The sequence below is a fragment of the Crotalus tigris genome, unplaced genomic scaffold (genome assembly GCF_016545835.1).
Source record: "Crotalus tigris isolate CLP2741 ecotype Arizona unplaced genomic scaffold, ASM1654583v1 scf7180000020347.5012614909:4044961, whole genome shotgun sequence".
Classification (NCBI taxonomy): domain Eukaryota; kingdom Metazoa; phylum Chordata; class Lepidosauria; order Squamata; family Viperidae; genus Crotalus; species Crotalus tigris.
The window spans coordinates 2,321,480-2,447,250 of NW_024097978.1; the positions used below are offsets into that span (position 1 = coordinate 2,321,480).

At 43.1% G+C, this 125,771-nt stretch overlaps 2 protein-coding genes across 5 annotated transcripts; both read left to right on the forward strand.

Moving 5' to 3' along the window:
* Positions 1-20,234: 20,234 nt before the first annotated feature.
* On the forward strand, positions 20,235-63,154 carry LOC120318696 (protein regulator of cytokinesis 1-like). 4 transcript variants are annotated; one of them, XM_039366674.1, is made up of 12 exons: positions 20,235-20,295; positions 29,916-30,048; positions 38,008-38,241; positions 39,154-39,327; positions 40,321-40,473; positions 40,579-40,726; positions 47,943-48,079; positions 49,639-49,734; positions 55,710-55,850; positions 56,286-56,375; positions 61,861-61,941; positions 62,190-63,154. In XM_039366674.1, exons 2-12 carry the CDS (start codon positions 29,989-29,991, stop codon positions 62,217-62,219), a joined length of 1,344 nt encoding a protein of 447 aa, XP_039222608.1. In that variant the 5' UTR covers positions 20,235-20,295; positions 29,916-29,988; the 3' UTR covers positions 62,220-63,154. The 4 variants fall into 4 exon arrangements, with proteins under 4 accessions (XP_039222608.1, XP_039222609.1, XP_039222610.1 ...); XM_039366675.1 differs by having other exon boundaries at positions 40,579-40,702; positions 61,861-63,154; XM_039366676.1 differs by lacking the exon at positions 55,710-55,850 and having other exon boundaries at positions 61,861-63,154.
* Positions 63,155-75,890: 12,736 nt separating this feature from the next.
* Positions 75,891-85,298, forward strand: LOC120318677. Its single transcript, XM_039366638.1, has 3 exons — positions 75,891-75,902; positions 76,024-76,751; positions 84,399-85,298. The coding sequence occupies exons 1-3, from the start codon at positions 75,891-75,893 to the stop codon at positions 84,406-84,408; spliced, it is 750 nt and encodes a 249-aa protein (XP_039222572.1). The 3' UTR covers positions 84,409-85,298.
* Positions 85,299-125,771: the final 40,473 nt, after the last annotated feature.

Sequence of the window (125,771 nt, forward strand, 5' to 3'; positions counted from 1 at the left end):
AAGGAAACCTTTTCTATTGTTTCTTCAGAGATTCATCACACACACACACACACACACACACACACATACACATTCAAATTACAGTTCTGATATATATTCTTGCAATTTTAACTCACTGTCTGAAAAATCTCTGAACTGGAAGACAGCTGCTTCTTTAAATGAGCTCCAAATGTTATTTTTTTAAAAGATAACTGTTGATTCAACACCCATCAGAAGACAGGGTAGTACATAGTTCTTCGCTACTCCTTGATATAAATTCTACTGAAAACTAATTGCTGTTCATAAATCTGGCTTGTACCTAAATAAATAACTAAATACATCTTATACCAGTGAGCACATTTAAGTTCCTCCAACTGAACTTTCCACTGAAGCAGGCACAATTCAAAGTACCATACAGAATCATATACACTCAAAGAAGCTGCACGGACCACTGAGTCCAAACCTCTTGGGCTACTCAGTACAAAAATCCAAATAAAACTATCCTCATTAGTGCACTCTTTGGACTCTGCTTGAATACATCTAGCGAAAGGAATCTAGCACCTTCCTGGTAATCATCTCACATCCCTCACATTTCTCCAAATACAACCTTGCTCACCCACTTTCTGAGGATGGAAATTAAAAGGCTAGTCAAGAATGATGGACCCCTATCTTAATTGACATGTTTTATCTGTCTGGCTTGCACTGTTTATTGCTTTGTGATCAAAGACAAACCACACTGTGACCACAGAGCAGCCATATCAGTCTGTTTTTCCTCAGAAACAACAGAAGTATCATCTCTTTCTACTCTATTGTGAGAGGCTACATAGACATCTTCTGAATTTACAACCACAAGAAAATACATGACCATAATCAAGGGATTTCACATGCAAAGGACACCTCTTAATTATTCAACCATAAAATCACCTTTAAAGCAAAAATGCTGTCCTAAGCATTTTCTAGGTAGCCCCTGTAGTAATCAACCAGGTCCAATGCAAACTGAGATGTTATGTTTTAGAATATGCTAAATGATCCCTTATGAGTATGCATGCTGGGAACTCTTACAAAAACATATTTCAAAAAACATTATCTAGTATAAGACATTTTTTGAAAAGCTAGTTTTTCGTCCAAACTAAGCATAGCTTACAAATGGTTCCCAAGTTGTCTCTTAGTCACACAGTTCTTTCTTTAATTCAGAAAAAACTTTTTGACCACTTATACAAACCTAAAAAAAACCCCTACTGTTGAGTCCGTGGCGGGAAAACAGACACGAGAAGCAGCTGGAGTTCTCAGTTTCATTTATTCAGCGTTCAGCTTATAGGAAGATGGCTTCAGCCTCGCCCAAACGCCTCGCAGCATCTTATATAGGCAACTCCCGGGTAAATGGGTTACTTTTCCCGCGCCAGCACCCGCGCATGCGCACGGCGCTGGCGACAGCCTGTCTGGTCCCGGGCAGCTTTGCACCTGCCCGGGACTGCCTGCAAACGCCCGAGCCGTTTGCAAGGCTCGGGACATAACACCCCTTTCCCCCGGGCTAAAACTACTACCAACATACACCATTTATTTTATATGACATTTTGCTCCCCAGGCTCCCACTGTTTACTGGCTTTTGCCTTGCCAGCAATGTTATGTAATCTTCTAGATACTTAGGAGATTTCTTTGCTCTCTGTGACCTTCTTAGCTCTGGGTTACTGGCATAAGTCCCCTGACTGGAGGGAGGCGTGAGCCTGTTCTCTCTATTGTGCCCTGGTGTCTTCCAAGGACTGTGCCCCGATGCCTGGCCTGCTTGCTTGACCACCGGGCTCGTCAGGCCAGGGCTTCTGTTACTTTGTGACCTGGTTGACCTACCTAGCTGTAGACCCTCAGGCCCCTTGAAGTGATAGCCGCTGCTGGGCGTCTCTGTAGAACCTCCTAGGTCAGTCCAAGACCTGTCAGGCGGCTGTCCATTCCCGAACCCCATTCTGTGTTCGGGCTCGTGTGGGTTTCTGTACTTTCCCAAAACTCAGGTGTTCCCTGATTTGTGCTAGGGTTGTTGTAGTCGGGACTTGGTTCCTCGACTATCTCTGTGTATGTTTGACCCCCTGTAGGATTTGGGGTAAGGTCAGGCCAACCTTGGGAATTGTGTGCCAGCTCTCTTGCGGGGAATGAATTGTTGGGATGCCCCCGGGTATCCTCCGTTGCTGGAGTGCTGTGTGATGTGTGTGGAAAGTGAGTATGCCCCCGGGGTGACTCCCTGGCTGAGAGCGTTGAGTGCCTGTCAGTGTGTGGGTAAGCTCCATGACTTTCTTTTCGGAGCAATTGCAGAAACCTCTGGGACGAAGCGTTTGTGGCTCCTCAGTGGAGATGTGCAGTAGCTCTTGCCCTTCCCTTTGCTCCAAAGGGTCCCCCCTCCCCCCCTGGAAAAGACCCAGGAGTCTCAGCAGAAAAGTCTCGCCTAGAGCGAAGTTGGTCGATGTGACGACGCAGGACACGACCGTTGTCCAGGGCAACCTCGTAGGAGAGAGGACCTGTGATCCTGGACACAGAAGCGGGGACCCATGTATGACCAGGCCCGTAATTGCGAGCCCAAACCGGGGCACCAACAAGTAGTTGTCTAGGTGCCCTAGGATGTGAGGTAGATGAAGGCAGTCTGTCCGGATGCAACCGGTCAAGTCTAGTAGTAAGTTGGAGCCCCCAACGAAGTTCAGCTGGACTTCTCACTGTAGAAGTGGACGGTGTGGTGCGATAAGAAAGGAGAAAGTCAGCCAACCTGCTGGGAGGCCAGTCCCCGTAGGGGAGTTCTCTTCAAGGCGTCCTTTGCGATGCGAACCCTGCGTTCAGCCATACCGTTGGTGGACGGGTGGAAGGGTGCAGACGTTGCATGACGAATCATGTTAGCCTGTAAGAAAGCTTGGAATTCGGAGGAAGTGAATTCAGGGCCGTTGTCAGACACAATGACATCTGGAAGCCCGTGTGCAGCAAAAAATCCCCCTCAGTACCTGAATAGTCTTTGCAGTGGTGGTGGATGAGACAGGTACAACCTCAAGCCATTTTGAATGACTGTCAACGAGGACCAAGAAGAACTGGCCCTGAAAGGGCCCAGCGTAGTCAATGTGCACCTAGACCATGGGGACTGTGTATCCTCCCATCTATGCACAGGAGCTTGGGGCATCTCTGGGTGAGAGCGCTGGCACAGGTGGCATGCATGCACCTTAGCCTCAATGTCTTTATCTAAACCAGGCCACCACAAGTGGCTGCGTGCAAGAGCCTTCATGCGAACAATGCCAGGATGACCCCCGTGGAGGGATTCTAAGACCCTAGTCCTCATTGAGGTGGGAATGACAACTCTGTTTCCCCAAAGCAGACAACCCTGAGAAAGTGGACAACTCGTTCTTTTGGACCAGAAACTCTGAAACTCAGGACTGGCAGTGCTCAGGCCACCCGGACAGACCAGGAGCGGACACGTGAAAGTATTGTGATCTGTACCTGTTTCAGCGGTAACATCCCTGGCACTAAGAGGGAGCTCGGGCAAGGCTTGGATGATAGAATGTTGACAGCTGGCGCCGGAGGTCAGCTTCTACTACTGGCAGAGGCAACCTACTGAGGCCATCAGCATGGCCCATTTCTTTCCCAGGCTTGTGGAGTAATGAAAAATCATATGCAGACAAGAAAATAGACCACCTAAGCATTCTAGGGGAAATGATGTGGGGAGTCTGCTTACGTGTGGTAAACAGTCCCAGCAGAGGCTTATGGTCAGTGAAGACCGTGAAATGCCTGCCATATAGAAAATCGTGGAATTTTTTAATTCCAGCAACAACAGCCAGAGCCTCCCTGTCTATCTGAGGTTAGGCGCTCGGCAGAAGACAAGTGTTCTGGAGTAGTATGCAATAGGAAACATGAGTTCCATCAGACCTGAGGTGACTCAGGACAGCTCCAACCCCGTAGGGGGACGCATCACAAGCGATGCACACAGTGAGAGACTCGTTGAAATGTGCAAGAACACTGTTAGAAGTGAGCAAGGCCTTGACTTCTTTAAAGCAAGCCTCATGCGCTTGTGACCACAGCCACACAGCCTGTTTGTCTAGTAGCCTGTGAAGAGGCTCAGCTACACTAGCTTTATGTGGAAGAAAAGAATTGTAGAAAGTCAGGAGGCCTAGAAAGGCCTGAAGTTCGGCCTTAGACTTTGGCCTGGGTGCATCTAAAATAGCAGTTAGTTTGGATTCAGCAGGATGAATCCCAGCAGCATCAATTTTGAATCCCAGAAAGTCAGTAGAAGGCACCCCAATCTGGCATTTGTCTTTTCTGAGCTTGAGGCCTGATTTCCTGAATCTTAACAGGACAGCCCTAAGCCTTGTCAGCTAGAATGTGTGTGGAGTCTCCTGCAATCAAGACATCGTCAAAGTAGGGGCAGACCCCTGGTATACCTCGTAGTGTGTTTTCCATAACGCTTTGGAAAATCCCAGGAGCGACATTCACTCCAAACTGTAGCCTTTTTTTACTTTAAAGGCTCCCTGTGGGTCACATGGTCTGAGCTATGGCAGCATCATCATCAACAGGCAGCTGTTGATATGCTTGAGCTAGGTCAAGCTTTGCAAAACACACGCCCCCCCCTGAGAGAGGCCAGGATGTGACTGACCACAGGAACAGGATAGGCATGTTGCTGCAATGCCTTATTGAGTGTGCATTTGTAATCAGCACAAATGCGAATGTCCCCATTTGCCTTTAGAGGCGTGACAATGGGGGTCTCCCACGGGCTGGAATCAACAGGTTCTAGGATTCCCTGTTGGATTAGTTTGTCTAGTTCAGTGTCAATCTTACTTTTTAAAGCAAAAGGGACCCTTCTTGCTTTAATCCTAATGGGAGTGACAGTGGGGTCTAGCTTAAGGACACAGGTGGTCCTTTGAATGTGCCCAGCTGGGGGCTGAAAACATCTGCAAATTCTTTGCAGACTTACTGTAGTTCGAGTGTTTGTAAGCTGTTGAGTCCTGTGACGTGTATCCCCAGGGCCTCAAACCAATCGAGTCCTATGAGACTCGTTCTGTTCACCCCCTATACTAATAAGTCTAGTGGACCTTCAAAACTCTTGTATTGCCACGTTAGGGTGGCCTCCCCCTTAAACCACACAATCTTGAGTTCTGGAAAATATGTTAAACAATATCAGAGGCCTTAACTTGGCCTTAGACCCATTCTGGAACAATTTTCCTAAATGTTATGCAACGAAATGATGGACAGGGCAGATCCCTGTGTCTAGTGCCATAGTAATGGAACACATTGTAGCTTCACGTTGAGGACAGCTTTTTTCATGGGCTTGTGTGTGCCTGTTCTACAGATGATCTTCGCGAAGCGCAAAAATAACCCTATTCTGGCTGGGGAATTGGTACCCGTCATGCGTTCTTCTGGGGTTGTTGCCTTTCGCGGCCCAGGCACACAGCTGCAATGTGCCCTTGTTGCCGCATGCCCGGCAGGTAGCGGAGCGGAACTTGCAGTCGGTTCTCCTGTGGCGACCTCCACAGCCGATGCACTTGAGCGGAGCCGAAGAGCTTCCCTTCTGGTTCTCTTCCTTCGCGGGGTGTAGACGGTCGACTTCCTCGTCCGGATCCTCCTCGGAGTTTCGTCGGACGTCTTCCTGGTGCACGGACGCACCCTCTGCACTGTTTCTGATCGGCCGCATGTTTTTGATGGCGCCGCCTGCTGCTTCTTCTGCGGTGACTTCCCTTAAGGCGTCTTGGAAGGATAATTCTTCCTTTGCGAAAAGTCTCTGTTGTAGCTCGCGATGCCTTAACCCGCACACGAATCGGTCCCTCAGTCGTTCCTCGAGGTCCTTGAACTCGCAGGGCTTGGCGGCCTTCCGTAACGCGGCGATGTATTCCTTGGCTGACTCACCGGACCGTTGATCCCTCTGTTCGAAGGTGTGGCGCCATGAGATAACGGACACCTTGGGGTGGAAGTGCTCCTTCAGCAGCTTCTTCAGGTCTGCGTAGCTTACAGACTCTACTGGGACAGGTGCTGCAAGGTTTTCTGCGATTTCGAAGGCGTCTTGGCCGCAAACGCAAAGCAGGGTGGCCGCCTTCAAGCTATCTTCCCTCACTTGGTTTGCCTTGAAGTAGTTCTCCATTCTGGATACGTAGGACTCCCACCGCTCTGGATGTGAGACGTCGAATTCCGAAAGCCTTCCGATTTTCGCCATCTTCGGATCTTCAGGAGACGGGTCTATCAGCCAGCCTACCCCGAATGCGCACCGGATTGGCGGGCAGCTGCCGAGTCGACGCCGTTCCTCTTTCGCCGCTCAGGACTCCTTGGGTAAGCTTACACTTCTTCCTTTCCAGGTAGTGCAAGGCATCCCACCTTCGTCGCCAGTGTTGCGTCCTTGGCGGGAAAACAGACACGAGAAGCAGCTGGAGTTCTCAGGTTCTTTTATTCAGCGTTCAGCTTACAGGAAGATGGCTTCAGCTCAGCCCAAACGCCTCGCAGCCCCTTATATAGGCAACTCCCGGGTAAATGGGTTACTTTTCCCGCGCCAGCACCCGCGCATGCGCACGGCGCTGGCGACAGCCTGTCTGGTCCCGGGCAGCTTTGCACCTGCCCGGGACTGCCTGCAAACGCCCGAGCCGTTTGCAAGGCTCGGGACATAACACCTACAAATGAGAGTGAATAAAGAATTTAACTTACGCAGCTTGAATCAGTTCCAGCAGCCAATGGATTCGAATTTGTTCAATACCATTTTGCGGCACACATGAAATATAAGCCAAATTAATTATTTGGTCTTTACTTAGATTAAACAAATCTGCTTGTCTATGTGGTAGAGGAGGACTGAAAAAAATAAGGAAAAGATATTTAATATAGTTAATACTTCTGAGAGCTCAAAATTCCTCACATTAGATATCTTAGCAGTCTATATAACAGCTTTCTAAATGGAGATTTCTTAACAACTGGCAGAACTCAGATATTGATAGCCCTCACTTTACCAACCGCAGCTGGGACTGGCAAATTCTACTGGGACAGGGCAGTCATAAGGTTTAAAAAAAAAAATAAGGGAACCACCCATGGTTGATTTAGCACAACATCATGTGACTTTCTGCTGACTTCCTCATTGACTTTGCTTGTCGGAAGCTGGCTATGAAATTCACAAATGACAATCATTGTGACAACTGCGGCTTTGAAAACTGGTTATAGATCTTTTTCAACAGTGTCCTAATTTCAAATGGTTGCTGAATAAGTGTTTGTTAAGTGAGGATTACTTCTCAGTCAATATCTTACATGGGTGACAATTTGACACCCTGAGTCATGTACAAATACAGACATTGTAGAAGATGAAGTTTGGAGAAGAACTCAGGCCGAAAAGGAGCAAGAAACTGTGTGCTGAATTGGAACGGGGAATCTCTCGACTCTTGATTAAAAGGGGAAAAAATAAAAGAAGTTAGAATAAAGAACAAAAAAAATGCATACAAAGGACTTATCTTCAGCTGGCAAGAATAGGCAACAAGTGTAGTTATAAACAATGCATAAAATTATTTTTATTTTAAATGTTTTTATGTTTATTTTCTCTGGTGATTACTCAATACAAGCTCAGTCTTTTCTTACACAAACGGATAGTATTTTTTGCATCTGAATTGCTTTTAGATTAGTTAGCAGTTCAGTCTTGTGATTTTCTCAGAAATTTATACTGTCCTAAATATGTTTTTCGATTGGAATTCTTTTCAGAGGCTTTTGTGTTTTGAATTGCTTTTCATTTTTATTAACTTTTCCAATTAATATTTCACAGGTGGCTATTTGAAAAGATACTTGTTTTCATTAATTGAGTTTCACACATTTTTTTTTCTTCAGTGAGATGGGTCTATGTCTCCACACAAAAGAGAATGATTTTACTAGACCAGCCTTTTTCAACCTGCATTACATCACAATGCAGTTCACTTCTAACCTACACAATCCACATTGTCGCAACACTGACAGCAATGACAAAGTAGCAGGTGGGCAGTTGAGTTGCAGTGCATAAAAATAACCACATCGTGATCTAGCATTGCACATTAGGTGAAGGTAAAAAAAAAAAATTCTTTTCCCTGTCATGATCTCTTCTGGAACCCTGGAGTGTTGCCTAAAACCAGTTTTAAAAGGCTGCCCTAGATATTTGCTCTAAACCAGTGGTAGTCAACCTGGTCCCTACCTCCCACTAGTGGGCGTTCCAGCTTTCATGGTGGGCAATAGGGGTTTTGTCTAATACTGAAGCACTTTCCTTTTTTTTAATTTAATTGACTTTTTAAAAAAATTTCATAGCATTATTTAAAAACATTTTCATTAGGTTTTCATAAAATTCCCCGTTATAATTTAAATTTCTGAAAATATACTATTTGTATCACCCACGCATAAGTTTAGTTCACGTTACGTAAGTGAAACTAAATGGCACTATAGTGCGACCACAAACAACAGAGCCTCGTCTCAGAACAGCTCGCACATTTCCCCTCACGCCACCCAGCTGTAACAGACAAGCAGAGCTGGTAGCCGGTGCCCCCCTCAAACCCAATCCACAATGCGCAAGAGGCATGCGCAGACGACGACATACGGCGCAGGCTCTTTTGTTTGCAGTCGCACTGGTCAGTACACAGTTAGATTTGTGAGAGTGAGCACGTGCCTACAGCTTCAAACAAAATATTGTGAGTCCATGTCTCAAAAAAAGAAATATGCTCATGGCTATTTGCCAGAGTATCTGAAGATGGGTTTCATAGAATCTGCTGTAAATAAACAACATCCAATGTGTTTATTGTGTCATAAAACATTATCCAATGAGGCAATGAAGCCAAGTCCATTGCGAGAACATCTTTCTACAAAGCATCCAAATGATAAAGACAAGCCCATTGAATATTTTCAGGAAATATATAAAAAATTTCAAAATCGTTCAACAATCGTTGTATCATTTAAGAAACAACATGCAGCGAATGAAGATGGATTAATTGCTGCTTATCACATTTCATAATTAATTGCAAAAAGTGGTAAAAGCTATAATATTGGAGAAACTGTAATAATACCTCTATAAAAGAATTTATCTCAATAGTAATGCATCAGGATATACCTGAAATTTTAAAAACGTTGCCCCTAAGCGATAGCACAGTAAAGCAACAAACTGAAGAAATGGCAATTAATGTTGAAAAAAACCTGATAAGTATTCTCCAAAACTCTTCATTTTCCATGCAATTGGACGAGTCTACCATTGCAGATAATAATGCTTTATTGATGGCATATGTACGTTATTTTGATGAAAACAATACATTACGAGAAGAAATGCTATTCACAATAAATCTCATTACAGATACAAAAGGATTATCTAGATTTAATACTGTGAAATCATACTTTCCAAAAATAATATTCCTTTGAATAATATTCTTGCATGTGCAACTGATGGAACACCATCGCTTTCGGTGATTTGTTGCTTATTTGAAGGAAGAAGTGCCAAATGTTTTATGTATTCATTGTATGGTGCACAGACAACATCTTGTAGGAAAACATCTAAGTACAAGTCTCCATTCATCATTAACTATAATAATTCGAGCCATAAACAAGATCAAATCCAATGCAAAAAATAATAGAATGTTTCGACAGCTTTGCCAGGACAATAATGAAGATTTTATTACATTGCTTTTGCACACAGAAGTTTGGTGGCTGTCAAAGGGTACATCTTTGGCTCGTTTTGTAGCATTATATGATAGTGTCATACAATTTTTTGAAAGTAGTAGTAGTAATAATAATAATAATAATACAATTGTATTGTAATATTGTAATATTATTACAAATAATTGTAATAATACAATTTTTTGAAAGTAATAATCTGTGTCAACAGTTAAAAACAGTAAAGAATGATGCCTTTTATTTGGCAGATATTTTCAAAAGATTTCATGATGTCAATTTGCAGCTTCAAGGAGCTAACAAAATTCTTATAGGTTGCCAAAGTATTTGTCATTATTTATTGACAAACTTGAACTACTTCGTTATAATCTATTGAAGAGAGAATTTCATCAGTTTCCTGAATTATCATCTATAAAAGATGATGTAACTCCAGAGGATATTGACAGATTCAGTAGCCACCTCAACAAACTTAAATTGGACATGGAAAAACGATTTGAAGATATTTTGAAATTGAAGGTCTATGACTGGATGAAAAATCCTTTTACCGCAAATATTGAAGAGCCTGATACAACTTGCCAAGAAGAACTGTTAGAAATTAGATATACTGAAGAAAGTAAACATAAATTCGATAGTGGTGGATATGAAAACCTACGGCAAAGTAAAAAAATGCCTGTCTTATATCCAAATATGTGGAAAATGATATTCAGTTTATTGATACCTTTCCCTACCTCATATCTTGTGGAATCAGGCTTTAGTGCTGTTAATCATATTATGACCAAAGAAAGAAACCGCCTGAATTTCCGAAAGAGGAAATCTTTGTTTGTTCCTTGCAAAAATTGAGCCAGATATCCAGTATTTAGTTTCACAGCATCAGCCTCAGGGATCTCATTAATAATTTAATTAATTAAATGTAATTTCATCAGACTTCATGCTTCTATGTATGCAAACTATAAATAAAAAGATAGATTTAACTAAAGTAAGTTGTTTTATAAAGATTTATTCTATCAAACTTAGCGAAAGTCTGACATAAAGTATTTGGTAAGTAATTATTATTATATGCTTTAACTTGCTGTAACTCTGCTTTATAAATTTTATAAAGTAAAGTTACTTCCCTGCTTTATAAATCACCATTACTGTGGAACCGGTGGGCGGTTAGAAAATTTTACTATTAACAGAGAGTGGGCGGTAGGTATAAAAAGGTTGACTACCCCTGCCCTAAACTCTATAGCAGTGTTTCTCAACCTTGACAATTTTAAGGCATGTGGACTTCAACTCCCAGAATTCCACAGCCAGCATTGCTGGCTGTGGAATTCTGGGAGTTGAAGTCCACATGCCTTAAAATTGTCAAGGTTGAGAAACACTGCTCTATAGGAACAGGAGACGGTGCTATAGGATTTCCCTTCTCATTTTGTTCCCCCTTTTATTTGCTGGTAGCATGCAAAGACTATGGGACTCTCTTCTCACACCGTAAGTCCTATGCCTATCAGGTAGTTCTGACAAGCACAAACAGCAATACTAGCTCTATTTTTATTGTAAGTTTACATTAGCAGAATCTTGCAAAACAGAAATTATTTCTCCCCTCCTTTCCTTTTTTTTCTCTCCAGAAAACTATGGAAGATCCCTTCTGAAATATTTCCCATACCCTTCCTTCTTCTATGGCAGGGGTGGGGAACTTTGGCCCTTTTATGACTTGTGGACTTCAACTCCCAGAGTTCCTGAGCCAGTATGGGTTCCTTTTAAGAGATCATGACAGGAAAAAAAATAGGAGAGCTGCAGACTGGATCATCAGCATGTAAAAAATATCTTAGCCCATAGCACAGGGGTGGAGGAACCTTGGCTCAGGAATTCTGAAAGTTGAAGTCCACATGTCATAAAAGGGTCAAGATTCTCCCCCCCCCATGGGCTAAGATATCTTTTACATGCTGATGATCCAGTCTGCAGCTCTCCCTCCTATCTCCCAAGGTCATTTCCACATATTATTATAGATACACACTGGGATTGGGGAAGGAGAAAACACAGATAAGGGCCTCTCCTTAGAAAGCAGATAGTATCACCGTTAACTACCAAGCTGCACCCCAAGGCTGAAGGGAGCTACAGTGGGTAGTCCCAAAGGATTCAGAGATTGAAAACCTCCAACCTTTCACCCTCTGCTCATCTTTTCTGCTACCATTGGGTGGGCCAGTATATTTATTTTTCACATCTCTGAACCATCCATCTTTCTTTTTTTTTTAATTTTTTTTTATTCATAATACAATTAAAACAACAATGGACAAACATGACATTCCAGAATGAGTTTTCCTATCATTTCCTATCATGGTACAAAAGCTTAACACATCGTTCTTAACCTCTATATCTTTTATACAATACATTATATATACAGTTATATGTACAGTTATATATATATATCTTTTAATTCTACCATTAACTTGAAGTCCGAGCAGTTCTCCTTGATTCATACCAACGGTAAAATTTGCCCCAGATTTCGAAGTATTCGTGTTCTGTCTTGTCTTTCATAATCATTGTAACCCTGTCCACCTCAGCACATGATAAAATTTTATACAGGATCTCTTCTTCCGTTGGGGTTCCCTTATTCCTCCAATTTTAAGCAAAAACCAGTCTGGAAGCCGTTAAAATGTGTAGCATTAAATAAAGTACGCCTTTGTCATGCTTTTGCGTAGTTAAACCTAATAGAAAGAGTTCTGGTTTTGGTTCTACCACTTGCTCTAATATTTCTTCCAACCATACTTTAATCTTGTTCCAAAAATCATGAGCTCGCGCGCATTCCCACCACATATGATAGTAAGTTCCACTTGTCAAATTACATTTCCAACATTTAGGGGAGACATTGGTACACATTTTAGCCAATCTTGTGGGTGGGAGATGCCATCTATAAAATATTTTGTAAAGGTTCTCTTTGTAAGAGGTGGCCAAAGTAAGCTTCTTGTTTCATGCCCATATTTCTTGCCAGATGTGCAGATCAAAATTAAGACCAAAGTCCTTACTCCAATTCAACATAGTCACTTTTACTTGTTCCTCGTACATTGCCTGATCTAACAAATGGTGGTATAATTTTTTAATCATTTTATCCTCCAACCCCAATATTATTTTATCCAATTCTATTGGTTCTAATTTAATGCCTAACTCTTTTTTGTCTTTCCACTATTCTAATTCTATCCCTTCATCCTGGAGGGTTTTCCTGGATTTTAATTCCCCTCTTTCATCTAAGATATTTTTATATGTTATGGTCTTGTCTAATTGGGTAAATTTTGGGTGTACATATATTTCTAACGGTGAGATCCAACTAGGTACTTGGGTATAATTTGGTTGCCAAATTTTTGTCCATGCATCAGTAAGAGCTTGCCTAATATAGTGTCTTCGAAAATATTTATGTACTTTATATTTATGATCCCATAATATGGCATGCCATCCTATTTGTAGGTCATGGCCCTCCAGACATAATAGTCTCCTGTTCTTTAGTAATATCCAATCTCTTACCCATACTAATGCTGCAGCCTGGTAATATTTCTCCAGGTCTGGAAGACCAAATCCCCCCCTTTCCTTTGAGTCCTGCAATAATTTTAATTTAATCCTTGCTCTTTTTCCTTGCCAGATGAATTTACACATCATTTTATTCAAATTTTGAAAAAAAATATTGTCTAATTTTATAGGTATACATTGGAACAAAACTAAGATTTTTGGCAACACATTCATTTTAATCACCGCAATTCTGCCCATAAGAGAGAGCTGTAGGTTAGTCCAAATATCAAAGTCTTTTTGAATCTGTTCTATTAACTTATCATAAGTGTAGCGTATTTGGCAGTCAATTGTATCCCTAAATATCTAATTTTATTTGTGATTTGAACACCTATTCTGTCAACCAATTCATTTTTCTGTATTTTAGTCATATTTTTGACGAGCATTTTAGTTTTTTCTTTATTTATCTTTAAACCTGCTATTTCCCCGTATCTATTCAGTGTTTCCATCAGTCTTGTCCCTGATTGTAGTGGTTCTTCAATTATAAAGACTAAATCATCTGCAAAGGCTTGTATTTTAAATGTCTCTTTCTTGATTTCTAAATCTTGGATCTGTTCATCTTGCCAGATTACTCTAATTAATACCTCAAGAGATAATATAAACAACAGTGGTGATAGTGGGCAACCTTGTCTCGTGCCTTTTTGAATTTGGAAACTCTCAGTCGGTTCTCCATTGATTATTACTTTGGCCACCTGCTTAGAATAAACTGATTTAAACATATTTAAGAAATTTTCCCCAAAGTCCATATACAATAGTTGGTTGAACATAAAATCACATTTTACATTGTCGAATGCTTTTTGTGCATCAAGAAAAATTAAACACGTTTGCTTTTCATTATGTACTTCATAATACTCCAATATGTCCAAAACAGTCCTAATATTGTTTCTTATATATCTTTTAGATCAGTGGTTCTCAACCTGTGGGTCGGGACCCCATTTGGGGTCGAATGACCATTTCACGGGGGTCACCAAACAACGCAGTCCGCCATTTTTTTCCCCCTTTTCCTTAGCTGTGCTACTCCCTTTTATTCTATTGGCTTTCGAAAGCCAATAAGAACTGTCCAGGCTGTCTCTGCCCTGCTGAGCCCGCCAAAAGTCCCATTCTGCAAACGGTGCTGCACCAGTTGAGTAGTCCTCGACTTACGATCAGTTGAGTAGTCCTCAACTTACGACCGGTTGGGGGTCGCGGCATTAAAAAGGTTGAGAACCACTGTTTTAGATAGAAAGCTGTTTTGATCAGTATGTATAAAATCCACTAAGAACCTTTCAAATCTTTGCGCCATTATTGCCATAAAAATCTTGTAAGCCGAATTCAAAAGAGAAATTGGTCTATAGTTCTTAATTTGCGCCAGGTCTGTGTTTTCTTTGGGAATCAAAGTGAGGAAGGCTTCTTCCCATGAGGCTGGTATTTTAGCTTGGGTTAAAACCTCATTAAATAAGTCCAACAGCATTGGGCTTAAAGATTCTTGTGCAATTTTATACATTTCTGCAGGTATACCATCTGGCCCAGGTGCTTTTTTATTCTTCTGTTTCTTAATTGCGACTGAGAGCTCTAAATGTGTTATCTCTTTATTCAGAAGAGTTTTAAATTCTTCTGGCACCTTGGGTAAATTGGCTAATTGTAAATACTGTACTATGTCATAATTATTTCTCTTTTCGTCGTCCTTGTATAAATTCTTATAAAACTCATATGCCACTAGCTTCTTTCCTTCGTTCTGGCATACCAGAAAGTTTAGTAACCCTCTGCTTATTGTTATGTTTTTTGATTTTATAAGCCAACCATCTCCCTGGTTTATTGGCATTTTCGAAGAAATTTTGTTTAGTACATTTTATCTGCTGTTCTAGTTCTTCCTTCACAATAATATCCATCTTATGTTTAATTAAATCTATCTGTTGTTTCAAATCACATCTTTGTGGTTCATTTTGCAGGTTATCCTCAACTTTACGTAGTTCTTCTTCTAGTTGTCTTTGGCGTTGTGTTTTAATTTTGTGTTGCTTAGGCATATAAGAAATTACAACGCCTCTCATGTAGGCTTTGGTTGTATCCCATAGATTTTGGCAATTTGTATCCTCCTTCTTGTTTGACTTAAAAAACAGATCCAATTGTTCTTCTAATTTTGATTTGAATTCTTTATGGTTTAAGATTGCCCTTTTTAGAGTCCATCTCCTCGTGTTTTTTTGCCCCTTCCATCTAATTCTAATCGGATTGTGATCAGCCCAGGTGTTCGTATCAATTACAATCTCCTTTACTTCTAAATTTAAGTCAGCTGACATCCACACCATATCAATTCTGGACCATGATTGATGACGTCTAGAATAAAAGGTAAACTGTTTTTTCCCAGGATTCCTTTCTCTCCAAGTATCCTGCATATTAAACTCATCTGCCATTTTTAAAAAAATATCAGATATTGTTCCTCTAGTTCTTTTTCTACTCTTTCCACATTTATAATCTAGGTTATTTTCCACAATTGCGTTATAGTCACCCATTATGCAAATGCTATCATGTTCCAACTGGCTAATAATGTTATGGAGTTTCTTACAGAGCGTTTTTGCCCCTCATTTGGGGCATAAATTCCAATAGGAGAATTTTGGTTTTATTCAAAGTTACTTCCACAATTAGGATTCTGCCATCTTCGTCCTTATAAATTTGCTTAGCCACAATTTCTTGTTTAATATATACTACCACTCCTCCTTTCTTATATTGTGAAAGTGCTGTGAACATATTCCCCAGTTTAGGACAATTTAATAAATATTGATGTTGTTTTTTAATGTGGACTTCTTGTAACATTATTATATCTAAATTCATCTTATTGAGCCTATTGAAAAACTTCTTCCTTTTTGTTGGAGAGTTGAGGCCATTGACGTTGATAGATATAGATTCAACACATTTTTTCCCCTCTTTATCTATGTTTAGATCTAGTTACTATTGCTGGTCTAGACTCTTGAGTTTGTAAATCCTTCCCTCTTTCCACTGTTGATCTTATCGGTCTAGCCTCTTTAATTTCCTTAAACCTACTCTCCTCCTGCTTTCCTTCATTTTTCCCTTCATCAATATCCTCTCGAGGCTCAACTCTTTTACCTCTGGCTTCAATGGCTTGCACCAGTGTCTCTCCTTCCTCTCTCGCTCCTCTTTCAACTAAATCTTCCTTGCTACCAAAGTTTTCCCTGTAGAATTCCTCTGCTTTTTCTATTGAGTCTAGGCGAAATTTTTTCTCCTGCCATGTTACCAGAATCCCTTCCGGAGTTAACCATCTAAAATTGATATTTTTCCTTATCAGTTTGGAAGTTATGTATTGGTAAGACCTTCTCAGGTCTCTCACTCTTTTGGGTACTTGTTTAACTACGATCAGCTGTTTACCTCGATATTCCAATGTATCATCTCTGAACCTGAAAAGAACTTCATCCCTAATTGATTTCTTAATAAATCTAATGTGCACTTCTCTGGAAGATTGTGTCGTCTTGCATAATTTGTATGTATTCTATAGGTCTCATCTATCTCGTTGGCCATCTCCTCTCTGGTAGACCCCAACGCTCCTGCTAGAATATCTGACATTATTACTGGGAGGTCTTCACCTTTCATCTCTCCTACATTTTGAAATTGTAGATAATGAGCAGCCTTCTCAAGTTCCAAAGAAATAACTGTGGTTTCTAATTCTTTGTTAGCTTGAATTAGCCTTTCATTCATTTCATCTACTCTCTGCTCTTCTTTATCCATCCTTTCCTCCATTTCTACTAGTTTTTGTTCATTTTTCATAAGTTGGTACCATCCATCTTTCTTAAGGATATATTATTTGTATATTGCAAAAAGAGGGAGGGTTGCATTAGATCACAGCTTGCCTATGGGTTCATGGTGTGAGATTTTGAAGGTATTTCTGAATTCATAGCTCATTTTTCCACAATGCAATTATGCTTTCTTAAAGAAATAATTCCTGCTATATTGTGCTATAGCATGTTTGGAACTGCAACCTAACTTCAGGGCTAAAGGAAATTGTATTAAGTCTCACTTTGAGCAGATTGTATGCAATACTTATCACAAACCAATCTTGAGGTATGTATCGGATAGAGGAATACATATGTTGATTACCTTTGCTTTATCTTATTTTAGTACTATAAAAAAGGGAAAACTTGGACTTTGCGAAGTTAACTGCAAATATATAAATAACCTGTCTTCAATTTGCTGATTTCAAACTACAAACCTCATGACTTCACTGCATAAACAATCCGTCATTTCTTACCAATATGCCGTGCTTTTCCCAAAATGCCTCAACTCGCCTATAGGGCGTGAGAGATCCACGTTTATATGAACAGATCCCACAGTTGCTTTCATTATGATTAGGCTTAATAACCCCGCAAAGTTCCATGTTTTATCCAACTTCATTGCACAAAGGATCTGAAATTGCCCCGCCTTTCTAGCTGCGCTTGACACCACTATCCGGCACATTCTATTCCTCAAATGGGGGAGCAAGTTGATATCCAAACTATTATTAGCTATTTTTCATGCTTTACAACCCAATGTTATCTTCGCTAATACAGGGGATAGATTTTTATGAGAAAATGGACGTTGGAGATATCACTGCCTCCTGTTTTATTCCATAATTGCTTTCACCATATTTTTGTCAATACCCCCTTCTTACAAAATATGGTTGTTCCCTCCATTTTACTTCCTCCTTTTCCTTTCAGCCAGATCACATTTTGTCCCAAACAAACGAATAGTTTCCATCTGATGCCATGTTAAAACCTGGTTGGATGGGGCTGTCTAGCAAGAAAATTATCCTTATTGCAGTAAGAAACTCCAGACAGGACTAGGGACATATTTCCCAGGAAACTGAAGGATTGCGATGGAAGAGGAAAATAAAGGCTGTACTCAATGAATTTGTAGCTCAGGCTTGAAAGGAGGGGTCCTTGGTGTTCTCTGAGCTTGCTTGTTTTCTTGCAGATGTTTAATTACCCTAACTAGGCAACATCATCAGTGGTAATAAGGAGTACTGTTTGCTGTCAGTTTATATCCTGGTGTCTTGTCCATCTGGAAAATGTGACAATCTAGACCAGGCCAAATCCAAAAATGTCAGGGCATTTCTAGAAGCCTGGGACTTTGACAAATCAGCCATCAATAGACAAATAGACATTTAACATCAATAGACCATGCAAAAGAGACAATCAACCAGCACAAAAGAGAAAAAGACTCCAGCACCTCTCCACCAGTAATTGACATTCAGATCAACATAGATTAACTCCAAGGTCACCTTCAGAGCAAGAATCAAATTAACAATACCCCAACCTAGAAACTGTCAAAGAGCCTTTAGTAAACAGCTCAACCAAAGAATCCCTAAGACCACACTGACCCAGCCAGGCAAGATACCAGAATATAAACTGACAGCAAACAGCACTCCTTATTACCACTGATGATGTTATCTAGTTAGGGTAATGAAACATCTGCAAGAAAACAAGCAAGCTCAGAGAGCACCAAGGACCCCTCAAACGCTGTAATACTGCAGCCCATTTACTGTGGATAATGATCCATTCTGCTTAAGACTTGTCAAATATTGGGCCTTATTACCCAGGAGTGAGCAAATTCCCTGCATAGCTCAGTCAACTTCTGACATAATGTGAGAGTGAGCAACAAGCGACTACCATTAATGTTTATTTAAATAGATAGTATGTTTAATTGATATCATGCACACATGTTTATTCATCTCTCATATAGTTCTTTAGGAAACTAGGAAAGCTGGAGGTTAAGCTAAGGATAAGAAAAGACTAACTCTTGTTGACTGTTGTTTTTCTCTGCTAGGCAGCATAATTTTTATATTTAATTGACCCCAGGGTAGTTGTTTTATTGTTTTTCGCCTCCCAGAGTCACTTGTTGAGATGGGTGATTTTACAAATTAAGAAACCCCATGTAATTTTACAAGTTTCATTCAATCTCGACTCGAGTCTTTTAACACCACGCAGGTATACATCCTTTCCAAACCGCAATCGGTTAATCCTATATGAAATGGGATTTAATATTTGCATTTGCTATACGATTTTGGACAAAACAGGATTTGTATTCGAAGAAACCATCGAGGGCTGTAAAGTTTCAATGATGCCAAATTCATTTACTAGCAAGCAGGTTCCATTAGAGTCAATGGGACTGATTTCCTAAGCAGCCTTCCAGAGTATCTCTTCAGCGAGGCACTGGGCTAGCCAAGAGCGCAGCTATTCCATACAGCCAAATGAAGTGAACATGAAATCGGATTGCTCTTCTATAAACTTTCCTTAATCTCCCCAGCCGCCTCCACTTTAGCTTGGCACCTTCCTTTCTCCTCTGGCTTAAAAAAGAAAAGAAAAAAAATGGCCAAAGACGTCACTCCGTTCCTAGCCTGGCGACCAATCATCTCATGCGGAACGCCAACGGTGGTGCTTTGCAATTAAAGGCGAGCGAGCTTCACCCTCTCGTTTTCTTCTTTCCCGTTGATTTGCTGATTCGGCAGTGCCGGAAATGACGCACTAATGGGTGTCTCTTTGACCAATCAAAAGGCGCGCCGGTCCAGCTTAGTGTTCGATCAAATGGGTTGAATTTTGGCGGCGGCGGCGGCATCTGAGAGTTTGAGTCTTCACTTAGCATCCCGTTCGGATTTTACTTGCAGAGGGAATAGCGGCGGCAGTGGCAACGGCCGTCTCTAAGCTCCTCATGGCTAAATCTGTGCAGGAAAGGTAAGAGGGTGAAGGACTTTTCTGAAACCAAGCTGGGAAGGGAACTGTCTGCATCTGGAGAGCTGAGCGGCGACCGGATTTCATGGCTCCCTTGAGTGAGAACCCCTTTATTGCCATGGCACTCTCCCCCCTCGAAAAGCAGCCTCAGAAGCAAAGGAAGGTCTGAAGAAGGCTCGATATCGGATGCCCCAGCCGCAATACAGTTTCATCTTTTGACAGCTAAGCAGTGAAGCTTTGTATGGCTGGTTATAATTCAAACCGAAAGACCAAGGCTGTGGTCTGGGAATTTTTTAAAAAAATACAAGGTGGACAGGCAAATCTTAAAAAAAAGATTAAAAGACATGTCAGAAGTAAGTCTTCATCCTGATTCATCCAAGCTGGGATAAATAAGCAACATGTCGACTACTTTAGGAAGAAGGTTGCAGTTTATTGAAGAAGCAGAAAGATGGTCCTTGCAAGAAAGCAGAGAGAAAAGAGGAAAGAGGAGTTGAGCACATGGGTAACAGGTTTTTATACTCTCTCTAGCCTTGTTTGGAATAGTTTCCTGTTCCTGTGGCATGAACCTTGAGGCTATTTCTAAGTGCTTTTCTAGGCCTTGATATTTGTGGTTTAATCCTATTATCATATCCTGCTTCCCAGGTGATGGGGCTAATGACTCCTAGAGTTTGGGTGGGGCATGCAGATTTTCTCTTTGTCTTCTTGATTGCTCTGGCTTCAACTTTCTGATAGTTTTACATCTGCACTTGTATGGGGCTAGCTCTTGCTTGGGGCAAAGAGATAGATTTGGGGCCAGGTTTGGTTTTAAAAAATCCTTTTGAGGAAAAATATATTTTTCTGCCCTTTTAACATTTCCTTCTCTGGGCTAACTTCCCTCAATCCCCGCTTTGTGCCTTAAATGTGAGAATGTCACACTTATTGGCACAACATTAAAATTGATCTGGTCAGGGAGACTTGGTAGGCAAGCTTTTAAACTGTTAAGCAAAAAAAAAATAAGACATTAATGCAGCAGAAAAAGATCCCTTTAGTGGCTCCCAAAAGGGGAGCTTGCACCCATAAAGTTCTAAAAATCAGGGCAAAAATTTTGTTAGGTGGAAAAGAAATTTATAGTGTCCAATATTCTGTGCCAATCATTTTCAAATGTTGGATGTCACTTTTAGCTTCCAGTCAGGTTTGCATACCTCCCAAAATTCTTCACAGCCATGGTTTTCCTTAGTACATGACCACTGGCTGCCCATTTTCAAGGGTTGTTTCCTGCCTTAGCTCTTAGTTCAGTGCATCCAGGTTTGTAATGTCCAATTGAGGTTAGCCAGTATGCCAGGCTATTAATTTTTTCTTTAAATTGCACATAATGAGCTCTAGGAATCTCAATCTGAGCCCAACAGTGCAAGATATTCAGGGCTGAGGTTTGGGATCTCTTTCCTGTTGCTTCCTTAGTCAGGGCATAAGAATTGCAAATCACCTGAGGGGGCCTAGTTCCCTCCCCCTTGGAATTTTCAGGAAGTTGTGCTTGCAAAGCTTTGGTGCAATAGACCAAAAAATCAGCCTGGGGGAAACTTTACTAAAGGTAGGTGGAGGGGATAGACTCAATGTGATTCTGAACTGTGTGTGTGTGTGTGTGTGTGTGTGTGTGTGCGCAACTATTCCCAAATGCCATCTCTCCATTAATACATTCAACTGGCTTGTTACAATACAAATTGGGCAAGAAAGAAAAGTTTACAATGAGTTTCCACCCTCCCCCTCTACAGCCTAATTTTCACTTCTGAGGTTTCACATGGCACCAGTGGCTCCAGGACTCCTTCCTTCTGCAGCTCTCACAGGCATCTGGGGAATGGTAGAACTTGGGAAGATGTTCCACTCAGATCGCATGGTGGCTTTTTAGTGGATGGCTGGATTCAAAACCCAATTTCCATGGCTCAAATGGATGGAGGCAGCATCTGGTTTTGTGTGTTCTGCTTCCAAAGGTTTGGGAGAGGATTGCAGGGTTGAAAGATACAAGAACAAGATCTCCCCCACTTTCTGGGTGGACTCTCCCAGGAGAGGCAGACAAACGATATGGAGAACAAAGGGCAAGAAAGGAATTGGAAGGGGGATAGCTTGCAGGCAGTTTGAAAAGGCATTTATACTGCAGTTATTAGAGAAACAGATAGACAAATGGGGACAAGCACAGATTAAGGACAAGAAAAACCTGAATTCTGGTAAGAGAACAACAAAATGAAATGTTTGACTTTTGAACTTGAACATTTGCAACATATTAAGGACAAGAATTTGCAACTTGAGAGGAAAAAAAATGCTAGGCAGCTTGAGAATGCTGAAAACTCCAAATAATTTTAAAAGCCTAATATTTTAATATGTGCAACTTGCCAAGGGCAGGAGAATCTGCCTTTAACATTTATTCCAAAATAGACCACATTATTTTAGAGATTGGAAAATGCTTATGTTTCTGAAAGCTTCATAGTAGTTTCACCAATTAGTGATAGGATAAGAAAAGTAACTTAAGAAAATTATTTCCCCAAACAAGCAGACTTGAACTTCAAAAGGCTCTTGTAGATAGACACACATTTTTCAGGAAAAGGATAGATAGATAAAACCCATTTAGAACACAAATTCATTTGCAACATATTGCAGAATGATTTTCCAGAGCTTGGGGCAGGACCCAGCAGGCAGGACACCCCCTCCTCACTCCAAAGAGGAAATATCTTGGCAAATACAAGGAGGACTGGAGGAATATTTAAACAAGGGACAGTGAGTTAATTGATACAGAACATCCCTGTCCCTGGCAATCAAAAATTACAGGGTTAGCAGTGCAAGTAACATAGATGTGTGTGGACAAGAATATCAACCTTGCTATCAAGCAAAATCAAGCTTTTGATAGTGTCACACAAAGAGGACTAATGCATAGGTGTCAGTCATAAAGAATGAGGGCAAATATGATATAGTTGTCATTATAGAAACATGGTGGGATAAAACCCACAAACGGAACACTCAGCTAGAGGGATTTCAATTGTTTAAAAGAAACAGACCAAATAAAAGAGGAGGCAGAGTTTCTCTCTATATATAAGAAATAACTACATATCTACAGAATTAGGGCACAACAATGATGGAAACTGTCCTGAATGCATTTGGATCAATATAAAAGGGGGGAAATGACATTGCCATAGGTGTATACTATAGGCCATTCAACCATACAGGGGAAATAGAACTTTTTGCTAGTCAGCTAACTAAGGTACATAGGAAACACATGACAATAGAAAGTCAAACTAGAGTCTTGGACTTTAAGAGAGCTAATTTCAATAAACTTGAGAGGGCTTGGGAGAGATTCCATGGATGAGAATCTTCAAGGGGAAACAACTCAAGAAACTTGGGAATTTTTTTTTAAATGTCCCAGTCTAGCACACTACCAACAAAGAAGATAAATAATAGCTCTCAAGAGAAACCAGCATGGCTGCATAAAGAACTCTCTAATAAATTGACATATAAGAGGGACCAGTATAAAAAGTGGAAAGAGGGGCACATAATTACAGCAGAATATTAGCAAATAGTCTGAGCCTGCAAAGATGAGGTGAAGAAAGCTAAGGCTCAAAATGAACTAAGGCTTGTGGCCACAGTCAAAAATAATAAAAAGCAAACAGTCCAACTTATCAAAAACAGTACCATAAAAAAATAGATTAGAAGCACAAGTTAAGTTAGGCAAGAAAATGGCCAAATTGGTTTCCCAGCAAAGCCCTAAGCAAAGTCTATTTTTTATATATAGTTTCTTTACTATCTCTTTTTCATAGTGGCCTGGATGGGTAGCTGATTCCTGTCCCAGGCTTCAAGCAAGCTCTCAACTGGGGAACCTATCTCAGCCCTGGAATTGGAACCTCCCATGCTTCTATGATGGGATTTTCCTCTAACGCTAAAGGGATTATACACCAGAAGCCTCCTTGTGAGACTGCTTCCTACCACCACGGTTTTGTGGGTCCAAAAAGGGGACTCATGGAGCACTCTGGATCCCTCTCAGAGTATGTGGGCTCCTTGAGGGATCTGCCATGTTTTCAGACCAAAAAAGGGGTCTGCAGAGACACTTCTGGTTCCCCCCTCAGAAGGTACAGGTTACTCTTTGGCTGGCTTCACGCCACTGTTTTGCGGACCTCCGATGTCCGTGAGGACCTCTGCTTGCTTTCAGAGGTAAGTGGCCGCTCCTAGCCCAAGGCTTAATTTCCTAACTTTGTTTTGCTTACAGGGCTTTACCAGCTAGTTGCCCAAATCCAATTATTTTATTCACTCATTCCATTTCATTTTCACACAGCCTCTCCCTTTTCCCTAACAAAAGGTTCTGTGCTCTGACCAAACCCCCATGCTTTCCAGGTTCTTCCAATTAAACAGATCCTTTCTGCTGCTAGGAAAGACCAGAAGGAGCAACATCCAACTGTGATTGGGGAAAAAAAGTCCTCTCACTTACACAAACAGAAATACACACATTTCTTTGTTCCCCTGGGCTTTAAACTTAAAATTTAGAGGTACTCACCTTCACCTTCTTTCCAAAGCAGCCCTTGAGCTCAAACTCTCAGAACTCCCTTTACTATCTTGGCTCCACATGGACCAGGCCTGGGAGACCCATCCACAGACACAAGGGGATATGCTGCCGGCAAGATGGGGCTTACCAGTCTGTCCATTGGAGAGGTTAGCATTGGAGTCCCATTTGGGGTGCCAAATTGTCAGAAGTAAGTCTTCATCCTGGTTCATCCAAGCCGGGATAAATAAGCAACATGGTGACTGCTTTGGGAAGAAGGTTACAGTTTATTGAAGAAGCAGAAAGATGGTCCTTGCAAGAAAGAGCAGAGAGGAAAGAGGAGTTGAGCACATGGGCAGCAGGTTTTTATATCCCCTCTAGCCTTGTTTGGAATAGTTTCCTGTTCCTGTGGCATGAACCTTGAGGCTATTTCTGAGTGTTTTTCTAGGCCTTGATATTTGTGGTTTAATCCTATTATCATATCCTGCTTCCCAGGTGATGGGGCTAATGACTCCTAGAGTTTGGGTGGGGCATGCAGATTTTCTCTTTGTCTTCTTGATTGTTCTGGCTTCAACTTTCTGATGGTTTTACATCTGCACTTGTATGGGGCTAGCTCTTGCTTGGGGCAGAGAGATAGATTTGGGGCCAGGTTTGGTTTTAAAAAATCCTTTTGAGGAAAAATACCGTAAATGCCGGCGTACAAGGCGACCCGGCGTATAAGACGACTCCCGTCTTTATAGCCGGGCCGCATTCCTAGAACGTCGTCTTATACGCCGGAAACTACCAGTATTTCCGGCGTATAAGACGACTCAGCGTATAAGACGACCCTCGTCTTTGGCGCCGATTTCAGCGCTCGCGGAAGTCGCCTTATACGCCGGCATTTACGGTATATTCTTCTGCCCTTTTAATATTTCCTTCTCTGGGCTAACCTCCCTCAGAAGGCAGTGGTTAACCACTTATATTTGGCCACCAAAAAATAAAAAAAAATAGCATGGGTGTGTCCATGAAGTCCCAGGAGTTAAACCGGATTCTAGGATGCCTTTATTCTATCATATCAATTGTGGGTTTTTAAGCTACATAAAGTCATCAGCTTGTTTGGGAAAGATGTTCTGGGGCTTCCTGTCCATCTCCTGTTGCATCTTATGAGGACAACAACATTGGCTTATTTTACAACTTTGTTTCAAAGCAAGGTGTGTGTTTGTTCTGAACACTTAAATGATTATATTTAATGTATTTAATCAAATTTCTAGTCTTCTCAATCACTGAAGGACCTCTATCCTTGTAAACGTCTTTTTGATTAGGTATTTACATTTATTGTACTTTTATACCTCCAATAACAGAAGTTTTTGGTACAGTAAGTTCCAGTTCCACCTTAGGCATTGAGCCAGCCGGGTGACTTGGGCTACATTCAGTAATTACTTTCTCTCAGCCCTAAGAAAAAGGCAGAGCCAAACAGTACAAAAAGCCTTGCCAAGAAAACTATAGGGCAGTGATGGTGAACCTTTTAGAGACCGAGTGCCCAAACTGCAGTGCAAAACCCACTTATGCATCGTCGGGTGCTGGGTGGGCATGGCCCATTGGGTGGGTGTGGCCCATGGGTGGGCATGGCTGCGATGGTAACAGCAGGCTGGATGGGACTAAAATGTTCAATCAATCAATTCCCACTTTGCAAGATCTTTTTTTTCTGCGAGAAGTTGAAATTGACTGATTGATTGAAGCTTTTTTTGTACACAGTGGCAGAGGCCTAAAGCAAAAAGGGTTTTATAAAACCCAGCTGAAGGCCTAGGACTGGAGTGACGGTGCATGTGCCCACAGGGAGGGCTCTGAGTGCTGCCTCTGGCACCTGTGCCATAGGTTCGCCACCACTGCTATAGGGACTTGTCCAAGCAGTTATCAGAAATCAACACTACAAGAACTAGAAGTCTAAGAGCATGTTATATATTTTTAGAAAAAGAGGGAGCACATGTATACTGCCAGGGCTATTCTCTCAAGACCCTGAGATGTATGAACAGCATTAAGTTCCTTCTACTGATTAAGTACTCTATTTTAGTAATCTTTTAACAAGTTTGAAGCCAAGTTTGTCCTTGGCTGCTTGTTCTTTCCAGGGTGCCCAAAATCACATGTGATAGTCACCAGATCAGAGATGAAGTTCAATCTTTGACATTTTCTGTTAAAAAAAGTATTAATGTATTACATTGATGTCTAATATTAATACTGTTGTTGTTAATTGCGAAGTCGTGTCCGACCCATCGCGACCCCATGGACAACATTCCTCCAGGTCTTCCTGTCCTCTACCATCTTCTGGAGTCCATTTAAATTCACACCTACTGCTTCAGTGACTCCATCCAGCCATCTCATTCTCTGTCGTCCCCTTCTTCTATTGCCCTCAATCTTTCCCAGCATTAGGCTCTTCTCCAGTGAATCCTTCCTTCTCATTAGGTGGCCAAAGTACTTGAGTTTCAACTTCAGGATCTGGCCTTCTAAAGAGCAGTCGGGGTTGATCTCTTCTAGGACCGACCGGTTTGAACGCCTTGCAGTCCAAGGGACTCGCAGGAGTCTTCTCCAGCACCACAGTTCAAAGGCCTCAATTCTTTTGCGCTCAGCCTTTCTTATGGTCCAACTTTCACAGCCATACATTGCAACTGGGAAAACCATGGCCTGGACTATGCGTACTTTTGTTGGCAGGGTGATGTCTCTGCTTTTTAGTATGCTGTCTAGATTTGCCATAGCTTTCCTCCCCAGGAGCAAGCGTCTTTTAATTTCTTGGCTGCAGTCCCCATCTGAGGTGATCTTGGAGCCCAGAAAAATAAAATCTGTCACTACCTCCATTTCTTCCCCATCTATTTGCCAGGAATTGAGAGGGCCGGATGCCATGATTTTGGTTTTCTTAATGTTGAGTTTCAAGCCAACTTTTGCACTCTCCTTCTTCACCCGCATCAAGAGGCTCTTTAGTTCCTCTTCACTTTCTGCCATTAGAGTGGTATCATCTGCATATCTTAGGTTGTTGATATTTCTCCCGGCAATCTTAATTCCAACTTTTGATTCATCTAGCCCTGCCTTTCTCATGATGTGCTCTGCATATAAGTTAAATAGGCAGGGCGACAGTATACAGCCTTGCCGGACTCCTTTTCCAATTTTGAACCAATCAGTGGTTCCGTGTTCGGTTCTCACTGTTGCTTCTTGACCCGCATATAGGTTTCTCAAGAGACAAATGAGATGGTCTGGTACTCCCATCTCTTTAAGAACTTGCCACAATTTGTTGTGATCCACACAATCAAAGGCTTTTGCATAGTCAATGAAGCAGAAGTAGATGTTTTTCTGGAACTCCCTAGCTTTCTCCATGATCCAGCGTATGTTGGCAATTTGATCTCTAGTTCCTCTGCCTCTTCGAAATCCTGCCTGTACTTCTGATAGTTCTCGATCCACATACTGCTGGAGTCTAGCTTGTAGGATTTTAAGCATAACTTTACTAGCATGTGAAATGAGTGCAATGGTGCGATAGTTTGAACATTCTTTGGCATTGCCTTTCTTTGGAATTGGAATGTAAACTGACCTTTTCCAATCCTGTGGCCACTGTTGAGTTTTCCAAATTTGCTGGCAAATTGAGTGTAGCACTTTTACTGCATCTTCTTTTAAGATTTTGAATAGCTCAGCTGGAATACTGTCACCTCCACTAGCTTTGTTGTTGCTCAGATTTTCTAAGGCCCATTTCACTTCACATTCTAGGATGTCTGGTTCGAGGTCAATGACCATCTCATTGTGGTTATCTGGGATGTTAAGCTCATTCTTGTATAGTTCTTCTGTGTAGTTTTGCCATCTCTTCTTAATCTCTTCTGCCTCTGTTAGGTCTCTGCCATTTTGGTCCTTTATCATGCCCATCTTTGCATGAAACGTTCCCTTCATATCTCCAATTTTCTTGAAGAGATCTCTGGTCCTCCCTGTTCTGTTGTTTTCTTCTATTTCTTTGCACTGTTCATTTAAGAAGGCATTCTTATCTCTTCTAGCTACTCTCTGGAATTCTGCATTCAATTGGGTGTATCTTTCTCTTTCTCCTTTGTCTTTCGCTTCCCTTCTTTCCTCAGCTATTTGCAAAGCTTCCTCAGACAGCCATTTTGCTTTCTTGCATTTCTTTTTCTTTGGGATGGTTTTAGTTGCTACCTCTTGTACAATGTTGCGAACTTCCATCCATAGTTCTTCAGGCACTCTGTCTATCAGATCCAGTTCCTTAAATCTATTTGTCACCTCTACTGTATATTCATCAGGAATATGATTTAGTTCATACCTGAGTGGCCTAGTGCTTTTCCCTACTTTTTTCAATTTAAGCCTAAATTTTGCAACGAGAAGCTCATGATCTGAGCCACAGTCAGCTCCTGGTCTTGTTTTTACTGACTGTATAGAGCTTCTCCATCTTTGGCTGCAGAGTACATAGTCAATCTGATTTCTATGTTGACCGTCTGGTGATGTCCATGTGTAGAGCCGTCTCTTGGGTTGTTGGAAAAGAGTGTTTGTTATGACCATCGTATTCTCTTGACAAAATTCTATTAGCCTGTGCCCTGCTTCATTTTGTACTCCAAGGCCAAACTTGCCTGTTATTCCGGTTATCTTTTGGCTTCCTACCTTAGCATTCCAATCCCCCATGATGATAAGGACATCATTTTTTGGTGTTAATTCTATAAGGTGCTGTAGGGCTTCATAGAACCGGTCAATTTCATCCTCTTCAGCACCAGTGGTTGGGGCATAGATTTGGACTACTGTGATATTGAATGGTTTGCCTTGGATTCGAATTGAGATCATTCTGTCATTTTGGGGATTGTATCCCAGTATTGCTTTTCCTATTCTTTTATTGACTATGAAGGCTACTCCATTTCTTCTGAGGGATTCTTGCCCACAGTAGTATACCTGATGGTCATCTGAGTTAAATTCACCCATTCTTGTCCATTTTAGTTCGCTGATTCCTAAGATGTCGATGTTCAGTCTTGTCATCTCTTTTTTGACTACGTCTAGCTTGCCTTGATTCATGGATCTTACATTCCAGGTTCCTATGGAGAAAAAATCTTTACAGCATCGGACTTTCCTTTCACCACCAGATATATCCACAGCTGAGCGTCCTTTCGGCTTTGGCCCAGTCGCTTCATTCTTTCTGGCGCTACTAGTACTAGCCCTCTGCTCTTCCCCAGTAGCATATTGGACACCTTCCGACCTGAGGGGCTCATCTTCCAGCGTCATATCTTTTTTCCTTTTAGTACTGTCCATGGGGTTTTCATGGCAAAGATACTGGAGTGGTTTGCCATTTCCTTCTCCAGTGGATCACATTTTGTCAGAACTCTCTGCTATAACCTGTCCGTCTTGGGTGGCCCTGCACGGCATAGCTTATAGCTTCATTGAGTTACGCAAGCCCCTTCGCCACGACAAGGCAGTAATCCATAAAGGGGAATATTAATACTAATGTGATGCAAATGAGAATTCTGATGTAGGGAGCAGAACTGAAGAAGCTTCTTGGCTGAGAAGCAAAATGTCTTCAAGGAAAAACAAAGTCCAGTTGCCTTTTGAAAAAGCACCTTTGGGAGTAAAGGCAATGCGTGCATAAAGTGTCCTCATGGCATTGAAATTACTCTTTTCTTTTTCAGTGAAATTTTGGCTTCTTCCCTGATTAATAGTGTGAATCAAGCACTGGGAAAGCTTCTAGATTTGTGGAATGCAATGGGAATTAGCAAAGAGTTGCAGCTTGAACGCATGCAGGTTGCAAAGTCCCAAATTGAGGTATGGATCAGAATAACAGCCTTGAAATGTAAAGTGTCTTATGTGACATTGGATTGCATGAAACATCCAGTACCAATTCCCAGAACCCATTTTAGGGGAAAATTGCTGTTTTGTGGTATGATGTGATATTGGCCATCAAATGTTGCTCCAATAGAAATTTTGGTTTCATTGAAGTAAAATAGAGATAGGTTACAGGCAGTCTGCCTGTGATCATGCTAGTTTACAGTATGATTATCCCAAAATAACCATTCTCAGCACAATAATTTTTAAGTAGTTCTTGTGTAAGTTTAAGATCCATTTTCATTTTAAATTGCACCCCCAAAAAGTCCAATATGATTTCATCCCACATACCTGGAAATGTCACAGCGTCACTGGAACATTGCAATTGTTCTTCAAATATGTAAAGTTGCTGATTGAGACAAAGTCAACAGCTGGGAAAAATATGTGGACAATGCCACATAAAGTTTCTGAAATGTATAATGTGTTGAGAGATCAGACTATTCTGCATAATTCTAGCCTTTCATTGTAATGATAAAAATTCAGGCTTTTCAGAGATTTTGAAACTAGAAAAGGAAAGCTACTTAATGGGAAGATAATAGGAAAAATATTAAACAAAATGTTATCTTGAATTCTTCGAAATACAATACAGTAAACTGGAGTAGGGGCACCTTATCAAATTGTCTTATCAATTTTTTTCCTATTTTTTTTATTTAGTAGTCCTGTGCAAAGAAGCTCTTTGCAAATTTTATGGAAAATATGTTTCCTAAAGGTTGCAAGCTGTATTCAAATAAAGACAGCTAGCATTTCTTTTTGTAAAACCTTGGGGGGGGGAGGGATGTTACTCTAAGATGTATTGTGCTTCAAGTAAAATTAACTTGTTTGAATATATTATCCCCTTTGGAAATGTGTGAAAAACATTGGGGTGTTTAGGACAGCTACTTAAAAACTTGGAAAGCTTCGGAAGATCCATTAAATCCAATATCTCTCTCTCTCTCTCTAACAATACAGGAAAGTTAAAAGCACCTGAAACAGGGTACAGTACTTTTTTTCCCTGCAAAATAAATTGCTCAAGGGAAGAGGTATTTATCTTTAATGCAAGTGTCTGTCTCTCAGCAACTGCCACTTTAATACAGTTTAGATCAGGGGTGTCAAACTAAATTTCATTGAGGGCAGCATCAGCATTGTGTTTACCCTGGGGAGTGGGGGTGGGGCAGATGGGTGTGGCCGGGATGGGCATGGCCTACTGGGTGGGCATGGCCATCTCAACACTCACTCACTTCAGGGGTGCCTGGGCAGGACTGGGGCAGATCTGAGGGTCTCCGGTGGAGGAGGGTGGGACCAGGGCAAGCGAAGGGACATGGTCCCTCTTTCCTTCCTTCCTTCCTTCCTCCCACCCTCTGTTCCTCCCTCCTCCCTTCCTCTGTTCTTTCTTTCCTTCCTCCTTCCCTTTTTCCCTCCCTCCCTCCATTCGTTCCTTCCTCTGGAACTGCTGGAGATCCATTGGAACCACTAAGATCCACTGGAACTAGCAAGGAGCTGCCCCGCTGCCTCTGTCCTGCCCCCTAGGTGTGCACCCAGGAGACAACCAGTGCCGGCATCCTGTGTGAAGTCAGCTTGCTGGGCAAGACAGCCAGCAGGGATGGGACTTCATTTGCGCGCACACCAGGAGGCAGGGCAGGGCAGAGCTGCCCCTGGATTTAAGGCTGAGCGCATTCTGGCTTTGATGGACACAACCAGGTTGTAGATCAGTGCACCCCCATCCCTCCCACCAGCACCACCAGCTTCACAGCCACAAGGCTTCCTTTCACCGGGAGAGGCCCTCCCCCACGCAGAATAGCAAGACCAGCAGCAACATGGCAGCGCTGGCAATCTCGCCCCCTCCCATCACCCCTTCCTGAGCGTGAAGGAAAGAAAGAGATGAGAAGGAGATAAGGAAGAAAGTGTAGTGGAGAGGAGAGTTGGGGGAGGATCGGCACTGGCTGGGAGGCTTTGCCGGAGCTCTGCGGATTCGGCAGAGAGGTCAGGAGCTCCGGCTGCCTCTGCGGTGGCTGGCGGCAGGGCGGGGCTCTTGGGGAGGGATTTTTAAAAGGGAAAAGGAGATTAACTGGGGGAAGAAGATTTTATTTTCTCTTTTCCAGAGAGACAAGCCAAGAGGAGGGAGTGCGAGGTAGGAAGTTGGCGAAAAAGTTTTTTATTCTTTCTCCGGAGAATAAACTTCCTACCTCGCTCTCCCTCTTGGCTTGTCTCTCCGGAGAGAATAAAAAGCCTGCCACTTTAATATAGTTTAGATCAAAGTATTATAAACTAAAAGCCTTCTTCCCAATTACAGGTACTCGGTTTTTAATTTTTGTAGTAAGTAATCATTTTATTTGCCTGATGTATCGCGACATTTGGCTTGTAGCAGGGAAATATGGAGGACTAGTTTTAACTGTTCTCGATTTTGTTGTCATGCCCCAAATTTGTTTTCAATGAAACCATGTTTCAGAATCCAATTATATTTCATCTCTAGTTATCAATTATAGAAAACCCCATTTCTGCCTTCTCTGGATTCTGTCATACGATGAAGGGAAGGGAGTGAACAAAGGGGCTTTATGGCCCTCACTTCCTTCGGTACACTTCAAAGGAACTGGGTGTGTGTATCACCAAAAGAACTAACCATAACAATGGGGCTATTACCTTTCATGTAGTTTTCTCTGAAGAAAGGAACTGGATGTGTGTATCACCAAAAGGACTAACCATAACAAAGGGGGCTATTACCTTTCATGTACTTTTCTCTGAAATCTCCATCCAGCCGGCAGTAAGGAAAACGGGGTGGGAGTGTAATGCCTGAGACTGTCACTGGAAGTAGGGGGTGATTGGGTGGGGCTACTGAGGAACCCCTTAAAACCTTGAATGGGAGAGCTTGGACCCCAAGTCCTGTCTAGAATGCCTGCAACCATTTTCTCTTAATAAAGGATGCCTGTTAGAAGAATTATTCCAAGAGTTCTGTCTTCTTAAGATGCAAAGTGGGGTGGGTCCTTACATTAGACAGGACTTGCAAAATTAATCCGCCTGGAAGGGAGACCCTTGCCGGGGGATTTTGCAAAAATTTACATGTCAGACAATGGAGCAAGAAAGGGGGGAAACTCCCTGGAAAGAGAGCCGCTGCCCCAACTGGAACCTTGCCAGATGTTGGGAGAGAGGTCAGATTCCTCAGGAGAAGAAGTAGTGGAGACACGGGACCACAAGCCTCGCTGGTCAATGGGCGTTGGAAAGAAAAGTGAGTGGGGAAAGGAATCAAGAAAGGTGACCCTGAGACGGGGGGCCAAGCAACCAGAATGGAAGCAGAAGATGGAGATGGAGAAATCCATGCACGCAAGTGAAGAGGGAGAAAGCTGGGCACCGTACTCAGACTGGATCCTACAGAAAGCTATTGACCTGATGAAGAGAACTCTCAACTCCCTAGGAGAGGAGAATCCTGAGCCCTAAGGCCGCCTCAGCTCCTGGAGCCGCAAAGGGAGAGACACAGAGGGGGAAGTGGAACCTGCAACCCCGGGGACATCTGCTGATCCAGTAGTCCCCACCCCCTATTGAACCACAGATGGCGATCTGGACGGAAGACACTAGCACCAGCAACGGAGGCACCGATCCATTCCAAGACGTCCGCCGTTGGAGGTGAAATTCAAAGGGGAGCCAACACGCTTGGGGTTTTTCCTAACCCAAGTCCTCAGCTACATGGAGGAATACGGGCAGGACATCCCCAGCGACAAAGCCCGCATCTGGATCGTGCAATCTGCCCTGGATGGACCGGCTGCAGATTGGGTGGTGAACTTGCACGATTCCAATGCCCCAGAAAGCGACTTCAACCATTTCATGTCCTCTCTGAGAAGACGATTTGAAGACCCCCTGGCTGATCGCAAAGCCCGCAAAAGGATAAAAACGATGAGGCAAGGCAGACACCCGGTGGCTGAATATACGCAAGAATTCCGGGCCATTGCCAGCAAACTGAACTGGCCAGAAGACATCCTCCTTAGCCATTTCAAAGACGGACTAAATTATGACCTATATGATGCTTGCCTGCCCCAAGGGGACCCACACCAACTTGAGGAACGGTACATCTTGGCAGAGGAAGCAGAGATCGACATATTGAAGAGACACCGCCAAGGAAAACAATGGAGCCGCTCCCTGCCTGAGTTGACACACAAACCAGTGAAACCATTGGCTACAGCCAAGAAGCAAATGGGGTGTTTCAAGTGAGGAAGAGAAGGGCATCGAGCTGTAGAATGGTGCTCCAAAGCCCCCCAGCACAACCCACACAGATCCCCAATCAGCAAATCCGGAAAGTCTTCAGCTAAGCTAAAAGAAACTGCCATGAGAATGATGGAAATTGCGGAACCCCCCACTTCTGCTCATCAGGGGGAAAGAACTCCAGCCCACACCGCAGGGCTGGTGGATGCCTCAGATGACAGCTCGGAGGGCGAACCCCTGGTAAGTGGACGCATCGCATCCATCCTCAAGACAGTGACTATATTAATTTCCCCCATGCCCGAAGCCGTGAAGGTGAAAGCCTTAATAGACTCTGGCTGCACCCGCTGCCTCATTAGCCCAACACTAGTGGGGAATCTGGGCATTCCGTCAAAGAGACTAGAACAACCAATCTCATTTGGCCAGTTAGATGGATCCATAGCAGGGGGGGTGCCAGCTACCCTAGCCACTCTACCAATACACCTCTCCCTGGGCAAACATGAGGAGGACAAAACGTTTGTGGTGACCCCAGGCATGGAATGCCCAATGATCCTAGGGATGGAATGGTTAAAAAAATGGAACCCCTGGGTAAATTGGAGGATGACAGAAATCAAATTCCCAAAGGGGGACCCTATGGACTTAAAATCCCAAGGGGGGCTACCAGAATCAAGAATAGAAAAAGCATCCATGGGAGAGGAAAAGGGACTAACAGAAATACCAGAGGAATACAGAGACCTTGCTGAAGTTTTTAGTGAGGAGAGGGCGGATGAGCTCCCCCCCCCCACCGACCCACAGACTGTACCATTGAATTCAAGCCTGGGGCAAAACTCCCGAAGCCCAGATTACACTCCATGAGCCCAAAGGAGAAGGAGGAAATGGAAAGATTCATAAAAAAAAAAACCTAGAGAGGGGTTTCATTGAGCCAGCAAGCCTAAAGTGGCTGCCCCGGTCCTCTTTAGAGAGAAGAAGGATGGCTCTTTACGCTTATGCGTGGATTATAGGGCCCTGAATACAATCAGTGAAAGTAACCTATACCCTCTGCCCCTCATCAAAGACATGCTGTCACACCTCTCGAAAGGGAAAAATTTTTCTAAACTAGACCTAAGGGAAGCTTACTATCATGTGAGAATTAAGGAAGGGGACGAATGGAAGACCGCATTTAACTGCCCCATGGGATGCTATCAATTCAAAGTCTTGCCATTTGGATTACAAGGGGGGCCCTGCAGTCTTTATGCAATTAGTCAATGACATTCTAAGGGAGCACCTGTTTAAGGGGGTCCTTGTTTACTTGGACGACATTCTTATCTTCACCGAAACAAAAGAGGAACATGTCAACCTTGTCAGAGCGGTTTTAAAGAAATTGCGAGCCGCTCACCTATATGCCAAACTCTCAAAATGCGAATTCCACCAGGAAAGGATAGACTACCTAGGTTATCGCATATCCCCCCAGGGCATTGAAATGGACCCAGAGAAGCTCAGAGCAGTATTAGATTGGGCATCACCCCACACAAGAAAGCAACTACAAAGTTTCCTGGGCTTTGCAAACTTTTACCGCCAATTCATCCCCTCATTTGCCCAGATAGCCTTGCCCCTCACTAACTTACTAAAAACGAAGGGAACATCCTCAGTTTGGAAACAGACGAATGGTTCCAGAAAAACAAAAATGTGTGCACAATGAGAGACGGGTTGCCTTGGGTAGGGGAAAAGTTATATATACCAACAACCCAAAGAGTCACTTTCATGCAGCTTTGCCATGACACAAAATCAGCAGGGCATTTTGGATTTGTAAAAACTTTACACTTAATTAAACGGCAATTTTGGTGGCCATCAATAAAAAAGGACATAGAAAATTATGTAGCCAGCTGCCCAAAATGTGCAACTGCAAAGAGGTTGCAAGGGAAATCGCCAGGACTATTACAAACAGTGGCAAATCCCTCAGTCCCCTGGAGGGAAATAGCCATGGATTTTATAGTGGAATTGTCAGAAAGCAATGGGAATACTGTTGTCTGGACGGTCACAGACTTGTTTTCCAAACAGGTGCACTTTATCCCTTGCCAAAAGATTCCCACTGCAAAGGCCTTAGCAAAACTTTTCGTCCAGCACATTTACAGATTGCACGGGGCACCCCAACGCATCATCTCTGATAGGGGAGTGCAATTTACGTCTGCATTTTGGAAGGAATTTTTATCCCTCTTAGGGACCACTCAGGGACTGACATCTAGCCATCATCCACAAGGAGATGGACAAACGGAACGTTGTCATTCAGTACTTGAGCAATATTTGAGATGTTTTTTGAATTTCCAACAAAGTGATTGGACGGACTTACTCCCTTTTGCAGAAGTTGCCTACAATAATGCAGTCCACTCCAGCACAGGCTACACTCCTTTTCAAATAGCCAACGGCCAAAGTTTCAACCCCATGCCAGAATTAACCCCAAAGAAACCAACGATCCCATCACTGAAAGAATGGATGGAACAATTACAAGACACCTGGCCAATAGTTAGGAAAGCACTAGATGAAGCTAGGCAGGCATACAAAGCACAAGCCGATAAAAAAAGGGTTGAGCCGTCACCATTCATTATAGCAGAAATGGTGTACTTATCTACAAAATACCTAAAGTCCCTAAAGCCCTGTAAAAAAACTTGGACCAAAATATATAGGACCTTTTCCAATTAAAAGAATCATAAACCCAGTAACAGTAGAATTAGAATTACCCAAAAATCTCAGGCAAATACACCCAATTTTTCATTGCAGCTTGCTGAAAAGAGAGCGTCAGTCACCTCTATGGCCAAAAATCCCCCCACCACCACCTCCAAGCATGGTAGAGGGCGAACAACACTTCGAAATAAAGGAAATCCTTGACTCTAGGAGATATCATGGAGCGACTTAGTACCTAGTTGCCTGGAAACACCCCCCTCCCTCACAAAATGAGTGGGTCCATAAACGTCATGTCAGAGCCCCGGAGCTATTGAAGAAGTTTCACACAGAATACCCTAACAAGCCTGACTAACTTTTATACCTGTTTTGTTTTCTTTCAGGTGCATCTGTCGTATTTTTGAGGGGCAGGATGTCAGAATCCAATTATATTTCATCTCTAGTTATCAATTATTAAAAAACCCCATTTCTGCCTTCTATGGATTCTGCCATACGATGAAGGGAAGAGGGTGAACAAAGGGGCTTTATGGCTCTCACTTCCTTCGGTACACTTCAAAGGAACTGATTGTGTGTATTGCCAAAAGAGCTAACCATAAGAATGGAGCTGTTACCTTTCATGTAGTTTTCTTTGAAGTCTCCATCCAGCCAGCAAAAAGGAAAAGAGGGGGTAGAATTGTAATGCCTGAAACCGTCGTTGGAAGAGGGGGGGGTGATTGGGTGGGACTACTGGGGAACCCCTTAAAACCTTGAATGGGAGAGCTTGGACCCCATGTCCTGTCTAGAACGCCTGCAACCATTTTCTCTTAATAAAGGATGCCTGTTGGAAGAATTATTCCAAGAGTTCTGTCTTCTTAAGATGCAAAGTGGGGTGGGTCCTTACAGGAGTTTTTTAAGTCTCGACAGTCACTTGTCTGAAATGGTATAGGTTCTCCTGCTTGAGCAGGGGGCTGGACTAGAAAACCTCCAAGGTCCCTTCCAGCTCTGTTATGTTCTTTTCTGTTCTAGTAGAATCAGCAAACAATCGGAGAGAGGCCACTCACAGAAGTGCTAAATATATATATTTGCTGTATAACTTTACAGGCTGATGACAGACTAACTATCCTTCAGTCAGAGAAGGAATATCGTCTGGCTTTAGTAAGGGCTGTTAAAGAAAAACAGGAGCGGCTGGAGAAGTTGATACAGCTACACAGAGAGGATCAGGCGTTGTGTACAGAGCTTTGTGTAGCCCCTTATAATATCCCTACTGGCAGTATTCCGAATACCACAGAGTTGAAAGAACTAAAAGAACATATTACAAATCTTCTGGAAGTAAAGGTACGGTACTGATTTATATCTCTTCATGAGCAAATCAGACATTGCAGTGAAAAAAATAAGCTAAATGAGCACTCTGTTTTCTTGAGCGAAAAAGAATGAGTGAGCATGGTGAGATCTCTCTGTTCTTCATCTCATCTCATCAAATTCTATAAAGTTTGCTGCCAGAAGATATGCAAGATATTCATCTAGAATATGCAAAGAATTTGTAATCAAATTAAGCATGACATGGAGGAATATGCAGAGATTCTATTTTACGATTAATGGAAAGTCAACTAATAACCTCTTCTTACAAGGTTCTTTGTGGAGGACAGTTTTCCTGAGTACCTTCAGAGTGGCAACTCCCTCGCTGGACCATCAGTAATTTATTTATCAAATTTATACGGCCACCCATCCCACACAAGTTGTCTCTTAGCAGCTTACAGTAAAACCAACAGTTGAAACAGTATACAAAAACCAAATAAAACAAATATAATTTTTTAAAAAAGTAATGAAAAAACACATCAGAATATTATGCATGATGCAGCCAATACATGGAGTCACTGTTGGCACAGAATCCCCAAGTTTGTTGAAACAGCCATGGTTTAAGCGGACTGTCTATCTTTCATGGTATCTGCCTGGCTGATATGAGCCAACAAGATTGGCATGCTCCAGACCCTTTCAATCGGTGTTATCTTTTAGGAACTACTGTAGGAAGTGTATCTTCCATGCTGCAGTGCCTGCTCATCTTATTTGTTCTTGTATTTGTTTTTTATCTTGGGTTTTTTTCTTATTAATACAGTATTTAATTTCCTTTGTGATATTATGAGTTGGGCAGATTCTAAATTGCATAACAGTAAAAATAAAAATGGAATAAATTAAAATGAGCTCTTTAATTTTAAGACATTTAATCTATTGAGTTATTTATTTGAACAGGAACAAAGATTAAAAGAGTTTCATAAACTGAGGAGAGAAGTCAGACTACATAGTAAAGAAATTGGACACATATCTGATGGAACACTGGAAAATAATATGTTATGTGATGACGAAGAAAAGTACATTTGCCTTACAGTAAAATACCTTGAAGATCTCCAACTGCTTATCCATCAGGTTGGGCTTTTTGTGAATCAATTACCTGAGCTATTAACTCACAATATTGTTTAACATCATATTTCATAAAAAGCAAGGAAGGCTCCAAAATGAAAGTCTCTCAGCTTTTCTTGGTGTGGATTCATAGCATTTATACAATGTGGTTTATCAGTCTACTAGACCAGGCATGTCAAACACAGCAGCCCACGGGCCGGATGTGGCCTGAGCAGGCCACTCCTACCCTGGCCCCGCAAAGGCAACACAAGTCCCGATACATCATGGTACGGCCTATTATGTGATCGGGTTTGACGTCCCTATACTAGACTTTGTAACATTACAAAGGGGTGATGGTAAGAATGATAATAAATCAAGTTTTAATTAATTTAATTAGTGTTTTCTTTAGCTCAGGCTCATCTTTTGGATCTGTCCAGTATCAGCAGCCTGTGCAAATGATTGAGGTTAAGGTTATACTTATTAAAAGCTATTTAATAGCATTTTAATTATTGTTGTTTTCAGTCTCTTACAACGTTTGAACATACATACAGAGAGAGAAAGAGATTATGTTCCATTATCAACCATTATCCTTTACTGAGCAAAGGAACATGGAAACTGGGCCTTTTTTCCCTATTGACTTACTAGTCAACATAGGTTCTGTTAGATCTGACTTGCTTTTCCCTTTAGGCTACTATTTAAAGAGAAACACAGTTCACTTACCTTAGTTTTTATTCATTTGTATCCCATCTTTATTATCTTTACAAATAACTCAAGGCTGTGAACATATCCAACACAGCTTCCTCCTTATACTTTCCCCACAACAACAACCCTGCAGAATGAGTTGGGCTGAGAGAGATGATTGGCCCAAAGTCACCCAGCTAATTTTTATGGCTAAGGTGGGATTAGAATTCACACTCTCCCACTTTCTAGCCTAGTGTCTTAACTGCTGTACCAAATTCTTAGTTCTCCATTCTTTAGATAACCTTTTTTGCATATACTGATTTGAGTGTGCCTTTGAAGTTGCAGAAGAAGAAAGAGTCTCTGACAGCCACCAAGGAGGTCATAATGAAAGCAGTTCAACTTCTGTGGGACAGACTTCAGTGGCCACAAGAAAAACAAGAACAGTTCACAAAAATGACCAGCCTGTGTTCCATCTGCGAAGCCACAAATATGGTAAGAGAAGGAGAATTTTGACCTCTCTCTCCACTGCTAACCTGAATGTAATAAGTGAAGTATATTGTGTAACCATTGACAATGGTTTCATCTTGTTTTCATTAGTGGGAGAAAGAACTGCGAACTTTAGAAGAGCTGAAGAAAGAGAAACTTAAAGAAATTACTTTGAAAGTCAGGCAAGAGCTTGAGAGCTATTGGCAAAAATGCTTTTATACCGATGAACAAAAAGGCGCATTTCAGCCCTTTTATGATGGTAATTCATTGTAGCATATGTTTTTAAATTTTAAATGTAATCATTATTTACTTTACGCATGGGAAGTCCTGTGCTTGAAAGCAAAGAGATTTTAAAAAGCATATGAGAGGGTTGCTGTGGGCATGGGTGAAAAAGTAGCGGGAACAATTTTAAATTTCCTGCTGGCTTCCCCACTGAATTGTGGGAAATTGGCAGGAAACATACAAAATCATGATCATATGAGTGCAGCTAGCCTCGATGACATAGATGTTGTCCCCAATTCGGGTCTGAGCTTGGTGCTGAGGCCGATGAAGAACACCAGACACAAAGTTCAGGCTTTTATTGAGGAGCTCCAAGAAAAGGGATCCTGGCCAAAATGCCAAGGAACCTCGAACCACAGAATTAATAAAGTTTTATACATTTTCTCTAAAGTAGAAGGCAGGATAAGGTGGGATATATAAGAAATATCATCTAATAAACATTTCAATAATAATCTAACAATTATTCTGTTGGTCTCTAGCTGTCCCTGTTCCTAAACCTTGCTTAATGAATGCTTCAGGAGTTATCTAATACACATCCTATTTGCTCCAGGCCATCTCTATTCCTAGCTTTTAGCTGAGCTTGCAAGATGCCTAAATCTTCTGTTACTTTTTTAACCACACAGAATTGTTACAAGCTTTACACGTGCATATTCCCTGTGAATAAACATTCTTTGTTCTTGCCAGACAAACGCTCCAATTACAGGCTTCCTGATCTCTTTTGAAGTGTATGCCTAATCTTGCTTTGTTTTGGCAACCAGCCCATAATTTCCCCCCTCTTTGAATCTGAAAATGATTTCATTTTCCAAGATTCACCCAGCATCACTATCCGTGTACAGGTAGACCGCATAGTTTGCCTACAGGCAGAAAGGCAAAGTTGGAAGGCATTGTAATCCACAACAGGTGATTAAGAGAACAATGACTATACCCATCAGACTCATTATTAGGGTTCTCAACTAGCTGAAATCAGGTAACCATCCTGTCAGCCAATGCCACCAGCCTTCCCTTTTTTTTAATGTGTGGGGTTGCAGCTATCTTTGCTATGTGTGCAGCTTGGTCCTGGATTTCCTCAGCAAATATACACACAGCACTGTTGTCCAATTAACACACACACACACCTCTGTTGGATGCCAATACCATATCTAGAGCCATTCTATTCTCAATTATTATTTGTCATTTGCTGCAGCAATAAAAAGCTCCCCAGTCTTATTAGCTAGAAATTCCACCACTGCTTGTATATGATATATGGCATTATTGAGGGACTGGAACCCACTAAACCAGGAGATAGTCGGTATTCCTTCAGGTCCTTTCTGGATTGTTCAAGCTCCCTATGATTTCAGGTGTCAGTCCAATGTTCTCTCAAATAGCACAGTTCAGAGAGAAAGTCCTCCATAACATACAATGTCCTGAAAAAAAACAGGTAACCAGGAAACGCAGAATACAAATTCCCCTCCAGTCATTTGGTTCTATTAAACAGCAGCCGTAGACTTAAGACAGTGATGGCGAACCTTTTAGACACCGAGTGCTCAAAAACTGCCCCGCCCCCCTGCTGCGGTCTGCGCCCTGCCAACCCCCCCTCTCACCCACAGGGTAACCTACTACCTCCACAGCCCATTGCAGCAGATTGCCCAAGTGGCCCTGCAGTAACATGGTGGCCATGCCCTCTGCTCGTGCCCCGCAGCATCATCTGTATTCAACGGGCACAAGGGCGAAGTCTTGTCCCTGCTGCCCAGCTGCCATGTCCTTGGCTGCACTGCTCCATGTGGGCAGCTCCCGGGATGACTTTCCTCCAGGAGGGCTGCTGGTGAGGACGGGGCCACAGGGGGAAGTGGGGCTGGGGCGATGGCGTGCATGGGTACCCACAGAGAGGGCTCTGCATGCCACCTCTGGCACACATGCCATAGGTTCGCCACCACTGATCTAAGATGTCTGTCACAGCTTAGAGCAGGGGTGGGCAACCTTGGCTCTTTTATGACTCATGGACTTCAACTCCCAGAATTCCTGAGCCAGCCATGCTGCATAGTTGCCTTTAAGTTGGACTCTTAGGGGTGGGTTCCTGGCCACTTTTGGGATTATTTCTGGCACAGATCAGGCAAGCTGCTATAGTTGGGGAGGCTACAGAATAGAGCCCTTGCCGACTGCATAGCATGCCACAAAGTCTACCAGGGCTTTTGCCTCCCCCCCCCCCCAAGGTGTGCTTGCATGTATTTGAGAAAAAAGAATCCTTAGGGGTGTATCTGGCAGAATACGTTTGCCCTCCACCATCCATCATTCCCCTCCCTGCCTCCAACTGACGTGGCCCATGCCCTGTTCTTGGGTGGAGAAGTGGGTATGGAAAGAGAAATTGGAATTAGGGAGGCTGCGAATTCTGAGTGTCATATGGCAGCTTCTCTAGCAGCCCTGCCTGAAGCCTGGTTCCCTTTTGCGTAAAGGGTGTCTCCCTTAGACTGCTCTTTGACATGTATGACTGTTGCTTGTTTTGGCTGTTGAACTGCCTCCAATAATTCTAAAATTCGTGGATCATACTTAGTAGTTGATCCTTTTGCATTTAATAATCCCCTTTCCTTCCATAAGGCTCCATGGGCGTGCAAGACTCCAAAGACATATTTGCTGTTTGTGTAAATGGTTACTGTTTGTTCCACAGCCAGCTGTAAGGCTCTAGTTAAAGTGACCAGCTCAGCCAATTGGGCAGAAGTGTTTTACTGGTAATGGCTTGGCTTCTATAACTTTCTCTGGCCTTCTACCTTCTACTACCATCTATAAACCACTCGCAGTCAGCATTTGGGATAGGCCAAGGGTAGGCAACCTTGGCTCTTTTATGACTTGTGGACTTCAACTCCCAGAATTCCTGAGCCAGCCTACCCCTGGGATAGGCTGATCACTAAGACCAAGTCTACTGACATAGACTGAATCCACCACCTGTACACAATTGTGATATAATTCCGTATTCACCTGGGGCAAGAGTGCAGCTGGATTGAATGTACTGCATACCTCTAATTGTATGGCTAGGGAGGCAAGCAAGGGAGTCTGATATTTTACTTGGCGATTCCCAGTCATCCAAAATGCTCCCTTTACTTCCATAAGCTCTTGAACCCCAGGTGGGACTTGATTATGAGATGCTGTCCCAGTGTTAATTTTTGAGCTTCTTCAACTAGCAGGGCTGTTTGCAGCCATTGCTCGCAAATAGCCATCCATCCAAATGCCACCCCATCTATCTGCTTATTGAAATATGCCACAGGTCTTTGCCATGAGCCCGATTTCTGGGTGAGAACTCCCGCTGCAATGCCTTTCCACTCGTGTACAAAGAGAGTTAAAGGTCTAATGGGGTTTGAAAGCCCCAGTGCCAGTGCTCTTATAAACTCACTCTTTATTTGTGTGACTGCTTGTTGGCATTCTTTGGTACGTTCAAATATTTCCCTGTCCTCTCCCCCCTTTAACAGCTTCATAAAGAAGCTTGACAATGAATCCAAAATTAGGAATCCAAATTCTACAAAAACCAGCCATCCCTAAGAATCCTCTTTGTTGTTTTCTGTTAACAGGGGGCTTTAATTGACAGGTTGCTTCCCTCCTCAGGGCTAATGGTCTCTGCTGTCCTGCCAAGATGCCATATCCTAAGTATTTAACATCCTGCTGAGCAATTTGGGCTTTTTCTTTAGACACCTTATAGCCAATTCAAGAGCAGTATAGTTCCCTCTATACATTTTTCCTTTGTATCGGTACCTAAAAGCAAATCATCCACATACTGTACAACTGAATACTCCTTGATCCATGATGGTTTATACAGGTCCTTGGCCAAGCATTGGCCAAAGATTATGGGACTATTTTAAATCCTTGTGGTAATCTAGTCCATGTACGTTGAACAGGAATGTCTAATGAGGGTTCTTGCCATTCAAGGTCAAAGATTGGTTGGCTCTCTTCTGTCAATGGATAAAAAAAAGAAAGCATCATTTAATATTATATTGCTTTATATTAGCCACTTGTCCCCCTGGGGCTAAAGCCACTGTGACTGGGTGTAATGAATACTGCCTTCTCTGGCTGTTCAGCTGCCCAAATCCATGGTTTCACAGCATTTTCTATTTCTGGGGGGATTGGGGAGACTTCTTTTATTACTAAGGCAGTTGCTCTCCATATTTCCTCTTGGGGTATCTTCATCTTTACGTTTTCCCCTTTGCATGTTATGGTTGCTTGTAATTTACTAAGGATGTCCCATCCCAAGAGTGGGATTGGACATTCCAGGAAATACAGAAAGGGGTGTGTTAACACAGTGCACCCTACTTTATATTCTAAATGTTGTAAAAAAAAAAAAATACGGGGCTGAAATAGTTTTTCCTGAAGCTCCAACAAGAGTTATCTCATCAGCCGTTTGTAAGGACAGATCTGCTTGCTCCTGTATCTTTTAACATCTTATGTTTAGACCCCTTAATTTGGACTTCCACCGGGGTTGGGGAGCAATAGCTCCTTGCCACTGGCCTCTTCATTCTGTTTCTTCTGCTTGCATGGCTATAGCCATTGAGCATTCATTTTTCCATTGTCCTTGCTTTATAGCACATTGGTTGGGTCCCAAGGGGACCTTTCCTCTTCCACGCCCTCTGCTTCTTGGGACCCCTGAACTCGCCCTCCTCGCCATCTTCTTCCGGATGACTAAGGGCATCCACTAGGAAGACAGCGTTTTGGCGAGCCTTCTGGATTTTCTTTCTTATTCTCTTGCTCTCGGTTAGTAAAAACTTTATAAGCTATCTCAAACAATTCTGAAACGCCTTTCCCTGGACCTCCTTCTACTTTCTGTAACTTTCTCCTAATATCTTCTGCTGACTGCCCTATACAAATCATGTTTATCATTTTCTGATTGCCTGGAGCATCAGGATCTAAATCAGCGTATTGCCTGAAAGCCTGGTATATTCCTTCAAGAAAATCCCCAGGACTCTCATCCTTTTATCTCTCTCCCTCTCCCTCTTTCACATGCATTTTCCCATGAATTTCTCTCCCACATCCTCCGTGGGACCTTTCTCATTTCGTTGTCTCATTTCCCTGCAAACACTTGCTATTGCCCTCTTACCTCATAATAAAAAAAATAAAAAAATCTGCAACTTACTATTCCTTTCACAGCCCAGGGGCTGGGGGGGGGGGCGGTCAACACACACATGCATTTACACATCAGCATATTCACACATTTATCCTCCATTCAAACTGCTTGCATAAACAATTTCCCATACAGATATTTCATTTCATGATTTTTCTAGGCAAATCAATCACTATTATAATTTAGACACAACACAAACAGACACACATATACACTATCTCCACATTCCTCTAACAAAAATGGACTATTAATAAGTTTCACAAATAAACTCAAGTAATGTCTCTCTGTCTGTCTCTTTTGTTTCTCCAAAATTGCCTTTAATTGCTCAATAAGTCCAATAATATGAGGTCCCTGAGGCGGTCAAAAGTCACTTGGATTACCTAAGGGAATTTGAGGCCAGACAGACATACAATAATGAGAAAAGGCTGCCTTTAATCCCTATATCTATTCCCCTAATAATTCAAAATTAGCCAAAGTACATCCCACCGGCATGTCTTTCGGCAGCTTCCCTTTTGGCAACTCTGTCGCCCCTCGACTGGATGCCTTTTTGCTGTCAGTTTCCCATTTCAAAGCTGGATCTCAGGCGGATGCCCCTCATCCCCTGGAGGTCTCCTGTCCAATCTTTGCCTTTGTTTGCCTTTTACTTAGGACTGGATCTCAGGCAGATACCCCTTATTCTCTGGGACGTCTCCTGTCCAGTCCTTACCTGTCTTCCTAAGTCCTGTCCCTCTCTTTTCTTCTGCCAATGGTTGTTCCTGCTCCTCGGTTTTTTCGGACTTCAGCCTTTGAGTTCAATTAAGAAGTCACCAAGGATTTCACTAGATGTTCATTTAGACAGTGGCTCATTGCATTCACTCAATCCACTCTATGTATCTGTGAGACATGTGGATCTCTGCACATCCCTTGCTTTTTAAGATACCCGCCCATAATCCAAAGATTCATGGGTCCTGAGTGCGGCTGAAAATGCAGTCTTGGTCACCAACCGGGAAAGTTTATTGCAGAGCAATCACACACCTTTCAGCCACTGATCTTATCCATCTGGGAGCCCTCCTCCAGTAATCGTTGGTGTCTTCCAATTGAATCCAGGTATGGAATTCTGGCACGAGCCCCCAGATTGTTGTCCCCAATTCGGGTCTGAGCCTGGTGCTGAGGCCAATGAAGAACACCAGACACGAGGTGCAGGTTTTGTTGTCTTATTGAAGAGCCCCAAGAAAAGGGATCCTGGCCAAAATGCCAAGGAACTTCAAACCACAGAATTAATAAAGTTTTATATATTTTCTCTAAAGTAGAAGGCAGGATAAGGTGGGATATATAAGAAATATCATCTAATAAACATTTCAATAATAATCTAACAATTATTCTATTGGTCTCTAGCTGTCCCTACTCCTAACCCTTGGCTAATAAATGTTTCAGGAGTTATCTAATACACATCCTATTTGCTCCAGGCCATCTCTATTCCTAGCTTTTAGCTGAGCTTGCAAGAAGCCTAAGTCTTCTGTTACTTTTATCAGCTTTTTAACCACACAGAATTGTTAACAAACTTTACACGTGCATATTCCCTGTGAATAAACATTCTTTGTTCCTGCCAGACAAACGCTCCAATTACAATCTTCCTGGTCTCTTTTGAAGTGTATGCCTAATCTTGCTTTGTTTTGGCATCCAGCCCATCATAGAGCAGGGGTCCCCAACCCCTGGTCCGTGGACCGGTACTGGGCCACGGCATGCCAGCAACCGGGCCATACAAACAAACAAAGCCCCATCTGCAGGATTCAAGCAGGACACAAAACCACGCCCCCTCTGGTCCGTGGAAAAACTCTCCATGGAACCGGTCCCTGGTGCACAAAAGGTTGGGGACCTCTGGCATAGAATACCCAGTTCACAAACATGTCACTGGGAATGCTACGACAGCCAGAACTCTGAGGACTCGTTATAAGTCTTCCTATTTCAGCAGCATCATAACTTTGAATGCAACCCATGAACTATCTCTTAAGTATTGTTTATTGGAATAGTGGGACAAATGGCAAAACATTTTCTGGGTTCAGACACAATGAATGTGTTTTTTCTAATCTTGTTATTTTTTGCAAGGTTTAATGAAAGGTGTGTTTTCTGATTTATATAGAAAATTTCTCAGAAGAATTGTTGAGCCATCATGATGAGGAACTTTTCAAAATAAAAGTGCTTTATGAGGAAGCCAAGTGTGTTTATGATAGTATTCATAAATGGGAGGCCATTCTGGATCGCTTTATTGAATTACAGGTAGATGCTCTTTCAATGTTTATATTTTTTTTAATTGCCTGGGGTAATTTATTATTTTTTAAAAAATTTACGGCAAATATCGGTACTCTTTTCTGACATGAGTCAGAACACAGTATTTGCCCAGTGCTGGAATTTTCCAGAAGAGTTATAATATCTCCCCATTGTCCCCAGAAAAACAGATTTTGAGAATGCCAACCTAGTAAGCTGAATGGGAAGAAAGATATTTGATTTTTAAAAGTAAATGGTAGAAAAAGGATGTTGCAACGATGATAAAATTCAGAGTAATAGGGTTTTTTTGCCATGAGATCAGTGAAGCTGATTTCTGTATCAATCTTATTCTTTATAACTGCAAATTTTAATAGACTGAGAGAAGAAACCCAACTCAATTTCAATCAGAAACCCTGTTTATTTGAGAAATTATCTTATTCTTAAAACTTGGAAACTATAGTTCTTTTTTTTATTTCTAGCATTCTTAAAACTAATTCAGCTACAATACAGGTATTGCTTTAGGAGAAAAGCAGATAGCTGGGGGGGGGGAGTTAATCACATGATCAGCTTAGAATCATTACATTCCTACAGGTCAGGTGCAAAGAGGCAGGGCCATCCATTAGGTTGTAGCACAGAAGCTTTATAGACAAGAATCTAGTCAACTGAAGTTCAACACTAAATTGGTGCCGGATAAGGGTCAGGGGTATTCAGGAGGAGTTGGACTTGGATCAGTTGTGGGAACGTAATGACTCTAACCTGATGACACACTTAACTCTGTCCCCCTCTCAGCTCTGCCTTCTCTTTTCCTACAGTCCTTGGCTTATGAACGAGTTCCATTCCCTAACCCTGACTTTAACCAGAATGTATATTTAAGTCAAAGCTCATATATACAGGTGGACTGCCTATTACTAAAAATAGCAGAAGGCATTCTCTTTCCTGCAGCCAATGTAGCACTAAACCCACTCAATGCTTTCAGGAACTGCTGAAAATAGACTATATATGAAAACATGCCGCTTTACCGGGTCTTCAAGTTTTGTGTGGCTGCAATGCTTTGTCAGCTTGAGAAAAGAGAACGTTGTCTACCATTTTTTTACTAATAGGCAACCCCTTCATATCTAGGGGATGTCCTTAAGTCAGATATTTTTAACTGGGGGACTGCCTGTATCTAAATTGGAAAATATATTATCTAGAAATATTATCATATAATTTGTTATGCTAGTACAGTATTTTACCTCACCCATATGATTTTACTTTGGTGTTGTATATTTTCAATTTTTGCTGGTCATTGAGTGAATAAGCAGTATTTTCATTTTATTACTTTGATATTATTCTTGGACTTTTTAGACTTGTCTAGTTTGTTTTCTTGTTATAAATAGATCACTATAATAAAACCTACTCTAGCATTAAGTTGATGAAATGAGAAAATTACATCCAATACATTTGTAGTAAGCATTATGCTTTGGCTGTAGGTCTGAAGGAAGATCCCTTTATGACAGGATTGATAGTGAAATTGAAGTTGCTATCGGTAAATACATGTTTGGTTATTCAATATATAATCTGTTTGTATTTAGAAAAAATCAACAGATCCAAGCAGGCTCCTAAACAGAGGGGGTAACTTGCTAAAAGAAGAAAGGGAACATTCAAAGATCCAAAAGCAGTTGTTAAAGGTAAAATGCCAGGACAATGTTTTCATAGCTTCTCTCATTTGCGTATGTATGTGTGTTGAGAATAGGGGTAACAGTGGAAGAATAGCTATCGTGAACCTCTCTAAATAAAAGGACAAACATCAAATACTGTAACAGTGCAGGTTAAAAGAACTGCAATGTAACATGAAAGATAATTATATTGGCTCTTTTATTCTAGCTTCATTTTATAAGGCTCTTCTGTAGATTGCAAAATTTTTAGTGTATATAAGTAAACCTGTCTATAAATTCCTCAAATGGAAAATATATGTTTCTATTGACATACCTCTTAGAATTATTGATAATTTCTTTGCATTGTGTGTTTTAACAGAATACAGTTAAGACGTAAAAAGTTTTATTCTGAAGTAGTATTACGAGTAAGCCATTTTTATATTTGAAACTAATTACTTGGGCACTTGGTTGAGTTGGGCGGCTATAGAAATGGAATAAATACATAGTTAATGTTGTGTCCTGAGCCTGCAAAGGCAGGCTCGGGACATTGCAACAGTCCCAGGCAGTTGCCAGCTGCCCGGGACCAGACTGGCTGGCACCAGCACTCACGCGCATGCGTGAAGTGCAAAGCGCGCCAAATGTTGCCGTTTGGCCCGAGGATTGTCTTTAAGAGGAGGAGAGAGGCTTGTGTGCCTCGGCGTTGTAACAGAGCTGCTGAACATCAATAAAGAGGCTCCTGAGAACTACCAAATGACTCCTGAAGTTATTGCCTTCGCTGAGGACTCAATACTGGCGACGAAGGTGGGATGCCTTGCAATTACTTCAAACAATTGTAAGCTTACCCTGGAGTCCTGAAGCAGCAGGGAACAGCGTTAAATTCAGCAACTGCCTGCCAATACAGCAAACGTTGGAGGTAAGCTGGCTGATAGACCCTTCCTGTACTACTGAAGATGGCAAAGATAGGGAGACTTTCCGAGTTCGATGTTACGCATCCAGAAAGATGGGAGTCTTATGTGGCCAGAGTAGAAAATTATCTCAAGGTCAATCAAGTGAGAGAAGATGGCTTAAAAGCCACCACCCTGCTGTGTGTTTGTGGTCAAGATGCATTTGAGATCGCTGAAAATCTAGCACCACCTGCACCTCTAGAATCTGTTACCTACACAGACTTAAAGAAATTGTAAAGGAACATTTCCAGCCCAAGTTGTCTGTCATTGCTTGGCGCCATACTTTTGAACAGAGGGATCAACGGGCTGGTGAATCAGCTAAAGAGTACATTGCTGCATTGAGAAGAGCAGCTAAGCCTTGCGAGTTTAAAGATTTAGAAGAAAGGCTGAGAGACAGATTTGTATGTGGACTGAGACAGAGAGACTTGCAGCAGAGACTTTTTGCCAAAGAAGACTTATCATTCCAAGATGCCTTGAGAGAGGTTACTGCAGAAGAGGCAGCAGGGGGGGCAATCAAGAATATGAGGCCTATCAGAAGTACTCCAGAAGCTGTGTCCGTGCACCAGGAGGGAGTCCAAGGGAGCTCAGAAGAGGATCCTGATGAAGTAGACCGTCTCTACCCAACAAAAGAAGGGAAGCAGAAGGAAGGCAAAGAAAAGTCTTCAACTGTCCCCAAGTGCTTTGGGTGTGGAGGTCGCCGCAAGAGGACCGACTGCAGGTTTCGCTCTGCTATCTGTAGAGCATGTGGAAAGCAAGGCCACATTGCAGCTGTGTGTCTGGGCTGTCAGAAGGTACAACCCCGAGAAGAATTGCGCCTGAAAGGTACCAGGGTCCCCAGCCAAAACAGGGTGGGTTTCTGTGCTTCACAAAGAAGCATTTATAAGACAGGCACACACAAACCTATCAAGAAAAAACTGTCACTTAAAGTGAAGTTGCAAGGAGTTCCATTGGTCATGGAACTAGACACTGGGGCTGCACTTTCAATTATTTCCATACACACATTCAGAAAGATTTGTTCTGGTAGTGGATTTCAGGCCAAGCTTAGGCCTTCTGACATTGTGTTAACAGACTTTCAAAACTCCAGAGTGTGTGTTAAGGGGGAGGCCACCCTTAACGTACAGTATAAGGATTTTGAAGGTCCATTAGATGTATTGATAGTGGGGGGTGAGCGAACGAGTCTCATAGGACTCGATTGGTTTGAGGCCTTGGGAATACATGTTACAGGGCTCAATAGCTTGCAAACAGTAGATCTACAGGAAGTCTGCAAAGAATTTGCAGATGTTTTCAGCCCACAGCTGGGCACATACAAAGGGCCCCCTGTGTCCTTAAAACTAGACCCCACTGTCACTCCTGTTAGAGTAAAAGCAAGAAGGGTTCCTTTTGCTTTAAAAGGGAAAATTGATACTGAATTGGACAAATTGATTCAGCAAGGAGTTTTAGAACCTGTTGATTCCAGTCCTTGGGAGACCCCCATAGTCACGCCTCTTAAGGCTAATGGGGACATTCGCATCTGTGCAGATTACAAATGCACTCTGAATAAGGCATTGCAGCAACATGCCTATCCTGTACCTGTAGTCAGTCATATCCTGGCCTCCCTCAAGGGGGGGGTATGTTTTTGCAAAGCTTGACCTAGCTCAGGCTTATCAACAGCTGCCTGTTGATGAAGCTGCTGCAGTAGCACAAACCATTGTAACCCACAGGGGGGCATTCAAAGTAAAGAGATTACAATTTGGAGTAAATGTGGCTCCTGGAATTTTCCAAAGCATAATGGAAAACACACTGAGGGGTATACCAGGGGTTTGCCCCTATTTTGATGATGTCTTAATTGCTGGAGACTCCACCCAAAATTTAGCTGAGAGATCGAGGGCTGTCCTACTGCGGTTCTGGAAAACGGGCCTCAAACTCAAGAAGGACAAATGTAAAATTGGGGTGCCTTCTACAGATTTTCTGGGATTCAAAATTGATGCCAATGGGATTCATCCTGCTGAGTCCAAATTAAAGGTCATTATGCATGCTCCTAGGCCTAAGTCCAAGGCCGAACTACAGGCTTTTCTGGGCCTTTTGAATTTTTATAATTCATTCATTCCTAACAAGGCTAATGTAGCTGAATCACTTCATAGGCTTCTGGACAAACAGGCAGTGTGGCAGTGGTCACAAACACATGAAACAAGCTTCAATGAGGTTAAGGCCTTACTCACATCTAACAATGTGCTTGCACATTTTAATGAAACTCTTCCTGTGTGCATCGCTTGTGATGCTTCTCCGTATGGGGTGGGAGCAGTACTCAGCCACCTTAGGCCGGATGGAACTCAGGTTCCTGTTGCATATTACTCCAGAACCTTGTCTTCTGCTGAGCGAAACTACGCCCAGATAGACAGGGAGGCTTTAGCTGTTGTTGCTGGAATTAAAAAAATCCATGATTTTTTGTATGGCAGACATTTCACGGTCTTTACTGACCATAAGCCTTTGTTGGGGCTGTTTACCACAAACAAACAAACTCCCCATATCATCTCCCCCAGAATGCTGCGATGGTCAATCTTTCTGTCAGCCTATGATTTTTCTCTAATTCACAAACCTGGGAAAGAAATGGGCCATGCTGATGGCCTCAGTAGATTACCCCTGCAAGTAGTAGAGGCTGATCCTGCCCCTGCCATCAACATCCTTTCAATTCAGGCGTTGCCTGAGTCACCGTTAAATGCCAGGGATGTGGCTGCTGAATCTGCCACAGATCTCACACTCTCCCGTGTCTTATCTTGGGTTTTGTCTGGATGGCCAGAGAGTTGTCCTGGCGCTGAGTTTCAGGCTTAAAAGGAACGAGTTATCCACTTTCCAGGGTTGTCTGCTGTGGGGCAGCAGAGTTGTCATTCCTACCTCAATGAGGTCTAGGGTCTTAGGTTCCCTTCACGAGGGTCATCCTGGCATTTTACGCATGAAGGCGCTTGTGTGCAGCCATTTGTGGTGGCCTAGGTTAGACAAGGAAATTGAAGCTAAGGTGCACACATGCCACCTTTGTCAGCGCTCACGCCCAGAAATGCCACAGGCTCCTGTGCATAGATGGGAGGAAACACAGTCTCCATGGTCTAGGGTGCACATTGATTACGCTGGGCCCTTTCAGGGTCAATTCTTCTTGGTCCTGGTTGATAGCCATTCAAAATGGCTTGAGGTTGTATCTGTCTCTTCCACCACCACTGCAAAGACTATTCAAGTACTGAGGGGGATTTTTGCTGCACATGGGCTTCCGGATGTTTTGGTGTCTGACAATGGCCCTCAATTCACTTCTTCCGAATTCCAAGCTTTCTTACAGGCCAACATGATTCGTCATGCCACCTCTGCACCTTTCCACCCTTCCACCAACGGTATGGCTGAACGGATGGTCCGCATCACCAAGGATGCTTTAAAGAAACTGACATATGGGGACTGGCATCACAGGTTGGCAGATTTTCTACTTGCTTACCACACCACACCGTCTACTTCTACTGGGAAGAGCCCGGCTGAACTTCGCTGGGGGCGCAAACTGACTACTAAGCTTGACCGGTTGCATCCGGACAGACTGCCTTCTAAGTTTACACAACCCAGGGCACCAAGGCAATTGCTAGTGGGTGCCCCAGTATGGACCCGTAATTACGGGCCAGGCCACTTGTGGGTCCCTGCCATAGTATGCAAGGTTACAGGTCCCTTGTTTTACGAGGTTTCCCTGGATGACAGTCGTATCCTGCGACGGCATATTGACCAACTGCATATGAGACTGGACTCACCTGCTGAGACTCCTGGGTCTTTTCCAGGGGAGGAGGGGGACCTCTACGGGCAAAGGGAAGGGTGTGGGCGGCAGCCAGACACCAACAGAGAGGCCACAGATGGCCCATTCCAAGATTCCGCGAGTGCTCCGAACAGGAATCCGTGGGAACCAGCTAGAACACAGGCATCAGTGCCTACTTCAGGCAGGGAGTTACCCCGGGGGCATAATCATTACACACCTACACCATTCAGCACTCCAGTCAGGGAGAATAACCGGGAGCATCCTAATAACTCACACCTTGCAAGAGAGCTGACACACACTCCGTCTAGTTGACCCAACACTGCCACTGTCCCCAGAAAGAGGCATTTACATAGGGAGGTGGTCGGAGGGCCGAATTCCAATTCTGACAGCTCCGGCTTAACAGAGGGGACAACTGAGTTTTGGGACAGTACTGAGAGTCCAGACAGCCCTACTATGAAACTGGGAAGTGGAGGAAGGCAGTCTCATGATAGGTCTAGGGTAGACCTGGGAGGCTCTACAGAGTTGTCCAACAGTGGCAGCCTTCTAGAAGGGCCAGAGAGCCTGCAACTAGGCAGGTCAACCAGGTTATGGAGAGAACAAAGTCCTGGCCTGACGAGCCCGGTGGGCAAGCAAGCAGGCCAGGCAACGGGGCACAGTCCATGGGGACCACCAGGGTCAAAGGAAGGGGGCGAACACATAGCACCCCCTGGACAAGATGTGCTTGGAGGTTGCCCGGGAATTCGGAGGTCACAGAGAGCTAAAAGATCTCCTAAATATCTTGAAGATTTGTAACTGTGCTGGCAAAGCAGAAACAGTAAGAGGGTGTTCCTGTGAAAGGTTGGAATAAGGAACAATGGGAAATGAAGCCCAAAACATTACAGCTTGGTTCCATGGAGCTAGTGTGGCTCCCACGCTCGTGTTGAGGTTGCATGTAACTATTCATGTAGTTGTAGTTTTAGCCGGGGGGGGGGGGGAAGGGGTATTGTGTCCTGAGCCTGCCTTTGCAGGCTCGGGACGTTGCAACAGTCCCGGGCAGTTGCCAGCTGCCCGGGACCAGACTGGCTGGCACCAGCACTCACGCGCATGCGTGAAGTGCAAAGCGCGCCAAATGTTGCCGTTTGGCCCGAGGATTGTCTTTAAGAGGAGGAGAGAGGCTTGTGTGCCTCTGCGTTGTAACAGAGCTACTGAACATCAATAAAGAGGCTCCTGAGAACTACCAAATGACTCCTGAAGTTATTGCCTTCGCTGAGGACTCAATAGTTAACATTGCAGAATAATTAACGTAGACATTTCTTTTACAAATTTAGTTAGGGGAAGAACTGAAGAAAAAAATTGGAAATTGGGAAAAGGAAAACAATTCAGATTTCCTTATTAGAAGCCAGAGGTTTCTTGATTCCATGGCTCATCAGCTGCAACAATACAAACTTAAAAAATATCAGCCCAAAACAGTAAGTTGTTATTCATGATTTTGGTGCTTTTATTGTGGAATAAAGTGGCTTTCATGCTTGAAGACAGGTCTTTTACATTTTTTTTTAGCTGTAAGCATCACATTGTTGAAACTTAGGAAAGTGTTTTTTTTTTAACTAATTATACCTTTGCTATCTTTTTGTCCCCTTTCCCAACATTTTGAAGTTGCTCAATAAGTGAACTCAAAGCATGGTTAGCAGCTGTTTGCAAATATGTTAGAGATGAATTTTGGCTAGATTAATAACAATTATCTGAATGTAATTCATTTTTGAAGGAGAGAATGAAAAGACAGAATGGTCAATATTCTTGTCCATCTTTTAACAATAATCAAAAGGTGGAGATCATGGTTGTCTGCATGATTGGATGTAGATTGGTGTAAAATGTATTAACATTTACTATAACTGTTTATGTTTCAGTCAGTGAAGTCGGATGAGTCTGCAACTTCAAAAGGAGCTATGAAGAGATCTGCCCATATGAATACTGCAATTCCAAACAAAATACGCAAAGTAAAATATTTTCTGAATGCTTAGTTGCTAACAAATTTTCACCCTGTTTGTCCTGTGTATAAATGAGACATGGTATAAAAAGTCAGGAATATAATACAATATTGTAGGGTCTATTGTGAAGGGCTGATCTTGAAACTCCTATATTGCAGGACTGTTGAATTTTCCCTTTGTCCATCATTGCCTCCAAATTGCTCCCTACCTCTTATTTTTGTCTTTTTTTTCTGGGAAGATGTGCAGAGGTTCAAGTCAGATAGTAGGCTAAAAAACCCCACTATTTTCAGTTTGTAAAGTATATGGGACTCAAACGTATTCTTGGTAATAAGAGACTATGTTTGAAGCTGGCCCTTTAGTTATCAGCTTTCAATTTTTTTAAAAAAAAAATCTTAAAATCGAAAGAAATCTGGACAGATATCTTGGGAATTTTAGCAGGTCCATTGTCGTCAGGAATGTCTTAAACATTTCTACCATAGTTTCAGAATAGCCATATAACTATTCTGCACAAAAATGGATAAATATATTGGGATTACTGTATGTTAAAGGCAATTTCCGATTACTAAGTACTTTCAAAAAATGAGACTAAATCTATTGGAATCCTATCTTGATTGTCTGTAGTATAGGCCAGGGCTTTTCAACCAGTGGTACGGGTACCACCTGTGGTACATTGGCACCTGGCAGGTGGTATGCAACCATCCTAGAAAAGTGGTAGCAGGGGAGGGGACTGAGCTGAACCGGTGGCAGCATTGCACAAGCCTGAGCGAGAGATGGCTGGAGCTGCTGGGCTGTCAGGGCTTAGTGGAAGCACCAGGATCAGTGCCAGGATCCAGCTGGAGCTCAGCGCTGATCCTGGCGCTTCTACTGAACCCAGAAGCGCCGATCATTGGAATGTTGCAGCATCTCTAGGGTCTTATTTACATTCAGATGCTTGGCAACTGATTCATATTTATGATGGTCACAGTGTCCCAGGGTCATGTGAAGTGACCAAAACCTGCTGCAACCACCCAGCAGACGGGGGGAATAAAAAACAAACACCCTCCACCCCACCCCCGCTGCTCACAACAATGAAAACCTCGGACAGGAGGAAGAGTGCCACTGGGTGGACAGGCAGGTGTCTTGCTCGGCTGTGGCTTGGGGGGCACTTTTTCAGTGCCATTGTAACTTCGAACAGTCACTAAGTGAACTGTTGTAAGTCGAGGACTATCTGTACTTTATCACTTTTTTCCTTTTGGGGGGGGGTCATCAAGTTTTTGACACCTTGTTAGGTGACTGGTGGTACTCGGATGTTGCCATATCCTAAAAGTGGTACAATGGGTGAAAACGTTGAAAAGCCCTGGTATAGGCCACCCTAAAACTTTCTTTCGGCTCAGCAACTCTGACATAATATAATAAAAATATAGCTTTTCAATATTCTAAAACAAGTTGCAGGATATTTCCAGTACAAAGAAATAAAATCAGCTTTAAAAAATAATTATAACAGTGATAATAGCATAGCAATACCAATACGTGTGGCAAAACCAGCATAAAACAGAAAGATAGCAACTTCTGCAAAAGGCTGGGAGAAACTTTTTGCCAAGGTATCTGTTGTGTCCTGAGCCTGCAAAGGCAGGCTCAGGACATTGCAACGGTCCCGGGCAGTTGCAAGCTGCCCGGGACCAGACTGGCTGGCGCTGGCTTTGCGTGCCAAATGTTGCCATTCGGCCCAGGGAAGCGTTCTTAAGAGAAGTAGAGAGGCCTGCGTGCCTCAGAACTGTAACGGAGCAGAAGAGACTACAATAAAGGCTTCTTGACACTTCGAGATGTTCTGTGCTTATTCGCCATTAAGCTGAGGACTCAACACTGGCGACGAAGGTGGGATTGCCTTACAATTGATGAAGAAGAATTGTAAGCTTACCCAGGAGTCCTGAGAGCAGCTAGGAAGACGGTGTTAAATTCAGCACCTGCCTGCCAGTACAGCGTCGCTGGAGGTAAGCTGGCTGATAGACCCCTTCCTTACAAAGGAGAAAATGGCGAAGATAGGAAGACTCTCTGAATTTGATGTCACGCACCCAGAAAGATGGGAGTCTTATGTGGCCAGAGTAGAAAACTATTTTAGAGTAAACCAACTAAGAGAAGATGGCTTAAAGGCCACTACCTTGCTGTGTGTTTGTGGTCAAGATGCATTTGAAATTGCTGAAAACTTAGCAGCCCCTGCGCCTCTTGAATCTGTTACCTACCCAGATTTTAAAAAATTACTAAAAGAACATTTTCACCCCAAGTTGTCTGTTATTGCATGGCATTGTACGCATGAAGGCGCTTGCGCACAGCCATTTGTGGTGGCCTCGGTTAGACAAGGAAATTGAAGCTAAGGTGCACGCATGCCACCTTTGTCAGCGCTCACGCCCAGAAATGCCACAGGCTCCTGTGCATAGATGGGAGGAAACACAGTCTCCATGGTCTAGGGTGCACATTGATTACGCTGGGCCCTTTCAGGGTCAATTCTTCTTGGTCCTGGTTGATAGCCATTCAAAATGGCTTGAGGTTGTACCTGTCTCTTCCACCACCACTGCCAAGACGATTCAAGTACTGAGGGGGATTTTTGCTGCACATGGGCTTCGGATGTTTTGGTGTCTGACAATGGCCCTCAATTCACCTCTTCTGAATTCCAAGCTTTCTTACAGGCCAACATGATTCGTCATGCCACCTCTGCACCTTTCCACCCTTCCACCAACGGTATGGCTGAACGGATGGTCCGCATCACCAAGGATGCTTTAAAGAAACTGACCTATGGGGACTGGCACCACAGGTTGGCAGACTTTCTTCTTGCGTACCGCACCACACCTTCAACTTCTACTGGGAAAAGCCCAGCTGAACTTCGCTGGGGGCACAAACTGATTACTAAACTTGACCGGTTGCACCCGGACAGACAGCCTCCTAAGGCTACACAACCCAGGGCACCGAGGTATTTGCAAGTGGGTGCCCCGGTATGGACCCGTAATTACGGGCCAGGTCACTTGTGGGTTCCTGCTGTAGTATGCAAGGTTACTGGTCCTTTGTCATACGAGGTCTCGTTGGATGATGCTCGTGTCCTTTGGCAGCATATCGACCAGCTGCGTACAAGACTGGACTTACCCTCAGAGACTCCTGGGCCTTTTCCAGGGCGGAGGGGGACCACTATGGGCAAAGGGATGGGTGTTGGCAGCAGCCGGGCCCAAACAGAGAGGCCACAGACGGCCTATTCCAAGATTCCGCAAGTGTTCCAAGCAGGAATCCATGGGAACTAGAAAGCACACAGGCACCAGTGCCTACTCCAGCCAGGGAGTCACCCAGGGGGCATACTCATCATTCACCAATACCATTCAGCACTCCAGTCAGGGAGAATAACCGGGAGCGTTCTAATAACTCAAACATTGCAAGAGAACTGGCACACAAACAGTCTAGTTGGCCCAGTACTGCTACTGTTTCCAGAAGGAGGCATTCACACAGGGAGGTGGTTGGAGGGGCAAATCCCAATTCTGACACCTCCGGCATAGGTGGGGGGGGCAACTGAGTTTTGGGGAAATACTGAAACCCCAGACAGTCCCGTTATGGGACTGGGGAGTGAAGGAATGCAGCCCCTTGATAGGTCCAGTGTGGGCCTGGGAGGCTCTAAAGAGTTGCCTAACAATGGCAGTTTTATAGAGGGGCCAGAGAGCCTGCAACTAGGCAGGTCAACCAGGTTATTGGGAGAACAAAATCCTGGTCTGACGAGCCCGGTGGGCAAGCAAGCAGACCAAGCAACAGGGCACGGTCCATGGGGACCACCAGGGTCTGAAAGAGGGGGCAACTTCATGTCATCCTCTGGGCAAAATGGAATTGGGGATTCTCAGGGTCTAAGGAGGTCACAGAGAGACAAGAGATCTCCTAAGTAACTTGAGGACTTTGTAACTCTGCTGGCAAAGCAGAAACAGCGAGAGGGTGTCTGCTGTTGGGAACATTGGAAATACGGGCATTGGGTATTAATCCCCAGAACAATAGCCCGGTACCATTTGGAGCATGGGTTGGCACACCACGCTCGTGTTGAGGTCGCGTGTAACTATTCATATAGTTTATTAGTCTTAGCCGGGCGGGGGGGAAGGAGTGTTGTGTCCCGAGCCTGCAAAGGCAGGCTCGGGACGTTGCAATGGTCCCGGGCAGTTGCAAGCTGCCTGGGACCAGACTGGCTGGCGTGGGCTTCACACGCATGCGCGAGGCGCGGAGCGCACCAAATGTTGCCATTCGGCCCGGGGAAGCGTTCTTAAGAGAAGCAGAGAGGCCTGCGTGCCTCAGAGCTGTAACGGAACAGAAGAGACTACAATAAAGGCTTCTTGACATTTCGAGATGTTCTGTGCTTATTCGCCATTAAGCTGAGGACTCAACAGTATCCAAGAGATCAGAACAAAGATGCCTCATCCTCTTGGACGAGGCCATTTCACAGCTAATGCCAGTACTAAGAAGATGCAGTCCCTAGTAGCCACCTAGTTCACTTCACTTGGTGAGGTTATATTTTGATAGCTTTTGATAAAGAACTCAAGAAGTCGATCTTTAGGTATGCTAGTCCTAGACCAGGGGTCTTCAGACTTGGCCCTTTTATGACATGTGAACTTCAACTCCCAGAATTCCTCAGCCACCGTGCCTGGCTGAGGAATTCTGGGAGTTGAAGTCCACAAGTCATAAAAAGGGTCAAGTTTGAAGACTCCTGTCCTAGACTATTGATGGCTTTAGAAGCTAAAATCAGCAGAATGGGGTTTTTTTTATAATTAGGGCTGGAAATCTCACAGTATTAGCATATCAGTCCTAGCTTCAGTTGACCAAACTTGCTATTCTGTTTGGAATCAACTTCAGTTTCTAAATAATATTGAAAAAAACAGCCATATAGAAAGGAGGTTTGTAGGGCATAGATAATTTTAACAGAATAACAGAGTTGGAAGGGACCTTGGAGGTCTTCTAAACCAAACCCCTGGTCAAGCAGGAGACTCCAGACAAATGGATGTCCAGTCTTTTCTTAAAAGCCTCCAGTGATGGAGCACTCACAACTTCTGAAAGCAAGCCGTTCCACTGATTAATTAATTGATAGTTATTTTAATCAGATATCAAAGAGAATTTACGTAGCCCTGGATTGAACTGGGAAGGTCTTGAGGTCTCTGAGCTTGGTTGTTTGCTTGCAGATATTTCATTTTCCAATTAGGTAGTATCATCTGCAAGCAACCAAGCTCAGCACCAAGGACTCCACATTCCCGGTAAACAGTTGTTACCCACTAAAATGGCAATAAGAAGTTATCTTTTTTTCCTGTCTTTCTTTTATCTGAATTTTTATTGCCTTAATCTAGTACAGTACTGTAGTCCTGAAAAAGAAGACTCTTAAAGGTCTTTGTCTAGACTGAGATAACCTAAGAATATGTTCTTATAAATTAGTATTGGTTTTAAACTTTAATGTGCTGCTAATTGAAATGTCCACAAGTTTCTTATCTCTGACTATAACTATATTTTTCAGGTGGCCTCAACCCTAGCACCTAGTTGTAGTAACACAGCAACCAGCAGTTCTGCTCCTGATAAACTGTCACTTCAAACCAAAGTGAGTAAAATTGATCACAATTCTATTTAAAACTTGGTCTGGTTGTTGAAGGTAATAAAATAATGAACAGTTGTATCTTCAGGTTTGGGGGAACACAGTGCAAATCCACTTTTTGATCAACATTGGCTGGGTTTCTTTCATTGTGGGCAAGGCATTTGTGTATCACATGGCACATGAGCCAGCCTGATTTATACTTCTCCCTGATTGCTCAATTACTGGCTGATCTGCTTGGTGACTGACATCCACAGGTGTTTCCCTCAGGATTAGAGAGAGGATAACAATGTGTCTGAGAAGCCACATATGATACACTGGATTTCATTTGTAAGCTTTAACCTAAACTCCTGAATCAGTACAGTTTTGAACAAAAAAGCAAAAAACTGAACTCAACTTGAACTGACGTGTTAATAATCTTTCCATAAGTGCTTATTCAAAAGTACCTTAAGTTCCTCTAATTTGTTTGTTTTGGATATTAAAGGAATACAAGCTATGCTTTCTTTGTTTGTATGTATAATTAACACCTCTAACTGGTTCTGGCAACATAATTTTTATTGTAAAAATGTATCAGGAAATATTATTTAATTTTGCTCTGTATATGAGGTTAAGATTTTTTTTATAGAAAGAATTTAGTCTTATTTTGGTAAGCAAATAATTGTGCCTCTTGTGATATTACTTTTCAGAATTTATTTGATTTATAAATAATCTATATTTATCAATCTATGATAAATAGATTGGTGGTGCAGTGGTTAGAATGCAATATTGCAGGCTAACTCTGCCACAATATGGAGTTCAATCCTAACAGGGCTCAAGGTTGACTCAGACTTCCATCCTTCCAAGGTTGGTAAAATGAGTACCCAGATTGTTGAGGGGGCAATATGCTGACATTGTAAACCACTCTAAAAATGCTGTAAAGCAGAATCCCCAACCTGTGGGCTACGGATTTACAACTGGGCTGCAATAATGGCCAGTGAGTGTACATGCACATCCTCATTTGCGCAAGCAGTGGGTGAGCGCATGCGCTCTGTTTATGTAAGTGGCAGGCATGCTGCTCGCGCAGAACCATCCCCCCACCGTCCATCCGCAAAGCTGGAAACATTGGGGAACTCTGCTATAAAGCACTATGAAAGTTAAAGTTAAAGTTAAAAGGAAGAAACAGCTAAGACCACACATTGCTGCTCAAAGCACGAAGCTGAAAACACCAGCCTGAAGATGACGAATGAGACTTCGTCGAAACGTTGCCAAGACACTTCCAATTTTACGCGGGAGAAAACCTGAACAACCAAAGACCTACACTATGAAACAGTATATACTGTAAGACTAAATGCTATTGCTATTTATTTTTAGATATTAAAGGGCTTTCTAAACTTAGCAAAAATGTTTTGACTGCTACTCAATGAAAGCTCAGCTATTGTCTTATTGATCATAGGAAACATGACATGCAAAGTTATGATGAACACCGCAATGGTCCATTTTTTGCCTACAAAATATTCTACTGAAAATATTTCATATGGACCATAATAAAACTGCAAATGTTAAGAAAAGTTCACATTCTTAGCAGGGGTTCAGTTCTTGGATTTATACAAAATTACTTATATAAAAATTCATTAGACCTGTAATACTAAATGTTTAGGAGCATGACTTTCCAAAGTGTATGCTGAATCGCATCTCATATTCACATATTTTTTAAAAGTAACAGATCAGTATTTTTCCATTTCTGAGAAAATACTTCTTCATAATGTATGTTTGCATAAGATTTGTTGAAAATATTGTGTACAGTTGAAAAGATTATAAGTTTAATACAGTTTTAAGTTGTTAAGGAAAGGTCATAGTACAGAATGAAGAATATTCATTATGACTGTTTACGTAACAAATAGAAGAATGTAAAAAATTATCCTTACTTTCATTACAGTTCTTTGAATAAATATCTGGAAGTAAATTCCATTATAGTACATTAGATATGACTTACTTTCTCCTTTAGGCATGCAGAAAGCAATTGTTTCATGAATGAGAAATTGTTAGCTTCCTCCCAGAGAATTTTGATTGCCAGTACTGAATTTAAGTAGACAACTTAGTCCCCCAAAAGATTATCCAGAAAGCTGCCTCTTTACTACCCGTAATATATTCTCAGTGAATCAAGGATGATCCCATTCATTTTAGATAAATTATTCAGAGAAAATAAATGGTCTGGTTTACCTTTTTGTATAAACCTAACTATCTGAATCCGATGGATTACTCTTAACTATGTTTAATAATTGATTGATGACATTCAAGTGATAACTCAAAAGGCCAATTGAAGCAACTATCGCTATGAATGCCATTCTTGATTTTTTTTTTAACCAGCTGGATGAGATAATGAGCTGCATAATAGTGTGAGACATAGAACAGATTTTATAAGACAGTGCTCTAGTCCAGGGGTGTCAAACTGCCAGCCCACAGGCTGGATGCATCATGGTGAAACCGTGCCCACCCCATCGCCGGCAATGGAAAAACAAAAGTTGCGATAAGTCGAGTTTGACACCCCTGTTCTAGTCCTCAAACAAGTCTCTCAAGTTATGTTTAACTACATGGACACTTCTGGGAAATTTTCTTGATAAGAAATTACTATTGCCTTCTACCAGAATGGCTTTTTTTTCTTTTTTCTTTTTTTATTCTAGCTTAGTGGTCTCTCATCCAAATACTAAACAGTCTGACAGTCCCCTCTCCCCCCATCACTCAAGGCAGGCGTGGTTCTGCAATTTGCCATGTTAGTGGTTATCTGACATCATTTCTAATTAAATGCTTATTTTATTCCATAACTCGTGTTCTTTATAAACTAATACTTTGCCCTATAAAGCTGTACAGTACAAGAAATATTGGATAGTTTCCTTATAGCGGAAGAACTAGAGAGCAGGCACTGGAACAGTGCTGGAGTAATGTATGTGCTGTCAAACAAAACTCTTATTCGTCGAATGTAAGAAAAATGGTAAAAGCAAAGGTAAGGCCTATCTCAGATATGCTGCTAAGGGGATAACTTGGAATAGTTTCCAAATGGTAAATGGAAAATAGATATAGTTTACCAGTAAGATTTGCTGGCAGATAGTGTAAGTGATGAATAGAGAAATGGAGATGTATGAATCTTAAAAACTTCAGCTGTTTTTAGACTTTTGCTTGATAATGAAATTCATTTTTTTAAAAAGTAGATGCAATTATTTCCTCTTGATCTACAACAGCTATTTGTTTGGCTATATTTTATATTTGATGTAATTTGAGACTAGGTGTGTATTGCAATTACATTTTGCAGACTTCCAAAAGCACACCTCTATATTCCCTGCACCAACCATCCTTAGAAGAGTGCAAGAAAAGCAAATCTGCCAACCAACCTAGTTATTCAGATTTTCTGATATGTCTAACTTGTGTTTCCTTACTGCATAGATTCATAGAAGGTCTGGAGCAATAGGCTAAATATTAGGTTTATTACAGTTTAGTAATGGTATTGATAGGAGCCAGGGGTTTCCTTAAATTATGGTATCTTGGAAGAAGAAATAATCATTGGCTGTGTGAATGTTTTGCATGATGGGAATGTTAATCCTTATTCTGTCTGGGATTACAGGTAGTCCTCGATTTAAAACAGTTTGCTTAATGACCATTCAAAGTTACAACAGCAACTGAAAAAAGTGACTTGTGACCATTTTTCACACAGTCGTTGCAGCATCCCCATGGTCATGGGATCAGAATTCCGACGCTTGGCAACTGATTCATATTTATGAAGGTCGCTGTGTCCCAGGGTCATATGATCAATTTCTGTGGCCTTTTGACAAGCAAAGTCAAATTTGGGAAGCCAAATTCACTTAACAACCAGGCTGCCAACTTAACAACTGCAATGATTCACTTAACAACTGTGACAAGAAAAGTTGTAAAATGGGGCAAAACTCACTTAACAAATGTCTCACTTAGCAGCATAAATTTGGGGCTCAATTGTGGTCATAAATTGAGGACTTCCTGTATTTGAAGATTGCTTTATGAATGTTGAATAACTCAAGATAGAATAAAGGCACATGCTGGTGGGATTAATTTATCCAACTCTCACAAATAACCTTCTTTTAATTGCAGTTGCTCTTCAGCTACTTTTTCTTCTGGCTTGTCTTAATCCTATATAAATAGCCCCATTTTTTTTTTATTCTCACCTCAGTTAAAAATAATATTCTCTGACCATAGGAAACCTTGATGTCATTTCTGCTACTAATACCTTTTTCTTCCTCAACCCATAATGTTGATTCTATGCCCACCTGTAATTTAACAAACTATATAATTATATGAAACCAAATTTAATTTCTTAGTCAACTAAATTTGATTCTGCTTTTTTATCAAGAGATCTTCATTAGCAACAATGGGTAATAAATCATTACATTTTACGTAAGTCTTCTAGCTTGGGTTCAAGACCCTTCCTTTGGTCCCTTTTTCAAATCCTATTTCTAACTGCACCTAAAAACAAATATGGAAAAAGAGGGTTCATTTAATATTTTCATTTCATATATCCCAGTTGACTAGCTACTACATTTTGAATTTCTTGCTATCCCATAAATTTCAAATGGTTTCTTTGAATAGTTTTCCATACCAGCTTATTTTGCTGAGAATCATTTTATTCCTAGGAGAGTTTCAGCTAATGTGGCTGTAAAAATATACTGTTTGCTAGTTAAAAATCATGCTTTGCTCTCCCTGGGAAAAGAAAATAGTTGAAAATTCCACTGTACTCTTCCCTGACACTTTTCCCCCCAGAAATATTTTTCTTTTAATTATCTACATTCTTTTTACCACATTTTTCATCCCAATTTCTTTTGAAATGGGTGGTTTGCTGCCTTCACCAGAACCCTATGCACATGTTATCACCAGGTTTTGCCACACGTTAAAAGGAAAAGACAACATATTATTAAAATAAACTAAAAAATGCCATTTGAAAACTGATAACTTTAATCTTGGATTGAAGATCCACATATACTCTGATTATTGACCAGATGGAAAAGCATGTGGTTAGTTCCGTTTCAATTTTATTAAAACTTAATAGCTTCTCTTAAAAAAATACTGTTGCAACACATATTTTTATGTACATGTTTATATTATACATTATAGCATAAGTATAATGTAATATACACATACACTAATTTTGAAATTTACACCAATGTAGGCATTAGGATGCAAAAGATATGCATTGTGGGCTGGGTTTTACAAAGGCTTAAGCTTATCTAACCAAAGCATGGATAACTATTTTGATATCACTGCATATCAAAACTGAGGCAAATAACACATTCAGGATCTAAGGATTGTTTAGGATTGATGAGAACTACAGATTGTCTCTTTTGATTCAATTCTGTGGTTATATTTTTAACCATTTTTCTTCTCTTCTCCCTTTTCACACATACTTCTGTCTACTACTGAAAAAAGCCAAAAACTTTCAACCAACCCTCTTCCCCTTGGTTACTTTTTTTGCTTTTTTGTCAGACTACACTATCACATAAAATTTCCCCCATTCCTAAAATAATATAACATTCAAAGTACTGAGGCAATATGATGCATGTTCACAATTCATTCACTAATTTTCTAATTTCTACAGATAGTCCTCGACTTATGACTGTAATTGACACCATAATTATGGTCATAAGTTGTTGTAGTCGTAAGTTGAAGCACCCTCATAACCAGAGGTAATTTTCAGGACTTTTTTGCAGCAGTTGTTAAATGAACACGGCAATCATTAAACGAACCCATTTATTTGAATGGGCTTTTTTTTGCCAGAAACATCACAAATTGTGGTTATAGAATCATCGAACACCACAACTGGTCATAAAGCTGGCCCACCCAACATGTGATCATGTGAGTGTGAGGGGGGGGACATGACCATTTCTTACAGCCAGGAGTGCTTAACAGACTATAAAGCATCCATTTCATGGCCGTTAATATCTTTGAATCATTGTAAAACTACCAGTCTTTAAGCCAGCGGTTCTCAACCGGTGGGTCGCGACCCTTTTGGGGGTCGCACAAGCCTTTCACAGGAGTCGCCTAAGACCATCGGAAAATACATATTTCCAATGGTCTTAGGCAGGGCTTGTCAACCGCCTTTTCTCCCTCCCCCCCCCCTCCGCTTCACCTCACTTGTTTGTGGAAAATATGCTGCTTGGCGGCAGTCTGCACGAAGTCTACCCAATGTGCCCTGCAGGGGGCACATGAAGAGCGCAGGCGCAGAGCAAGGCCCCGCCCTCCCCAGGGACTCATTGTGCAGCAACCGGATTGACTTATTGTGCAGGCAGGTCAGCTAAGTGGAGGCCGCCGGCGCTGAACTCCTGCGCCCGTCAGCTGGCGACCCCCGAACTTGCGCTTCTCAGCCAGGAGGTCTGGCGACAGCGCCGGTCTCCTTTGCCACCCCGCCTGTCCTCGACTCCTCCTCCGCCCGTTCATGTTGAGCCCGCCGGGGCTTGACAGGGAGGGAAGGAGGAAGGGACTCCTCCTCCTCCTCCCCTAAGCTTCAAAACTTCCCAAGGGCGCCACAATCCTCACGAAAGCGGGGAAGGGGGGAGAAGCAAAGGGGCGAAAAAGCTCGCGGCGGGCTCAAGAGCACCTATCAGCGTTGGTGACAAGAAATTCCCCACAAACTCAGGGAAGGGGTGGAGAAAAGGAGCCCCCTTTGGGAGGAAACCGCCACCTTCTTCTCCTTGGCTTTGCGCTCTTCTTTTCCTCGGCAGCCGGGCTGCCAAGCCTCTCCTGGCTAGAACTTGGTCTCTTCCTCCTCCCTCCGTCTTTCTTTCTTTCTTTCTTTCTTTCTTTCTTTCTTTCTTTCTTTCTTTCTTTCTTTCTTTCTTTCTTTCTTCCTTCCTTCCTTCCTTCCTTCCTTCCTTCCTTCCTTCCTTCCTTCCTTCCTTCCTTCTCCCTCTTTGTCCCTCCTTCCCTCCCTCTTATCAAGGATCGCAGCGAGCCTCTACAGCTGATCCGCGCTTCTGCAGCTGTAGCTGCTCTCCTTGGCTCCTGCCCAGCACACTTGCTCAAGCCAGCTAATTTAGCAGAAGCGCGAATCAGCTGTAGCCCTGAGCTGATCCTGGATCTTTTGCTAACTTAGCAAGCAGCATGTCTTTCGGAGAAGCTGAGCAAGTGAGCTGGGTGAGCTCTCCTCTGTCTCTGCCTGTGCACAGGCAGGTTTGCCGGCAGTAAAGCGCCCAGCCACGCTGGCAGCCTATCCCCCTCCCCTTGTCCCTTCCTGGGCACGGAGGGGGGGAAGGAAGGAAGGGACGAAGAGGGAGGGAAGGAAGGAACAATGAGAGAGGGAAGGAAGGAAGGAACAATGGAAGGGACAAAGAGGGAAGGAAGGAAGGGACAATGGGAGAGAGGGAGGGAATGAGGAAGAGACTAAGAAGGAGGTGAAGGGAAGGAAGGAAGGAAGGAAGGGACAATGGGAGAGGGAGGGAAGGAGGAAGGGACTAAGGGATTGGAAGGAAAGAAGGAAGGAAGGGACAAAGAGAGTGGGAAGGAGGAAGAAACTAAGAAGGAGGCGAAGGAAAGGAAGGAAAGAAGGAAGGGACAATGGGAGAGAGGAAGGGAAGGAGGAAGAGAATAAGCAGGAAGTGAAGGAAAGGAAGGAAGGAAGTGACAATGGGAGAGAGGGAGGGAAGGAGGAAGAGACTAAGGGAGAGGAAGGAAAGAAGGAAGGAAGGGACAATGGGAGAGAGGGAAGGAGGAAGAGGCTAAGGGAGGGGAAGGAAAGGAAGGAAAGAAGGAAGGAAGGGACAATGAGAGAGAGTGGGAAGGAGGAAGAGACTAAGAAGGATGTTAAGGAAAGAAGGAAGGAAGGGACAATGGGAGAGAGGAAGGGAAGGAGGAAGAGACTAAGGGAGGGGAAGGAAAGGAAGGAAGCGACAATGGGAGAGAGGGAGAGAAGAAGGAAGAGACTATAGGAGGGGAAGGGAGGGAAGGAAGGAAGGAAGGAAGGAAGGAAGGAAGGAAGGAAGGAAGGAAGGAAGGAACAATGGGAGAGGGTGGGAAGGACGAAGAGACTAAAAAGGAGGTGAAGGAAAGGAAGGAAGGAAGGGACAATGGGAGAGAGGGAGGGAAGGAGGAAGAGACTAAGGGAGGGGAAGGAAAGGAAGGAAGCGACAATGGGAGAGAGGGAGAGAAGAAGGAAGAGACTATAGGAGGGGAAGGGAGGGAAGGAAGGAAGGAAGGAAGGAAGGAAGGAAGGAAGGAAGGAACAATGGGAGAGGGTGGGAAGGACGAAGAGACTAAAAAGGAGGTAAAGGAAAGGAAGGAAAGAAGGAAAGAAGGGACAATGGGAGAGAGGGAGGGAAGGAGGAAGAGACTAAGGAGGTAAAGGAAAGGAAGGAAAGAAGGAAAGAAGGGACAATGGGAGAGAGGGAGGGAAGGAGGAAGAGACTAAGGAGGTAAAGGAAAGGAAGGAAAGAAGGAAGGAAGGGACAATGGGAGGGAAGGAGGGAAGGAGGAAGAGACTAGGAAGGAGGTGAAAGAAAGGAAGGAAAGAAGGAAGGAAGGGACAATGGGAGGGAAAAGGCAGGCACCCACCCCAGTCCCATCCCAGAGACCCACAGATTCCCCCCCACAGGCACTCTGCAACCTGAGTGATCAGCTGGCCATGCCCCCTGGCCATTGATCACGTGACCCTGGGACACTGTAAACGTCATAAGTATGAATCAGTTGTCAAGCATCCGAATGTAAATCACATGACCCTGGGGATGCTGCAACAATCATAAGTGTGAAAAATGATCATAATTCGCTTTTTCAGTGCTGTTGTAACTTCAAACAGTCACTAAGCGAATTGTTGTAAGTCAAGGACTACCTATACTTTCCCATTTTTTCGGGGTTTTTTGGGGGGGTCAAGTTTTTGATACCCCCCAGCCAGCTGGATGGGGGGTTGGGGGTCACCACAACATGAGGAACTGTATTAAACGGTCGTGGCATTAGGAAGGTTGAGAACCACTGTTCTACAGGTAGTCCTCAACTTACAACCATAACTGAACCCAAAATTTATGTTGCCAAGTGAGACATTTGTAAAGTGAGTTTTGCCCCATTTTATGACCTTTCTTGCCACAGCCGTTATGCGAATCACTGCAGTTGTGGAAGTAACACAGTTGTTAAATGAATCTGGCTTCCCTCTTGACTTTGCTTGTCAGATTGTCACAGAAGATGGTCACATGACCTCAAGACCCTGCGACCGTCATAAATATGAGTCAGTTGCCAAGCAGCTGAATTTTAATCATGTGACCATGGGGATGCTGCAACGGTTGTTTGAAAGACAGTTATAACAGTGCTATTTTAAGTTTGAACAGTCATTAAACAAACTGTTGAGGATCACCTGTGCTATCAGGCTATAGAGCTGGTTGTCAACAACTTGATTTATAGAAACAAAAGAGGAATGTATAAAGTCACACTTCAGCACTGTCTTTCAAACCATGGCTTAATGATGGCAATGTATGATTTACATCATTGTAAAAGCAGGAAGGATATCTGAGCATTAAACTTGTTTCAGTAATCTCATGGTCTCCTGACTGAAGGAAAGGTAGAACGTGTTAAAATTAAGCTGATTTATAGATTCTACATCGAAATGTTACCCATCCAGTGTGGTAGACAATAAGCTTAATTCTCTCTCCAAAATTCAGAAAATTTACTTTGAAGTTCAGTGTACTTTAATATAGGTTTTTAAATTATTTGTATGATTAATCATTCCTTTTTTTATAATAAATGCTTAACAAGGGTAAAAAGCCAAAGCAAAATCTATTTTCTCTGATCTTTTTTTTGTTTTTTGTTTTCAGGAGGCACATAAATCAGAAACCAGATTTATATTTTGCACTATTACATTATACTATATGTATGTGTGATCTATCTATTACAGGGCTTAGACAACATAGCAAATGACAAACAAGAGGTTACCCAATATCCCTAAGCTACACCTGCTAGGATTGGTATTACCTGTGATACTCTAGGTTGCCCGGCCATTCTGGGAAAAAACCTAGTTATGCTGAAGGTGAGACTTTAAAAGAAGCAAATTCACACATTGAAACTGAATGAGTAACCAAATGATAAGTAATGAACAGCCAAGAAAATGAAAGATAGATGTGCATGTTTCTCCTGAGGGGTGTGTGGAAGTATTGGATGTTTTAAGACTAGAGATTTGCAGCACTAGTTTTTCATGGAAAATATTAGTTATTACCCTCCTGTTTCAAGCACATTTTTCTCAATCTTCAAAAGCAGAAACCTGTTCTGTCTAGCTATCTACCCCTCTCCAGATGAAAGCTCAAGCAGTCAAAATATTTTGTGTTGGTGCCAAGTTCTGCACTCCCACAGAATTAAAGCATACCTCTAGCTATCCGTAGGAATAGTTCCACTTTTCAAATTAAGAAGAGTTTTATTCTACTGTAGGGATGCAGAATATTCAAATAATGCACTCATGTTCCGATTTTTTCATTGCTTAAATCTATTTTATACGTAGTATTATAGATAATAGAGTTTGCAATGAATAATTTCGAAGATCTGGTATCATTTTAGTTCAGCTTTTGATTTCTTGAAGTTGCATGAAATCAACCTGATACTTTAATATTCTCAAGCTGTACATATTAAAATCTTTTAGGGTTTTTGAATATGCAAATGAAGATGTTTCCAGTATAATCAGAAATAAATAGTGACATGGTTCACACATAGCTGTAAGTCGTAACATAATTTGGTTTGCAGCTTAAAATTTTATTTTGCATTGTAGCCTTAAGCTGCTTGTCTCCTTTGTTGAAATGAAGAGTTTAGAAAATTTCTGCCTGGATTTTAAGCTTTGGCAATAATTTTGGCCATGTGTTCTCTCTAAATAGCAGTTGCTACAGTCCCTGATTGGTTGATTTCCCTGGTTCTCTACTTCTTTAATAAAAGCCAGTTGCTTTCTTTTCCATGAGTGGTCTTCAGGAATGGGGCTTTTATTGATAGAACTTTTTTTAATGAACCCACCTCCACTCATTATCCCTCACACCTGACATCTTCCCATCCAATGCATTTACCAGCAGAATGGTAGAAAAACAACACTACCCAGGTAGTCCTTGATGTACAACCATCTATTTAGCAACTGTTTGAAATTAGAGTGGCAATAAAAAAAAGTGACTTTCCAGTATTCCTCACTGATAAGACCAAACCTTCTGGTTACAACTTTCATAGCATCCCCACAGTGACATGATCAAAATTAGCAACTTACATCTATTGACAACAATTGGCAGCATTGTGGGGGGGGTCATCTGATTGCCATCTGCAACCTTTCCAGCAGGCTTCTGATGGAGGAAGCTGGACTTGCTTAACGACCGCCTGATTCATTTAACAACTGTAGTGATTCACTGAACAGTGGCAAAAAAGATCATGAAATCAGGCACGACTCACGTTAACAACTGCCTTGCTTAGCAACCAACATTCTGATCTCAGTTGTGGGAAACTGGCAGAATACTTGTCAGTTTCATCTAGTTTAAAACCAAAACAAGGAAGGTCCACTTGTTGGTAATCCATCCATGTTTCTTAAATAGAGAAAGAAAGAAAGGTCCTCTTCAGCTATTACTTAAGAATTGGTACACTGGCTGCATGGGCAGATAGAATGAGATCAGGAGTACCACTTACTGAAGAAGTAACCTGAGATTAAAAAAAAAAAATATTCTAGTGTATTTTTCTCATCAGATTCAGATATCCTGAAAATGGCTTGTGAAGGGCAGCAACAGGAGAATGACCAGGAGAGGGCATGCAAGCAGCTCTGGGTAATGACCAACAGCAACACAGACATTGTGTAGAATCAGATCACTATTCTTCAACCTCAGTGACTTTCAGATCTATGTACTTCAACTCCCAGAAGTCCCCAGCCAGTCCTAACTGGCGAATTCTGGGAGTTAAAAGCCCACATACGTGAAGGTTACTGAGGTTGAGAAACACTGCTCTAGATGGTGGCAGAGAAACTATGTGGATGGAAACATCACTTTTGAAGTGATGCAGAAAGTATTATTGCAACCGACTCCTTGTTGGGATAGAGGTGAGCTTAGATGATTCCCTTGACTCGAGGTGTAAAATGTGATGGCTGAAATGTTGCCCACTGGCAATTGTGCAGAATGACCCTAAGATATGTATGAACCTCTCCTTACTCCTTTTAATATTAACTGAACTAGGACATGACTAGTTAAACAAAAATGCTGATGATCAGTATTTTAAAACATTGTGAGGTCAATGTTCCTGTATCTGTGAAGGATAGGCTTATTTTTATCCAGAATAACTTAAAATAAATCAATAACCACACTCGATTTAGCACATGCAGTTTAAACATTTTATTGCTTCAAACAGAATTTAACAGAGAATGGGCAAAATGCAACCTCCCCCCCCCAATTGTTTTCCATTCACATATTGTTCCAAAACAGTTGCATCTTTTTTTAAAAAAAAAAAATCTGACGCTTTAAAACATATGTGTTCAGCAGAAGATTCTCTGAGCATGTTTAGGCTGTTTTTTCTAAAAATACCCTGGAGGGGACCTTGTATCTCTGAATGCCTCCTCAGAGGTGATCATTGCCCCAGGTTTCAAAGGGAAAAACAAGAAGCTATAAGTTAAGTTGAGACCAGGTTGATGTAGTGCAGGGGTGTCCCACCTTGGCAACTTTAAGACTTGTGGATTTCTAACCTAGCAGCTTGAAAGCATGCAAATGCAAGGAGATACATAGGTACCTCTTTGGTGGGAAGGTAACAGTGTTCCATGCACCTTGGCGCATAGTCAGGCTGGCCACATGACCATGGAAGTATCTTCAGACAATGCTGGCTCCCTTGGTTAACGGGAAATATCTATCTTTATAAGTTAGGTTGAGATGCTGGCTAGGGAATTCTGGGAGTTGAAGTCCACAAAAAGTTCCCAAGGTTGGACACCCCGATGAAGGGATTAAAGTATCAGGCTAAAAAAAAACTGGAAACCATGAGTACTAGTCCTGCTTTAGGCACAAAAGCAGCTGGGTGACCTTGGGCCAGTCTCTATTTTTCAAGGCAAGGACAAACCACTTCCAAAAAACCTTGCCAAGAAAATTCCAGGTACTTGCCCAGACAAGTTGCCAGGAGTCAACCCTGACTGGAAGCACAAAAAAAAAAAAGAAAAGAAAAGAAAAGAAAAAGAAAAAAGTTAAGTCGTCCTTTATAGGTAGTCCTCGACTTACAACAGTTCATTTAGTGACCGTTCAAAGTTACAATAACAGCACTTAGAATTATATACAGCTTCACAGTGCATTACAGCTCTCTCTAAGCCAGTGTTTCCCAAACTTGACAATTTTAAGACATGTGGACTTCAACTCCCAGAATTCCACAGCCAGCGTTGCTGGCTGTGGAATTCTGGGAGTTGAAGTCCTCATGCCTTAAAATTGTCAAATTTGGGAAACACTGCGCGGTTTACAGAGTCAACATATTGCCCCTAACAATCTGTGTCCTCATTTTACCGACCTCAGAAGGATGGAAGGCTGAGTCAACCTTGGCAGTGAAAAATTGACTTATGACCATTTTTCACACTTATGACTCTTGCAGCATCCCTATAGTCACATGATCAAAATTCAGATTCTGGGCAACTAGTTTCATATTTATGACGGTTGCAATGTCCCAGGGTCATTGCAATCAGCTTTTGCAACCTTCTGACAAGCTAAGTCAATGGGGAAGCCAGATTCATTTAACTACCCTGTTACCAACCTAACAATTGCAACGATTCACTTAACAGTGGCAAAAAAGTTGTACAATGGGGCAAAATTCACTTAATTCATGTTTCACTTAGCAACGTAAATTGTGGACTTAATTGTGGCCATAAATCGAGGACTACCGGTATTAGGGTCATCATACCAGACCTGAAAAAATCCAGACGACCACGGTAGTACAGTGGACGTTGGGCCAAGAGTTATGCGTGGTTCTTCCGTGTGGACTTTTTTCAGCCCAAGTGCCCTCGCCACCCTCGCTGTATGCCCAAGTGGGTGAGAGAGTCAGGTGGGTCCCGCCACTTGTGCCTGACGTCCTTCCGTCTGATTAACCTCAGAGGTCGGTGCGGCATCCAGATTGGAGGGCTCATTTCCCCAGAGACGCGCAAGAGGCTAGCACCGAGGGAGCCATGCTGCCATTCAGGCTCGAGGCGTCCGCGCCCTCCTCACACCTCTCCTCAGACTCCGGCTCAACTCGCGGCCGGCCCGACAGGAGGTGGACTCGAGGCGAAGGCGGGCAGCGGCCGTCCGCGCCTCCAAGCGCCGCCCTCTGCGTCCCTCCTCGGTTTCCTCCTCCTTCTCTTCGCCCACGGCCCGCCCGTCTTTTTGGCTTACCTGGCAGCGCGGCGGAAGTCTCGCTAGAGCCGCCGCTGCTGTTGCTGTTGCCGCTGGCGGCGCGTCCCTGGAGGCGGCCCGGAGTAGGAGCGAGCAAGCGCCCCGCGTCCGCTTGGGAAAAGAGGGAAAGCCGCCTTCGCCAAAAACGGGAGACTGCGCTGGTTCGGGAACGCCGGCAGCAACTGTAGCCGCGCCGCCTCAGCATGGCAGAAGGAGCTCGTTCCCTGCTGGGAGGCAGCCGCGGCTTGAGCCCGGCGTCCAGCCCACTGATGGGCAGAGGCGGCAAGAGCCGCTCGCTGCCCACGCCATCGTCGTCGTCGTCCTCTTCGACTTCTCTGCAGCAAACCCACTACCACCAGCCCCAGACGCCGCCTGCCTCCCCAAAGCAGCCGCCGACGGCTCGAGGCAGCCCGCCTGGGCACTGCTTCAGGAGGGTTACCCTCACCAAGCCCACCTTTTGCCACTGTTGCATCGACTTCATCTGAGGGTTGGCCGGCTACCTCTGCGAAGGTAACGCTACGATGCCGAAGAAAGTGTTCGTGGCGGGCGCGTGACGCGGGGGACGGCCGGTCTCGCCACTTCTGCAGGTGGGGAAGCGCCCAAGGGGAAGAATGCCTGTCGTTTTTTTTCGCTCCCCCCACCTCCCCAAACCCCCTCCCCCCGACTTCGGGCGAGTGGAAGCTTGTTCTCTCCATAGGGATGCCGCCATTCCATCTCATATTTGCCCAGCTGCGCAACATCTTTAGGACCTTTATAAATTGTGATTAGTAAAACCCAGAATGAATGAGTTCTCCAGTATGGGACTCTTTAAATAAACGTGGGTAATTGATGCAAAATCAATCAATTAATCGGCCCATTTCTTCTCATTGGGCAACATGGAATGCAAGCCATCTGGCTAGTTGGAGAGTTCTGGAGGACTTGAAAATCTAGCAGTGTATTATTTTAAGGGATTTGGGTTTGTCTTGCCAATGGCGTTGTCTGCTTGCTTGTCTAGTTGTGGATGTTATAGCAGCTCTCCCCGTCCCTCCACACCCCATTTTTGAGGTCTTATGCTGAGAAATAGCCAGCAGCTGATGTTTTCTTGATCTTCTTTCTACCAAGTAAAACTGTCTGTCTAAGAAGTGCAAAGTGTTCCTTTTTTTAAAGTTGCCCAATTTTTTATGTTTGCAGTTTTTTTTTTTAAGGAGGGAGGAGTATCCCTTCATTCTAATGCAGTGGTTCTTAACCTTTTTGAACGAATTGCCCCCTTGAGCCAGTGAGAAAGTTGTCATCACCCCCTCCCCCAACATAACCTCTCAATCACAACATAGGAAACAGTTCTTTGATTTATGCAAACACTTTTTGTTTTCTTTAAACTTGTCATCAGGACATATCGATACAAATAATTTATTTCCAGTCTTTTTCCCATATCTCCCATATTCTGGCCAATGGCGCGCCACGGTATGGGTAGAGGCTGCTGCGCAACACGCATAAGATAAGCAATGCATATTCACATATGTATGGCATTCTGTACTGAAGCTAGCTGGAGGAACATTTGAAAACACAATTCAATCCACTAATAGCGAGCGATCTGATGTTTTTGTATGACAGATATACAGTGATTCGCTGTACAAAAAAGTCTCAAAAGTGTCCCCAAACTTCTCGCTCCATCGCCCCCATATTGCCCCCTTTTTGTTCCTTCGCCCCCGCATCGCCCCTTTTTGTTCCATCGCCCCCCTGAAAAATGAAATCGCCCCCTGGGGGGCAATATCGCCCAGGTTAAGAACCTCTGCTCTAATGGATGCCTGGCACACATTAATTGGAAAAAAACTTTTTCTATCACTTCATCTTTGTGTACGCAAAAGCTTTCCCTACTGGAACAGCAAATGCAAATGACTTCCTCTTGTTTATTTGCCAAACTAGGTTTTTCCTTTCTTAAATGGCTCTGTGGCATGGGCAGGTTATTAGTAGACAAAAATAATTTCTCTTAGGAAAAAGAAAAGCTTCATGAATTGTAAATGATGCAGAGGCAGAGTAAGTTTCTGTGTCTTAATAGTGGCTTGTCTGAAAGGCTGCAATTTTCTTATCTCTTTATTTTTATCCTGGGAAAAATACTTCCCTGCCCTGTTTTGCACCACAGATAAAATGGACTTTCTCTATCTCCTTATTTTTTTTCTCTGTGGGCAGGCATAAATAATGCCTGTTGATTTTTAACCATTGCCCAGCACCAAGGATTTCTTGAAAAGAAAGCAAGGTTATGCTATGAGGACTTGCCTCTGAATTTGAAGAGCCTATTGGGATATTGCATCCACTGCAGAACACAACCTGAGATATAGAGGTTTATCTCCTTTCCTTCCCATAAATTTGAGGATCAATCAAATGTGGAAGAAAGGGCAGTTTTAAAGCTAGTTTTGTACTTGATCAATCCTTTCAGAGGAAATAGCAGTTATTTATAGAGACTTGATACCTTAAAATCTGCTGTCATGTGTAGTTGACATGATCAGGCCTGTAAGTGGGCAATTGTTATGGCGAACATCTGGATGAATCTCTTTTTAGTTACCACTGGGATGTTATTAATGAAAGCAGTTAAAGTGAATATATACCGTTATAGGGATTGTGATTGTGATGAATACATACAAAAAATTTGTGCACAATATATAAATATATTCTTTAAGGACTGGGAGCTTATGCACCGGAGACATTAGTCATACTTGGCTAATAAAGATTAAAAGAATTCTAGCTGTCAGTCTTGTTCTTGCACACTTGCACAGCAGTGTGCTGCAGCTGCCAAAAAAGCCAACACAGTGCTAGGGTGCATTAACAGAGGGATAGAATCAAGATTACATGAACTGTTAATACCACTTTATAATGCCTTGGTAAGGCCACACTTGGAATACTGCATCCAGTTTCAGTCACCAGGATGTAAAAAAGATGTTGAGACTCTAGAACAGAGGTTCTCAACCTGTGGGTCGCGACCCTTTTGGGGGTCGCACAAGCCTTTCAAAGGGGTCGCCTAAGACCATAGGAAAATACATATTTCCAATGGTCTTAGGCAGGGCTTGTCAACCGCCTTTTCTCCCCCACCCCCCTCCGCTTCACCTCACTTGTTTGTGGAAAATATGCTGCTTGGCGGCAGTCTGCACGAAGTCTACCAAATGTGCCCTGCAGGGGGCGCATGAAGAGCGCAGGCGCAGAGCAAGGCCCCGCCCTCCCCAGGGACTCATTGTGCAGCAACCGGATTGACTTATTGTGCAGGCAGGTCAGCTAAGTGGAGGCCGCCGGCGCTGAACTCCTGCGCCGGTCAGCTGGCGACCCCCGAACTTGCGCTTCTCAGCCAGGAGGTCTGGCGACAGCGCCGGTCTCCTTTGCCACCCCGCCTGTCCTCGACTCCTCCTCCGCCCGTTCATGTTGAGCCCGCCGGGGCTTGACAGGGAGGGAAGGAGGAAGGGACTCCTCCTCCTCTCCTAAGCTTCAAAACTTCCCAAGGGCGCCACAATCCTCACGAAAGCGGGGGAGGGGGGAGAAGCAAAGGGGCGAGAAAGCTCGCGGCGGGCTCAAGAGCACCTATCAGCGTTGGTGACAAGAAATTCCCCACAAACCCAGGGAAGGGGTGGAGAAAAGGAGCCCCCTTTGGGAGGAAACCGCCACCTTCTTCTCCTTGGCTTTGCGCTCTTCTTTTCCTCGGCAGCCGGGCTGCCAAGCCTCTCCTGGCTAGAACTTGGTCTCTTCCTCCTCCCTCCGTCTCTCCCCTTCTTTCTTTCTTTCTTTCTTTCTTTCTTTCTTTCTTTCTTTCTTTCTTTCTTTCTTTCTTTCTTTCTTTCTTCCTTCCTTCCTTCCTTCCTTCCTTCCTTCCTTTCGCCTCCCTCTTTGTCCCTCCTTCCCTCCCTCTTATCAAGGATCGCAGCGAGCCTCTACAGCTGATCCGCGCTTCTGCAGCTGTAGCTGCTCTCCTTGGCTCCTGCCCAGCACACTTGCTCAAGCCAGCTAATTTAGCAGAAGCGCGAATCAGCTGTAGCCCTGAGCTGATCCTGGATCTTTTGCTAACTTAGCAAGCAGCATGTCTTTCGGAGAAGCTGAGCAAGTGAGTTGGGTGAGCTCTCCTCTGTCTCTGCCTGTGCACAGGCAGGTTTGCCGGCAGTAAAGCGCCCAGCCACGCTGGCAGCCTATCCCCCTCCCCTTGTCCCTTCCTGGGCACGGAGGGGGGGAAGGAAGGAAGGGACGAAGAGGGAGGGAAGGAAGGAACAATGAGAGAGGGAAGGAAGGAAGGAACAATGGAAGGGAGGAAGGGACAAAGGAAAGGAAGGAAGGAACAATGGGAGAGGGAGGGAAGGAGGAAGAGACTAAGAAGGAGGTGAAGGAAAGAAAGAAGGAAGGAAGGGACAATGGGAGAGGGAGGGAAGGAGGAAGAGACTAAGGGAGGGGAAGGAAAGGAAGGAAAGAAGGAAGGAAGGAACAATGGGAGAGGGAGGGAAGGAAGAAGAGACTAAGGGGAAGGAAAGGAAGGAAAGAAGGAAGGAAGGGACAATGAGAGAAAGTGGGAAGGAGGAAGAGACTAAGAAGGATGTTAAGGAAAGAAGGAAGGAAGGGACAATGGGAGAGAGGGAGGGAAGGAGGAAGAGCATAAGCAAGAGGTGAAGGAAAGGAAGGAAGGAAGGAAGGAAGGAAGGAAGGAAGTGACAATGGGAGAGAGGGAGGGAAGGAGGAAGAGACTGAGGGAGGGGAAGGAAAGGAAGGAAGGGACAATGGGAGAGAGGGAGGGAAGGAGGAAGAGACTAAGGGAGGGGAAGGAAGGAAGGAAGGAAGGGACAATGGGAGAGAGTGGGAAGGAGGAAGAGACTAAGAAGGAGGTGAAGGAAAGAAAAAGAAGGAAGGAAGGGACAATGGGAGAGGGAGGGAAGGAGTAAGAGACTAAGCAGGAGGTGAAGGAAAGGAAGGAAGGAAAGGACAATGGGAGAGGGAGGGAAGGAGGAAGAGACTAAGGGAGGGGAAGGAAAGGAAGGAAGGGACAATGGGAGAGGGTGGGAAGGAGGAAGAGACTATGAAGGAGGTGAAAGAAAGGAAGGAAAGAAGGAAGGAAGGGACAATGGGAGGGAAGGAAGGCAGGCACCCACCCCAGTCCCATCCCAGAGACCCACAGATTCCCCCCCACATGCACTCTGCAACCTGAGTGAACAGCTGGCCACGCCCCCTGGCCATTGAACACGTGACCCTGGGACACTGTAAACCAGTGTTTCTCAACCTTGACAATTTTAAGGTATGTGGACTTCAACTCCCAGAATTCCACAGCCAGCATTGGTGGCTGTGGAATTCTGGGAGTTGAAGTCCACATGCCTTAAAATTGTCAAGGTTGAGAAACACTGCTGTAAACGTCATAAGTATGAATCAGTTGTCAAGCATCCGAATGTAAATCACATGACCCTGGGGATGCTGCAACAATCATAAGTGAAAAATGATCATAATTCGCTTTTTCAGTGCTGCTGTAACTTCAGTCACTAAGCGAATTGTTGTAAATCAAGGACTACCTATACTTTCCCATTTTTTCGAGGGGTTTTTTTTGAGGTCAAGTTTTTGATACCCCCCCCAGCCAGCTGGATGGAGGGTTGTGGGTCACCACAACATGAGGAACTGTATTAAAGGTTCGTGGCGTTAAGAAGGTTGAGAACCACTGCTCTAGAAAGAGTACAGAGAAAAGCAACAAAGATGATTAGGGGTCTGGAGGCTAAAACATATAAAGAACAGTTGCTGGAACTGGGTATATCTAATTTAATGAAGAGAAGGGCGAGGGGTGACATGGTAGCAGTCTTCCAATATCTCAGGGGTTGCCACAAAGAAGAGGGAGTGCACCTGATGGCAGGACAAGAAGCAATGGATGGAAATTAACCAAAGAGAGAAGCAACCTAAAACTAAGGAGAAATTTCCTGACAGTTAGAACAATTAATCAGTGGAACAACCTGCCTTCAGAAGTTGTGAATGCTCTAAACACAGGAAGTTTTTAAGAAGAGACTAGACAACCATTTGTTTCCAGCCTGAGCAGGGGGTTGGAACCTCCAAGGTCCATTCCAACTATTATTGTTATTGTTATTATTGTTATTATTATTTCAATAGCTCTGTGGTAAGGTTTAAGTCATGGCATCTCTAATTATCATTGCCCTTTTCTAGAGAAAGCCTGATATCCCTGTGTAATCCCATTTAGTAACCTCAGTTTTACTGAGGGTTGCAATTCCTCTGTTTGGTACTTTTAATACTTGGAGATGGATAGGTCATTAATTCAGAGAAGATTATTAAGGGGAAGAGAAAGAAAAATGTTCATGTCAAAACTATTTATGACATGCCCAACCATATTTCTTGCTTTATTGGTACATATGCTGGCAACATGAGCTTTCAATCCATGTGGATTGAGGCCTTAATGTCCATCTGAGGCAGCGGCTCCCAACCTTTTCTATACCCCGCACCCCTAGAACGATTCTGATATATTCTCACACCCTTTACAAAAGTTTGAAATAACGGCAATGAATTATGCATATACACTATAATTTTGAAAACCCAAGTTCTCGCACCCCCAGTTGGGAACCCCTGATCTAAGGTATGTTTGTGGGATTCCCATTAGAACAACTTAATTCAGCCAATGCCAGAATTGAACAATAATTCTTATACATGAACACTTGGAAGGCTTAGTCAAATGATAGGGAAAATTACTGGAGGTGACTGTAAATGGGCTAGCAAATTTAGAGTAAGACTTGTGTCCATGTCTCTCTCAGACACTATCTAAATCCAATCACGTGTTCTCTAAAAATTCCAGGATTTATAGGATATACAACGTGGGAATATGTGCTTTTATTTTCCGCTGTTGGTTATGTTATTATTCCACAATAATGAACTGCATTGTTTGTAATGTATCAGTTGTTTACCATAATCTTCCACAGTCTATATTTATTTTGGGGACAAATTATAAAGATGTATTCTGAAGATGTATTTAAGTTTTGTATTTTGAAGACATATTTATTTTGTTTTATTGTGATGGATTTTTCCTACAGAGGCATACAGGTACTCCTCAACTTATAATCACAATTGAGCTCAAAATTTCTGTTGTTAAGTGAGACATTTGTTAAGTGACTTTTGTCCCATTTTCACAATCTTTCTTGCCAGAATTGTTAAGTGAATCGCTGCAGTTGTTAAATTAGTAACATGGTTGTTAAGTGAATCTGGTTTCCCCCTTTGAGTTTGCTTGTGAGAAGGTCACAAAAGGTAATCACATGATCTTAGGTCATAGCAACAGTCATAAATATAAACCAGTTGCCTGCATCTGAATTTTGATCATGTGATCATAGGAAGGCTACAGAGGTTGTAAGTGTGAAAAATGGTCATAAGTCACATTTTTCAGTGCTGTTGTAACTTTGAGCGGTCACTAAATGCACTGTTGTAAGTCGAGGACGACCTGTAGTTTTAGTCCTGTTTGAAGCATTCTCTACACTTTTGGTGTCTTTATTTCAGGTTACTTTGCTTGTTTCTCTTAACTATTGATGCACCCTTGGAGGGGGGGTGTCTGCTCAGGTGAGGCTTCAGTGGAAGGGATTCCTTCAAATTTGATAAAGTAAGAGAAGCATGAGAACAACACGGGATAGCATGTTGATCTTGACTTTGCTTCCCTTGTGTTCTTTCATGTAATTCTGAAGGGAAGTTATCTTGCAGGCATACGGAACATATCTGAAGTTTTGAGGCTGTATATTTCTCTGCTGTGCTGCTTCCTTCCTTCCCCTATTTTTATGGCTCTGGAAGGAAGCAGCTGTTTGTTCTTTGTACATACATATTAGGATTGAACTTTCTTGATGTACTATATTGATCTGTTGTAATTAGTTATGACATAGACATAGTTATGACACAGTCATAAGATGGACTTGAACAGGAAGGTCATATCAAGAAGGATAATTCACTGTATCTGAAGCCCCGGAACCATGATTAAGCATTGCTCATAGCCCTATTGCATAAACATCCAATGGGGTGTGTAAGCCAGGTAAGGAAATAGGGAAAGTGAGTAATTTGCTGTATTGCTGGATATAGTTGAGCAATATCATGGAGTGTGCATGAATGGAAGAGTAATACTCTTGCATCAGCTTCTGAAGAAGCTTAAAGCTAATATCCAAGTGACTATTGTTTCTTTACCTTTTGTTGTATAACAAGAACGAAGTAAGAACTTATTCAAATACAGAAGAAGAAGAAGAAGAAGAAGAAGAAGAAGAAGAAGAAGAAGAAGAAGAAGAAGAAGAAGAAGAAGAAGAAGAAGAAGAAGAAGAAGAAGAAGAAGAGGAAGAAGTATTTTTATAAATAATTGAGCAATGTATTATTGGCAGAGGAGGAAGTTCAGCTAAATGAGAGCAATAGCCCAAGAGGACTCTAATACTATGTCACAAAAATAATTGAATTAGTACTTTGTTTTCTTATTCTCTGTTCCTTAGTTGGTAACTACTGAAATGCTGTGCCATGAATTAGCCAAGAAATATCAGTATTAATATGTTCTCTAGCAATGTATTTCTTTGTGCTACATGATTGAGGGATCGAAAATGCATTTTTAAACTCCTTTTATTTAGCTTGGTACTTGGAGTACATTGAAAAAGGAGAGCATGTTGTTTCTTTCAGAACATTCTAAAAAAAATATTCTGAATGATTTCCCCACAACTAGGGATGTTCCATTTAAGTCGCCATAACCTTTTTTCTATTTACATAACTTTAGTGATTATTAATTATCTGAAAACTTTCTAACCTATGTTAGAACTATCACCATCACTGTCATTTAAAAATATGATTAAATATAGAATATTCTGCAAGAAGTAGGGAGACAATAATTCAGCCTTCTTGGTGATAAATCTTTTTATTCATTACCACATCAGTGTCATCTGTATTAAATGTGACCTCTAATGTTTCCATCTCTTAGCCATGTCTTATGTTGACATCTCTCTTTTTATGTGTAAACTCATCACCTCCTTAAAGTCTGCTTTTATTAGGATTTAATATTAGTGTTTGAGTTGATAGGAACTGTTATGTCCCGAGCCTTGCAAACGGCTCGGGCGTTTGCAGGCAGTCCCAGGCAGGTGCAAAGCTGCCCGGGACCAGACAGGCTGTCGCCAGCGCCGTGCGCATGCGCGGGTGCTGGCGCGGGAAAAGTAACACATTTACCCGGGAAGCGTCTATATAAGAAGCTGGGAGGTTTGGGGAGCTGCTGAAGCCATCTACTTGTAAGCTGAACGCTGAATAAAGGAAACTGAGAACTTCAACTGCTTCTCGTGTCTGCTTCCCGCCAAGGACTCAACACTGGCGACGAGGGTGGGATGCCTTGCACTACCTGGAAAGGAAGAAGTGTAAGCTTACCCAAGGAGTCCTGAGCGGCGGAAAGGAACGGCGTCGACTCGGCAGCTGCCCGCCAATCCGGTGCGCATTCGGGGGTAGGCTGGCTGATAGACCCGTCTCCTGAAGATCTGAAGATGGCGAAAATCGGAAGGCTTTCGGAATTCGACGTCTCACATCCAGAGCGGTGGGAGTCATACGTAGCCAGGGTGGAGAACTACTTCAAGGCAAACCAAGTGAGGGAAGAGAGCTTGAAGGCTGCCACCCTGCTTTGTGTTTGCGGTCAAGACGCCTTCGACATCGCAGAAAACCTTGCAGCACCTGTTCCAGTAGAGTCTGTCAGCTACGCAGATCTGAAGAAGCTACTGAAAGAGCACTTCCACCCCAAGATGTCCGTCATCGCATGGCGCCACACCTTCGAGCAGAGGGATCAACGGCCCGGTGAGTCGGCCAAAGAATTCATCGCCGCATTACGGAAGGCCGCCAAGCACTGCGAGTTCAAAGACCTCGAAGAACGACTGAGGGACCGATTCGTGTGCGGGTTAAGGCATCGAGATCTACAACAGAGACTTTTCGCTAAAGAAGAACTGTCCTACCAAGATGCCTTAAGGGAAGTCACCGCAGAAGAAGCAGCAGGCGGCGCTATCAAGAACATGCGGCCGATCAGAAACAGTCCAGAGGTTGCATCCGTGCACCAGGAAGACGCCCAAAGGAACTCCGAGGAGGATCCGGACGAGGAAGTCGACCGTCTCCACCCCACGACGGAAGAAAAACAGAAGGGAAGCTCTTCAGCTCCGCTCAAGTGCATCGGCTGTGGAGGTTGCCACAGGAGAACCGACTGCAAGTTCCGCTCCGCTACCTGCCGGGCATGCGGCAAACAAGGACACATTGCAGCTGTGTGTCTGGGCCGACGAAAGGTACAACCTCAGGAAGAACTGCGCCTGAAAGGTACCAGATTCCCCAGCCAGAATAGGGTAGGGTTTTGCGCTTCGCGAAGAAGCATCCTTAGGACAGGCACACACAAGCCAATTAAGAAAAAGCTGTCACTCAAGGTGAAGCTACAAGGGGTTCCATTATCTATGGAACTAGACACAGGGTCTGCCTTTTCAATTATCTCCTTGCATACATTTAGGAAGATTTGTTCCGGTAGTGGAACTCAGGCCAAGTTAAGGCCTTCTGACATTGTGTTAACAGATTTTCAAAATTCAAGAGTGTGTGTTAAGGGGGAGGCCACCCTTAACGTGCAATACAAGAGTTTTGAAGGTCCACTAGACTTATTAGTAGTAGGGGGTGAACGAACGAGTCTCATAGGACTCGATTGGTTTGAGGCCCTGGGGATACACGTCACAGGACTCAACAGTTTACAAACACTCGACCTACAGGAAGTCTGCAAAGAATTTGCAGATGTTTTCAGCCCCCAGCTGGGCACATTCAAAGGACCCCCTGTGTCCTTAAAGCTAGACCCCACTGTCACTCCCATTAGAATTAAAGCAAGAAGGGTCCCTTTTGCTTTAAAGAGTAAAATTGACACTGAGTTAGACAAACTGATTCAACAGGGAATCCTAGAACCTGTTGATTCCAGTCCTTGGGAGACCCCCATTGTCACGCCTCTAAAGGCAAATGGGGACATTCGCATTTGTGCTGACTACAAATGCACTCTGAATAAGGCATTGCAGCAACATGCCTATCCTGTTCCTGTGGTCAGTCATATTCTGGCCTCCCTCAAGGGGGGGCGCGTTTTTGCAAAGCTTGACCTAGCTCAAGCGTATCAACAGCTGCCTGTTGATGATGATGCTGCTATAGCTCAGACTATTGTGACCCACAGGGGAGCCTTTAAGGTAAAAAGGCTGCAGTTTGGAGTGAATGTCGCTCCTGGGATTTTCCAAAGCGTAATGGAAAACACACTGCGGGGCATACCGGGGGTTTGCCCCTACTTTGATGATGTCTTAATTGCAGGAGACTCCACACACATTCTAGCTGAAAGGCTAAGGGCTGTTCTGTTAAGATTCAGGAAGTCAGGCCTCAAGCTCAAAAAAGACAAATGCAAGATTGGGGTGCCTTCTACTGAATTTCTTGGGTTCAAAATTGATGCTGCTGGGATTCACCCTGCTGAATCCAAACTGACAGCTATTTTAGAAGCACCTAGGCCAAAGTCCAAGGCCGAACTTCAGGCCTTCCTGGCCTCCTGAATTTCTACAATTCTTTTCTTCCACATAAAGCTAGTGTAGCTGAGCCTCTTCACAGGCTACTAGACAAACAAGCAGTGTGGCAGTGGTCACATACACATGAGGCTTGCTTTAACAAAGTCAAGGCCTTGCTCACTTCTAACAGTGTACTTGCACATTTCAACGAATCTCTTCCTGTGTGCATCGCATGTGATGCGTCCCCTTACGGGGTAGGAGCTGTCCTGAGCCACCTCAGGTCTGATGGAACTCAGGTTCCTGTTGCATATTACTCCAGAACATTGTCTTCTGCTGAGCGCAACTACGCTCAGATAGACAGGGAGGCTCTGGCTGTTGTCGCTGGAATTAAAAAATTCCACGATTTTCTCTATGGCAGGCATTTCACGGTCTTTACTGACCATAAGCCTCTGCTGGGACTGTTTACCACACGTAAGCAGACTCCCCAAATCATTTCCCCTAGAATGCTTAGGTGGTCTATTTTTCTGTCTGCATATGATTTTTCTTTACTCCACAAGCCTGGGAAAGAAATGGGCCATGCTGATGGCCTCAGCAGATTGCTTCTGCCAGTAGTAGAAGCTGACCCTGCGCCAGCTGTCAACATTCTATCAATCCAAGCCTTGCCCGAGCTCCCTCTTTGTGCCAGGGATGTTGCCGCTGAAACAGGTACAGATCACACACTTTCACGTGTCCGTTCCTGGGTTTTGTCCGGTTGGCCTGAGCACTGCCCTAGTCCTGAGTTTCAGAGTTTCTGGTCCAAAAGAAACGAGTTGTCCCTTTCTCAGGGTTGTCTGCTTTGGGGAAACAGAGTTGTCATTCCCTCCTCAATGAGGACTAGGGTCTTAGAATCCCTCCACGAGGGTCATCCTGGCATTGTTCGTATGAAGGCTCTTGCACGCAGCCACTTGTGGTGGCCTGTTTTAGATAAGGATATTGAGGCTAAGGTGCATGCATGCCACCTGTGCCAACGATCTCGCCCAGAGATGCCCCAAGCTCCCGTGCATAAATGGGAGGAAACACAGTCCCCATGGTCTAGGGTGCACATTGATTACGCTGGACCCTTTCAGGGCCAGTTCTTCTTGGTCCTTGTTGACAGCCATTCAAAATGGCTTGAGGTTGTACCTGTCTCATCCACCACCACTGCAAAGACTATTCAGGTACTGAGGGGGATTTTTGCTGCACACGGGCTTCCAGATGTCATTGTGTCTGACAACGGCCCTCAATTCACTTCCTCCGAATTCCAAGCTTTCTTACAGGCTAACATGATTCGTCATGCCACGTCTGCACCCTTCCACCCGTCCACCAACGGTATGGCTGAACGTATGGTGCGCATCACAAAGGACGCCTTGAAAGACTCACCTACGGGGACTGGCATCACAGGTTGGCTGACTTTCTCCTTTCTTATCGCACCACACCGTCCACTTCTACAGGGAGAAGCCCAGCTGAACTTCGCTGGGGGCGTCAACTTACTACTAAACTTGACCGGTTGCATCCGGACAGACTGCCTTCATCTACCTCACATCCTAGGGCACCTAGACAACTACTTGTGGGTGCCCCGGTTTGGGCTCACAATTACGGGCCTGGTCATACCTGGGTCCCCGCTTCTATTTCCAGGGTCACAGGTCCTCTCTCCTACGAGGTTGCCCTGGACAACGGTCGTGTCCTGCGTCGGCACATCGACCAACTCCGCCCTAGGCGGGACTTTTCAGATGAGACTCCTGGGTCTTTTCCAGGGGGGGAGGGGGACCCTTTGGAGCAAAGGGAAGGGCACGAGCTGCTGCCCATCTCCACTGATGGAGCCACAAACGGCCCATCCCAGGGTTCCGCAATTGCTCCGAAAAGGAATTCATGGAGCTTACCCACACAACAGGCACTCACGCCTACTCCAGCCAGGGAGTCACCCCGGGGGCATACTCACCTTCCACACACATCACACAGCACTCCAGTCACGGAGGATACCCGGGGGCATCCCAACAAATCATTCCCCGCAAGAGAGCTGGCACACAATCCCCAAGGTTGGCCTGACCTTACCCCAAATTCTACAGGGGGTCAAACATACAGGGAGGTGGTCGAGGAACCAAGTCCCGACTACAACACCTCTAGCCCAAATCAGGGAGTAACTGAGTTTTGGGAAAGTACAGAAACCCACACAAGCCCGGACACAGAACGGGGTTCAGGGAATGGTCAGCCTCCTGACAGGTCTTGGACGGACCTAGGAGGTTCAACAGAGACGCCCAGCAGTGGCTATCACTTCAAGGGGCCCGAGGGTCTACAGCTAGGCAGGTCAACCAGGTCACAAAGTGACAGAAGCCCTGGCCTGACGAGCCCGGTGGGCAAGCAAGCAGGCCAGGCATCGGGGCACAGTCCTTGGAAGGCACCAAGGCAAAATAAGGAGAACAGGCTCACATCTCCCTCCAGTCAGGGAACTCATGCTAGTAACCCAGAGCTGAGAAGGTCACAGAGAGCAAAGAAGTCTCCTAAATACTTAGAGGATTACATAACATTGCTGGCTAAACAAAAGCCAGGTAACGATAGGAGCACTGAGAAGCAGAACACTGTATAAAATAAATGTTTATATGTTGGTAATAGTTTTAGCCCGGGGGAAAGGGGTGTTATGTCCCGAGCCTTGCAAACGGCTCGGGCGTTTGCAGGCAGTCCCGGGCAGGTGCAAAGCTGCCCGGGACCAGACAGGCTGTCGCCAGCGCCGTGCGCATGCGCGGGTGCTGGCGCGGGAAAAGTATCACATTTACCCGGGAAGCGTCTATATAAGAAGCTGGGAGGTTTTGGGAGCTGCTGAAGCCATCTACTTGTAAGCTGAACGCTGAATAAAGGAAACTGAGAACTTCAACTGCTTCTCGTGTCTGCTTCCCGCCAAGGACTCAACAGGAACCATCTTCTTTCATTGTTACAATATACATACAATACACGTTACAGAACTCTGATTAAAAGGAGAACCATGATTATTTTATTTATTTAAAATATTTATAAGCCACCCTTCTTATAGCCAACTCTGGGTGGCTCCCAATCAAACGTTAAAACAGCATACAATGCCATATTAAAACTATAAAGCTAACCACTTTTAAAGAAGAAAGTTGTACCGAAGAAAGAGGAAGCTCTGATATTTTTTTTAAAATGTAATTTGAGATCCAGGAGAAAAAAAATAACATGTTATATTAGAACCCAGTAGCACAGTTCACCCATCATTAATTTATACTAGAAACTCTTGTGCTTATATACAATGAATCAAAGACTGTGTAAACCTAAAATGTGCTACTGCCAGTTTCTGATTCACCGTACAATGGTTTGGAGCAGCTTTCCTCAGCAGCCTTGGCTATGAATTCTAGAAGTTGTAATTTCTGTATATCTGGAGAGTGCGAAGTTGAAAAAGACTTGGAGGAGAGTCTTCATTTCTGACATTTTCTTGATTAGTATCAGATTTTTATTCTTGGAAAGTTTTGTATCTTTATTTGCAGTTTCCTTTTCTTCCTTTGCAATCACTTTTGCCATGCTTGTTATGTTGCTCCGTAGGATTTGAACTCTTGCATAGCATTGTGTTATGTTGGGCTTGATTTATTTTAGCTACCGATAATTCTACTATTAAGCAGAACTTCTCTGATACTCATTTAACATTGCCTCACTTTTTGCTATCCTGCAACGGCAAGCCATTTCTGTATTGCTGCCAAAGGAAATGACATGAATAGTAACCACCTGGTTACTAGGAGTCAGGCGCATTCAACTAAGATGCATTCAACTAAATTTCCATTTAAAACTCCGTCCTGTACAAAGTTAAATACAAAAACAATAAATGAAACAATTATTCCAGAACAAATCTTAGAGCTGTACATTTATATTATCAGAGTCTGAAAAATATCTCTATTAATCAGATACAGGTAATCCTTGACTTACAACCAGTTGCTTAACAACCATTCAAAGTTACAATGAATCCCCCCCCCAAAGCTGTTCACAACCATTTTTAAAATTACTGTGGTCTCACACACACCTCTGTGGTCACGTGATTGCATTTTGGGCACTTGGGAACTGGGTTCAGCTTTATAGTCATTTGCAGCATCCCGTGGTCACATGATTGGGATTTTTTTTGCCAGTTTGTGGTGTTTGCCTCTGGTTTTCGGCAAAAAAAACATCCACAGGGAAAATTGATTTGCTTAATCTCCTTTGCTTAACGACCACAGCAAAAAATATCAGTTGGTCTGGTCATGTGATACTTCAACTTAACAACCGCAATGACCTACTCCTTGACTTAAGTCAAGGACTACCTGCATATAGAGTCAAGTGCAGGACTGCCATCTACCTGGTTCGGTTCAGATTATGCAGATCCATGGTTTAAAAAGTTGAATAAAATTTAACACCCAAGATGGAGGAGATGCACTGGGAAAGACAGGCCTAAGAATGCACTGACTCCCGGAAGAGAAAACATTTCTGGTTCTCAGTTAATTACAACACCTTGATATGCACTTGATGCTGAGGTCTCCTAAAATATACAGTGAGAAAGTATCAGCCCTGAGGGGTACTCCAGACAAGAATCACTAACTATGAGTACCAATTGTACCTTTATTGTAAGGCTACAGTAAAGAGTTTTGCAAGTCTGAAAATACATCTCTTCCTCCTTGCTTTTACACCTCAAGAAACTAGGGAGGGTCACTTCTGAGACATTTGTCACACCCTACTGCTTCTCTAGGCCAGGGGTAGGCAACCTTGGCTGTTTTATGACTTGTGGACTTCAACTCCCAAAATTCCTGAGCCAAGAGTTGAAGTCCACGAGTCATAAAAGAGCCAAGGTTGCCTATCCCTGCTCTAGGCTAAGTTGCCTCTTATCTCACTGTTGCCTAGATTGTTGCCCCATCTTCTCCTCTTCCTCTCTCACAAGGATATTCTTACAGATCATTACATCAAGTAGCTTTCTTTCCTACTTGGGATCAGGGCTCTGGCCAGCGTTTGGGAATGAAAAGTGTATTTTGGCCACTGCTTGCTGGTCCTGGATCTACACTCTTTGGAAAGTATTCTTTTTTATCTTCTATTATGCCACTTAGATGGACAGGTCATCAGAATTAGATAGAATAGATAGATAGATAGACAGACAGACAGACAACCTTTATTGTCATTTTTTAGGTGCTTGCTCTGAAAGTGTACACATACATAACACACATTTAAACATACTATATACAACATATGTATAGACCTACACCCTTACGTACAAGTAACATATAAATATTAATCACTGTCCAACTTGAATACATAATGGAAGGAGGAAGCTTTAGATTGCACAAGGTTTATACTGTATGGAACAAAACTGTGACTGAATCTGGATGTTCTGCTTCGGATACCACGAAGCCTCCTCCCAGGCAGGATTCAAGAAGAGTAGGTATGGGCTGCCCTTGAGGTTGGAAGAAGACACGCCTTCAGCCTTTAGTCCTACTCCTGCAAATAAATCCCATGGCATCTCTTGGGTTTTATTTTTTGTGGGAAATCTGTGCAGCTTGGAATTATTGTTAGAAGTAGTTCATGCTTACTTAAATAAGGTCTCTAGTTAAGTATATTCTATTATTTAATATTATATAATCTGTATTATTTTTTTTCTGCAATATCTTGCAGAAAGATATCTCATTCTGGTCCTTAGCCTCATCAAGACATTTTGTTGAAATCTTGCCAAAATGTAGTTGGTCTCTTTTAGTAAACAAGTACTTTACTTCGTACCATTGATTTAATAAAAATTACAATTAAAATCAAAATTTATCTATATTTGTCTATAAGTCAAAGGCTTATATTTGTCTATAAGCTGCATGACAAAAATATTTCTTAAGGTGAACATACAGTATCTAAAAAAATGAGAGAGCTAAATTTAGAGTCATGAGCAAGCGAGCATATGGAATTAATATAGACATCGTTCCTGTATGAGCATAGCGAGCATATGGAATTAATGGGATGAGCAAGCGAGCATATGGAATTAATATAGACATCGTTCCTGTAGCATTTATAATATTTGCTGTGCTTGCTTCAGTATAGATACTTCCTCTGGAGTACAGACCTGCCAACAAGTATTCTCATCTTTCCTTTCTTCTTAATATTTAGCTAAAGTTGCAGAGCTGAACTTTAGGTGAAGTTAATTCTTTTGGATCTACTTTACATTGAGAAGCATCCTTCCTTACCCCATACGTATTGTTATTGTCTGTTTGTGTAAAGGAAAATTTGGTAGCCTTTGTAAATTCCACTAGTCAAAGTAACTAACCGAATATGGACATACCTGTGCAGGCAGAAAATGAAAGGGATAACACATCACAAAAACATATTTGGCAGAAGTGTTTTTCTGATTTTCCTAGTACGACACAGCACTGTTGGAGATCCTTATAGATATTTAGTATTTTGTAAGTCAGTCTATATAAGCCTGGGGCTCTGGTGTTAGTTGCAACGTGGAATGATCTTAACCTGCTGCAGAATTTTACTTGTGGCTAATTCAATGTGCTTTCAGTTTTATAGGTTCTCTTTAGAACTAACTGGGTTTTTATAACACACTATAAAGGCCCCCTTTATTCTAGGATTCTAAAGCAGATCCTGTTGGGGTTTCATAATTGCTTCACAACATACTAGAGAACAGCAATATATCACAGTGAACTGATAGAAGGAAGGACATTCTTTGCTCTGAGGCCAAATCCACCTGAGTGGGAATATTGTCTAATACTGGTACTTAAGAGCTGAAACCTGGATAGCAGCCCGTTCTCACTGCAAATAAATTTTCTAGCAATTGTAATTTTCTGGACAGCCTTCAACTAAGCCCCAGTAGTGACTGAACAAATAGCACTATAGAAATAGCTGTGTTTATAGTACTTCCAGTTCTCCAGTACTGGAGATGGAGAATCCACCAATGGGTTGAGACTGTATTCCTGCCCAATCAGATCAGTCAGCCAAAGTTGCCACGCCCATCCTGGACCATGATATCCCAGTCTTGACTGATCTCGCCCACTGGACAGATGTTGCAAGCTTGGCTCTAGGCAAGTACAATCTCCATTGTGGATACTTCCACAAGCAATTAAGCAAATTGAAATTACTTATTCAATTGGATTACTATTTAATTTAATTTATTAAATTAAATAGTAATTAATTTAATTACTATTAATTAAATAAAATTAAATTAAATTACTATTTAATTTAATTACTATTTAATTCAAACCATTTAGCAAAAGGCTAGAAGGTATACTCCCACTGGGGAATATCAAAGTAGGTAAGGAAGGGGCTCCTTCCTACCCCCCCACTCCCCCACACACCCCCTCCTCATCCCAACTGGGGAAAACTGGAATCGACAGCTAACTAGGAAGACCGGCTAGTTTAGTCAGCTGGGAAGCGCGTCACGCGAATCCGCTGAAGACATAGACCCCTCCCGGCTCTTTAATTTTCCCTTGGCAGCACCAGACCCACTAAACTTTTAAGACTAGCGAGCTCGGAAGAGGGGTGGGGGCACACGCGGGGGGAGGCACCCTTGGAATTCCGTGTGATCAGGCGCGGACCTTACGATAGGAGGAACCGGGAGTGCAGCTCGATTGTTCCTTACCGATCGACTCACAGGTTCAGCACGGACCTCCATTTCAAAATCCGCGCAGCACACGCGCGGTCCTTTTGTTAGGCACGACGTGGCACAGGCAAGAAGAAGGATCACTGTGCATGTGCGACAGCTATCTTGGCGCATGCGCGGCAGTTCCTCTTCCCCAATGAGCAGGGGAGTCACTGCGCTTGCGTGACAGACATTTCCTGCACTTGCGCGGCCCTATCTCATCTATTGGACCTTATTCACAGCAACTCAAGCGGCCTAAATAATATTAAAAAAATAAAATAAAATAAATATATAGGCCTAGCTAATGAGAGCATTTTGAACGACGAAAGGGGTAAGCCCCTTTCTAGAGAGGGGGTGAATACTCGCCCTTAGGATCAGGAGAGGCCTATTTTCCAGAGAGTCCTCCAAAGGCAGGGTATTGATCTCCATCTTAGTGATCTCCATTTTTCCAGGGCTGGTGTCCCTTGTTTCAAGTATCCACTGCTTTGATTGGCTTCACCCAGATTCCAGGTACCCCCAATAGTGTGGCTGTCCTTATCTGGATAACAACCGCTGGGATTCCAGACGCCCCCTGTCATGCGTCTGTCCTTATCCACAGCATACCAAGCCGGATTCCAGGCACCCCCATTAGTGTGTCTGTCCTTATCCGTGCACAGCCATTGTTGGTATCTAGGCGCAGAGGCTGTACCTGGGTTCCAGGTGCCCCCAGTAGTGCATCTGTCCTTACCCAGTGTGTATACTCTCCGAATACCAGGATCCCCCTACTGTGGTCCTGTGCTATTGGAGAATGGAGGAAGCTATCATTCCCTCGACAGGAGCCTTGCCATCCACATCAGGCCTATCTGGCCCGGAAGGCAGTGACAAGGCAGCGGCTACTAAGGCCAGGTCTGCCAAAAAATCTTCCAGGAAGACGGACAAACAGGTAAGCAGGAGACACCAGGCCCTAGAAAGGGAGTTCGCCAGGGCGCAGAAAAGGGCCAGGTTGGAAATAACTCAGAACGGGGCCTAACTCCTGAATTACCTCTGGGGGCCTCATCGTCTCCACTGGGGGTATGGTCGATGGGGGAATCCTCTCAATCCCCCGTGAGATGCGGGACAGGTGAGTTCTCTTCCCTCTCCCAATCCTCTTCACCACGGGTGTCTCAGGTGCCTCCCAAGGCCACATTCACACGCATGGCAGCAGGACTACAACCTAACGAGGCGCCTCCATTACCGTCGGAGGATCGCCTAGCAGTCTTGATCGCACAGGCTGTAGACCGAGCCCTTGAAGCTAGGGTTTTGGCTCCCAAGCCAGGAACGTCCAGACCCAGGACCGGCCACCAGCAGGAAATGGGGACCCTGCAATGTCCCTCCTCTCCATCCGAATCATCTCTCTCCGAGGACTCTTACCTTGACCAACCAGGCACAGAGCAAGGGGTCCAAATGTCCGAGGGTCTCTTTAACCCCTCTCTCTTTATTACCCTACTGTGTAAGGCTGAATCCACGGCTCATCTCGGACAGGGAACTCCATCAGAACCTGTCCTCCCTGACACGGAGGCCGACCCGAGGTTCGTCGAGCTGGTAACGACCCAACATCGCATCCCCTGCCCCGCCTTGTTCCTGAACACGGTCCGGAAACAATGGTCCTCTCCAGCTTCTCTTCCTCTTCCAGGTAACACCGACAAGAGGTTGTACAACGTAGCCAAGGAACTGGAGGAGGCGTTGGAGGTACCCATGGTGGACGAGCCCTTAGGCCCTTAGTATCATCTACTGCCATATCTGGGGACTTCTCCAAGGCCCTTAAGGTGGAGGACCACAAATGCGAGTCCACCTACTGGAGAACACACCAAGCAACAGCATGGGCTACCAGAGCCGCAACCTCCGCTTCCTTCTTCAGCAGGGCCACACTCTGTTGGCTCCGGCAACTGCAGAACCGGGTGCTAGCAGAGGACATCTGCACGCAGCAGGAACTCAGTAAAATGGTAGCGGCCACGGAGTACGCGGCAGACGCAACACTCCAAGCGGCCAGATTCTTGGCCAGGGCCATTGCTTCCAGCATCACAGGCCGGCGCATGCTTTGGCTAAAATATTGGCAAGCCGATGCCAAATCCAAATGGAAGCTGGCATCCGTCCCATACCAGGGAGGCAAACTATTTGGGGATGCGCTGACACCTTACCTAACAGAGAACAAGGACAAGCACAAGGTCCCTAATCACATCCTCAAGAGACAGGAAAGACGCCCCGGTCACTATTCAAGGAGGCAGTCCTTTCATGCAAGGGTTTGGCTACTCTCAGTCATCGCAGCCTTTTCAGGCCAGACAGGATAGACAGGAGAAACAGACAGAGAGACAAAATTCAAGGCCCAGGCAGCAAGCGCAAAGCAAGTGGCCCTTTCGCGGGAATAACCCCCCATTCCGCCGCTCCAGATGACTCCTCATCAGCCCTTCCCATAGGGGGCAGACTCACCCTGTTTGCCCACCTGTGGGAAGCCACCACCACAGACACATGGGTGATAAACACCGTCCATCACGGACTATCCCTAGAATTCCTCTCCAACCCCCCCAAATCGGTTCCTTTCTTGCCCATACCCCTGGAACCAAGCAAAGAAAGGTCTAATGAACGAAGCCGTTCAACATCTACTAAGTATTCGAGCCATAGAACCGGTGCCACCGGATCAGAGAGGCCAGGGATTTTACTCCATACTCTTCGTCGTCACAAAACCATCAGGAGGATGGAGAGCCATTCTAGATCTCAGGGGTCTGAATTTCCATCTGGCATATCACAAATTCAAAATGCAAACACTATGCTCCATATTGGGAAGCATAAGGAAAGGGGACCTCTTGACGTCTATCGACCTCATGGAAGCGTATCTCCATATCCATATCTCTCTGTCCCACCGCCGTTTTCTACAGTTCGAATACAGGGGACACCACGTCCAATGCAGGGCACTCCCGTTTGGCCTGTCATCGGCTCCCAAGGTGTTCACCAAGATCCTGGCGGTCCTGGCAGCTCACTTAAGGACGATACCAGTCAGAGTCCAATGTTATCTGGATGACATACTGATCCAGTCGTCGTCCACCCGGTCTGCCCTGGCGGACCTCAAACTAGTGGTAAAACTTCTCCAGGATCACTGTTTCTCAGTGAACTTTCCTAAGAGTCACTTGGTACCCACAACAAGAATAGGGGCCATCATAGACACAGTGGAGTGTCGGGTGTATCTTTCCCAGGAACGCCGGAACAGCATAAGGGAGTCAGCGCTCCAATTACACCGACGCCAGTCTGCAACACTGGCCAGTCTTTCCCAATTATTGGGGAAAATGATCTCGACCATAGCAATCGTGCCATGGTCCAGACGTCACTCACGGGAACTGCAATGGTTCATGCTTCCATTCCAGAGGCAGAACTTCAGTGCATCCCAACAAAGGGTACGGCTGCCACAACGGGTACGACGCTCCCTCGTGTGGTGGCTGTCCCCAGCCTTGCTCAGAGGCTCATACTTCAGAGAACTGGACAGGTTAGTACTCACAACCGACGCAAGCCTGTTCAGTTGGGGAGCTCACCTCCGGACACAGTGGACACAGGGCCGTTGGTCCACATCAGACCTTCGACACAACATAAACTGGCTCGAACTACAAACCATTCACCTAGCCCTGCGGCACTTCCACAGCTTGCTGGCACGGCGACACATACTAGTCCTCATGGACAACGTGGCAGCCAAGGCCCACATAAATCGCCAAGGGGGCACTCGCTCCTGCTCCCTATGGTCCGAGTCCCTCCTGCTGGGAGCCTGGGCGGAACAGAACCTGGCCTCAATCAGGGCCGATCATATATCAGGGGAAACAAACACTCAGGCAGACTTACTGAGCAGGACAACAGTAGATCATTCGGAATGGCACCTCCATACGAGGGTCTTCAAGGAAATCTGTCACCGCTTTGGTCGACCTCAAGTAGACCTTGAGTAGACCTCTTCGCAGTTGGCTCGATTCTTCTCCCAATTTCCGTCTGAGGGAGCGGAACAGACAGATGCGCTCCGGAGCCCATGGCCACAGGGTCTGCTTTACGCCTTTCCCCCCCTGCCTCTTCTCCCGGCTGTAATACGCAAACTCCTTCAGGAATGAGCCAAGGTACTCCTGGTGGCCCCATACTGGCCAAGGAGACCTTGGTTCGCCGACCTGAGAAGCCTCTCCCTAACGGATCCTTGGCGGATCCCTCTGGACAAGGTCTCACTCAGTCAAGGGGTGATTCTACACCCAGACCCGGAGTGGCTACAACTAGCCGTCTGGCACTTGAGCGCTCCATCTTAGCAAGGGGACTTTGTTCGCAAGGGATCATCAGAGTAATCCAGGCTTCTCGATGCCCTTCCACGAACCGCATTTATGAGGCTACGTGAAAGAATTTTCAATCATGATGCTCTGGCCAGCACCTGAACATCGGGGAACTTACGGTTCCCAACATCTTGGAATTCTTTATATATATATATATATATATATATATATATATATATATATATATATATATATATATATATATTTCATAATACAATTAAAACAACAATGGACAAACATGACATTCCAGAATGAATTTTCCTATCAGTTCCTATCATGGTACAAAAGTTTAATACATCGTTCTTAACCTCTATATAAGCCTCATCTTCTATACAATACAATTATATATACAATTATATGTACAGTTATGTATATCTTTTAATTCTACCATTAACTTGAAGTCCGAGCAGTTCTTAATTCATACCAACGATAAAATTTTCCCCAGATTTCGAAGTATTCGTGTTCTGTCTTGTCTTTCATAATCATTGTAAGCCTGTCCATCTCAGCACATGATAGAATTTTATGCAGGATCTCTTCTTCTATTGGGGTTCCCTTATTCCTCCAATTTTGAGCAAAAACCAGTCTGGAAGCCATTAAAATGTGTAGCATTAAATAAAGTACGCCTTTGTCATGCTTTTGCGTAGTTAAACCTAATAGAAAGAGTTCTTGTTTTGGTTCTACCGCTTGCTCTAATATTTCTTCCAACCATACTTTAATCCTGTTCCAAAAATCACGAGCTCACGTGCATTCCCACCACATATGACAGTAAGTTCCACTTTTCAAATTACATTTCCAACATTTAGGGGAGACATTGGTACACATTTTAGCCAATCTTGTGGGTGGGAGATGCCATCTATAAAACATTTTGTAAAGGTTCTCTTTGTAAGAGGTGGCCAAAGTAAGCTTCTTGTTTCTTGCCCATAGTTCTTGCCAGATGTGCAGATCAAAATTAAGACCAAAGTCCTTGCTCCAATTCAACATAGTCACTTTTACTTGTTCCTCGTACATTGCCTGATCTAACAAATAGTAGTATAATTTTTTAATCATTTTATCCTCCGACCCCAAAATTATTTTATCCAATTCTATTGGTTCTAATTTATTGCCTAACTCTTTTTTGTCTTTCCGATATCTCGCCTGCAGTTGCAGGTATGCCCACCATTCTAATTCTATCCCTTCATCCTGGAGGGTTTATCTTGGAATTCTTGTTAAGTGGTCTGGAGAGGGGTCTGGCTCCAAACACTCTACGCAGACAAATCGCCATCCTCTCCACGATTCTATCGTGTAACTCTGAGAAGTCTCTGGATCATCATCCTTTACTCCATTCATTCCTTAAAGGGGCAGCAAACATCAGACCACCCACCGTACACAGGTATCCTTCGTGGGATCTACCATGGGTCCTACAGGCACTCACCAGGGCACCGTTCGAGCCACTGAAAACATGTGACATCCGCTACCTAACCCACAAGGTAGCATTCTTGGTAGCGATTACGTCAGCTCATCGTATCTCCGAATTAGCCACGCTCTCAATAAGGAACGATCTGTGTTGCTTCCACAGGGATAGAGTAGTCCTGCGACTAGACCCCACTTTCATTCCAAAGGTCAACTCCTTATTTCACAGGTCACAGGAGATAGTCCTACTGGATTTTTGTCCAAATCCAGCACACGACCAGGAGCGACAATGGCATACATTGGACGTCCGTAGGGCTCTGAGGTACTACATTTCACGGACAGCGGAATTCCGCAGTTCAGAAGCTCTCTTTATATCTTCCACCCCTCTTCCAGGGGTCGGAAAGTCTCCTCTTCCACTATTGGGAGGTGGATCAGAGCATGCATCGCCGGGACATATCAGACAGAGGCCTTACCGATCCCCAGACGGATCACGGCACACTCTACAAGGAGTGCAGCCACTTCGGTGGCATGGGCCAACCAAGCTTCCATTGAGGAAGTATGTAGAGCGGCCACATGGGCCTCGCCTTCCCCATTCATCCAGGACTATAGGATCGATAGATTTTCCTCTGCAGAGGCCTCTTTTGGTAGGAGGGTTCTGCAGCAGGTTTTAAACCAAAGTTCCACACAGGACCAGGCTATTTCCCACCCTCAGGGACAATAGGCTTTGGTATGTCCCATTGGTGGATTCTCCATCTCCAGTGCTGGAGAAGGGGCATTCTCTTACCTGAACGCCTTTTCTCAGCACGGAGATGGAGAATCCACACCCACCCTTATAGGTCACGTAGGCCTAGGGTTAGTTGTTTTTTTTGTGAGCCACAACGTCTTGCTGTCAGTCAATGGCTTCGCTCGTGTCAAGACTGGGATCTCGTGGTCCAGGACGGGCGTGGCAACTTTGGCTGACTGATCTGATTGGGCAGGAATACAGTCTCAACCCATTGGTGGATTGTCCATCTCCGTGCTGAGAAAAGGCGTTCAGGTAAAACAACGCCCCTTTTCTAAGAAACAAAGCTATAAAAGGATTTTGCCATATAGTTAAATTGCAATGTGGAAGTCTTTGTAAAACTGTTTGTCATGTTTAGAATTTTTTTTTACTAAAATGTGATTGATTTTTGAGACTGTTTGGTTGTCAAGTCTTCTCCATTTACATCAAAACTTTTTCAAACTGCATTTGGTTTTTGTGAGGCATCCCGGGAATTGTGCTCCAAAACCTGGATTGGCCCAGAACAAAGAAGTATGCAGAACTATGTCAAAAGCTAAGTTTTGATTTTAATTTCACTTTGTTATAGTTTAAAATGATTTTTTAAAATAAATATAGCTAATATGATTCCCCTATAGAGAATATTTTTTCCCCTCTCCTGTCACTTGAAAACTGTCTGACAGCAACTTTTTCAGAGATTCTGGCATATTACATGCAGTGTATAAAACTGTTAGGTTTCCTTTTCCAATTAAATCATGTCAGTGTGGAGATGAAATAGCAATTTGTGGTCTAATTTTGGAAATATTTATTTGGGATTTCCTGAGTGCTTTGTAGTAGTGATCTCCAACCTTTGTGCTTGGTGGCCTGGCTGGGGGAAGGGAAGGGAACCGGGCTGTGTGAACAGTGGGCCGGTGTGTGCGTGCATGTTGGCCCGCCTCTCACCCGGCTTGGTTCTGAGTAGGCCACAGCCTCGGGAAGTTGGAGATCCCTGCTTTACAGCTTTTTCCTTTCCTTTTCATTCTCTCTTCCAATAATCTTGTTGTTCTTCCTCTTTCTTTCCATATGTTGACATGAATGATGAGCACAGTTTTCTCCATTCATTAGCAGCTGTCCATCCTTTGGGGGCCAGAAGCTCCTATGTGTTCCACCTGGGAAAGTGCAAGCCACTACTTGCTTGGTTGCCTGGAGGTGGTTGCTTCTTAAAATAGGAGACTACATCGCTGGAAAATTAAAAGAATACCGTACATTTCTTTAACCCCTTTTTGTCCTTTTCAATAAGATCTGAAAATTCTCCCCAGCCAAGAGCGTATATAAGAAAAATAGATTCAACATTAATAAAAGACTGTGATATTGTTTTTCTTGTTGAACTTGTGAGCGTGGTGGAACTCACCGCAGTTGGTGAATGGAAATAAAAATGGAATAATAGCTCTTTTGAATTGCCTGTTCCTTTGCAAGATAAAGTTTGAATTACACCCGGCATACTTTTCTCACACCCACTCAGTGAGAAAAACTAGAACAAAATAATTAATTCTGGATATTTGGCTCCTAGAAACAATTACAGCCTTCTTTCAAAAGGCAGAAAAGATTGTTAAAAGGGAAGAGAATGCATTCATTATTTTACACCAGATGGAAAAAATAAATATATTGAAAGTAGGGCTCATGTAGTTTTTAATGATGTATAGTAGAATAAATTAATCCAAACCTGTGTAGAATGCCATAGCATATTTGGGGTAAAATTGGGCTTTGTTCATACTTGTGGCATACTGGCTAAAATGTATCAGATTTCCAGTATTTGAGGGACTGCCATAAAGACGAGTGGGTCAACCTATTTTCCAAAGCATCATAACGCCAGAGAAGAAACAATGGATGGAAACTAGTTGAGGAAAGAAGCAATCTGGAATTAAGGAGAAACTTTCTAACAGTGAGAACAGTTAACCACTGGAACAGCTTGTCTTCAGAAGTTGTAGGTGCTTCATCACTGGAGGCTTTTAAGAAGAAAGAGGACAACCATTTTTCTGAAATGGTATAGAGTTTCCTGCCTGAGCAGGAGGTTGGACTAAATGACCTCCAAGGTCCCTTCCAGCTCTATTTTGATTATTATTAGAATTGCCCAGTATTGTTCTTATTGTTAACTGGAGATATGGTGCGGGACACAGCTGTAACTATCTGCAGCTTTTTTACCTGACCAAAAAGTGTTACATGAAAACTTTGATCAAAAACAAAATGTGTGATGGAGATCATAGTATGCGATTCGGGTTGACATATGGAAGACTGTAACTTGGAATGTAAGAGATGTTGCATGGTAAAAGAGCAAGATTTGAAGTGAAATCAAAGAGTGAAATGAAAGATAGAAAAACTGATATTTTCTCTGACTGTGAAGGGAAGGATACAATAGACCTGAATAAAGTCAGTCTGATTTTGTGGAGTGGGATTGGTAAATGCATGCAGGAAAGTGAAGATGTAGGATTAATTATGAAAAAAAAGTCTACAATTCATGATAAAAAGTATGGATTGGTGTCAAGTAGATCAAGGGCTTTCAAACTCTTTCAGGCTGCAGAACCTGTTTGTTATTTTTTTTTCTTGGAACCCCTGATTAAGAGAAGTGGGGTACTAAGTGTCAGCTGACATGCTCCATCCCTTCTCTTGCATCTTTAGAGAAATGTATATGGATGCCTGCAGCATTGAAGCAGGCGTGGATGGCTGAATGTTTTCAGTGCTGCTTCTTTTTTCCTCTCCATTGGTCCCTTAGTGAAACTCATTCAAGTCCTCAAACAACTCTGAATTATACAGAACCCAGTTCAAACAACTCACATGATTATGAATGCATATGAAAATAGGAAGACATTGGTTAGTGAGAGGTACATGTTGTGTTCCAGTGACATGAAGATTTGTTTTGGGGAAAAATAGTGTAACATTCTGAATTAATTCAGAGAAGAAGAACAAAACCTGTTAGATGATGAAATGAGTGGCAGGAATGAGATGAAATGTACATAAAATAATGAGACATCCATAGTCCCAAGCATAAATGCAAGTAACTTTTTTTAAATATCTGCTTAGAAGAAGGCATGTTTCAAGTATACTGTAAGGACCCCCCCCCACTTTGCATCTTAAGAAGACAGAATTCTTGGAGTAGTTTTTCCAACAGGCATCCTTTATTAAGAGAAAATGGTTGCAGGCATTCTAGACAGGACTTGGGGTCCAAGCTCTCCCATTCAAGGTCTGAAGGGGTTTCCCAGTAGCCCCACCCAATCACCCCCTTCTTCCAGCGACAGTCTCAGGCATTACACTCCCACCCCCTTTTCCTTACTGCCGGCTGGATGGAGACTTCAGAGAGAACTACATGAAAGGTAATAGCCCCCTTTGTTATGATTAGTCCTTTTGGTGCTATCCACATCCAGTTCCTTTGAAGTGTACCGAAGGAAGTGAGGGCCATAAAGCCTCTTTGTTCACCCCCTTCCCTTCATCGTATGACAGAATCCTGAGAAGGCAGAAATGGGGTTTTCTATAGTTGATAACTAGAGATGAAATATAATTGGATTCTGACATCCTGCCCCCTCAAAAATAAGACAGATCCACCTGAAAGAAAACAAAACAGGTATAAAATTTAGTCAGGCTTGTTAGGATATTCTGTGTGAAACTTCTTTAATAGCTTCGGGGCTCTGACATGACGTTTATGGACCCACTCGTTTTGTGAGGGAGGGAGGTGTTTCCAGGCAACTAGGTACTGAGTTGCTCCATATCTCCTAGAGTCAAGGATTTCCTTTATTTTGAAGTGTTGTTCGCCCTCCACCATGATTGGAGGTGGTGTTGGGGGGATTTTTGGCCGTAAAGCTGACTGATGCTCTCTTTTCAGCAAGCTGCAATGAAAAATTGGGTGTATTTGCCTGAGGTTTTTTGGTAATTCTAATTCTACTGTTACTGGGTATATGATTCTTTTAATTGGAAAAGGCCCTATATATTTTTGTCCAATTTTTTACAGGGCTTTAGGGACTTTAGGTATTTTGTAGATAGGTACACCATTTCACCTATAATGAATGGTGTAGGCTTAACCCTTTTTTTATCGGCTTGTGCTTTGTATGCCTGCCTAGCTTCATCTAGTGCTTTTCTAACTATTGGCCAGGTGTTTTGTAGTTTTTCCATCCATTCTTTCAGTGATGGGATCGTTGGTTCGTTTGGGGTTAAGTCTGGCATGGGGTTGAAACTTTGACCAGTGGCTATTTGAAAAGGAGTGTAACCTGTGCTGGAGTGGACTGCATTATTGTAGGCAACTTCTGCAAAAGAGAGTAAGTCCGCCCACTCGGTCTGCTGGAAATTAAGAAAACATCTTAAATATTGCTTTAGTACGGAGTTCATTTTTTCAGCCCCCCCCCCATTCGATTGTGGATGATGGCTAGATGTCAGTCCCTGAGTAGTCCCTAAGAGGGAAAAAATTCCTTCCAAAATGCAGCCGTAAATTGCACCCACCTATCAGAGATGATGCGTTGGGGTGCCCCATGCAATCTGTAAATGTGCTGGATGAAAAGTTTTGCCAACGCTTTTGCGGTAGGAATCTTTTGGCAAGAGATAAAGTGCACCTGTTTGGAAAATAAGTCCGTGACCATCCAGACAACTGTATTTCCATTGCTTTCTGGTAATTCCACTGTAAAGTCCATGGCTATTTCTCTCCAGGGGGCTGAGGGACTTGCCACTGTTTGTAATAGTCCTGGTGATTTCCCTTGCAACCTCTTTGCAGTTGCACATTTTGGGCAGCTGGCCACGTAGCTTTGTATGTCCTTTTTTATGGATGGCCACCAAAATTGCCGTTTAATTAAGTGTAACGTTTTTACAAATCCAAAATGCCCTGCTTATTTTGTGTCATGGCAAAGCTGCATGAATGTGACTCTTTGGGTTGTTGGTATATATAACTTTTCCCCTACCCAAGGCAACCCGTCTCTCATTGTGCACACATGTTTGTTTTTCTGGAACCATTCATCTGTTTCCAAACTTTTTCTGAATTCAATTCCAGTTTGGCTGTCTAGTTGTGGTTTTAATTTAGCCTGGGTTCTGGTGGTTACGGGTGCTGCCAGTTGTGACTCTGCCATCATCAGTTTAGAGTCTGTGGTTCGTGTGCTGTTATATTGGGGCATGCAAGAAGTTCTTTCTCCCTGGTAAATGTTTGAGCTTAAATTGGAACTGGTGAAGATGCTGGGACCAGCGGGCTTGTTTGGGATTGAGCTTCCTGGGTGCTTTCAGGGCTTCCAAATTTTTGTGATCAGTCCACACCTGGAAGGGGATTTTGTTGCCTTCTAGGAACTGTCGCCACATGAGTAATGACCAACATATCCCGTATGCCTCTTTCTCCCATACGGGCCAGCGCTGTTGTGTTTCCGTGAGTTTCTTGGATGTATATGCACAGGGTTGCAATGTCCCTTCATCGTTTTCTTGTAATAGAATAGCCCCCACTGCCACATCACTTTCATCTGCCTGTATTACGAAGGGCTTATCCATGTCTGGGTGCCTCAGTACTGATTCGGCAGAAAAAAGTCTCTTTAATCTCTCAAACGCTGCTTGGCACTCCATTGTCCATGTTAATGGCTGGCTAGGTTTTACTGAGGATGCTCCCTTCATTTTTAGTAAGTTAGTGAGAGGCAAGGCTATCTGGGCAAATGAGGGGATGAATTGGCGGTAAAAGTTTGCAAAGCCCAGGAAACTTTGTAGTTGCTTTCTTGTGCAGGGTGGTGCCCAATCTAATACTGCTCTGACCTTCTCTGGGTCCATTTCAATGCCCTGGGGGGATATGCGATAACCTAGGTCAGCGGTTCTCAACCTGTAGGTCGGGACCCCATTTGGGGTCGAACAACCATTTCACGGGGGTCGCCAAACAATGCAGTCTGCCATTTTCCCCCCCTTTTCCTTAGCTGTGCTACTCTGTTTTATTCTATTGGCTTTTGAAAGCCAATATAGACTCTCTTGAATAGAGTCTAATTCTATTGGCTTTCAAAAGCCAATAGGAATTGTCCAGGCTGTCTCTGCCCTGCTGAGCCCGCAAAAGTCCCATTCTGCTATGCTTCGGCTGGCGCAGGGGGGCGGCACCACACATGCGTGGCGCTCTCGGGCAGGGAAAGTCCTCGACTTACGACCGGTTGGGTAGTCCTCAACTTACGACCGGTTGGGTAGTGCTCGACTTATGATCAGTTGGGGGTCGCGGCATTAAAAAGGTTGAGAACCACTGACCTAGGTAGTCTATCCTTTCCTGGTGGAATTCGCATTTCGAGAGTTTGGCATATAGGTGGGCGGCTCGCAGTTTCTTTAAAACCGCTCTGACAAGGTTGACATGTTCCTCTTTTCTTTCGGTGAAGATAAGAATGTCGTCCAAGTAAACAAGGACCCCCTTAAACAGGTGCTCCCTTAGAACGTCATTGATTAATTGTATAAATACTGCAGGGCCCCCTTGTAATCCAAATGGCAAGACTTTGAATTGATAGCACCCCATGGGGCAGTTAAATGTGGTCTTCCATTCGTCCCCTTCCTTAATTCTCACATGATAGTAAGCTTCCCTTAGGTCTAGTTTAGAAAAAATTTTCCCTTTCAAGAGGTGTGACAGCATGTCTTTCATGAGGGCCAAAGGGTATAGGTTGCTTTCACTGATTGTATTCAGAGCTCTATAATCCATGCATAAGCGTAAAGGGCCATCCTTCTTCTCTCTAAAGAGGACTGGGGCAGCCACTTTAGGCTTGCTGGATCAATGAAACCCCTCTCTAGGTTTTTTTTTTATCAATCTTTCTATTTCCTCCTTCTCCTTTGGGCTCATGGAGAATAATCTGGGCTTCGGGAGTTTTGCCCCAGGCTTGAATTCAATGGCACAGTCTGTGGGTCAGTGGGGGGGAAGCTCATCCGCCCTCTCCTCACTGAAAACTTCAGCAAGGTCTCTGTATTCCTCCGGTATTTCTGGTGGTCCCTTTTCCTCTCCCATGGATGCTTTTTTTATTCTTGATTCTGGTAGCCCCCCTTGGGATTTTAAGTTCATAGGGTCCCCCTTCGGGAATTTGATTTCTGTCATCCTCCAATTCACCCAGGAGTTCCATTTTTTTAACCATTCCATCCCTAGGATCATTGGGCATTCCGTGCCTGGGGTCACCACAAACGTTATGTCCTCCTCATGTTTGCCCAAGGAGAGGTGTATTGGTAAAGTGGCTAGGTAGCTGGCACCCCCCCCCCCCCGCTATGGATCCATCTAACTGGCCAAATGAGATTGGTTGTTCCAGTCTCCTCGACGGAATGCTCAGATTACCCACTAGTGTCGGGCTAATGAGGCAGCGGGTGCAGCCAGAGTCTATTAAGGCTTTCACCTTCACAGCTTCGGGCATGGAGGGAATTAATATAGTCACTGTCTTGAGGATGGGTGTGATGTGTTCACTTACCAGGGGTTTGCCCTCCGAGCTGTCATCTGAAGCATCCACCGGCCCTGCGGTGTAGGCTGGAGTTCTTTCCCCCTGATGAGCAGAAGTGGGGGGTTCCACAATTTCCATCATTCTCATGGCATTTTCTTTTGGCTTAGCTGAAGACTTTCCGGATTTGCTGATCAGGGATCTGTCTGGGTTGTGCTGGGGGGCTTTGGAGCAGCATTCTACAGCTCGATGCCCTTCTCTTCCGCACTTGAAGCACCCCATTTGCTTCTTGGCTGTAGCCGATGGTTTCACTGGTTCATGTGTCAACTCAGGCGGGGAGCAGCTCCATTGATTTCCTCGGCGGTGTCTCTTCAATATGTTGATCTCTGCTTCCTCTGCCAAGACGTACCATTCCTCAAGTTGGTGTGGGTCCCCTCAGGGCAGGCAAGCATCATATAGGTCATAATTTAGTCCGTCTTTGAAATGACTAAGGAGGATGTCTTCTGGCCAGTTCAGTTTGCTGGCAATGGCCCGGAATTCTTGCGTATATTCAGCCACCGGGTGTTTGCCTTGCCTCATCGTTTTTATCCTTTCGCGGGCTTTGCAATCAGCCAGAGGGTCTTCAAATCGCCTTCTCAGAGAGGACATGAAACGGTTGAAGTTGTTGAGCTCTGGGGCATTGGAGTCGTGCAAGTTCACCATCCAATCTGCAGCTGGTCCGTCCAGGGCAGATTGCACGATCCGGATGCGGGCTTTGTCGCTGGGGATGTCCCGCCCATAGTCCTCCATGTAGCTGAGGACTTGGGTTAGGAAAAACCCCAAGCGTGTTGGCTCCCCTTTGAATTTCACCTCCAACGGTGGACATCTTGGAATGGATCAATGCCTCCATTGTTGGTGGTAGTGTCTTCCATCCAGATCACCATCTGTGGTTTGGCAGGGGGTGGGGACTACTGGATCAGCAGATGTCCCCGGGGCTGCAGGTTCCACTTCCCCCTCGGTGTCTCTCCTTTTGCGGCTCCAGGAGCTGTGGCGGCCGTAGGGCTCAGGATTCTCCTCTCCTAGGGAGCTGAGAGTTCTCTTCATCAGGTCAATAGCTTTCTCTAGGATCCAGTCCGAGTACAGTGCCCAGCTTTCTCCCTCTTCACTTGCGTGCAGGGATTTCTCCATCTCTTGCTTCCATTCTGGTTGCTTGGCCCCCCCGTCTCAGGGTCACCTTTCTTGATTTTTTTCCCTACTTGCTTTTCTTTCCAATGACCATTGACCAGCGAGGCTTGTGGTCCTGTGTCTCCATCACTTCTTCTCCTGAGGAATCTGACCTCTTGGATCCCGACATCCGGCAAGGATCCAGTCGGGGCAGCAGCTCATTTTCTGGGGAGTTTTCCCCCTTTCTTGCTCCATTGTCTGACATGGTAATCTTTTGCAAAATCTCCTGGCAAGGGTCTCCCTTCCAGGTGGGTTAATTTTGCAAGTCCTGTCTAATGTAAGGACCCACCCCACTTTGCATCTTAAGAAGACAGAACTCTTGGAATAGTTCTTCCAACAGGCATCCTTTATTAAGAGAAAATGGTTGCAGGCGTTCTAGACAGGACTTGGGGTCCAAGCTCTCCCATTCAAGGTTTTAAGGGGTTTCCCAGTAGCCCCACCCAATCACCCCCTTCTTCCAGAGACAGTCTCAGGCATTACGCTCCCACCCCCTTTTCCTTACTGCCGGCTGGCTGGAGACTTCAGAGAGAACTACATGAAAGATAATAGCCCCCTTTGTTATGATTAGTCCTTTTGGTGCTATCCACATCCAGTTCCTTTGAAGTGTACTGAAGGAAGTGAGGGCCATAAAGCCCCTTTGTTCACCCCCTTCCTTTCATTGTATGACAGAATCCCGAGAAGGCAGAAATGTGGTTTTCTATAGTTGATAACTAGAGATGAAATATAATTGGATTCTGACATATACGGTCAAATCAAAATTCTATTCATGTTTACACATGGGAAAGGAATTAACAAAAACCATGCTGATTTCATTGTTTATTATAAAGACTGAGAAAGTTAATAAAGGATATAAGAAGTTCTGAATCCTGGACAAGGCATTATCTTATAACATCAAGATTGGATCTATGGAAAAATGACAGGGAGAAAAAGAAGTGAAAGAAACTAGAGCAGAATAACCGCAGGAAGAAAGCAGAAGAATATAGAATAATTTCCCAGAAGAATGAATGGAAAGTGAATGTAAGGGGGAAAAAATGGGGCAGTTGCTGCAAAGACAGTAAAAAAGAATTACGTTAGAGAATGCTTCAGAAGTGTGCCTAATGAAAAGTGAAAAAGGATGCTTCATGGAATGATGAAGTGAAACAGGCTGAGAATGAAAAAAAAGACATGTAAGAGAATGATGGTTGCAGTGAATGGGGTTAAGGTGGAGATCTTGTGTGATTTGTACAGGAAAAAAATGATAGTTGCAAAGGATGTAGTCAAAGAGAGCAAAGAGCTATTAAGATTAAAAGAAGGAGAGAAAACGCACTGTGATTTTGATGGAGATGACATTTTTTTAAAAGAGCTATACAGTCGAATAGAGGGCATCTAAGAAATGGGAATGGATAGGATCAGGAATGCATAGGTGGTGGACTTAACATCAGAGCATTTAGGTGACTTAGTCATACAGAAAGAATGAAGCCTGAATCACAAATCAAATATATGAAGGAAAAAAGATTGAGCGAGAAGAGGGGAAAAATTGTTTGGGGACAATATACTGACTCTGTAAACTGCTCAGAGAGTACTGTAAAGCACTATGGGGTGGTATACAAGTGTAAGTGCTATTGCTGTTGTTGTTGCTGTTGCTATTGCTATGAAGACTGGCAGACTTGTACAGCCATAAATCATGATTTTGGGTAATTAGCATTGGTTCTCAAGATCTGTTTGGATCCAAATTTAGCTAGGTCATCCAGGATTGTAAATGAAAGGGTGCCAATGCAATTTCTAAGGGTTTAGAACAGAGGTGTCAAACTCAGTTTCATTGAGGGCCGCATCAGCATTGCTGTTGCCCTCGGGGGGGCCAGGTGGGTGTGGCCAGGGTGGGTGCAGCCTACTGGGTGGGCGTGGATGGAATGGGTGTGGCCTACTGGGTGGGCATGGCCAGCTCTACATTGTTCGCGTCAAGGGTGCCTGTGGGGGCCTGGGCAGGAGTGGGACAGATCTGAGGGTCTCTGGCAGAAGGGGGTGGGACCAGAGCAAGCGCCAAGGCATGGTCCATTTCTTCATTCCTCACAAAGGATGACACCTCCCCAGCATGCACTCAGGGGATTGGGCCGACACGACGGGCTGGTTCCTCGCTGTTTCTAGGCGGCCTTGTGGAGCTAAGACTGAATGCGTTTCAGCATAGATGGCCACCACAAAATTGTACATTGGCTCCCGGCTGGCCTGGGCCAGGGCCAAGGCAGCAGGGGCCATTCCCTCACTGTTTCCAGGATGGCTTCACGAGCCACATGAAACCACTTCGCGAGCCGCATCCAGCCCCCGGGCCTTGTGTTTGACATGTCTGGTTTAGAATAATGGAATCCACATGTCTTTAAGTCCACATGTTTTAAAGTTTCCAAAGTTGAGAGACACTGCACTTAGAGGACTTCTGACTAATGACTATTTAGCTTCTGATTAAAAAATGTGTAGGTCTTAAACATAATTTTGTCTAATTCCCTGATCAGTGCATGATCCACTAGAGCAATGTTTCTCAATGGGAACCTCAAGACATATGGATGACAACTGTCAGAATTCTGGGAATTGAAGTCCACATGTCTTAACCTTGCCCAGTTTGAGAAACATTGCACTAGAAGACCTCTGACTGATGACTTATCTAGCTTCTGATTAAGCAGCTTGTAGCAAAGGAGAAGTCTTCATATGGTAATCTATACTACTAGATGACAGCTAGTACAGTCTGATAGCTCACGAGTGGAAGAGAAAATGTTTTTTTAAAATGCATCTGAGAAATCTTTGCTTATTTCTTATAGAACAGATGTTACTTGATGTAGTCTCTTTGAGCAGTGTAAATAATAGAACTGCAATTACAATCCATTAATATTGCAATTAAGAATTATCTTTCAAATGCCTCAGCAATTTGGAAGTGTATGCTACTTAACTGTATTTCTTGTGTTATATATTAGAATACTTATTTTTGTTTTAGGTAAGCAAATATTAAAAATATACGATGGGAATGACGCAGTAAAACATAATCAGTATCGTCTCATTACACTTCCGAGGATTGCAAAAAATGAAGAAGTTGTGGTAAGAATGCCAACAAAGCAAATTGACTTCTCTGTTTATTGAAAATTCTGTAGAATTTATTTATGCTTGTAAGAGAGACTAAAAATTTGGACCAAGTGTTATTCTTTTATGGCAAAACAGTAATCAGTGAGAAAGTAACTACTAGCTGGTATAGTACTGACATAGATACCTGTTTTTTGGTCTCTGGTCTTTGACTGTAATAAACTTACTTGACTTGAGTTAATATATCTGTTTTTAAGTTTTATCTTAATTTTCAATATATTAACAGTGCCATATGCGTAATGTTGCTATTTGTATTTTGAGTTTTGATTGACTTTAAATAGGGAATCAATATTTGGAGGTTATTAAGTTATGCCTACTTAGTGGGAGGGGACATCTGGTTACCAATTGTTACTGTACCAACAAAGGAATGGAATGGAATGGAATAGAATAGAATCTGGAAGGGACCTTGGAGGTCTTCTAGTCCAGTCCCCTGCTCAAGCAGGAGTCCCTATATCATTTCAGACAAGTGACTGTCCAGTTTCTTCTTTAAAGCCTTGAGTGATGAAGCACCCACAATGTCTTAAGTCAAGCTGTTTCACTGGTTAATTGACACTGTTAGGAGGTTTCTCCTTAATTCCAGGTTGCTTCTCTCCTTGATTAGTTTCCAGCCGTTGTTTCTTGTATTGCCTTCTGGTGCTTTGGAGAATAAATTGACCCTCTCCTCCTTGTGGCAGCATCTCAGATACTGGAATACTGCTATCATGTCCCCCCAGTCCTTCTTTTCTCTAGACTGGCCATTCCCAAATCCTGCAACCGTTCTTCATATGTTTTAGTCTCCAGGCCTTTAATCATCTTAGCTGCTCTTCTTTGCACTTTTTCCAAAGACTCAACATCTTTTTTGTAATGTGGTGACCAAAACTGGATGCAGTATTCCAGATGTGGCCTTACTAAGCCTTTTTAAAGTGGTACTAATACTTCACATGATTTTGATTCTGTGCCTCTGTTTATACAAGCAAGGATTGTATTAGCTTTTTTGGCTGCTGCCGCACATTGCTGACTCATGTTTAAGTGATCGTCCACCAGGACTCCAAGGTCCCTCCCACAGTTACTGTTTTTGAGCCAGGTTTCACTTAATCTGTACTTGTACCTTTGGTTTTTCCTGCCCAGGTGTAAAATCTTGCTTTTCTCCACATTATTCTTTTGTTGGATAGGGCCCATTGTTCAAGTCTGTCAAGATCTTTTTGGATTCTGAGCTTGTCTTCTGGGGTGTTAGCTATTCCTGCCACTTTAGTGTCATATACAAATTTGATGATATCCCCTTCTATTCCCTCACCTAAGTCATTTATGAGGATATTGAAGAGTACTGGGCCTAAGTAAAACTTCTGTGAAGTTGAGTTTGATGACTGGACGTGTCACATGTTGATTTCTTAGTAAATTTAGGAAAATAGATTGCTGGTTTCTTTTTTTTTTTTTTTTTTTTGTTCTGAAATGTCATTGCAATTTCTCAATCTATTCTGAGACCTTGGAATGACAGAATAATCTCCCATCCCAGGGTTAACTGGGTTTGTTCCCACTTAGCATTTTCAAGAACAATCTAGGATGGGATACATTGGTAATTGGGATACATGATAATGTATAATGATAGAACTTGCCAATATTGAGGAAAGATTAGAATTTCACACTTTTTTCAATCTTATCACAAAACGTCTCAGGGAAAATATAACTGCTGATTGGAACTGTATATTTGACATAAAGTGAGGGCTGTATCACCATTCCATTCAGGCATATTCTTTTGATTTTTTTAAAAAAACAAGGATTTACTGTTGTAGGAGGCTGCGCCGAGGGCGTACTACATCAATGATGATCAACAAGATTACAAACTTCAGACATTCACTCAGCAAGCCTTGTTTTGTGATGACATCATTAATAGGAACGATACAACTGAAGAGGTGCAGCCAGGGTCTGTCTTCCGAGAAGCAATTCCTGAGGCTTGGGTTATCAGAGCTAAACCTAAGGAGAATGAAGTCATAAAGATTTATCCTGGCTGGCTGAAGTGAGTCATCTTTTTCTCAGCAAATTCCAAATAGGAAGACTCTTGTTGCATATTTATTGACCCAAAGAGATGCCCATCTGCCAAAATATTACAGAAAAAAAATCAGCAGACAAATCAGGTTAACCTTGGGCTGCTAAATCCATCAGAAACTAGTTTTTGAAGGAGTAGTTGTGCTGGGAAAAGAAGAAAGAGAAGAATACAATTAAATGGGAATGAGGCACAGGGAAGAAAGAACTGGACAAGGAAGAGAGAGAGAGAGAGAGAGGAAAGAGAGAGAAAAAAAGAAAGAGAGTGGGGGAAGAGGACTGGCAGACCAAGGGCAGAAAGAGAGAGGAAAGAGAAAAAGAAAGAGAGTGGGGGAAGAGAACTGGAAGACCAAGGGGAGAGAGAGAGAGAGAGAGAGAGAGAGAGAGAGAGAGAGAGAGAGAGAGAGAGAGAGAGAGAGAGAGAGAGAACCCCTGTCCAGACATAACATGGATTAAATTCTTGAAGCAAACGGCTCTTCCAAAGCAGCTGCTAATCTTCAGGCTAATCTTCAAAGGCATCCATGCCTTGCAGCAACAAATTACTATGGTCATATCTAACTCCTGTATAGATCTCTGCTTTTAGCAGCTGCTTCTATATTTACCATAGAATGCAAGAGTACCTCCCCCAATTCATAGATCCCTCTTATATGAAGGATACAAGAAGGTTGAAGTTGAAGTTCTATATCTAGGGACTGTCTGAACATATCCATGTGGCTTGTTTGATAACATTTCTTGTTGGCTTCCTGTCCAAGTGTTAATAAAGTCAGACAGGAGTTGCTAGCCACTATGGCATGATATCAAAGTACTGAGGTTATTTATTCTATAATGCCCATCTTATACATAAACAAACAACTTTTAAGAGTTAAATTAAGTACATCCAGGTAGCCACTACACTGCATTATTTTAACACCATTTAGGATAAAAGCTCTTGTCTTTTCCTTTTTTTGTATGGTTTAACTATACACTACAATAATAGCAAAATTGAGATTAATTTGTAGACCCACTTTGTGCCAACAGCAGGAAGGAGTCAGGCAAAGGATGGATGTCTCACAGAAATCACTTGCTTTATTTCACTCCCCTCCCACTTTGCTGAGTGGACAGACTGAAGAGGAAGGGATTTCAAGAGAGTAGTGTACGTTATTTGCATAGAAAAGGAAAAGGCCTCCGGAGCCCAGATAGGGCCGCTGGGGGGACGCAAAATCACTCTGCGGCCATGGATCCGGGCTCCAGAGGTTTGGAAAAGGCCTCCGGAGCCAGGATCGGCTGTGGAGGAAGGGCACAAAATTGCTCCGCAGCCATAGATCCAGGCGGCAGAGGCCTTTTCCAGGCCTCCGGAATCTGGATCGGGCTGCTGGGGGTCTGCAAAATCGTTCTGTAGCCACACCTGTACTCCTGCTGGCAGCTTAGAAGGAACCGATTCTTCCGTTCAAAAAAAGGTGCTGGAATGCCTTTCTCTGAGTTCTATGACAAAAAAAAGCCATGGTTAGAGTGCTATAAGTTCAGGAGTCTTAGACTTTGATTATTCAGTCTGACAATAAATATGATGTGGCCTTTTCCATCTGGTACTTCTTCTTCTTCTTCTTTTAAAGACATCTTAATAGAATTGGATTCTGAAACGGATTTGATTAAAGATTGTATGGTAAAATGGGCTAAAAATATCCAGGAACCGATTCCGTTGGATTTATAGGAGATAATTTGGGTTAGAAATGTTAAATTTACACAGGCTCAAAATTTAAGGGAAAATTTCTATAAAATGTTTTATAGGTGGCATTTGGATCCTAAAAAGTTGTCTAGCATGTATCCTAATTTAGAGCCCAAATGTTGGAGATGTGGTAGTTTAGATGCAACTTATTTTCATATTTGGTGGACTTGTAAAAATATTAAAGCTTTTTGGATTATGATTTGGATTATGATTCAAAAGATTTTTAAAAGGAAGATAAAGTTTACTCCTCAATTATTTTTGTTGGGTATTTTTGTAGATCTTGATGTTAAGGAAACTATTTTAATGTTGAATTTAATAACAGTGGCAAGGTTATTGGAAGGTCAATATTGGAAGAAAGACTCCTTGCCTACCATAGAAGAATGGACACTTAAGGTTTCTAATTTAGCAGAAATGGCAAAAATATCTGCTTATTTGAAGGATCACACACAAGAAAGATATATTACAGTATGGAGAAGATGGATAGATTATATTCAGAGTAAATATGGAACTAAAAAGTTCCATTTATTTTATGAGTAAATTTTAGAGTATTATTATTATTAACAGTATATTATAATAGAATTTTGTTAGCTTTATTATTGTTTTTATTGGTATAGTATAATAATTTAAAATAGATTCGTTTATATTATGTTTATTTTTAACTTGTTTGTATTTATGCTAAAGAGGAGTTAGGTTTTTTTTTATGAATTTGGTTACTATATAGTTGGTTAATGTTAGTTAGATTTCGATTAATATGTTTGTAATAACCCTGTACTCAGCGGCAAAGAGTCTCTTTAGCTTTTTTTTATTGAAAATTTTTAAATTTTACAAAACAATTCCCTTCCCCCAACCCTCCCATACCCTCCCCCACCTCCCCAAACCTCCCATACCCTCCCCCAACCTTCCCAGAGCTGAGTACAGGCTTAGTTAAAAATTTTCAAAAAAACTTAAAACACATATAAATCCTAAGCAAATCTAAATACATTAAATTAAACAAGTTATCTTCTCTTAAAAATAATAATTACAATCATTAAACACGCTATAATATACTCTAAACATTTTCTAATATCATACTTATATTATTATCCATCATTCTTTATAAACTCCCTCCAAAACACAAATTTAAACATTACTTAAAACATTAAAATTCCCTTATACATATTTAAAGCAAAATGTTCCTTTAAATACTTCTTAGATATCTATACATACAATATAAAATCTAATCTCTCCATCTTTCTTTATCCTAAGACACAAAAATAAGCATATAAACATTCATTATACCATTAAGACTAAATACTCTTTTGAATACTCCTTAAATTGCTAAACTTAAACTTCTTATCTAAAATTTTCATTCGATCTCCATAATCTTCTCTCCTATCAAAAAAAACTTAAAACACATATAAATCCTAAGCAAATCTAAATACATTAAATTAAACAAGTTATCTTCTCTTAAAAATAATAAAAAAACCAATTTTTTTTATAATTACAATCATTAAACACATTATAATATACTCTAAACATTTTCTAATATCATACTTATATTATTATCCATCATTCTTTATAAATTCCCTCCAAAACACAAATTTAAACATTACTTAAAACATTAAAATTCCCTTACACATATTTAAATCTTTACCAATAACCAATTCCATCCACAATAAGGACATTCCTTATCAGTCTCTCTTATCCATAAACCTCGAAAGAAGTGCTTTGAAATCTGCCCTTAAAGGTTGCTCCAAAAAGTTTATAAATCTTGCTTCTCCCGCAGACTCAGGAACCAATACTTGTGAGGCTTCCTTAACCTCCTTCTTCTGTTGCTCCTTTTCTTTACGTTTATATGTTGCACAGGTTATCCTCTGCTCCTCCATCTCAACTTGTTGAGGCCCCTCAAACTGAGATTTCCCAATTTTCATAAGTATAGGCTCTTCGGACTGCAATTCTACCTTCTTCTCTTCCAAAGCTTTAAACGTAATAGATGGCGATGAGCATACCCCCAGGACCGAAGTGTAAAAGTCTTTTGCTTTAGAAACAGTATTAAGTCTATAACGTATCCCCAGGTAACTCACCACCATTCCAGTCGGAACATCCCATCTGAACAAGATTCGTCTCTTTTTAAGTTCATCTGCTAAAAAAACAAACTCCTTCCTTCTTCTTAAAATTTTAGATGGGATCTCCTTTAAAATTGTGAAGCAATTTGAAACCTCTTCTTATAAAAAGCTTGTATAATTTCGTTGCGCAGGGATCTCTTCCCAAAATAAATTACCACATCTCTTGGCAAATTCTTTTGCTCTGCCACCACAGAGTTAACTCTAAATGTTTTTTTCAATTTCACTAAGTATTTCCTCTTTTTCTCTATTCAAAATCACAGCAAAGTCATTTGCAACCATCTCTCTCAGATCTCCTTGCACAGACTCTCTCAAGCCTCTAATTCTTAAAGCATATTCCATTTGTCTATATTGAAGCATAAGAATCTCATCTTGAAAATTTTCCATCTCTTTTTCCATGCTTTCAAATTTTCCCTCCATCAATTCCACTTTTTCAACTACCTCTTCTACGCGAAAGTTCAGCTTTTCAAGAACAGAGGCAACTCCTTTTAAAGCCAAAACTATCTCTTGCCTCAAAATCTTATTATTTTCCTCTAAAATCTCTTTCATTTCTCCCTTAATTTGAGATATAACATTTCCCATCATGTCTTGCAAATCCTTCACCATTATTGACTGTGCCAAAGAAGAGGGTGGAGCTATTGATTTAGGTTGTTGCGCTGATGATAACACCGAAGAAGAAACCACCTTAGGAGCTGTAGGAATTACTGAACGCTTTGGAGCCATCTTAAAAAAATCTTTACTCCTTCTTAAAAATTACCCCCCCAAAAAAGAGAAAAAAAAAAGTTAAGCAAAAGAAAAAGAGAGATTAACTCCAAAAAATCAAAAAATCCTTCAAAAGGAGATCTTTATAATAAAAAGAAAAAAGTTAAAAAAAAAGAAAAGGGAAAGAGAAAAAAGTGATTAAATAGAAAAAATCCATTCCATTTTTTTTAAAAGTACAAAAAACAAAACAAAAAAGTTAAACAAAAATAATAATCCTCCTAAAATCCAAACTCAACATCAAAAAGTCATTATAAATAATCAAGTCCACATTCCGTTCCAGTCATTAAAAAAAAGGGAAAAAAAAACACCGAAAAGCCTGCCGATCGCCATTTTACTTTCCCTTTCAACAAAGGAAAAAAAAATAAAAAGAGGAAATATAAAAGTAAATCTTTAAACTTAAAATCCAAATAAGATCAGAGAAAGCAAAAGCAAGAGTCTCTTTAGCTTTTTGAAAGCCACTTGGCACTCGACAGTCCAGTTCAAGGGTTGACTTGATCTGGGATTTGTACCCTTCCCCGTTTCTAGCAGGTTTGTGGTGGGTAGGGCTATATGTGTGAACATGGGGATGAATTGTCTATAGTAGTTCGCAAACCCCAGGAAACTCTTCAGTTGCCTTCTGGTCCATGAGGCCTCCAATTCTAAGATTGCCCTCACCTTTCCTGGATCCATTTCTACCCCCTCCCTGGAGATGTGATAACCTAAGTAATCTAGACTGGTCTTGTGGAAGTCACATTTGGATAACTTCATGTACAGCTGGGCTTTTAGTAGCTTCTCTAGTACAGCTATCATTAGCTTTACGTGATTTTCCATGGTCTCAGTATAGATTAAAATATCATCCAAGTATACCAGCACCTCTTTATACAGATGTTTGTGTAGGACTTTGTTGCATGAACATGGTGGGTGCCCCTTGCAGCCTTGTTCTCCATGCAAATAGCGTTTATCCCCCTATAATCCACACACATTCTCAGGGACCCATCTTTTTTTCCCTGAAGAGCAGGGCTGGCTGGATGAAGCTCCTGGTTGAGTTCTTGTCTATGAATCCCCTAAGCTCCTCCATCTCCCTAGGTGTCATGGAATACATCTTTTGCTTTGGCAGTTTAGCCCCTGGTATAATTTCAATGGCATAGTCCATTGGGCAGTGAGGCAGCAGCACATTTGATTCCCTCTAGCTGAGCGCCTCAGTGAGATCACAATATTCCCCTGGAATGGGCAGTTCTAACCCCTCGGCTTCTGTTAGCGTGTTAGCCGGTTCCACTTTCGCCTCTCTAATTGCAGGCTCGTGGCCTGCACACAGCACTTTCCTTAGTTTCTACTGCTTAGCCGCCCTTTTTCTTATGTGCCACTTGCTGTTATCCCAGTGTACCATTGGATTCCACTTTTTAAGCTAGATTAGCCCCAGCATCATAGTCTCAGTCATTCTGGGGGCTGCAGTTAAACAGATAGTTTCTATGTGCTTCACAATCCTTAGGCTCATTGGTTCTGTCAAGCAGATCACTGGCACATATACACACCCATAAGGGAACCATCTAGCTGTTTAAATCCCACAGGCTGTCTTAGTTTCCTGAGTCTCAACCACAATTTTTCCACTGTCGGCAAGCTGATCAGGCACTGTGTGCAACCTGAGTCTTACATGGCCATGAGAGTGTCTTTTACTCTCCAGTAGGGCTCCAAGATCTCTACCCTGACAGTCACCAGGGTAATCATGCCACTTACCATCGGGTCGTCTTCCCCCTCACTGTCACTCTTGTAAAAGACCAAGCCAGGTTTATCAGAGGTTGGAATTCCCTCCCCCTTGCTGGACAGGGGGGAGACCTCCATGACTGCTGCACAACCTACATCTTCTCCTTTGGCTTTGCCAGTGTTTTTTCTCCCTTCAGCTGGGTTGTAGTCTGTGATGCAGATGCTGGATGCCGAGCCAGGCAGTCAGTGGCCATCCTTCTGGCATTGGAAGCAGGCTCCTGGGATTTGGTGGGACTTCTCCCTGGGGCCCAGGTGGGTACCACCCTTCCCTCCTCAGGCTGCGAGGTGCGTTTTGGCCATCCGGTGGGGGCAGCTCTTGTGGGCAGCATGCTGTTGGTACTCCATCAGGTCTAGCTCCACATTAGTGGCCAGCTGATATCACGCTCTGAGATTATTAGGCACCCTCCGGCATAGGCAGTTGTGGTACAGCTCCCTGTTTAGCCTGTCCTGGAACTGGTAAACCAACAGGAGCTCAGGCCATTGTCTCAAGTGGGCCACCAGGCTGCAAAACTCTCAAATATACTGTGTAACTGGCAGCTTCCCTTGCCAAATAGAGCAGTTCATGGCCTCTGCCCAGCGGGCTTCCATGGGGTCCTCAAATCTGTACTGCATGAGGGCATCCACATTCATCAGCTCGGAGGGCCCTTCATCATAAAGAGACATCAACCACTCTGCGGCATCCCCCTCAAGGTTTGAGGTATCAGCACCCACACGTGAAAGCTCGTGAGGGCGCATCACACCATACCCAGTGGTGGGATTCAAATAATTTAACAACCGTTCTCTGCCACAACCTAGTTAATACTTGGTGGCCTTGCCCCCTTTCCTGTATGCCCCAATCGGGAAACTAGAGAGATGAAGCATCTATTCCTCATTACACAGGCTCTTGGACAAAAAAGCACAGTGGCAGTGGACGAGCGTCCACGAGAAAAGTTTCTCGGCAGTCAAATCACTGCTATCTTCAAACTCAGTACTGACACATTTTAACAAACAGCTGCTTATCAGCATTGCTTGTTATGCATCCCCATATGGGGTAGGGGCTGTGTTGAGCCATCCAGTTCTCATTCAAGGCACAAATGATGAGGCTGGAATTATCCTATTTCAGACACATTATGCAAGGACCCAGCTATTTGAAGAAGGCTCTAATCCTGGGAAAGGTGGAAGGAAAGAGAAGAAGAGGATGTCCAGCAGCAAGGTGGATGAACTCAGTTACAGTGGCGATGGGATAAGAGATGAAGAACCTGATTAGGGACATCTAAACTATCTGTGTGGTCACTAAGAGTCAACAATGACTTGATGACACATAGAAGAACAGTGTTGGAAGGGACTTTGGAGGTCTTCTAATCCAAATCCCTCTATCAGCAAAATACTCTACACAACTTCGAACAAACATTGATCTTTCAATATTTTTAGTAGTGAATAGCAAATATCACAATCTCCTATGAACTGGTTTGATTCTCAGTTGCTGTTTAACATGTGGCACCTAGCAACTCTAAAGATTCCACTTGAAACAACTGAATAAAATAATTAAATGAATGTATTATTTTTTAATAACAGATTATCTGGCTGAGATACAAATTTATTAAAAAACAGAAAATAATGCAATAAAATCAGTAAAAAATTAAACAATCAATAGCACAAGTACAATAATGTTATAAAAGATGCAATTTAAGAAGAGGCAGGCACTTAAAACTGAAAAATCAAACTGTGATCAAACAAGAAGCTGCCTGCAATTCCTAAAAATCTGTTGGAAGAAAATAGAATAGCTGCTTTTTAGATGATAAATGCCCATGATGACATCTGTAATCGAGATGTTCTTTTCCAGTACTAGTGTTCACAAATATTTTGGGTAATTACAGAATGCTCTGTCCACTTGTCAGCTCTCCTGGGTTAACTAAACAGGAAAGACAATTAGGTGAGCTAAATCTACTTTATGGGAGGTTAAATTAACAGAGTCTTGCAATTTATTGGAATACTGCCACTTTTAAGAGTCTGATCCATTAGGGTAGGTCCTTCCTAAGTTTCTCTCTGATTGCTAAGCCACTTGGGGCTCCTGTCTCTTTTGTCTGATTGTTTCCTATTCTAGATCATTAATGAAGATGTTAATGAGCAGTGCCCCAGAAAAGAATCCCAAAACAGAAACACCAACCTAGTAAAAAACCCCTGTCCATCCCAACGCACTCTGATGTACTCTGGAGCTGAGCAATCGATTTCATAGACTCTCCCTGGAAGAAAACATGCAGACACCTAGAAAAGAAGCATCATCAGATGTCCCTGAAAACAGTAGTATCATCAAGTGCTTCTGTGACAGGTAGAAAAATACCCCAAACCTCCCTAGGAAAAAAAAAAGGCAAGTGTTGGTGCCAGGAGATTCAATTCTCAAGGGAACAGAACCAGCCATCTGTAGACCAGACAGTCAATCCAGAGAGATATGTTGTCTCCCTGGAGCAAAAATCAAAGATGTGACTGAGAATCTAAACAAAATAAGTAAACCCGCAGATTAGTACCCTTTTCTATTACTACACGTAGGGATGAATGACATGTAAATGAACCTGAAAACAATGTCGAGTGATTACAAGCAGATAGGCAAGAAATTTAAGGAATTAGGTAGTTTTTTCATCTGTATTTCCAACAAAAAGTTGACATCTGGTAAGAGAACAAAGGATTTTGGAAATGAACTACTGGCTAAAGGGTTGGTGTCGTCAAAAGAACTTTGGATTCCTGGACCATGGTCTACACTACCTCTATGAAGGACTTTTGGCAAGGGGTGGGCTGCACCTCACAAAAGCTGGGAAGACTGTTTTGGGAAAATGCCTGGCTCAACTTATTAGGGGGGCTTTAAACTAAAATTGAGGGGGGAGGGGGGATCCAAACTTTAGGATCTCTAGGACCTAATTACAAGCAAAAACCTCTAGAAAACAAATCAAATAATGAGGTAAGGAGGAATGAGAAGAAAGACAAACTCAAACACCAAATAGGAGACATAAGAAGCATACCCCAAATCAGACATAAAGATCTCAAATGCCTATGTACAAATGCACAAAGTTTGGGGAACAAACAGGGTGAACTAGAATTATTAATACATGAGGATAGATATGATATAATTACAATTACTGAAACTTGTTGGGATGAAACCCATGACTGGAATGTATTGATAGAAGGATACAAACTGTTAAAAAAAAATAGACCCCCTAAAAGAGGAGGTGGAGATGCACTATATGTAAAAGACCACTATATTGCTACAGAAGTACACAAGACCACAGACAAAAAACTCCTAGAATGCATATGGGTCAATATAAAAGAAAAAAAGAATGACATTGCCATAGGAGTATACTACAGGCTACCCAACCAAGCAGAAAAAATAGATGGACTGCTCCCACTCTCTTCTCATCTGTTTTCCAGGCTACTTTTTAACATGGGTTTAAACACACTCAGCCTGTGGTTAAAAACACCACAACTCCGCAGAGTATGCAGTGAAGACATCCCCCAAATATAAGACCTGGTGCCTCTTTTGGAGGCAAAAAAAAAAATATAAGACCAGGTCTTATTTTCGGGGAAACACAGTAGTTGCCAGTCTTGGCTGATTCTGGGCCTTAGCCTTCCTGACTCAAAATCACCCAAATCGTTAATTAAAATTAATAAAAAATATTGGAGTCTAAAGAGGCAATGACAAATATTGAAGTCTAAAGAGGCAAGGACGGGATGTTGTGGCATTGTGCTCAATATCTTATAAAGAACTCTTTATATTTCTTTTTTTAATATATAGATTTTATTAGTTTTTATAGGGTTAGGGATAAGGTGGGGTCAGGATTAGATTGGGATTTTGGGTTAGGGTTGGGGTTTTTCCAAGTAACTTTTTCAATATTTAGCAAACAGCATAATGTCTGGATTCATGTATTTAACCAACAATAATAGATATAGTTAATTATCATAAACAATATGTTAATTAGTCATTCAATAGCCTTCTTCTTAGTATTATATATTCAAACTTACATATCACATTCCTTTCTCTCTGACTCATTTTTCT

Coding starts and splice junctions, on each gene's coding strand:
- LOC120318696 (XM_039366674.1), top strand. CDS start 29,989: ATGGGAATTAGCAAAGAGTTGCAGCTTGAACGCATGCAGGTTGCAAAG. Junction 40,474..40,578: donor TCTGCGAAGCCACAAATATG/GTAAGAGAAGGA, acceptor TGTTTTCATTAG/TGGGAGAAAGAACTGCGAAC. Junction 61,942..62,189: donor AACTGTCACTTCAAACCAAA/GTGAGTAAAATT, acceptor TGACATCCACAG/GTGTTTCCCTCAGGATTAGA.